Source organism: Malus sylvestris, chromosome 16 (assembly GCF_916048215.2).
Source record: "Malus sylvestris chromosome 16, drMalSylv7.2, whole genome shotgun sequence".
NCBI classification, from domain to species: Eukaryota; Viridiplantae; Streptophyta; class Magnoliopsida; order Rosales; family Rosaceae; genus Malus; species Malus sylvestris.
In genome coordinates, this window is record NC_062275.1 from 14,725,313 (window position 1) to 14,855,113 (window position 129,801).

The 129,801-nt window shown below is 39.1% G+C and overlaps 14 protein-coding genes, 3 long non-coding RNA genes and 1 pseudogene across 22 annotated transcripts in view; 7 read left to right on the top strand and 11 right to left on the bottom strand.

The window, feature by feature from the left end:
* LOC126606999 (uncharacterized) overlaps nucleotides 1-1,796 on the top strand; it is a 6,230-nt gene extending 4,434 nt beyond the window's left edge. Inside the window, exons 11-15 of the mRNA XM_050274413.1 lie at nucleotides 1-30; nucleotides 136-215; nucleotides 431-475; nucleotides 755-925; nucleotides 1,021-1,796. The exon at nucleotides 1-30 is cut by the window's left edge and continues 25 nt beyond it. Of these exons, the coding sequence (XP_050130370.1) occupies nucleotides 1-30; nucleotides 136-215; nucleotides 431-475; nucleotides 755-925; nucleotides 1,021-1,530 (836 nt within the window). The 3' untranslated portion in view covers nucleotides 1,531-1,796. The remainder of the gene's footprint in view (nucleotides 31-135; nucleotides 216-430; nucleotides 476-754; nucleotides 926-1,020) is intronic.
* A 178-nt stretch (nucleotides 1,797-1,974) lies between these two features.
* On the bottom strand, nucleotides 1,975-5,208 carry LOC126606997 (uncharacterized). The gene is made up of 2 exons (XM_050274411.1): nucleotides 2,780-5,208; nucleotides 1,975-2,582 (listed from the first exon to the last, which is right to left on the bottom strand). Exons 1-2 carry the CDS (start codon nucleotides 4,874-4,876, stop codon nucleotides 2,142-2,144), a joined length of 2,538 nt encoding a protein of 845 aa, XP_050130368.1. The 5' UTR covers nucleotides 4,877-5,208; the 3' UTR covers nucleotides 1,975-2,141.
* Nucleotides 5,209-8,466: 3,258 nt separating this feature from the next.
* LOC126606373 (guanylate kinase 2, chloroplastic/mitochondrial-like) lies at nucleotides 8,467-9,718 on the bottom strand. Its single transcript, XM_050273747.1, has one exon. The coding sequence runs from the start codon at nucleotides 9,643-9,645 to the stop codon at nucleotides 8,764-8,766; it is 882 nt and encodes a 293-aa protein (XP_050129704.1). The 5' UTR covers nucleotides 9,646-9,718; the 3' UTR covers nucleotides 8,467-8,763.
* Nucleotides 9,719-13,709: 3,991 nt separating this feature from the next.
* On the top strand, nucleotides 13,710-17,833 carry LOC126607017 (BTB/POZ and MATH domain-containing protein 2-like). Its single transcript, XM_050274431.1, has 4 exons — nucleotides 13,710-14,520; nucleotides 15,201-15,549; nucleotides 16,452-16,731; nucleotides 17,477-17,833. Exons 1-4 carry the CDS (start codon nucleotides 14,099-14,101, stop codon nucleotides 17,656-17,658), a joined length of 1,233 nt encoding a protein of 410 aa, XP_050130388.1. The 5' UTR covers nucleotides 13,710-14,098; the 3' UTR covers nucleotides 17,659-17,833.
* Nucleotides 17,834-27,063: 9,230 nt separating this feature from the next.
* LOC126607018 (mitogen-activated protein kinase 16-like) lies at nucleotides 27,064-32,572 on the bottom strand. Its single transcript, XM_050274432.1, has 10 exons — nucleotides 31,860-32,572; nucleotides 30,613-31,021; nucleotides 30,348-30,475; nucleotides 30,170-30,229; nucleotides 29,702-29,851; nucleotides 29,425-29,580; nucleotides 29,133-29,344; nucleotides 28,322-28,423; nucleotides 28,003-28,163; nucleotides 27,064-27,794 (listed from the first exon to the last, which is right to left on the bottom strand). Exons 1-10 carry the CDS (start codon nucleotides 31,881-31,883, stop codon nucleotides 27,502-27,504), a joined length of 1,695 nt encoding a protein of 564 aa, XP_050130389.1. The 5' UTR covers nucleotides 31,884-32,572; the 3' UTR covers nucleotides 27,064-27,501.
* Nucleotides 32,573-41,181: 8,609 nt separating this feature from the next.
* On the bottom strand, nucleotides 41,182-44,160 carry LOC126609393 (endo-1,3;1,4-beta-D-glucanase-like). The gene is made up of 7 exons (XM_050277328.1): nucleotides 43,859-44,160; nucleotides 43,267-43,288; nucleotides 42,690-42,810; nucleotides 42,279-42,369; nucleotides 42,026-42,115; nucleotides 41,689-41,789; nucleotides 41,182-41,609 (listed from the first exon to the last, which is right to left on the bottom strand). Exons 1-7 carry the CDS (start codon nucleotides 44,004-44,006, stop codon nucleotides 41,469-41,471), a joined length of 714 nt encoding a protein of 237 aa, XP_050133285.1. The 5' UTR covers nucleotides 44,007-44,160; the 3' UTR covers nucleotides 41,182-41,468.
* A 1,605-nt stretch (nucleotides 44,161-45,765) lies between these two features.
* On the bottom strand, nucleotides 45,766-48,193 carry LOC126606837 (endo-1,3;1,4-beta-D-glucanase-like). Its single transcript, XM_050274228.1, has 7 exons — nucleotides 47,912-48,193; nucleotides 47,787-47,808; nucleotides 47,419-47,545; nucleotides 47,027-47,117; nucleotides 46,768-46,857; nucleotides 46,558-46,658; nucleotides 45,766-46,144 (listed from the first exon to the last, which is right to left on the bottom strand). Exons 1-7 carry the CDS (start codon nucleotides 48,057-48,059, stop codon nucleotides 46,004-46,006), a joined length of 720 nt encoding a protein of 239 aa, XP_050130185.1. The 5' UTR covers nucleotides 48,060-48,193; the 3' UTR covers nucleotides 45,766-46,003.
* LOC126606839 (uncharacterized) lies at nucleotides 46,161-71,624 on the top strand. The gene is made up of 3 exons (XR_007617388.1): nucleotides 46,161-46,235; nucleotides 58,442-58,495; nucleotides 71,518-71,624. It is a non-coding gene; the product is annotated as an uncharacterized LOC126606839 (long non-coding RNA).
* On the bottom strand, nucleotides 57,849-60,815 carry LOC126606835 (endo-1,3;1,4-beta-D-glucanase-like). Of its 2 annotated transcripts, XM_050274226.1 has the most exons (7): nucleotides 60,561-60,808; nucleotides 60,240-60,261; nucleotides 59,695-59,821; nucleotides 59,283-59,373; nucleotides 58,974-59,063; nucleotides 58,771-58,871; nucleotides 57,849-58,353 (listed from the first exon to the last, which is right to left on the bottom strand). In XM_050274226.1, exons 1-7 carry the CDS (start codon nucleotides 60,706-60,708, stop codon nucleotides 58,213-58,215), a joined length of 720 nt encoding a protein of 239 aa, XP_050130183.1. In that variant the 5' UTR covers nucleotides 60,709-60,808; the 3' UTR covers nucleotides 57,849-58,212. The 2 variants fall into 2 exon arrangements, with proteins under 2 accessions (XP_050130183.1, XP_050130182.1); XM_050274225.1 differs by having other exon boundaries at nucleotides 58,771-59,063; nucleotides 60,561-60,815.
* Nucleotides 60,400-65,643, top strand: LOC126606838 (uncharacterized). Its single transcript, XR_007617387.1, has 2 exons — nucleotides 60,400-60,535; nucleotides 65,471-65,643. It is a non-coding gene; the product is annotated as an uncharacterized LOC126606838 (long non-coding RNA).
* Nucleotides 62,924-65,643, bottom strand: LOC126606834 (endo-1,3;1,4-beta-D-glucanase-like). Of its 2 annotated transcripts, XM_050274223.1 has the most exons (7): nucleotides 65,496-65,643; nucleotides 65,176-65,197; nucleotides 64,632-64,758; nucleotides 64,216-64,306; nucleotides 63,906-63,995; nucleotides 63,703-63,803; nucleotides 62,924-63,285 (listed from the first exon to the last, which is right to left on the bottom strand). In XM_050274223.1, exons 1-7 carry the CDS (start codon nucleotides 65,641-65,643, stop codon nucleotides 63,145-63,147), a joined length of 720 nt encoding a protein of 239 aa, XP_050130180.1. In that variant the 3' UTR covers nucleotides 62,924-63,144. The 2 variants fall into 2 exon arrangements, with proteins under 2 accessions (XP_050130180.1, XP_050130179.1); XM_050274222.1 differs by having other exon boundaries at nucleotides 63,703-63,995.
* LOC126606836 (endo-1,3;1,4-beta-D-glucanase-like) lies at nucleotides 70,935-73,922 on the bottom strand. Its single transcript, XM_050274227.1, has 7 exons — nucleotides 73,699-73,922; nucleotides 73,371-73,392; nucleotides 72,684-72,810; nucleotides 72,267-72,357; nucleotides 71,987-72,076; nucleotides 71,785-71,885; nucleotides 70,935-71,355 (listed from the first exon to the last, which is right to left on the bottom strand). Exons 1-7 carry the CDS (start codon nucleotides 73,844-73,846, stop codon nucleotides 71,197-71,199), a joined length of 738 nt encoding a protein of 245 aa, XP_050130184.1. The 5' UTR covers nucleotides 73,847-73,922; the 3' UTR covers nucleotides 70,935-71,196.
* Nucleotides 73,923-74,105: 183 nt separating this feature from the next.
* Nucleotides 74,106-78,856, top strand: LOC126606832 (ribonucleoside-diphosphate reductase small chain A-like). Of its 3 annotated transcripts, XM_050274220.1 has the most exons (10): nucleotides 74,113-74,441; nucleotides 75,870-76,030; nucleotides 76,202-76,250; nucleotides 76,357-76,483; nucleotides 77,169-77,234; nucleotides 77,371-77,487; nucleotides 77,716-77,878; nucleotides 78,017-78,087; nucleotides 78,191-78,312; nucleotides 78,400-78,856. In XM_050274220.1, the coding sequence occupies exons 1-9, from the start codon at nucleotides 74,279-74,281 to the stop codon at nucleotides 78,303-78,305; spliced, it is 1,032 nt and encodes a 343-aa protein (XP_050130177.1). In that variant the 5' UTR covers nucleotides 74,113-74,278; the 3' UTR covers nucleotides 78,306-78,312; nucleotides 78,400-78,856. The 3 variants fall into 3 exon arrangements, with proteins under 3 accessions (XP_050130178.1, XP_050130177.1, XP_050130176.1); XM_050274219.1 differs by having other exon boundaries at nucleotides 74,114-74,441; nucleotides 78,191-78,856; XM_050274221.1 differs by lacking the exon at nucleotides 77,169-77,234 and having other exon boundaries at nucleotides 74,106-74,441; nucleotides 78,191-78,856.
* A 5,471-nt stretch (nucleotides 78,857-84,327) lies between these two features.
* LOC126609023 (mediator of RNA polymerase II transcription subunit 33A-like) lies at nucleotides 84,328-92,636 on the top strand. 2 transcript variants are annotated; one of them, XM_050277042.1, is made up of 12 exons: nucleotides 84,328-84,814; nucleotides 85,938-86,048; nucleotides 86,146-86,493; nucleotides 86,823-87,139; nucleotides 87,247-87,338; nucleotides 87,982-88,279; nucleotides 88,623-88,833; nucleotides 89,437-89,551; nucleotides 89,710-89,871; nucleotides 90,130-90,790; nucleotides 90,946-91,152; nucleotides 91,296-92,636. In XM_050277042.1, exons 1-12 carry the CDS (start codon nucleotides 84,540-84,542, stop codon nucleotides 92,411-92,413), a joined length of 3,915 nt encoding a protein of 1,304 aa, XP_050132999.1. In that variant the 5' UTR covers nucleotides 84,328-84,539; the 3' UTR covers nucleotides 92,414-92,636. The 2 variants fall into 2 exon arrangements, with proteins under 2 accessions (XP_050132999.1, XP_050132998.1); XM_050277041.1 differs by having other exon boundaries at nucleotides 84,330-84,814; nucleotides 87,982-88,342.
* A 1,111-nt stretch (nucleotides 92,637-93,747) lies between these two features.
* On the bottom strand, nucleotides 93,748-101,087 carry LOC126607844 (pentatricopeptide repeat-containing protein At5g19020, mitochondrial-like; annotated as a pseudogene).
* An 86-nt stretch (nucleotides 101,088-101,173) lies between these two features.
* On the bottom strand, nucleotides 101,174-104,382 carry LOC126607843 (uncharacterized protein At5g19025-like). The gene is made up of 2 exons (XM_050275554.1): nucleotides 103,531-104,382; nucleotides 101,174-101,492 (listed from the first exon to the last, which is right to left on the bottom strand). Exons 1-2 carry the CDS (start codon nucleotides 104,196-104,198, stop codon nucleotides 101,450-101,452), a joined length of 711 nt encoding a protein of 236 aa, XP_050131511.1. The 5' UTR covers nucleotides 104,199-104,382; the 3' UTR covers nucleotides 101,174-101,449.
* Nucleotides 104,383-105,711: 1,329 nt separating this feature from the next.
* Nucleotides 105,712-108,884, bottom strand: LOC126607842 (uncharacterized). Its single transcript, XM_050275553.1, has 6 exons — nucleotides 108,570-108,884; nucleotides 107,748-107,984; nucleotides 106,974-107,085; nucleotides 106,719-106,893; nucleotides 106,352-106,589; nucleotides 105,712-106,192 (listed from the first exon to the last, which is right to left on the bottom strand). Exons 1-6 carry the CDS (start codon nucleotides 108,742-108,744, stop codon nucleotides 105,900-105,902), a joined length of 1,230 nt encoding a protein of 409 aa, XP_050131510.1. The 5' UTR covers nucleotides 108,745-108,884; the 3' UTR covers nucleotides 105,712-105,899.
* A 13,133-nt stretch (nucleotides 108,885-122,017) lies between these two features.
* Nucleotides 122,018-122,954, top strand: LOC126606579 (uncharacterized). Its single transcript, XR_007617244.1, has 2 exons — nucleotides 122,018-122,221; nucleotides 122,440-122,954. It is a non-coding gene; the product is annotated as an uncharacterized LOC126606579 (long non-coding RNA).
* The last annotated feature ends 6,847 nt before the right edge of the window (nucleotides 122,955-129,801 follow it).

Below are 129,801 nucleotides of genomic sequence, written 5' to 3' on the forward strand. Positions count from 1 at the left end.
CTGATTATGATCATGGACGTTCAACTGCTTCTGCAGGTGATTAAAGTGCATTATTGTCTCTTTAACATCGCAAGTGCACAGGCTCCTTATTTGGCGACCTCTTTCTTACTCACTGTCCTGTTGATTACTTCTTACCTGCAGAAGCAGCACCGAGCAGCGGCCAACAGGATGCCATTAGACAACTCCGGTCAAGAAGACCCATGAGTCGGATGGATGTTAGTAATTAGTTCCTTCTTATTTTTCTTGCACAAATAAAAAACTGCTGCATTAAATTTTTTTTTTTTTAAAGAGAGCAGATATTTGCAACTGTTAGAGAGGGGGGAAGGGCAGAATTTTTTTATTTTTTTGTGAATGATGGTTTAGTGTTCTGCAGGTGTATTAACTATATTTTTTTCTTTCTCTTTTGTTATCTTCTATCATTTTTCCTCAGGTTCCTTCTGGTATTTCATCTACTGATGCTCAATCTGAATCCAAGGTATTTTGCCTTTTCTCTTCTTAAACTGCTTCCAAAATCCCAAATTTTCTTCCCCGTAATTAACATTACGCACTAACATGACATATGCCTGATCACACAAAGGAAAAAAAAAACCTATGTGCCACTTTAGCTGATACTTGTGACAGATTGGTACATGATGTGGCTCAGAAATTTTATGGTGCATTGGTGCCTGAGTAGTTCAAAGGCATCTTGTCTGGTTTTATCTGTTAACTAGAAACGTAACAGAGTTAAACGTCTTGACTATCCATGGTGGTGCAGGATGGAAAAAGCGATAATGGCCCATCATCTTCTGATATGATTAGCTTTGAATTTGCAAATGGCAGTCCTTGTGGGCCCCATGTTCCGACCACGATGGATGATGATCAGTATGTAGAATACCAGCTTGATGACCTGGCAGGTTTTCCAAGTGATGTTGATGAGGAAGAACGGGTGAGTCATATAATTGACCTAGATGTGGTCTGGATACAGGACATTTTTTGAATGACTGATGAATCAATTAACGTTTAACTCGTCCAAATTACCAGATGTTCATGGAAGCAGTGATTTTGTCTCTAAAAGATTTAGAAATGAGAGGCCCTCAGGCAGAAGAGCAACCACCAGGAGATACCCCGGATTCCTTAAAGTCGTCACAAAAAGATGACCAGCGGGATGATGCATCTCCTGCAGAGAAGCGAGAGCTGTTGGAGACAGAATCTACTTCCACTTCAGTTGGGCACCTTGGATCCTTGAAAACAGAATCTACTTCCACTTCAGTAAGTAAATCCCACAACTCGAGACCTGAAGATCAGTCTCGTACAAGAGTTCCATCCACAGAACCTGCGTTACAAACGCCTCTATCCATAATGGAGAATGGGAGCGCCGGGCCATCTAGCCAAAGCGATACATCAGAAAGCATCCAAAGCACTTCAGATGGTGACTTATCAGCCAAGACGACAGCCACTGTAACGGTGGTAAAAAACCCTGCAAGCAATGTCATGGATGGTTTGATACGTCGATGGGATTTTAACTTCTTTAGAAACAACCACAGCCGATAGATGACTCTTTTCCTTCCTTTATTTTTTTCGTTTCCTCCGTAGACAATATGATTGTATTTGTTTGTAACTAAAGTGTCAGGGTTCATGATTTGTAAAATGCTCATCTGGAAAAGCTAAAAACCAAACCGAAAAAAAGAAGGAAAAGAGTAGAAAGATTGCTGTGTAAAATTGTATTGATTTTTAGTTGTAACATAAAAAAAAATGGTTTCTTCTGGTTCCAGTTTCTTATTCAGTGTCCACAACACATATGAATATATTGTTTTGTTGTTCTTGGTGTTCTGATATGGGAAATTATTTTTCAATATATGTGCCATGTATAATTTTAAACGAGTGATAGCTGGGGAGGCGGAAGCGGAATCAGAATCGAACTCGAGACCTTGGGTGCAAGGTTGAATGTTCTTAATTAAGCGATAATCTCGTGACAGAAGGCAACAACTTCCTCAATTAAGTAGACATTTGAATGTTGATAGTATAATATAATCAAATCTACAGATTACAGTACAAAAGGCTTTATCCAAAAAATAAAAGAATTTAATTATGTGTTAAGCGAAGTGATTAACTTAAAGATTATTGGATTCCCACATATGTAATGAATTTGATTTAGTACTGCATTACGCTGCATCAGTTGACCCTTCAGCTAGCAACTCCAATGCAGTCTCTACCAATGAATGGACCGTCGTGCTATGCCGGCTCATTCCTACGGTACCAGAGAAAGTGCTGAAGCTTTCGAGCTCTGCAGTTGTGTCCAGCACAAAATCCAGCTCCTTTTCCATCTCCAAAGTCCTGAAAATGTGAACATTTTCCGGTTTGTCTCTCATCATCCAGATTGCCAGTTCTATGGCAAACCTCCTTATTCTTGGAACTTTGATTGGTGGATGCCTGTACTTCTTCAGGATCTGAACTAGTTCATTAGCCACTTCTGCCTCAGTAATTTCGGCTTTCTTAAACATGAGGCTTGATTCTTCGGGAGACAAGAATGCTAGAACCGGCGCAGCTAGTCCTACCATTACTTCCTGCAGTTTGTGTTCTTCTGAAGTAATTGCTCGAAGCACCTGCAATCCAAGCCAAATGCATAAGAAATGAGTTTTTAGTGCAGACCTGTTGTCACAGTCTGACATGTTATATTGTCAGATTGTCGATTTGGCAATCTAATATATCAGATTGTTCGACAAGAAAACATTACTCGTACGTAACATTTGTTAGTACAGAATAAAATTACAGGTAGGTAATGTGCCAAGGAAGAACTTACTGTAGGTGCTGCATTTGTAATCCCCTTTAGCTGGTGGAAACAGTTCAAGCCATTGTAGGTGCACAAATTCCTCAGAATCCTAGCAGCATGCACGCTAACCGGTCGAACCTCTAGAGCTTCAACGAGGCTTTCAAGCACCCCCAATTTTAATATCCGCTGACAGTTATTCTTGCTCTCCAAAACCAGCATAGCCAGTGCTTCTCCGGCTTTGATCCTCACTTCTTTATCATTCTTCAGCATTCCCTTGTTGAAGAAAATTTTGAATAACTCCTTAAGAACTCCACCTGTTCCCCCTACTCTCTCGGTTGCCTCCTCTTCCAGCGCCAAACTTGTTAAGATTTCAATTCCCAATTGTTGCAGCATTGGCTGTTTCTCTCCATATCTCAGAATTTCTCTGATATTGCTGATAGTGAAAACTATCTCCGAAAGATTTCTCCTCAGATTCTTTCCTGTGTTGCCGGTCGTGTTTGCAAGCCTCTTCACCAACTGGAGGGATCGTTTCAGCGTCAGTATCTGATCGTTTGGCATAACAGTCACTTCTTTTAGGATCCTCTCGTCGGCATGTGTAAAATCTATGATCTTTGGCAGGAGGCCTCTCGTGTTCCCAATCTTCCCACAGTTGTCGTGGACACGGGCAAGTTTCTTCAGAATAAGCAATCCCAAATGATTGAATGTCAAGAATCCGTAGTTTGCGTGGTCAGAAATGATCCTCTTCTCACTGATCTCATCAGCTGCACCACTTGAGTTCCTGCATGTTTGGAGCAGAGATGAGATTGATTCCATTGCGCCAGGAACTCCAGCTACTCGAATGGAGTTCTGCTTTTTGCCAGCCAGTTTCGACAAAATCTCTGCTGCTGACCGTCTGATTTCCTCCTCCTCTTGATCTGTCCAATTCAGTATCTCAACCAATCGTTCAATCACTGCAATATTAATACCAATCTTCTGCAATGTATCATCTGAATACCGCCGGTTCATTGAAAACTGTCGAAGAATTTTTGCTCCAATGAGCTGTTCGTCGGTGGAATTCGAGCCCAATAAGTCCATTCCAAAAGTAACCATATCCATCTGCAGTCCATCAAAAATGCTTCCATTCACACACCTTGAATACGCGTCATAAAAAAATCTCCTAATCGTGACCAACCCCGAAGGCCCCAAATCACACTCTTTGTTCACCTCCTCCAACAATTTACAACAGCTTATCATAAACTCACTGTAAGCTTTCTCCATGAGAAACAACAGAGCTTCTGCCAATGCTAACGAATAAAAAATACTCAGAGCAAAGTGCCTGTTGCTCTTGTTAGTGCTCCCCTTTTCAACCTCTCCATAGTTGTGGTTCACGAGCTTCACGAGCGAAAGAGCCACACATGATGAGGCGGACAGGAGCTGGAGCCAGTAGAGCAGCTTACTTATATGCCTCGCGCGAAAAATCCATTGTGCGCAAGGCAGGAGAGGGACTTCCGAGCTTGTCCAAGTCCGGTCTATCTTCCCCTGAAGATCAGAGTTCCGCGAAAACGCCAAATTGTCATTAGTCCTCGCAATGTCTCTGCTGTGTTGGCTTTGTTTCCTGACAGCAAGGTTCTGCACAGGCCTGAAAACTGCTCTAATGGTGTGGATCACGGAGCTTGAGCTGATCTGCAGTGCGCGAAAGCTGTTGATTCCAGTCTCGGTTATGGACCATGTGGCCTGGTGCTGCCACTCAAGCTCGTGGCTCCTGCTGAAGATTCGTGTCCCTTCTATCAGCAAAATGATTGTGATGAACCAGAAGTCGGTCTGGTCTAATTCAATGGCGAAACCGCCTAGCAGAACCACCGTTGCCCAGATGAACCCGAGGGTTCCTAGGCCGGTTGCTACCTTTTCGAGCACTGCTAGGCGGAGCGCAAAAAGGGTCAGTTTTTTCTCTGGTGCTGGAACTGGTTGTGCAGTTGGAGAAGAAACGGAGGCTGCTGCGCTGCTGTCTCTCTTCTCAATGCTGCTCTGAGGCTCGAACATTGTGCTGAACGTGGCGCTGCTTGTTTCGTTGAGGCGTCGGTGAAGAAGCTCGTCAATTTGCAAATGAATGCTTCCTTCATCTTCTCCTGAGTTATTGCGCTCAGCCATGTTGCTCCTTCTCTCTCTAACTCTCTTTGTTATTTTATAAGTAAATAGAGGATTAGGCGATATTAGCTCCTCAGTATTAGTTTGAAGGCCGCAAAAACACCCGCAACCTTCAAATCCGAAGCTACTCTCTCTATCTGTGTGTTGATTTTCGGTCGAATGTGATTGTGTTGCAGAAAAGGATGAGGGGTTGGGTTTATAAATAAGGAGGGAGGAAGAGGAGCTTGGGGAGCACGTTTAATCTGTGGAAATGGACAGGAAAGAGTGAACGTCATATTTTGCTTTTGTATTTTCCCTCCTCGTTTTCCTCCTAAGTTTGTTATGTTTTGTTTGGAGAATCAATTTTTGCTCTTCTTCCGGCGTAGCTAAATTTGTTAGAGTAATATCTTTCTCCTATTGTATTTAAGTTTGAATCTCGTAAGTTAGATAATGACTTTCTATGTTATGAAGATACTATTACTCTTGCCTCTCGTACCAATTATTTAATTATGCGTGTAAGTTTTGTACATATGACATTATATAATCTGCTATCATAATTTAGATTAATCAGAATAAGTGTCGTTTTTATATAATTTAGAAAACCAATAAGAGAGAAAGGGTGGTGGCTGCTCAAGAAATTGCTTGGTGTTTTTCTATCAACTTACCACCTTTACCATGTATCGTTGCTTCGAGACATTGCCTTCTACTTCTTTTTTTCTTTTTAAAAACATTATGTCCCAAAAAAGTCACTTATTTGATTGCAAATTACAGTTTGTTGTATATATAAAAATAATTTATTAAACACAAAAAAAAGTTTTATGCGTGTCAAACTACTGTAATTGGTCTATATAATGAAGAAGGAGCCAAATATTTTTCTTTTGGTTCGACCATTCTTAAACATATTGACATAGAATCATGCTTCGTTGCTGAAAGAAGAGCAACAAGTGCTGCTGAAACCCAATCACAAACGAACAAGTGTCCTATTATAGTTTCTAATTTCAATTATTCAGACACGTGTCCATTTGTGATTGACTTTACAAGAGCACTTGCTGCTATTCTTTTAGCAACGAAGCATGGTTAATTGACATATGTCTTTTAATTATATACAAGTAGCTTTTAATCAATAATCTTCTCCTAGTCTTGCTCTTATTGGATAAACGTTCCAATGAAATGCTAAATCATGCCAACTAAGCATCTGCAGATAGTTAGGATACGAGGACATAATTAATGTTATCAAACTAACCACTTGTTCAACGCTAATTAAGATTTGATGAACCAAAATTTGAATCCTAATTAAATAATTTAAAACTCCATCTAATCATATACATGCATAAGCCAGCATCACTGTTCGTCTAAGATAAAAAAGATTGTGGATTATTAAAAGTAAAATAAAATCGTTTAATATGTAGGATCCGATTGGCAAATCAGTTGGTTGTGGCTTGCAGAAAAGGGTTACGAGTTCATTTGTGTTAAGTTAAAGGCTCAGATGGGCCCCACTGCCTGCTCTCCTCCAGCCCCTACAATCCCCTTGAGTTTGAGTGCACGGATCCCATCTCTGTCAAAGAGTATTTTCGGCTGCAACTTAAAAGGCAGGGGCTTTTAGTTTCCATTTATTTGGAATACCGCTACGTGATTTTATTAATCTACTAAATCATGTTAATTGTGTTTGTTTTTTATTAATAAACCTTAAAATATGATATAGTATCAGTGTTGTCCTCTCATATTATATACATGTAAAATGATACACTACGTGATAAGTGTGATTAGTGTTCACATTTCTCGAACTTTGAAGTGTTTTATATAAAACTTACTGGTTGACTTTTTTATTTTATTTTTTTTATTTTTTTATCTACATCAGAACATTCTTGTTTCTGCTTGGTCCTTAAACAATGTAAACCTGCAATCAATCCTGCAAGCCTGAAACAATTTAGCACATTTAATAGAAAATAACTCATAGCAGAGAGAAGGAAAAAAAGAATGTTGTATGATCAATGAGAAAACAAAATACCGAGAAGAGCTTACCTGCAACTGGGACGCCACTTTAGTTGTAATCCAAACCAATCAAGTATTTAATTGTTTCGGGATACCGTCACAGTTGCATCTAAGTTTTAGGTAATCTTTCCGTAATAGTGGAATGACTATTGGAAGCAACATTTAAGAATTGGGTATTGAATGAGTCTGCTGTTTTGGGTAGATTTCAAGTTTAAAGTGCTGGGCGTTGAATGAGTCCCTGTGGATTAGGTGTGTTCAAATGTTGGTGGTAGTAGGTTTAGGAGGGCAGATGCTTGAGTAAGATAATTTGGCTGTGCTAGGGAAGAAGACATACTTTAGACAACTTGATCAAATTCTGCTACCTAATTTGGCTGTGCTAGGGAGCTAGGTCATGACCAATCTTCCCGAGGGGCTGCATCGAAAGTTCGAAACTATCAACCAAATCAACTCAACACATAAAATTGAATCTTCAATTCAGAATGAGATACATTTGTCGTTAGAGACGAAAATTTCATCACCATTCAAAGTTCTTGTAGTGCAAGTACCGAATACACCTAGATAGTCATAGACGAAAAGTTCTTATGGTGTTCCACGAAATCTCTAGAACATGGGAACTTTCAGAAAACTCAAACAAGAGGCCGGCTACAAAAGCAACTAGATTACCATTTCCATGTCTTTCCACTGTTATCATCTAGAATAGTAGTACCAGTCGCTAACATACCTAAAAATCAGAGAGCAGCATATACCTTTTAATGTACCAACTGATATGACAACGTTCTCAGGCCTTTTCACAACAAGCAGAATGCAGCAAAAACAAGCAGTACTAGGCACTTCAGGTCCCTCTCTTAGCCAAATTCCAGCTAAAAGTAGAAAAAACTTAATTGTACCTGGAAGCTTGTTAAGCTACAGGATGGCTAGAGGAAGTCAATGTTAGCAAACGTCAGCGCTTAATCAATAAAATTTAAGACAAACAAAGAGATGACAACGGGGTAGGGTTGAATTATGAACTTAACCACTTTAACGTCATCATGAAACATAGCCGTCTATATATTGCAAAACACAAAATTGACAAACAAAACCAGATAAACTCTTTGAACCAGTTGGGCAAAACATGGGGAAGAGGCAGGTTGAGCACACATGGTTTGACCTTTTGACGGCCATAAATGATATCTGATAGCAAGGAGATCGAAACCAGATTTCACTCTAAACATGCCAAGCTAATATAGGTTGATTTCTCCAATTCACCTGTTTAAATGTCCGGCTAATATACAAAACCAGGACTTCTGTAAACGTTGGCTAACAGACGAGTCAGTTGTTACAAATGTATCTTAAACCAGCAAAGCCAGTGTGAAGTGAAGCATTTTGGTTCAGTATGGAGCACATTAGTTATCAAAGAGTTGTATAGCAAGAAAAAGAATGTCACTTCTTAATGCTTATCTCGTAACGAACTCATTTTACTAAAAGTTCGTGCCATAAACATCTTCAACGAACCTGAATATTTCGTTCTTTCATTACTTAGTGCATCAAGTCCGACCATATCTAACATTGTACGATTAAGGATCACTTGCGCGGATGCATGCTTAATAAAGAGAACTTCAATAAAGATAATAGCTTGGTTCCGATTTCTTGAACAAATTGTTTTAATATATCGCATTTAAAAGACACGATGACTGCAAAAAATGATGTAACACAATGTGATTCTGTGAACTGCAACTACTTAAAGCAGTCGATTTTCCTAAGTTCTAAACTTCACATTCCAATTGTCACAAACTAAACAACTTCCTACAAAACCATTAGAACTCGGATCATTGCGTGCATTCTTCCACACGCGAAACTAATCCATTCAAATTGAACAATTTAAAACTAAAATTAAACTTGAAAAACACAAATTGGACCCGCTACCACATTTACCTCCACAGCTATATCACAGACCTCTTCTGCTGCACCTTAGCTTTCTCCGCGTCGATAATGGACTCCACCAACTTAACCGCATTGTCCAACCTCCCCTCCGCATTCACCACAACATAATCGAAATTCTTAACATGCTTCACCTCCTCCCTAGCCATGGCAACCCTCACAAGAAGCGACTCCCTTGTCTCGGTTTTTCGATCAATCAGCCTCTCCACAAGCTTGGCCTCACTCTCTGCCATCAAAAATATGAAAACGGCCGAATTCCCAAGAATCTTCCTCAGTGTCTGAGCACCCTGGATGTCGACCCTCAAAACGATGTCGTACCCTTTCCCCAATTCCTCCCTAATCTGCTGTTTGGGGATCCCCTTGTAGTCCCCGTACACCAACGCGTACTCCAGAAGTTCGTTCCTTTCCACCATTGTCAAAAACTCCTCTTTGCTCACAAAGTAGTAATCTTTGCCGTGAACTTCGCCGGGCCGCGTTGGGCGGGTCGTCGCCGTCACCACGAAATGCAAGTTCTCGTTGGAATCCTTGAGCTTTTTTATGACGGCGTCCTTCCCGACGCCGCTGGGGCCGCTGATGACGATGATTAGGGGGCTGGGGCTGGGCCAGAGCGGCTCGGAGCTGAATGCCGAGCCCAGAGAGGCCTCCAGAGCGCGGACGAGCTCGGAGCGGTCGGCTTTTTCGATGTGGGGAATGGGAACCGAATCGGGTCGGCGGGCGTCGCCCATATGGGAGGATAAGGATCGGGTGTTGGGGGGAAGTGAGGGGCTGGGTTTCGGGTAGGGCCGGAGGAGGGAGTTGGGGGTTTGGAGGATTTTGGGGCGGAGGTGGAGGAGGGGAGGAGGGGAGGAGCGAGAGAGAGAGGTGGCGAGGAATCTGCGAAACATTGAGGGAGAGAAGAAGGTGGGAGTGCACTTTATGGGGTTGGGGAAGCAGAACTTGGAATCGAAGCTCAGTGGCTCTGTGGTAATTTTAATTTTCTCTAAAAGGAGGCCAAAATGGAATTTTATCCTATCTTCTTTACATTCCATTCGATTCACTCCTCTTACATTTTCTATTTTATTTTAATATTTCTATATATAAAAAAATTAATATAAGATGTTGACGTGAGTTAACCGTAACCATTCAAATAGAAGAGAAGGAGAGAGGAAAAAGAGAAGAGAAAATTCTACTCTATGTTTGAAACTCGGTCCTCGGGCGTGGGATAAATGCTTAATACCACTAAAACTAAACATTTCATTATTCGTTTTACCTAGTTGTGAAAAGATTCTTACAACCAACAAGTGATTGATTGAGGGCTTAAACGTGTCTTCGTGTACATACAGTACGACCAATCTATTGTTAACAGAAATAAAGAGTTGCAGACAGAGCATGTATTGAAGAAGAAGAGAGAAAAGGCAATAAGTGAGAGAAAGTAATGGATTACATTGATACTCAATTGATCTTTACAATTATGAGAATACAATTTATATAGCCATCATGACTAGCTTGCAGCCTAAGCTATTTAACTAACTAATTTGATAACAACCTAACTAACTATTGCTGAGCTGGAATGATATATTCAACATCCCCCCTCAATCTCAACTGGGATTTCCAGTTTGAGATTGTATGAGTGCTTGAGAAATGCAGAACAATGAAATCCTTCTTGTTGATGTACTCGTAGCCCTGCTCCCATCATCAATGAATCCTCTGTTCTTGATGATTACAGGTGTCTTCATCAACTCGACTAGAGTTTTATCCCTGCTTTCAACCACAGCAGCAAGATTCTGCAGCAATTCATCTCGAGTCTGGTCTCGAGCCATCTCAACTGATGCAGCCACCCTAAAACTTCCTCATGATTCTTGACTGTTCAGTGGTGTGTTATCCACAAAATTATCATCCTGAAGTTTGACAGTCAATATTCCCAACAACCCTTCAATCTTGACACTAGTCGCTACACAAACTAATCACTACACACATTGAATCTTTGCAAGAACCCTTCAAACACTTTCTGGCTATCGGCCTTGAAAAAGTAAGTATACGGCTATCGGCCTTGATACTTACAAGATACACAAAAAAATCTTCACTGAGAGATGCACTCCGGCAATCAGCCTTAATGGAGTTGTACACAATAACAACAAACAAGACTTTTCAAGAACGTTACTCCGGCTATCGGCCTTTAAGGAGTAACACACAATATCTGAGATAGAACTTTTCACTCCGGCTATCGGCCTTGTGGAGGAAACACATTACATTCAGCACACTCTTGGCAATCGGCCTTTTTCGAGTGCACAAATCTCAAACAAGCAAGAACTACTATCAATTCAATCACACTTTGGCATCGGCCTTTAACAAGTGGATATCACAAACAACTTCACAATTCTATCAATTTATCAATAACGGCTTCGGCCTTGTATTAATCATATACACATGAAACTGACATTTACACAAACACATAGAGTGCAAGAACTTCAACCATACACAGAAAACACCATGAAACTTGAACCAGAGAACCCAGATAGCATTGTAAAATTTTGACTCCAGAGAACATCTCGCAAGAAATACCTGACTGAAGAAATTACCAAAGATCGTCCATTTGAACTCCCTGCAATATCGTCACGCAACACCCAGAAACGAAAGCACCAAGAACCATCAGCGAAAGATCTCGCCAATAACCACCAAAGAAAAAATCGTCCCTTCGAATCGTCCAAACCTTCTGTGGCAATTGGCCTTTAACAAGAATGATACAGCATAAAAGACTTCAAGATTCAACATTCCGGCAATTGGCTGACACAATGCATCAAACACTTGGAGTGTACTGAGTTGATTTCTCCAGAAACACCCATGAACTCGAACAGAAAACTTCAACCAAAGTAGCAAATCTTCATCCAAAGACAACCCACCAAACAGCTGAAGTGCACAGATCTTTTCCCTGTTGAAATACCCAGATTCGAGCACCAAGAACAGCAAATCGTCCCACACAAACAGAGCAACGTTGCAGAAAACCCAAACTATAAAGAACACCTCCGACGACACAATGTTGCAGCGGAAAAACGAGAGATCACCAAGGAAAGACCTCCGGCGATGATACCATGTTAACAGAAATAAAGAGTTGCAGACAGAGCATGTATTGAAGAAGAAGAGAGATAAGGGAATAAGAGAGAGAGAAAGTAATGGATTACATTGATACTCAATTGATCTTTACAACTATGAGAATACAATTTATATAGCCATCATGACTAGCTTGCAGCCTAAGCTATTTAACTAACTAATTTGATAACAACCTAACTAACTATTGCTGAGCTGGAATGATATATTCAACATCTATAAATTTGAAATGTAAAATTCCATTGGAAATGTTCTAAAATCCCAATGAAGGTATGGGCAGATAGCTGGTTTCGATTCGCATGACCACAATAAAAACAATAATCCTAACCAATTCAGGTCGTAGCATTTAATGCACGAAGGATAGTATTTTCCAAGTTTTGGCTATTGTTTGCAGAGTGTAAATAGTACTTGATTTTTGAAAAAGCTGTGATTAGCATTGTTAGTGAGCAATGCAAAACAACGTAATTGTTAGGGCCTGGATTTCGACATTGTCGAGGGTGAAAGACATAACTGAGTAGGTTCAACTTTTGAATGTTGCGGACTACCATAAAGAAGTCTTCTAGAGGCATCAGACAACCTTAAAGACGACTGCCTTTTAGTATATGTTGTGTTGGTGTTGTTGAGACGAAGACAGAAGGACCCCAAAACCAACCATTGCTTGAAAGCGTTCAGTCGGAAGAGCTACCAATTAATGCCGGTGATGCGAAAGTAGTGCAAGGGTTGTCCTAGACGCAGACTGGCCTATCAATTAGATATATAGCATGAAACAACAACCCTAGCTAATTGCCCTCCGGGGAAAGAACAATTCCAAATTCATTCTTCCTTCAAAATTAAAAAAATATTTCCATATGAGAAAATGAGTGTCGAATGTTGTTTGGTATTCAAGTAGTACTTCACGTGTCATAAAAGAAGTAGGGGGATTCATAAAAATATAACATTTTCTCCACTTGTATTATGAAATGTGGAATACCGCTTGAATACCTAGGACTTAGAAAAATGTGATGCTAGAAAGGCTATCTACTTGAATCATATTTTATAGACCAGATTATGTGGCAGTTGATTGTTGGGTTCTTTTGATTAAATCACTATAGAAATGAGGGTGATGCTAAAGAGATTATCTACTTGAAGTCTTGGACCATATTTTGTAGACCACATGAAGTGGCAGTTGATGCTTGACTTCACTGTTATTTCATTAAAGAAGGAATCCAACTATGAACCGCCACATCAAGTGGTATAAAAACATGGTCTCTCTTAAAGGTGGGCATACGGGTCTTGAAACTCGTGGATTCGAAGCGTATTATTCGACCTGATATAAAATCATCTTGTTCTTACTATTAATTTTCAAAACCGTACGAGCTGGACTTGGTTTGTGTAAAACCAGTCCATATTTCTTATGTGCAAGCAAATTTGGTCCAATCTGTTTAAAGATTGTCTTAGAACTTTGTCATTTTATTAGTAGTTCGGGATGAAGCCCATGATCGATAATTCCATATATATCAAAGTAAAACAACGATCAAACTTCTTTCTTCAGAACATTTGTTGCTATTGACTTTATAGATGTAATTATTTCCCAACCAAAAATTATTGTTTTATTATACAACATATTATTGAAAACATATATGTTCGATCCATAAGAACTTGGTCGTATCAAACGGATTCAAATGAGTTGATTCTACTAATAAAAAAAACATAAACCTAAATTGATTCAGGCTCGTTTGAAAAAGAAATTCAAATCCAAATCCATCAAAAATAAATCCGACCCGATCCGTGTCAACCAATCCTCTCTCTCGTATTTTTACTTAAAAAAAATCTCCTCCGAAATACAAAATATTCCACATTTAATTACTTAATCAATGTGTGATGTATGTTTTTTGGCAGGCGTCGTCCTGTTTCATATAAACTCCCACCTCATTTCAACCATATAAAAACTTTTACCCCACAATATCAGAATCAAACATTAATCTCACCACCATCCACCGCCAATCCACCACGAATCCACATCACCACCACCGCCATCACCGCCGCCCACCAATTCAGTTCTCTCCCTCCAACCCTTCAAATTCTCTGGACCACCAAATTCAACCCCAAAACCCCCCAATTCCCCCAATTTAACACCCCAATCCTCGATCAAAACCCTAATTCTAAATCCAATCCAACGGGCCAATTCAATCCAACCCTCTTCACAATTCCCACCCCGAGAAGCCCCAGAACATCAAAATCGGTCCTTTCCGCGCCACCAGCCAGTAATTGTTAATGGACAGAATCAGGGTCCCAAATGAAGCATTAAAGCCCAGCTCATCCCCGCCGTCGCTGGCTCCGCCGGTCACGTGCTCGACGTCGTGCACGGAGACCGTAAATGGGTGCCACGAGTTTAAGATCAGTGGGTACTCGCTCGCCAAGGGCATGGGAATCGGCAAATACGTCGCCTCCGATTCGTTTGTGGTCGGTGGTTATACATGGGCTATATATTTCTACCCGGATGGCAAGAGCGTCGAGGACAATGCTGGTTACGTGTCGGTGTTCATAGCTCTGGCGAGCGAGGGCACCGATGTCAGGGCTCTGTTCGAATTGACGCTTTTGGATCAGAGCGAGAGGCAACGGCACAAGGTGCATAGCCATTTTCTGAGGATGCTCGATGGCGGTCCTTATACGCTTAAATACCGGGGAAGCATGTGGTATGCATTCTGAAATTACTGTTTTGATGTATAATTTTGTATAAGTTGTATGTGTATATGTGTGTATTGGATTCTGATTGGATATTGTGTGTATAAAAAGTGCGAAACTTTTCGTTGAATTGGTTTAGCTTATGATGATAGGGTGTGTCTTTGATATGAAATGTTGTTGGTTTGAAGTTTAATCATTTTAGTTCGACTTTGACCACAAACTTAAAGCTCCTTGAATGCAATTCGGATATAAAATACCGTGTGTGTGAAATGTTTAAATGTAAGATAGTGCTATTCACACACCCATTTTTACCTCCGACTCACCCTTATTAATTTTGGCCATTGATATTCTTCAATTTATTGGATCCCAGGGGTATGTGAGAAGTAAAAATGGGTGTGTGGATAGCACTACTCTAAATGTAATGAAAGTAAAATAAAAAAAATAGTATTATCCTCTATTATATTGTCTATAACCATGCCTGACAACTGGATAACTCCTTAATGTTTTGGCAAAGCTGCCATCAGCGTTGTTAGTGAGCGTTGAAAAACAACGTAATTGTTTTGGCCTGGATTTCCGCAAATAAATAAGCTGTTCTTTGCCTTGTCATTACAATATATACAACATAAATCGTTGCCTGTACTGTTTTGGGTGAAAAACATAACTGAGTAGGTTCAACTTTTGGATGTTGCAGGGGTTATAAACGCTTTTACAAAAGAAGTCTTTTAGAGGCATCAGACTACCTTAAAGATGACTGTCTTATAATAAAATGTCGTGTTGGTGTTGTTAAGACGAATACAGAAGGACCTAAAACGTACAATATAGCAGAACCACCTTCCAATATCGGCCAACATTTTGGTAAGCTTTTAGAAAGTGGGAAGTTGACTGATGTAAGTTTCAAAGTTGACGAAGAAGTATTTGCTGCCCACAAAGTGGTGCTCGCAGCACGCTCGCGTGTGTTCAAGGCACAACTTTTTGGTCCATTAAAAGATAAGAACACTGATTCCATAATAGTTGAAGACATTGAAGCTCCCGTATTTAAGGTTCTCTCTCTCTCTCTCTCTATATGGGTTTGTCTGTGTGTGTGTCTGTGTGTCAGCCCATGCCCCTGCGTGTTTTGTTCCCCCAGAAAGAAGCATTAAGAGGTGTAAACTGTAAACATCAAGGGGGTGTGTAATATGCACTGATTTTTGTTTTTGACGCATATGGCTGGGAAATTATTTCAAAATTTAGCAGAAGTTTGATTTTCCTGAATGAAGTGTTCATGTTTTGGTATGAAGTAGGACATTTCTATAGGAAGCACGAATTTGGAGATCATACACATGAATTTTTCTGTCTTCATCACCAATTTCGTAGAGCTGCTCATGCTATTTTTTTTTTACGATTTTACTTTATTGTTTATATATGGATTGGTGAGTAGGCTTAGGGCTAAATACTCTCTCTTCTTCATGTTCAAATGACAATCATAAATCATATAAATCAGGAACTTTAGAGTGCAGACTTCAATATGTTCAGGAGAATTAGGCCCCGTTTTGGCTGATTATATGGTACCTATATTACAGCTTTTCTTTTGGACTATAAATGTAAGTTTTTATTTGCTGAAGGATAAATAATTCATAGTAATGCAACCTTCAAGTGTGTATCTGATTTTGGCTAGTGGCAGCCAGGTGTTTTGTTTTTGCATTATTGCATTATTCAACTATGAAATGCATGTTTTAAATTATTCAAATATTTAATGGAAACGTATTTACCAAATATTTCTTTGTGTTGCTTCTGACTTTGTTCTTTTACTGCATATTTAGCATTAGCATTGACAATGCCCTGTTCCCTCTTCAATACATCTTTTATTCCCAGAAAACGGTTGCTAACAGTTTGATTGATTTCTGTTATTCAAGTAAAGGGGAACATATGAGCTTGATTGATTTCTTGTTTTGGATGTCTGCAGGCATTACTCCACTTCATCTACTGGGATTCTCTACCAGACATGCAAGAGCTTGTTGGGCCGCTAAATTCAAATTGGGTGTCTACATTGATGGCCCAACATCTGCTGGCAGCGGCTGATCGCTATGCCCTTGAGAGGCTCAAACTGTTGTGTGAGGCTAAACTTTGCGAAAATGTTGCCATAAATAATGTTGCAACAACGTTAGCCTTGGCAGAGCAACACCAATGTGAACAACTTAGAGCTGTATGCCTCAAATTTATTGCTGTGCCTGAAAATTTAAGAGGTATACTTTTTTTTTTTTTATAACCGATATGTTCTTACTGTGTTAATATTTCTAGAGCTATTTTTAAAAATAGAAAAATCGTCCATTGTTGGTCTCCCACTGTTCCTCGGTTCTTCAATATCTTTTTCTTCTGTTCAAATATGAACGATGTGGAGATGAGATCAGAAAAGATTCAAATCTGGTGGGAGTGGGGAAGTTTTGGCTTGCAGTGCTTTTCTTCGAGGGTTGAGGGGTGTAATCTGTTTTTATGAACTTCTTTCCTGTTCTATCTCCTTTTATGAGGGGTGTAATCTGGTTTTGATGAACTTCTTTCTGTTCTATTTCCTTTTTTATCTATAAAAAAGCTTGTCTTTGTAATTTAAAAAATATTTAATTCTTTTGTGGGCCATTGAATAACACTCGAGCAAACCCGGTTCTTGAGTAGCTTTTCAATAAACAAACCTAAAGCTACCGTTCTTTCATTTTAAATGTAGAATCAGTTATTGGTGTTCAATGAGTCGCTTTAAAAGACTCGTGGTTGTGGAGGGGACTTCCATTTTGGTGTTTGGGTTTGGTTTGGAATTAAAGAGGATTCACTTGTTGGTTGGAAAATGAGAACTTGTCGTTCATATGTATTTCTTTTCATTTACTCTTTAATTAATTCATGGTAGCAAATATTTCCAGAGGTTTAATGCGGATTGAATGTATGTGTTGCTGTCCGTTGAATAACTTTATATTGACAAGAAAGCTGGTAAATTGTTTTCAGCTGTGATTGAAACTGATGGATTCAAGTACTTGAGGGAAAGCTGCCCTTCTGTCATCACTGAGCTACTGCGTTACGTTGCAAGCATTGGTGAGCATTCTTTTGTTACTTCTGGGTACGGGAAAGGGAACTTATCAGACGGTACTGATGGGAACGGAAGGCGGGTTAAGGCAAGGTTGTATTGATTTGGAAAATAAGCCATTAGAATAATAAAACAAAAACGAGAGAGTTTGGTTCATTTGTTTTTTCTTTTTCTTGTTTGATTGTAATATCTCGTGTTGCCAAGGATTTGTTTGCGATGTAGTTTGTAAACATCTGTTGATGGCTGGCTATAATGTGTGTGCATTTTATCGTGGTCCAGATTGGAGTTGTCGTTTTTATAGATTAAACTGAGGGACCAACTTTGATACTACATATTTGACATGTTGATTCTATTGTGTGAGGAGGATTCATCGCTTAGAGATTAGAAAATGGAGGTCAATATTATGTTTTGCCAGAGGAGATCAAAGTTGAAGAAATAATTGATTTATGGCTCGTTCGGTGCCTATAGATTAGAATAGGGAGTAAATTGTATCAATGGTCTTTTAACTAAGAATCCTTTCTCATTGGCTTTTTAACTCATCAAAACATGCAGCTATGGTCATTTTTGTCAACTCTTTTAGAACTTCTGTTAAAATAAGTCATGTGTCATTGACGCGAGGCTAAATCAAAGGGCAACAACAACAACAACAAAGCCTTTTCCCACTAAGTGGGGTCGGCTATATGAATCCTAGAACGCCATTGCGCTCGGTTTTGTGTCATGTCCTCCGTTAGATCCAAGTACTCTAAGTCTTTTCTTAGAGTCTCTTCCAAAGTTTTCCTAGGTCTTCCTCTACCCCTTCGGCCCTGAACCTCTGTCCCGTAGTCACATCTTCGAACCGGAGCGTCATTCGGCCTTCTTTGCACATGTCCAAATCACCGGAGCCGATTTTCTCTCATCTTTCCTACAATTTCGGCTACTCCTACTTTACCTCGGATATCCTCATTCCCAATCTTATCCTTTCTCGTGTGCCCACACATCCCACGAAGCATCCTCATCTCCGCTACACCCATTTTGTGTACGTGTTGATGCTTCACCGCCCAACATTCTGTGCCATACAACATCGCTGGCCTTATTGCCGTCCTATAAAATTTTCCCTTGAGCTTCAGTGGCCTACGACGGTCACACAACACGCCGGATGCATTCTAACACTTCATCCATCCAGCTCGTATTCTATGGTTGAGATCTCCATCTAATTCTCCGTTCTCTTGCAAGATAGATCCTAGGTAGCGAAAACGGTCGCTTTTTGTGATCTTCGCTAGATTGCTCCGGTCATTAGTGTGGATAAGTATATAAATGGATAGAGATAGGAAAGCAAACACAAGATGTACGTGGTTCACCCATATTGGCTACGTCCACGGAATAGAAGAGTTCTCATTAATTGTGAAGGGTTTACACAAGTACATAGGTTCAAGCTCTCCTTTAGTGAGTACAAGTGAATGATTTAGTACAAATGACATTAAGAAATATTGTGGGAGAATGATCTCGTAATCACGAAACTTCTAAGTATCGGAGTGTGGAGTCGTCTTGACTTGCCTTATCTGTCTCATAGGTAGATGTGGCATCTTCTCTGGAAGTACTCTTCCTCCATCCAGGGGTGGTATCTTTAACTGGTGGAGATGCACAAGGTAATGTATCAATTTCACTTGAAGCTTACTTGTAGTTTCAGGCTTGGTCAAGCGCGATACAAACTATGTAGTAGGAGTCCCCCAAGTCGCCGAGCTAGGGGGTCTGCTGAAAGAGGTGACAGACAAGGTAAGCAATCAGAGCTCCGACTGATTGTTCACCTTCTCCCCATCTTGCAGCAGCATGAAGGATAAAGAGAAGAAAAATGAGAAGAGATGATATGAGATACTTTTGCTTTTGAAGAAGTAACTTTCCACAGGCTTATTCTTGAACTGAGCTGGTGGGTTTTCTGGTTTCCTCCAGAGTATAAGGCCGACTGAAGAATTTGAGGGTCAAAACAAGTCCATCAAATCTAGAGTACGTTCCACCCTGCTGATATGGGATACTTTTGCTTTTGACAGAGTAATGGATGTATCGGCACGTGTGCTGTTACGCTTGTCTCCACATGCTTCCTTGTATCCTTCGCACTTGCCCTATCTGTTCCTCAAGCAGATGCGGAATCTTCCCTGGAAACATAAGATGTTGAAGATGAGTACTCGAGAGCAATGCCAGGTAAGTAATCAGGTAAGGGGTTCCAGGCAGTCAGTTCTTGGCTGGAAGCTTGATTCCAAGTGCTGACTGATTGCTCTCTTTCTCCTTGTCTTGCAGGTAAAAACAAGGCCAAAGGAAAAGACAGGGAAAAAGCATGATATGGGATACTCTTGCTTTTAACCCTGATGATATGAGATATTCTTGCTCTAGTATAGCTTGTTTGCAGAGGTATTATCGGGGGGAAAGAAAGCTGAATATTTCGAAAGGCTTCGTTGGGAGTGCCCTCTCAGATATGATGAAGGGTTGAGCATTTTTGCAGGTCTGCCTGTCCGTTGGGGATGGAGGTTGACATATATAGGAGTCTCCCTAACAAGTAGTAATACTATTCCTTTACCCTGCTTGGTCATAGCACGGTAGTGGGAGCTGTCAGTTTCACATGTTTTAACTCTGTCAGAGCACTTTGAAAAAGTGGTCTGTGGTATCTGGCTCTCGAGATTCGGAGAACGATGCCTCTTCGATTTTTGAGAAAGCAATCATGCTGGGGGTCTGGCTCTCGAGATTCGGAGAGCAGTGTCTCTTCGATTTTTGAGGAAGTAATCATGTTGGGAGTCTGGCTCTCGAGATTCGGAGGGCGGTGCCTCTTCGATTTTGGAGCAAGCAATCTTGTTGGGAGTGTTGTCTCGAATGTGAGTAAAGGTTGGGCATGTTTGCTAGTCTACCTTGCCACGAAGCACAAAGGTTGATACACAGGGACTTTCCAATTATCCAGCAATGGTACTGTTCCTTTACCCTCTCTTCGATTTTGAGAAAGTAGTCATGTTGGGAGTCTGGCTCTCGAGATTCGGAGGACGGTGCCTCTTCGATTTTGGAGCAAGCAATCTTGTTGGGAGTGTTTTCTCGAATGTGAGTAAAGGTTGGGCATGTTTGCTAGTCTACCTTGCCACGAAGCACAGAGGTTGACACACAGGGAGTTTCCAATTATCCAGCAGTGGTACTGTTCCTTTACCCTTGTGGGTAATAATATGGTAGTTAGACCTTCAAAATTTATGTGTCTAAACTTTGTTAGTGTTGTTTCTTTGCTATTCTTTTACCTTTCTTGGTCAGAGCGATGTAGTGGGAGCTGCAAGCTTCACGTGCTCAACTTTGGCAGAGAACTTTGGCAAAGTTATCTGTGGTACCCATGAGCTATTGTTGCGTGTGGGAAGTGGGTGATTGAACAGTAAGATTCATGTGCTTTCTACTTCACCAGAAGTCTTCGACAGAATGCCCATAATTTCTGCAAAGCTGAGTGTGCGTGTGACAGGTGCTGACAAGGCTAGAAAAGTAGGTGCCTCTTCGATTTCTGAGATCGGCCCTCGTGGTCTCTGAGCAGCCCAGCTTTTGAGAAAGCGAGCGCCTCTTCGATTGATTCGAAGAACGATGCCTCATCGATTTTTTGAGAAAGCAGTCACGCTGGGGGTCTGGCTCTCGAAGATTCGGGGAGCAGTGTCTCTTCGATTTTTGAGAAAGTAATCATGTTGGGAGTCTGGCTCTCGAGATTCGGAGGGCGGTGCCTCTTCGATTTTGGAGCAAGCAATCTTGTTGGGAGTGTTTTCTCGAATGTGAGTAAAGGTTGGGCATGTTTGCTAGTCTACCTTGCCACGAAGCACAGAGGTTGACACACAGGGACTTTCCAATTATCCAGCAATGGTACTGTTCCTTTACCCTCTCTTCGATTTTTCAGAAAGTAGTCATGTTGGGAGTCTGGCTCTCGAGATTCGGAGGACGGTGCCTCTTCGATTTTGGAGCAAGCAATCTTATTGGGAGTGTTTTCTCGAATGTGAGTAAAGGTTGGGCATGTTTGCTAGTCTACCTTGCCACGAAGCACAGAGGTTGACACACAGGGACTGTCCAATTATCCAGCAGTGGTACTGTTCCTTTACCCTTGTGGGTAATAATATGGTAGCTAGACCTTCAAAATTTATGGGTCTAAACTTTGTTAGTGCTGTTTCTTTGCTATTCTTTTACCCTTCTTGGTCAGAGCGATGTAGTGGGAGCTGCAAGCTTCACGTGCTCAACTTTGGCAGAGAACTTTGGCAAAGTTTTCTGTGGTACCCATGAGCTATTGTTGCGTGTGGGAAGTGGGTGATTGAACAGTAAGATTCATGTGTTTTCTACTTCCCCAGAAGTCTTCGACAGAATGCCCATAATTTCCGCAAAGCTGAGTATGCGTGTGACAGGTGCTGACAAGACTGGAAAAGTAGGTGCCTCTTCGATTTCTGAGATCGGCCCTCGTGGTCTCTGGGGAGCCCAGCTTTTGAGAAAGCGAGCGCCTCTTCAATTTCTGAGACCAGCCTTCGTGGTCTTTGAGCAGCCCAACTTTTGAGAAAGCAAACGCCTCTTAGATTTCTGAGATCAACCCTCGTGATCTCTAAGCAGCCCAGCTTTTGAGAAAGCAAACGCCTCTTCGATTTCTGAGCAGGCGCCTCTTCGATTTCTGAAGCTCCGTCGAGTGCAGATTTTTATAAGGGCTGGCATTAAGTTCTAAAGCACACTTGAATCTCCACCAGTAGAAGCTTCATTCTTGCACTTCTAAGATCTTGATTTGTCCGACCTCTTCTCTCTTCAACACCTTTGAAAATGTCTGGCCCCTCCGACCGTCGTTTTGACTTGAACCTTGTTGAAGAGGCAGCCCCGCCTTCTCCAGACAACATATGGCGCCCATCCTTCGTCTCCCCTACTGGTCCTCTTACCGTTGGGGATTCCGTGATGAAGAATGATATGACCGCTGCGGTGGTGGCCAGGAACCTTCTCACTCCCAAAGATAACAGACTACTTTCCAAACGGTCTGATGAGTTAGCTGTTAAGGATTCGCTGGCTCTCAGTGTTCAGTGTGCAGGTTCTGTGTCTAATATGGCCCAACGCCTATTTGCTCGAACCCGCCAAGTTGAATCATTGGCGGCTGAAGTGATGAGTCTCAAACAGGAGATTAGAGGGCTCAAGCATGAGAATAAACAGTTGCACCGGCTCGCACATGACTATGCTACAAACATGAAGAGGAAGCTTGACCAGATGAAGGAAACTGATGGTCAGGTTTTACTTGATCATCAGAGATTTGTAGGTTTGTTCCAAAGGCATTTATTGCCTTCGTCTTCTGGGGCTGTACCGCGTAATGAAGCTCCAAATGATCAACCTCTGATGCCTCCTCCTTCTAGGGTTCTGTCCAGTACTGAGGCTCCAAATGATCCCCCTCCGGTGCCTTCTCTTTCTGGGGCTCTACCGACTGCTGAGACTTCTCCTAAGCAACCTTTGTGAAGGCTCCCTCTTGTGTGTTTATTTTGACTCATGTATATGTACATATTTGTAGCTTATCGGGGATATCAATAAATAAGCTTTCCTTCATTTCAACGTATTGTGTTAAATACACCAAAGCCTTCTTCGCTAAGTTCTTTGAATTTTCTTTTGTTGAAGCTTGTATGTTGAAGCTTTCTGAGTGGAGCATGTAGGTTGGGGTAGTGTTCCCTTAATTTTCCGAGTGAGGAAAACTTCTCGGTTGGAGACTTGGAAAATCCAAGTCACTGAGTGGGATCGGCTATATGAATCTTAGAACGCCATTGTGCTCGATCCTGTGTCATGTCCTTCGTTAGATCCAAGTACTCTAAGTCTTTTCTTAGAGTCTCTTCCAAAGTTTTCCTAGGTCTTCCTCTACCCCTTCGGCCCTGAACCTCTGTCCCATCGTCGCATCTTCTAATCGGAGCGTCAGTAGGCCTTCTTTGCACATGTCCAAACCACCGTAACCGATTTTCTCTCATCTTTCCTTCAATTTCGGCTACTCCTACTTTACCCCGGATATCCTCATTCCTAATCTTATCCTTTCTTGTGTGCCCACACATCCAACGAAGCATCCTCATCTCCGCTACACCCATTTTGTGTACGTGTTGATGTTTCACCGCCCAACATTCTGTGCCATACAGCATCGCCGGCCTTATTGCCGTCCTATAAAATTTTCCCTTGAGCTTCAGTGGCATACGGCGGTCACATAACACGCCGGATGCACTCTTCCACTTCATCCATCCAGCTTGTATTCTATGGTTGAGATCTCCATCTAATTCTCCGTTCTTTTGCAAGATAGATCCTAGGTAACGAAAACGGTCGCTCTTTGGTATTTCTTGATCTCCGATCCTCACCCCTAACTCGTTTTGGCCTCCATTTGCACTGAACTTGCACTCCATATATTCTGTCTTTGATCGGCTTAGTCGAAGACCTTTAGATTCCAACACTTCTCTCCAAAGGTTAAGCTTTGCATTTACCCCTTCCTGAGTTTCATCTATCAACACTATATCGTCTGCGAAAAGCATACACCAAGGAATATCATCTTGAATATGTCTTGTTAACTCATCCATTACCAACGCAAAAAGGTAAGGACTTAAGGATGAGCCTTGATGTAATCCTACAGTTATGGGAAAGCTTTCGGTTTGTCCTTCATGAGTTCTTACGGCAGTCTTTGCTCCTTCATACATATCCTTTATAGCTTGGATATATGCTACTCGTACTCCTTTCTTCTCTAAAATCCTCCAAAGAATGTCTCTTGGGACCCTATCATACGCTTTTTCCAAATCTATAAAGACCATGTGTAAATCCTTTTTCCCATCTCTATATCTTTCCATCAATCTTCGTAAGAGATAGATTGCCTCCATGGTTGAGCGCCCTGGCATGAACCCGAATTGGTTGTCCGAAACCCGTGTCTCTTGCCTCAATCTATGCTCAATGACTCTCTCCCAGAGCTTCATTGTATGACTCATTAGCTTAATACCCCTATAGTTCATGCAATTTTGTACGTCGCCCTTATTCTTGTAGATAGGCACCAAAGTGCTCGTTCGCCACTCATTTGGCATCTTCTTCGTTTTCAAAATCCTATTGAAAAGGTCAGTGAGCCATGTTATACCTGTCTCTCCCAAAAGTTTCCACACTTCGATTGGTATATCGTCTGGGCCTATTGCTTTTTTATGCTTCATCTTCTTCAAAGCTACAACCACTTCTTCCTTCCGGATTCGACGATAAAAAGAGTAGTTTCTACACTCTTCTGAGTTACTCAACTCCCCTAAAGAAGCACTCATTTCATGTCCTTCATTGAAAAGATTATGAAAATAACCTCTCCATCTGTCTTTAACCGCGTTCTCTGTAGCAAGAACCTTTCCATCCTCATCCTTGATGCACCTCACTTGGTTTAGGTCCCTTGTCTTCTTTTCCCTTGCTCTAGATAGTTTATAGATATCCAACTCTCCTTCTTTGGTATCTAGTCGTTTATACATATCGTCGTAAGCCGCTAACTTAGCTTCTCTGACAGCTTTCTTCGCCTCTTGCTTCGCTTTTCTATACCTTTCACCATTTTCATCGGTCCTCTCCTTGTATAAGGCTTTACAACATTCCTTCTTAGCCTTCACCTTTGTTTGTACCTCCTCATTCCACCACCAAGATTCCTTTTGGTGTGGGGCAAAGCCCTTGGACTCTCCTAATACCTCTTTTGCTACTTTTCGGATACAACTAGCCATGGAATCCCACATTTGGCTAGCTTCCCCCTCTCTATCCCACACACATTGGGTGATTACCTTCTCTTTGAAAATGACTTGTTTTTCTTCTTTTAGATTCCACCATCTAGTCCTTGGGCACTTCCAAGTCTTGTTCTTTTGTCTTACTCTTTTGATATGTACATCCATCACCAACAAGCGATGTTGATTAGCCACGCTCTCTCCTGGTATAACTTTGCAATCCTTACAAGTTATACGATCCCCTTTCCTCATTAGAAGAAAATCTATTTGTGTTTTTGACGACCCACTCTTGTAGGTGATCACATGTTCTTCTCTCTTCTTAAAGAAGGTGTTGGCTAAGAAGAGATCATATGCCATTGCAAAATCCAAGATAGCTTCCCCATCCTCGTTTCTCTCCCCAAAACCATGGCCACCATGAAAACCTCCATAGTTGCCTGTCTCCCTGCCCACGTGTCCATTTAAATCTCCTCCTATAAATAACTTCTCCGTCTGAGCAATTCCTTGCACCAAGTCTCCAAGATCTTCCCAAAATTTCTCCTTCGAACTCGTATCCAACCCTACTTGAGGTGCGTACGCACTAATCACATTGATAAGTTCTTGTCCTATTACAATCTTGATTGCCATGATTCTATCTCCTACCCTCTTGACATCTACAACATCTTGTACCAAGGTCTTGTCCACGATGATGCCAACACCGTTTCTCGTTCTATTTGTGCCCGAATACCAAAGTTTAAACCCTGAGTTTTCTAGATCCTTTGCCTTACTACCAACCCACTTAGTTTCTTGTAGGCACATAATATTTATCCTTCTCCTCACCATAACTTCCACTACTTCCATAGATTTTCCCGTTAAGGTTCCTATATTCCACGTTCCTAAACGCATTTTGCTCTCTTGAACTCTACCCTTCTGTCCTAGCTTCTTCACCCTCCCCCGTCTAATAGGATCAAAGTACTTCTTTTGTGTGTCCCGGGTAAAGTTGATAGGAGCATATGCTCCCAAACAACTTTGAGTGGAGTCGTTCGAAAAGAAGTTTCTATGGCCCCCTTGCTCATTTAACACTGCATCCGGGTGCCGATGGAGATACAGCGACCCTTGCTCACTTATCACTGTGCTCGGGCCACACAGCGCGGCACTTACGGGTGACGCCCTAGCTTTAGCGTGATTTTGTTCTGGATTCATTTTCATAAGGATTCGACGTGATCATGGAGTGCGAGGCTAAATCAAAGGGCAAATAAGAAAAATTGTATCAATGATCCCTCAACTTTACTTCAACTGAAGAAATGGACCCTTAATTTTAACCCAATTAGAGCAATGGTCTCTCAACTCTAATCTAATTGTAGCAATGATTCTTCTAACATAACTTATTTTGACAAAATTCTAACGAAGTTGACCAAAAGAACCATAACTTCACATTTTGATGAATTGAGGGACCAACGATATTGAATTTTTAGTTGAGAAGCCATTGCTCCAATTTGATTAAAATTGAAGGACCATTACTCTAATTTACTCTTAGAATAGGACTGGAATAAATTTGGGAGGATCGGATGGGATATGTTTTACGAATGAGTAATTATCCAACAATTCAATTATTATCGAGTCTTAGACACCAGATGGGCCCTTAGCATAAACTGAATCAAAATGGACACAATGAAACAGTTCATCGTCGTGAGGATCAGGTTTTTTTAACTTGTATTTATTTATGGTCTTCAACACCTTCACAACGGTTCAACACTGATACCGAAAGGAAAATGATTTTCACACCCATTTTTTTGTGACGGACTTGGGTGCATTGGCGCATGCATGAGAAACTGAAGCACTCAACCCAATTAACAAAGCAAAACACGTTTAAATTTGCCAGTAAAGTAGCACAAAACCAAATCAGTTATCGCCACAGATGTCCAAACATGTTCCAAGGAACGGAGCGTGAGAGAGACCATTATTTCAAGTCGAAAAGAATACAAGGTGAATATACAAACACTGATGTTACGCCATAAAGGATGAAACGAAATATTACCCAAGTTACCAAGCGATGGAACGAACCGGGTACGTCAATGCATCGCTTAGCATTTCTTCCTCCAGTGGAGATTGAAAGGCCTCAATCTTTCTCGCGCAGATGTGGCAATATCCGGAACTGTATTCAAACTACTTAAATCGATGAAGTTTCAATTAGAGATGGATCGATCCCGGTTAGTGTGCGGTGGATAACTGCTCCATCTAACATCTGTTATGGTTAGCGGATTCCACCATATAAACCTGCCATGGAATCAGTACCATTGGCTACCAGATCCACCCTGAGCGGCAGCAACTTTCCTTGGTATGTACTGAGGAGGCTTTGGCTGCAGCCGGTTGGAACCTTCAACGCCTTCACAATCTCCCCTCTCATTTTTACAGGGCATATTTCTTCTAGGATATGAAGCTGCACTTGCAGCAGGATATTGAGTTGGAGCAGCTGGATTCCTCATCACCCTTCGCTGCTCAAGAGCCTCTGCTGCAGCTGCTGCCCCACAATTATTAAAGCGTAATACCGAGCCCACAACTTTCCCAGGCCTTGCAGCTCCTGCATAAAAAAGCAGCATTACAAGTAAAAACGAAAAACCAAAAAACCAAAGTGACAGCAGTTTAAATAGATAAAAATATAACTCAAATTTTAAAACGCAAGAGTAGGAATAGTGGGAACAAGAGAAATATTGCAAGTGCATTTGGAGGGCGAAAAAGCAGACACCCTAACAACAACAATTTGTAATTTATTGTAATCATGTCTGCACCTTGGATGGTATGAGGAACTTGAATTGGGAGCCTTGTCGTAGGGATCCCACTGCTCCTGTCCGTCTGTGGCTTCTCACCTTCTTTGATGCAGCATCTTGAGAGGTCATCTGTGACATCTGTTGAATGCTGTACCGGGTTATCTGAATATGAAACACATGCCCTGCAAGCACAAATTTTAGTCAATACCCAGATTTCGAAATCAGATTAGCACAAATTTCATTCAATCCCCAGATTTCGAATACAGATTGTGAGCAATTAGACAAGAATGCTAATAAAATTTACAGGTGATGCTTAGAAAACAGATGGTACAAGGGATACCTGGGCAGTGATGCATGTGTTCTTTCAGGCGCAACAGCTGTTGTGCCATTTCCGTAGTGCTCCTCAAGATAAGTAAATTGCTTCTTGAAATGGTCAACAGCACTGTGTTGAAAAAGCAAGTAAATTAAAAATTAAGATAAAGCTTTCTCCTTTGAAGAGCAATAAAGCTTGAAAATCAGAGGAAACTTGGTTTGCATGCTCTCCCGGTAGTTTGCGTTGTATTCTCCCACCAAATTTGATATTCAAGGTTTAGTAACCAAATCAAATACTTGATTACATGACATCAACATAAAATCTGTTAATATTGTGTCTATTAACATTATAATGCCATATTTCTTGCTTTTTTCAAGATTGTACGATGTGCATATCTATCTTACTTGTATACTGACTCATGTACCTTACATACATCCTGCTTCCAGAGCAAACTGTGATGGTTCCTGAGACTGACAGTTCACTTCACTACAGTGGGAAACCCATTAACAAAATAGGCTTCAAGTTGCGGATTTTAGCTTACTTTGTTTATACCCTTTAGAAGTGATAACACATACATTACTCTTATGGAAGCCTGGAACAGTGTTTAGATACTTCGCTGGGAAGAGCACTAAGGGTTTTAATTCGAGGTGCTTCAACTTTTCACAACTCAAAGTAATACCCACAATGTTGGCCAGACATTTTATGTTATGAGAAACACAGATGTTAACCAGACGATGAACATATACATAACTACAAATATAAAGATTCTTGTAAGAGAAATGTATGAGTTAGGATGTTTTAAAATAGGTTGCTAATTTAAAATTTCGGATGAGAATACCTTGGATACATGAATCCTGTTGGCTCAGATCCTTCTAAGTACTCCTTCAACATCTTTGGATGGTACTCAAGAGTCTCACGGTAAATGAGCTCTCTTACATCTTCCTTGGTTATCCTTCGCCTCTCAAATTCAAATTCCATCTTGGTAACTGGTTGAGCAGAAGGTTCTCTCTCCACCTTTGCCAAACCCTTAAAATAGGGATCAGCAAGGGCCTAAACGAAGCAGAAGAATATCTCCATTAGCAGGATAATTTACATGGTAAAAAAAATGAAGAATTTGTATGAACATTTACCTCTTCAGCAGTAGGTCTATCCTTTGGTTCAAATGCCAACATTCTTTCTAATAAACGAAGTGCAAGTGGGTCTGCATTAGGGAACTTCTGGGAGAAAGGAATTTGCTTCTTCCTTCGCATACTGCTCAAGTATCTGCGCGCCTTCTCATTGCGTACCTGTTTGATAAAATTTAGAATTGGACTCAGAGAAGAGTAGTTCAGACAATGAAATGTACACACAACAAAATATAGTCAGAATTTGTTAATATTGTAAATAAATATATTACAGTAAACTGACCCTGGCAATTGCATCAGCAGATGGTGTTCCCAATAGATCAGTCATCAGATCCAATTGATGAACAACATTTTTGCCAGGAAATAGAGGCTTCCCAGTTAAGAGCTCTGCGAAAATGCACCCTATGCTCCATATATCTATTGCAGGTGTATACTGAAAATAGAAACAAGAGTATCAATGGACTGAATATCACACCTGGAAAAGAAAGCAGAAAAGTAAAAGAAACAAATTTATCGCAGCGGACTGAGATGGCTATCACTGGGTGACTGCATGACATAACTGGCAATGGTTACTGTTCAATGCTATTACAGGAAGTAGATTTAAGGTAAACAATGGAAGGCCAACCAAATTAAGATTAAAAAGATAGCGAAGGTATGGCTCATTCTAATATTGTTTTGTATTGTATTCTATAAAATTATTAAATATCTGTCAAACAGCACCCAATATAGAAAGGGATAATGATTCTTGCACCTTTGAGAAAAATGATCCACACAATTCAGGGGCCCTGTACCATCTTGTGGCAACATAGTCCTGCATGTATAAGAAATGAAGTTAGAGATGAGACCTGAACAACTTACATTTTCAGAAAACGTGAAAATCTGATACCATGTGGAAATCAAAGCTCACAAGTTATTAAAGAAAGACTTACCGTCCAGAATATAGCTGTAGGAGTATCATTGAAAGCTACTCTTGCAAGACCAAAGTCACAGATCTTGAGTTTGCAGTCAGCATTTGCTAAGATATTTTTGGGTTTTAGATCTCGGTGAAAGACATTTGCTACAAAACCAATATATGAAGAAAATCAGAACCAGTATTGTCATGATCTAATTTGAGTTTGAGGTAAAAAGAATCTGCAGTAATGCAAAATATTGTAAATGTACCGTGAACAAGGTCATTAAAAAGTATAAAATTACCTGTGTGTATGTACTTCATGCCTCGAAGAAGCTGATAAAGAAAGAACTGATAATGTTCTGGTGTCAAATCGTCATTTGCTTTAATAACCTGGTGCAAATCAGATTCCATGAGTTCAAACACAACATAAATGTCCTTGAATTCCCTTCTGGATGGTGGTAACAAGATGTGCTTGATCTCCACAATGTCTGGATGGCGTAGGAGCCTAAGAAGTTTAATCTCGCGAAGAATGCGAGTGGCATCTGATACATGTTCAAAAATATCATTGATTTTCTTTATCGCAACCTTTTCTCCAGTATGTGTATCATATGCAGAGCAAACAACGCCATAGCTTCCTTTACCAATTACTTCCTCTATTTTATACCTACTACCCTCACCATATTCTGTGAAGAAGTCCACATCTGCAGAGGACTGCATGGCCACAAACATACCATTTCATCAACACAATACCATAAGACAAGTCATTATGCAATCAAAATGATTCACAACATTGGGTGGAAACAGTTGGTCACAATACAAGGATGACTAAACGAGACCCAAAAATCAAATCATTCGTATTTTGCAAATTTAAGTCGAAGAATATGAAACAAGTCAATCTCTACCCTTGTTAATCACAGTATGAACATCACCAAATCAGGCTGAACACCCACTAGTTATTTTCTTTAAAATATTTCCCTCTACTTCTTGACTGAAGATTACAAGTACTTATCATGATCAAGTAGGTAAACGGCTAGAAAATGTAAAGAACGATAACATGAGATTTGTAAATGACACTGACTATTCTTTAGTTAAAGAAAACTTAGATTCCTAGTTAAGAATACAAGAAATTTATGTAATGTATTGTATTTCAGCTTGACTAACCTTTACCCCATGAACTAGCCATAAAATGTTTTACGATACAAAACGAAAACTAAGCAATAACAGCTTCATAAGACAAATTATAAGTGGGCATTTTCCCATACAACCAAATGCACAAATGCATATGGCACAGAACTGAAACATGAACAGGAACACTGTACAGTCCATCTATAGGAACACCATGATAATACAGCAGGAAATACTACGCTAAAATCTGCACCAGCAAGAAAGTTTTGACTCCAATTATCATGAAATAGTTAACAAATGCAAGACCAAATCTTCGAATAAAATCAACTAAAACTACTAATATGAACATATGATTGCACACATCGGAAGGACATCAGAAACGTTTTGCATTTTTGCAGGAATACATCAGAGTGATTTAATATACCTTTTTTCTTTGATCCGGCTGCATCTTAACAAAGCATCCAAAGGGTTTCTAAGCAACAATCCAACAGGTGCATCTAACACCTTGAGTTGAAAAAACCCAGACCCGGATCACAAAAAACAGCAAAAAGAAAACCCAAATCCCACTAAAATCAAAATACCCAGATGACCAAATCTCCCAAATATAACCAACTAAAGATCAAAACAAAAATCCCAACACAATACCGATTAAAATCCAATTCGAATTCGGAAGTTGCAAGAACAAAGCAAAGAGCTTTAGTCCAAAATAGGACAGCTGCGGAAGATCTAATTTAGTTGGAAACGAAAATTTTACAGATCACAGAGTTGGAGTGTGACTTGTGCAAAGCAACCCAGCGGAAATAACTAAATTTGGAGGATCTAAAGAAGGCGGTAATCTCTAACGTTTTCTAAGGAAAATATAAAAATAAAGGTGGATGCTTTTGGAGAAGAAAGTAATGGGTTTTAAAAAAGCATGGTAGAAGTGCCTTCGGATTCAACAGAAATTGGGAGTCGAAGAAGTGGCAGATATCTGAAGATTGGGCTGGAGATTTCTGAGTGGAGGTGCTTTTGGATCTCGAAGAGAGAGAGAGAGAATCGCAGAACGGCGTACTCCAAGTCGCAGCTTTTTGGAGCGAAGAGAGAGAGGGACAGAGAAAAACAGAGAAGAACAGTAAAATATTACTAAAATGAGAAAACAGCACATTGTTTAAAGATGGCCATTATTTTGCATTATTTTGCTTTCCTGATAAAATAATAATTTTAGATAGGGATTTGCAAAATAATTATATTTAGGTGAAAAGACCTTTTTGCCATTCAGTTTGGGATTTTATTAATTTTTTGCTTTACTGAGACAAATAGAGCATTTGCCTTCAACTTAAGATGACATTGATCCAAGAATCGTGAATTACTAGCAGATCATCTAAAAGAGGTATGAGAAATGAGAATTGATTGATGGCATGTTTACTTGCTTGGAACGAGGAAATCATGAAATCACACACATTTTTTAATCTTTCGCACACTTTTGTTAATTTTTATTTATTGATATTCTTTAATTAATTCGATTCAACGGTCAAAAATTGAGAAAAATGTGTGAGAGTTAAAAATTGATGTGTGAATAACAACACCTTACGCTAAGTAGGAACCGGAATTAAGTTTTGCCTGTTATTTTGGTAATATAAATTAAGAGGTCATTATTGTACTAATAATAATCCTACATTAATTTGCATACCCCAGGCAGGCGGCCCAGGTGCATGCGTGCATCACATGGGAGCTCCAAAGCATAATCTTTTATAATCATGAATTGGTAGCCATAAAATAAACAAAAGTACTTTATCTTTCAGTTTTGTTTTTCATCATTGGAGAGCCGACAGCCAAGCCATAAATTAATTATTTTTTTATTTTTTATGAGAAAGATAGTAATATATTGAAAACGGTAAAGCGAAACATAAGAAGGAATTGCATTATAACGGATAATGCTAAAGAGATTAAATTTTTGAATTAAAGTTTGTAAACCAATTGATGAAGATGTTGATGATTAGATTATTACTTAAATATCGATTAACGTGTTTACTTTTTATTAATGACACATTATTTGATTTAAAAATTTAGTCTTCCTATACCCATTATCCTACTACAACTCTCAGTCCCGCAATGGGAAAGAAAAGTTTTGCCTAATTACACAAGGAGCATCAAAGAATCTAGAAAGATGAGACAAACATTGCCAAATACCCTATAGGCATGCCTAAAAAAGAGAGGAGATGCCCCTCAAAAGCTATAAAACTGGAGAACATGGTAGTTCGTAGGGGTGGGCACGGTTTGGTTTGGTGCGGTTTTGAGTGAAACCGAAATTGAAACCGAATTGTTTTGCAGTTCGATGCGGTACGGTTTTGAAGCCAAAACCGAAATGAAACCAAACCGTTTGGTTATGTTTGGTGCGGTTTCAAACGGTTTCGGTTTGGTTTTTAAGAAAAAATGTACAATTTGCAATTTAACATATTAATAAGTATTTCCCAATAGCAATAGGAAAAAGACATTTGTTATGTAAACAATTAGCATGTTGCATGTAATTGTGATGTTAAAACATGTTTGTGCAATAAAAGGGTGTCCCTTACAATGTTTATTATAAAACAAGTTAAATAAATTTGAATTCATTAAACGTGAGCGAAACTTTGATATTAGAATATGTAATATCATGCTTCATATGAGTGGACTTCATTAGATCATTGTTCGACTCTTGATAACAAGATCAGTCCACCCTTGTACATATATGTGTGTGTGATGGTATAAAATAACAAAAGTCCTTCAAGTTAATGAACGAAAGAAATTGATGAATGATGATATTCTAGTATGGTTGAGTCCTATACTAAGTGTATGGATTCTAACAAACGACCAATTAAAACATGAAATATAATATGGACATTTAATTAAATGTTTATTAATATTTGCGGTGCGGTTTTCAAAAGCTAAAACCGAAACCAAACCGTTTTCTATGTTGCGGTTTGGTTTCAAAACCGAAACCGTTTCAAAACCGCAATACCAAACCATTCGGTACGGTTTAATTTGGTTCGTGTTTCGGTTTCAGTTTTCAATTCTAAGTGCCCACCCCTAGTAGTTCGTCACGAGAGAAGACCATCACCAAAGAGGAGTCATCGTTGCCCAACTCATAAAGCGCACCCTCGAATTGGCTAAAGTTGGGCTGCTTGATTGGAAGATCGCGAAGACCACTTCTAAGTGATTGAACGAAGCAAACTCATCATCCAACGAATAGCAATAATAATGGGATAAATCTCCAATACCCCCTTCTTTTTTTCTTCAGAAACGAGCGTTTTCATAGTCCAAATGCAACAAACATTATGAACTTAATTACTGACTTTTATTATTATTATTATTATTAAAATATTATTACCACTCTAAATCAGGCTTAGGAAGAGAATTTTGGCTTGCAATGTAGTGAGTTAAAAAGGAATAAAGACTATATAATCCATCACTCGGCAGAGCTAAATTATTGACTTTTAGTGTGCGTCGAGATAAGGTTTGTATGCCTTTATGAGTTTTTCCAACTGCTAAAATGGTGAATTATTATGGCTAAGACATGCTGGTCCCCTTTTAAGAAAAGAAATCACAATAAAAATTAAAACAATCTTGAAAAGAGAAAACGACAACATATTTGACTCTTAACTTCTATACAATAACGTATATTTTAGGCAAAAGTTCTAAATTAGCGGAAAAAAGGAGTTTTTCTACAATACACAAGTGTATGGTATGTAAATTGATGTTTTCTTATTTAAAATGTATTCGAGTTTGAATGGCTGGACTAAAATTGTTAATGTTTAACCATGCAAATCCAATCGTCTAATGCATCAATGTAAATGCATGACAGAATTTTGACACAGAATTGTGACATTACTCTTTCTATTTCTCAAAAATGGACATAAAATAAAAGAAAATCCGACCAAAAACGCAAATGGCAGATTCGTAGTATTGGGAAGAAGAGTAGTCATCATCGTCTAAGAGGGTATGTGGGAAGGCCGAAATTATAAGAGGATAAAATTGTAAATTTGCAATCGAACTGGGAAAGATAATGAATCCACGCGCTTTTCCCATGACGCTGTTCAAACGGGTCCCATCTCCGAGAGGCCGCGTTTTACGTCGTTTGTTAGTTAAGCGTGTCCCCCACGTGCTTCACTGGGGCGTCCTTTTTCTCCTCATCAGGAACACGAAAAGATCATAAACTTCTGAGTCCAACTGTCTATTTTGTGGCTTCACTTCCAGAAGAGATCCTGACCGTACGATTGGCTGACCGCCATAACAATTTTTACGGTCCAGAAGGCCCCTCATCATTTGGATAGACTTTTCATTGTTCCGTACAGAAGGTGGTACATCATATGTTAGTATACAAGTGGTCTTATATAATGACATATGAAGTAGTACCCCATGTTTTGGCACATCGAAAAATTTATCCATCATTTCACGTTTTCATTGCAATTGTGATAAAATACACGTTAGGTCATCTTCAATGGAGAAGGTTAAAGATCTAAAAACGAAAAAATAATCTGATTTATCCGAAAAATCATCTCCAATTAATAGCCAGGCTATAATTTTATAGAGCCTATAAGATCATTATTTGGCTCTTAGCCCCTTTACTGAGCCTAGCTCGTTAGCTATAATAATTTATTCAAAGTCATGACTAGGTTTGAAAATATCCAACTATAGATTAAATAAACTAATAATTTTAAAATCTCTCAACTTTTTAGTGTCATTTCAAATTGGTGTCAACTTTTTTATCATTCAAACAAGTACCTAACCTATTAAAAATGTCTCGTCACATCCGTTAAGCCCTCAGTTAAAATCAATTAAAGGTCATAGAATCATAACCTTCACCAACTAACGGTCATCACCACCCTTATCATGCCATAACCTTCAAACCTAACGCAAAACCACCAACTCCACCCTACAACTCATGCCGCCAACATCAAGAAGAAGGTTATGGAGGTTCCTAAAATGATATGGACTGCTATGATGCGGTCACCACCATCTTCACTGCCCACAAAAAAGAACTTGAAGCTTTACGAGCCAAGTATCGTCATATGACGAAAAAACACATGAGCAAAAACAAGCTGTTTGAAACCCTATATGAATTCTTAACCCTATCATTTGTTAGAAGATTGCCCTCCTTATGTAATTTCAATTTGGTTCCATTTTCGGTTCAATTCAATACCCATTTGACCATTGGATTCCATATTGTATAATCTATGTTTGAAATTTAAATTTTGAGGTAACTAGTATTAATGTGGACCATGATGTACTAAGTTGGTGGGTCATGAATATAATCTATGTTTGAAAATTTTATTGGTCTTAATGGATGTGACATTTTCAATAGGTTTGGTACTTATTTGAAATGTTTAAAAAAGTTGAGATCAATTTGGGATGCCACTGAAAGGTTGGGGGGCTTTAGGTACTTGATCTTAACTTTAAAGTACAAACTTAAAACTAAATATTATTGAGAATGTTATGTTTAGCCTTTTCGGTTGGAGATGATATATGAGTATGACCTCACACTGTTCATCTAAAAATAATTTATTGTATGCCTATAATTCTAAACGGGACTACGTTTAGCCCTTTCAATTAAAGAGGACCTTAATATACTCCCAAAATGACATATATATATATAAAAAAATCTTCTGAAAATGGGAGATAAAATGTTATAGTTCATTTTGTAACACTTAAAATGATGATATCCGTCAAAACTTCTGGACCAATAGCACCAAACTTCCTTTTCTATTTTGATTGGAAGCCATTAAACTTCTTTGAAAATTTTATTTTAATTCGGTTAAACATTTAAAATATCAAATCATTGTTGTGTCACGACTTCTTAACCAATTTCTGTCATACTTTGAGGTGTGGTTTTGATGCTATGTAGTATTTAGTATTGTGGGTATTTTAACTATTAGATATAATTTTCATAATTATTAAATCTTCTATTTTCAATCTCAATTGTTCATTTTTTGTGTCAATAAATAACATTTATATTGAAAAAATGGACCAAAATATCAAAATTTTACCGAAATTCTCAATATTACCTAAAATATCTCCGAAGTTTTGAAGATATTATGGGTAGATATTGCTTCACCATTATCGGTTATCGACAACTCCATTTTAAAGATATATCAAGAGATATTTCGGCAGTCATCTTGCTTCCTTCTAAAAAAGTTTCCCTTCAAGGTTCTACATTTCTTTCTCAAATACATAAATTTCATCAAACTATGCACTTTCTTGATGAGCAATGAAAGCCATGAATGAAGAATGAACAATACATGCACAAGAATGAACAGGTGGTGTAAGTAACTGTTCTCCTAAAAACTACTTAGTTTAAGTGGCACGCAAGCTAAATTACTAATAAGCTAACTACGTCATTCGATTGAATGCAGGGCGTGCCAATTTGTTGGCCAAGCTCGGTCGGGGAGTGAATGAATGTTGATTTGGCGTTGGGTGCGCTAATGGTTTTTGAATCTTGCGATTGCGGCCGAGGAAGGAACACGTCTCAGCTTTCGGGTTCTAGAGCTTGAAGATAAAGCTTCTAGTTCTCAGAAGTTCATGAATTGTCGGCACCGGATTCGGTGAATGTAATTATATTCATGAGAATATAAGCACGCCGAATCAATATCAAACTGTAAAGACACAAGTACTCGAAAGAAATATGTGTCTTGATTGTAAATATGGTTCGGTCGTCTGTGTGCCGCACTCTGACATACACTTATGAGTATCCAATCCTAAAATGTCAAATTCAGCTTTTAGTGTGTCGAATATTAAGCAACTTGGTAACACTTTACTTCGCCGAGAATGCTAATATGATGACCTCTTCCAACAAGGACTCAGGAAATCCTTACTAACCGAGACTTGGATAGATAACCATCGGTCTTGAATTATTTATCCAAACTGGAGATGTTGTCGGTTGCCAACACAGTATTATTTATCCAAACTGAAGATATATTGGCGGAAAAAGGGTAAAATAAAAAGATCTCGAGATGTTTGAGAGGTTTTACGTAGAGTCAGAGTTTGTGCAGGGCATATTGGTGTGTTAATTTGGACAGGCCTTGAATGATGCACTTGAAGGAAATTTTGTGAAAAACATGTTCATTTGAGCAACATCTATATAGCATGCAATTAACAATTAAATGCGGAATCATGCTTGCATGCACTCAAAACAAAACATCACCCATGAAATTCAAAGCCTAGTAGTTAGGTGAACCAAGACTCAACTCAAATCAAAGTGAGTTGAGAAATTTATACCTTTGTAGATTCCTCTTTGCATAAGCAAAGGCTAATCACTCAAGCAGAGGGCCTTCATTCCTTGTTTCTTAGATCCATGGATTTGGATGGAAGAATATGTTTCTCCAAGTTCTCAAAATAGAGAACCTCCAAGTCTCCACAACAAGGTAAGATGTGAAGAAGAGATGAGTGACCTTGGAGAAGAAAGATTACTAGCTAATCCCTCCAAGGGTGGCCGGCCTCTTTAGAGAGAAATGAGAGTTTGTGTTCTCATATTTTCTCCAAAAGAATACCCTAAATGAATTTTGGTTATAAAGTCATATTTATACCTACATTCATTTGAGTGGCAAACTTGTAATTAAGTCCAAAACCCACTCCTTTAACTAAATGGCCGGCCATAGGGTTTCATTGGGCTTTTAAGGCCTTTGTAAATTATTTGTCATTAAGTTGTCATACAACTTAGGTCAATGGGCTTGACATTCGAAGCCCATTGGGCCTTGAGACCCAAAACTAACCCGTGGTCTTTTAACGAACTTTATTCGTTTGATTAATTAACATATTAATTAATCATTGCCATAAATAATTAAACCATTTAATTATTCTTACTCATCTCCATTGTTTCTTCAATCTCTACCTTACACGGTGTACGATCCATTAGGTTCCTTTTAGCGAGGCAGTGGGCGATTAGAACACTTTCAAATCGATTGTGAATTGAAACTTACTTTCAATTCTCCCTTTAGTGATAATACACGTTTAGGGCTTCCACAAACCATGAGTGACACCTAGCAGTATGTCATGGTTACACAAGCTAATCAGAGGAGGTGGAGAACCTATTCAGTTTAGGATTACAATGCAATACGGTCTTTCTCTAATACAATACTATTGACCACATTGTTTGGTTTGATAGTTTAATCATGTCTACTATCCAATGTGATTCATTTACTTATATGATTACCTTGAATGTGATTTGGAATGACTTCCTAAATCTCATTCATACTCTGGCCAGAGATTCTTAATCATATCATAGAGTATTCTCCCTCAAACAGTTTGAAGGTTAGAGATCCTTTGTTGCGCATTCACTCGCCTCCATGGCTAAGTGGCTTAACCCCAACTATGCCGTGGACACCCTCAAATGGAGTGACTTTGACATAATCAAAGATCAATGACTTAACCACAAGACAACTATGATGCCTCAGGTCAAAGGACTACTTTGCATTATCCCAACCATGAGTTCTCATGTGACATGAGTATGAGAACTCCTCGTTGATCGTGTTCAGTGGACTCATTCGTTATTGAGCACCTACATGCTTATCTTGGTGTCAATTACACCAATGACTCGAGACCAGTCACACCAATGACTCGAGACCAGTCACTCTCACTAAGAAAAGACATAGCATGTACTGATCTTAACGGACTGTCAATGCCCAATTGGCAATCCTATGATCAGGAACGTTTAAGATATGTATACGAAAGAGAATGGTCTCATTAATCTAACTTGTTTAAATTACATTCTCCTAATTACATATTCCTTGGACTTATCGTTTAAGCATATAACATTTATATGAGACGGCTTAAAACAATAATATTTGCCCTTGATATTAAACTAGATTAGTTTAACATGTGAAATGTCCGTAAAGTATCATCATATGATTGGTTTTAGGGCACATTTCCAACAGCACTCCCTTCTCTATTTATAGTAGTAATTCCCAAATGCCGAAGTAGAGTTTCACTCGGACTATAATTCCTTGATCAAATCCGAATGGGCTTCAGTCAGTCTTAATTCATGTAGGACTCTAAATCCAACCCTATTATACTTCAGATTCAAATCCTTGATTCTCAGCACCTTTCTTTATTCGAAACATAATTGGCATTCGAGGACTCCCTGTTATATCAGGACTCGGTTGGACCTCCTATCCAAATAAGATTGTTTTTTTATAGGATTCGGCCGAACCCTACTGGGCTAGGCCTTCTCTGGGAATATTTTGAGATGCCCATTATCTTACATACTAAGCCGAGCCCATAATAATCCTCGGCCCAAAACTATCATTTTAGGTCCAAACAGTATCACACTTTGCAGAAGTTTATGTTGTCATCAAATGGAATGATCGAGTTGATCGAACGGTTCTTCTGGAGCTATGTGTTTGTATTCTGACAAATAAGGAGGAGAATCGAAGCCACGTTGAAACTCAGGCTTCAGCAGCACATTTGGCAGTGGATATACAGTAGCTCACGATAGTATTGGATGAATTTCCAATCAGAAGGCACATTGCATATGATCAACCAAAGCAAAACTATCCGTGCGCACCGCAAATAGAATCGAAATAAAATTCCAATCCAATTTAAACCTTGGCGCTTGAAACAGATCAAAACTATGATGTAGAGGATAATGTCTGATTCAAAAGTGATTAGTATAACCTTTTTATTCCAAACATGACAACTAACATGGCAACTCAAAAGTAAGCTAGAAATAGTCTCATCAAGAAGATTACACAAAGGACAATGGGACTTTCCCAAGGCATAAAACGATGAAGTCCACATTTAAAATTTGAACTTTAGGTACCTTAGGTGTTGTTCTTTATTCCAAGCAAGTAACATTACAGATAAATTAAATAGATAAAAAAGCAATTGAGTACAAACGATGATCTACATTAAGAGGAGAGGAGAGTTTGAATACGGGATGTAGCGGGTCAAAGAGGAATGCTTGAGTCACCGGGGCAATCCACCGCTTAATAGATAAAAAAACAACATATAAGAGAATTTAAGGTACTCCAAACTGTCTTCCTAAGTGACAATAAAACACTTCAGCAGTGATATATGGTTCCAGTCACTTGATATGCTCCAAGAACCACCCCAACAAGTCTTGATGAGCCTCCTCAGCTGCCTTGACAGCCGCCTCGTCTTCATCGTTGTACCTCAACGTCCACCCGTGTGCGATCTTCGGGAATATCTTCACATGGCTTTTAATCTGTGATTCCATTACGCAGACAGTCACTTATAAGGAATGTGCATTGATCACAATCAAAATCATTGAAGGACATTCCTACCTCAGGTTTTGCAGTTAAAACCTCTTCAAATTGTTTGACGACTTCAGGTGGAGTCAGCTGATCAATCTCAGCTCCAAGTACAGAAATCGGAACCTTAACCGCTGAAAGTAATACCAGCCGGGAACAGATCAATAATCAACACACAAAACTTTTGTTCTTTCTTGAAAGAATTGTAATACCACATTTTGTTTCTTTTTGCAGCCATGAGCAGATGTGGCGGTCAGGGCTGCGCAGCCATCGCGCAACACAGGTTTGTTATCGTTTTCAAATTTTGCTGGTAGGAATAGAGAGAAGTGGGTGCGGAGAAACATTTTGGCTGTAAATACAGAAATCTTACCCTTGATATCATCCAGAGTGACAAATGAAGGATGACACAGAACCGCGGCTTGGATAAAGTCATGCTTCGCAAGTTCAACGACACCCTTGCCTAAAAACAGCACAAATAATTCAATGTCATATGAAACGACCTATGCCATAACGAACCGAGCAGGAAAATAAGCACCTCCTCCTACGAGACATTGTTAAACTGGAATAGCACTAATAAACCAGGAAATAGATATACATAACGGAGAGCAGGAAAATGAACTCACCGCCCCAACAGAAGCCTACAGCACCAATTGCAGAAACACCTTTGCTTTTTAAAGCTTCAATTACCAGTTTTGCATCTTCGATTGTTTTGTCCTGTAGATACGAAAACAAGAGCTCATAACCTCAGTTTTAGCGGCACTTGTATGCTCGACAATTCCATATCAACTTTTAAAACACCACTATATAAGGTCCTTGTATTTTTTGTCACAATAGTCTCAATAGGTGGAAACATCCTAGAGTTCAAGACCATATGAAGCTCAAAACAACAACAATACTGGGATGCTAAAGCTGAAATGAAAATGTCTCCCAAGTTCTACGTGAAATTCACGAATCACACACAGATACTTGTGAGAGTACTTAAATTACAGATAAACAAAATACTTAGAGATATGCATCAAAACAAAAGAACCAACCGGTGCATGAGCTTTTATCCAAACCGGTATAGAGGCAAGGTCCCCATTAAAAGGGTCTCGATTGAAGAAGTCTGGGAGCACAACAATGAACCCAGCAGCTGCAATTTTGTCTGCAAGCATCCTTTACAAGAGACCGGTGGCATTAGTTAAAGGGCATAGGGCACTTTACAATCTTGCAAACTTAATAGTGATTCAGGAAAATATCACAACTGTTTCTTCAAACAAAAAAATTCTGATGTTGGAAACTAGAAGGACCAACTATCCATTGTTATTGTAAAGAGTTGACACACAAAATACAGGTGTGGAACTTTTAAGCGTAACGAGAGGGCATTAGAGAAAAGTGTGAAGTTCGACAGGTATATGGTAAACAACCTGATTCTGAACTATTCTTCAAAACTAGTGATTCTCTTTACATAGACCTATCATAACCATTTTTTCCTCAAGGATTGTACTTCTGAGTAAATAATTTCAGAAAGTTCACCAAGTCATCAAATTTAATCAGAAAATGTGATTTAAAATCCAAGAAAAGCGATCGATTTCTGAGAACTCATCTATCAAATGTGGGAATCGGTCATACCTAGCCTTTGGAGCTTCATATCCTGCATGGCAAAAACATGTAACATTAACAAGTGGTTTGGTGATAGAACATCACAGAAAGAAACTATACAGTAGAGAGAGAGACAGATGGTTTGAATGATCAAAAATCAATTACGCTATTCAAATTCCCAATTGGAAGCAAACGGGAAAAGAAAGAACAACAATCATGCAAAAACAGAAGAAAGAAAAAACAGAAAATGGGGAACAAGTAAATGGTTGCTCAGTTAATCAAACATATGCACAGCACCCACAAAGCCAAAAGGAAAAGGAAGATGTCAGAACTGATTGCTTCATCAATTAATCAAACATATGCAACAGTGTCAAAGATTTCAGAAATACAGGCCGGCTTTCCACTACAAGACCTCGATATAAGTTATAATTTGTCAATTTTCCGATATGGAGATTCTTGCACCCATAAATTTACACAAGCTAAAAACCAGTACCCATTAAGCTAAAAACACACACAGACCACTCAAACCCACAAACCCAAATCACAAACTGAACAAAAAATGCAAGCTTTTGAAACAAGCAAAAAAAGAAAAGAAAGACTTTTGGAGTGGTGGGTAAAGTACCAAAAGCGTCATGGACGAGAAGAACGGCAAGCTTAGAGTCAGGGGAGCCAGTGACATAGGAATCGAAACCGCCGAGCTTTTCGACGTGGCCGGAGCCGCTGGACGGGTTCAGGGCTGGTGGGTTTGAGCAGCACTCAGAGCTTGCCATGATTTCTTTCTTCTTTTTTTCCTCTGTATTCACAAACACAAACACTCTTTGTCAGTGTCTGATTGAGCTAGAACAGCAGAGGCTATATTTATAAAGGGGAAATCATTCTCCGGCCAATGCAAAATATGGAAGTTTGCAAATGGTCAACAAATATATCAGAATTTGATATTTTGGTGGCAAATTGAAAAGTCAATGCTTTGAGATATGAGCTTGGTCGTTGTTTGCTGAATTATTTACTTTTGAAATGACGGGATGAATGACGTAGGCCTAATGCGAAAAGTTTGAGGAGAAATAGTATTAGCCGCAGTCCAATATTCTAATACTCTGGCACTCCAAACCAAACCAGTACACCACGTTGGTCATTTGTAAAAGTGAAAGTATGTTATGGTTCAAAACTTCAAAGTAAATTACAGTTGTGCGTGTTGATTAGTTACATACACTCCCCAACTATTCGGAAAAGACTGTATTGTGCATATCGATTAGTTACTCACACCATACAACTATCCAAAAATGACTGTATTAGAGAGAGAAAACCGCTTGATGTGTAGTTCCGTTCAATTTAGAATACAAAAGATTTTATTTTTTATTTTTTATGATGCACTAATCAACTTGATCAAACATATTAGCATGATTTATACCACTCACCAAATGGCAACCTAAAAGCACCACATTGTTGTCAAACCTCTACTCTTCCAAGCAACAAATTTTACATACAAATATTGGTACCATAAAAGTGCAGGCATTCTTCTGATTCATAGTAAATAGAATGTAGTTGATATGATAAGGTTCAAATTAATCTCGTCCTTCAGTGACGATAAAACGCTTCACAGTGATGACGATACCATTCACTTAACATGGTTTTAGAACCACTCCAACAAGTCTTGATTAGCCTCCTCGGCAACCTTACAATCTGCTTCATCATCACGTCTTACCTCCGGTTCCACTTCCGGGAAAATCTTCACAAGGCTTTTAATCTGTGATTCCATAAAACCAACAGTCGTTCCAAATGCATAACGCGAAACATTGAAGAAACATAGCGGCATTAAGAAGGTAGAATATCTAAGCATGTCTATGGCACCTGAAGAATAATTTGTGTGCAATGCAGAAAGGCACTGACTCCAATGATGTGTGCTGGAAGCGTGTTCGAGCTTTGAGACAACAACTTGCTGCTGTTGGTGAAACAATTTCCGATCAAGACACGGTCATCGTCATTAATTTTAAAAGGGTTGGCTATTGAATATAACTTCTTCCAATCTTACATTCGTGCAAGACCAATTTGTATCGCTCTTATTGAGGTGAAAGATTTATTACTTGAAGAAGAAATTGATCCTGACACTGCTTCTATGTTCACTGCTATGATGACTCAGAAATCTGCTTGTCCAAATGTTAAGGATAATACTTCTGGTTCACAACTTTCTGGTTTCTCGCACGGTTGTGGTCATTTGAATCGGAATTGGGGTTCAAACTGGAATGTGAACGTGGACGTGGTCATTTGAATCGTGGATGAGGATGGAAGGGGAAACGACGAAGAATGCAGGAAACCAAAACTAGGAAAGAACAACCAAATTTGAGCTCTCTTCCGTGCACATTTCTTCCAGTTCCACCAACATTCGTTTACCTCTGCTCATCCCTCTTTTCTCCTTTGTATTTCCCCTCGTTCCTAACAAAAAAGTGAAAACTACAACGAAAACCAAAATGGTTATCAAGTATCGGAAACAAAATTATGAGGTTTATAAAACTCTCATTAACCCATAGGGCATCTCCAACTAGTACTTTATTTATATGACACCAAAATGGTGTTGTGAGTTCTTCCGGGTTACACGGAGGAGGCAGGTCGAAGACCGGCAGTTCAAACTACGAAAGTTTTGCAAACAAATACTAGTACATAAAACTCCGGAGGCATTGTTTAATAAAACTCCAGAGGAATTGTTTTACCACTGGCTACCAATAGAAAGCAGCTGATAAGACAAGGAAAACCGCTACAGTGATGATGCCAGTCACTTGACATGGTTCAAGAACCACTCCAACAAGTCTTGATGAGCCTCCTCGGCAGCTTTACAAGCTGCTTTGTCTTCAACATTGTACCTCACCGTCCACCCATGTGCCACTTTCGGGAATATCTTAACGTGGCTCTTAACCTGTGATTCCACAAAACCAACAATCGTTTCAACAAACTTCAAAAGTTAAGTGCTACAAGCTACCGCAGTGGTGAACCCTAATGTGAAGGGGGTGTTTCTGCTGTTGTCCTATCATTTCTTCAAAAAGAACAAAAATAAAATGTTTTGGAAGTTCATACAAAATGGTGTATGACCCTGATTGGAAACTAAATTAGAAGCTAAGCGTAGCATATAAGCTCTCTGGCACCCTTCCCTTACAAGTCGTTTTTGTAAGGGCAGGTTACCTATAACTGTAAGTCATGCACAATTATATTTCACAATATGATAGACAAAGTTCGCCAGGCATCTCAAGTTGAGGAATGTCCGTGATAAGAATAAACAAACTAACAAAGGCACAAAGTATTGAAGGCTGTTCAGATGAACGATATTCCTACCTCAGGTTTTGCAGTTAAAACCTCTTCAAACTGCTTCACGACTTCAGGCGGACACATCTGATCAATCTCAGCTCCAAGTATAGAAATAGGAACCTTAACCTCTGAAAGTAATAACAGGAATAGATCATGAAGTGAGTGTGCGAGTAATTTTTTGTGCCAATAATGGTGTCTTAAAGAGATATTTCCTGAATATTAATACCGATATCTTACCCTTGAAATCATCCACTGTGACTACTGCAGGATGACAGAGAACAGCAGCTTGAATTAACGGGAGCTTTGCAAGTTCAACCACAACCTTGGCTGAAAACAGCGCAAATAGTTCAATGTCGACCAAACAAGAGTGATAAGTAAAACATCGCCTAACATTATCCAAATGTCTAAATGAGAAACTTTTTTGTTGCTCTATTTCAGTGCAACAAAAATGAAACAGAGCAACAAAGATGTTAACGAGAAAGGAAAGTGAATTCACCTCCCCAACAGAAGCCTGCAGCACCGATTGCAGAAGCACCTTTACTTTTTAAAGCTTCAAGAACTGGCTTTGCAGCCTCAAATCCCTTGTCCTATCAATCCCAAAACAAGATTCAGAAGCTAACAATACTTGAACATATCGAAATTGCAGAAAAATTTTGATAGCACCCCAATGCCAGGGACTCGTAATTTAACCATTGTCACAAAAGGTGGAATCAGCCTAGTAGTGAACAACCGTAAAAGTTTTAACACAACAACAGTCATGGGACTGCCCAGCTGAACCCACTCACATAAGCATCTAAAATTGCATAGTGAGAGTTGTAAAAGTACTTCGATCGTTAAAGAAACAAAACAGATATGCATAAAAGTAGACATAATAGCAAAAGAGCCAACCGGATGATGATCAATTTTCCAAACATCAAATGGTCTATTGGCATCGTCAGGTGCATAAGGGTCTTTGTCAAAGAAGTCGGGGACCACAACGAAGAACCCAGCAGCTGCTACTTTGTCAGCAAGCTTCCTTCACAATGGAAGGCAGGTGGCATTAGTTAAAGGGTACACGATATTATGGAAACAACGACCTATACAGTGATATTCAACACTGTTGTTCTGTGATGAAAATATCTGATATCGGTAACTGTAACTGGCAAGTGAAGTTTTATCCTTATAAAGATTATAGAGACAAACTAAATTGCTCATCCAATTCAGCAAGTGTAACTGATGAGCCCGAGTCAATATCCGAAAGCGAAAAGTCATCATACCTCAATTTTGGAGCTTCAAATCCTGAATGACAAAGCAAACATTCAACATGACAAAGCAGTAATACAAAACACACACTTTCTTCACAGAATTGAACATCACATAAGCTACAATATCAAGACGTTACCATGAATGTCAGAGACGAGGAGAACGGCAAGGTTGGAGTGAGGCGAGCCAGTGACATAGGAGTCGAGACCGCCGAGGTTTTCGACATGGCCGGTGCCGCTGGAGGGGTTCAGGGTCGGAGGGTTTGAGCAGCACTGAGAGCTTGCCATGATCTCTGAATTCACACTCTTTGTTGGTGTTTGATTGAGCTACTACTAATACACTAGTAGTACGGTACTACCCCATAATATTAATATGTCAACCACTTTTTAGGGTTGAATTTATGATTTGTTTTGAAACGACGGGATGAATGCGTAAGCCTGATGCGAAAATCAAAGACTCCAAGACTGGTACTCCAAACCCAGCAAGTGAAAGTACGTTATGTGAGTTGAGCGAACAGTCAACTGACTTGTAGTGTGCAACTGTGCATGTCCATCAGATAGTCATATCTAATAATTGTTCAGATAACTGTATTGGAGGAGATGGTCTTTATAATATTCACAAAATTATCGATATTTTTGTTGAAATATGTAAAAAATCAAATATCGATATGGAAAGAGATGAAATGCAAACTTTACTTTGTATTGACGAGATATACAAAAATCAATAAAAATTGACGATATTTACCAATTTATTACAAAAGTTTTGTTGAAACCCATTGCAGATTTTGAACTTTTACAAAAAAAAATTGAGAATTTTTTATCTAATTTCGACTAACTTTGAATGAATTGATATACGCCCCCGTTGCAACTTTCTATAATTTATGTCGAAGACAACTAATATTTCTATAATTTGCATATCGACATTTCCACCTACATCGGTATTCTAAATACTGATTGGAGAAAAACGCTTAATGTGTGGTTCTGTTCAGATGATTGGATTTGAATAACCAAAAAAGTTTTTTTTTTGGTAATACCATCCACACACTCATTTTCACTTCTTACAAGACTCCTCTTAATTTTTGGTCATTAGATCGAATAAATTGAAGAAGATCAATGACAAAAACTTAACAATAATGTGTGAAAAGTAAAAAAAAAAAAGTGTGAATAACACTCTTTTTCTTTTATGATGCACCACTCAAATTCATCAAACTTATTAGCATGAATTATACCACTCACCAAATGCCAAACCTAAAAGCACCCACTTTTCCAAGCAACAAATTTTACATACAAATAATGGTACCATAAAATAGTAGACATTATTCTTATTCATAGTAAGAGCACTTCCACCCCTAAAAAGCCTCCTGAGCAATAGTGGACATTATTCTTATTAATCCCCCAATTGAACCTGTTCAAATACATCTCCATCCTAAATTGAATAGCCAAGAAATTTGTATTAAAATATTATTAATATTTTTTGATAAATAATAAAAAAATCATTTATTTTAATTTCAGATAGGATTTTAACCAAACTCGTCACTCCATGTGTTTTTATCCGAAAGTACAATTTTTATAGATAGATTTTCGAATAGATTTTTAACCAATTTCGTAGTGCCAAGTGTCATGATTTTGTAAGAATTTTGTGAATAAATTTCCATTAAGATTTTTAACCAATCACATTGTGTCACTTGTCACTATCCGTTTAGAATCTTTGAAAATAGATTTCAATAAAAATTTTAATCAATCATGGCGTGCCACGTGGCAAGCAATGAGATTGTTTGATCTCGACGAGGGTGAAAATGCGTTGTTTGAAATAGAAGAGAAAGAGGATGAAGAACGTAGAAGTGAGAGAGCCTCACATTCCCGTCGTGTCATGCAAGTTGTGGGTGAGATCCCCAAACCCAGGCGTTCCGCAAACCTCAATAGAAAGACGGAACATCGAGGTAAGGACCTTTTAAACAATTATTTTATCCTAAACAATGCATACCCTAATGCGTATTTTAGACGTCGTTTTAGAATGCAATGAAGTTTGTTAACAAAATCATGATTGCTGTTTGCAGCCATGATCTATATTTTGTGTAAAAGAAGAATGCTTTTCATGTTATGAGCCTCATTCCTGGGCAAAAAATTACTATTGCAAAAGAAGGATTTTTATTTTTTTTATTTTATATTTTTATGTATTATTTTAATAATTTTTTATTAACTTAATTAATTTGGACCGTTGGATTATAAAAAAAATTAAAATCCAACAGGTCATACTTTGACACATGGCCAATGGTAACATTTCTGATTTTTTTTTTCATATTTTTTGTTTTTCGTTTTTTTAAGCCAGAAAACCTAGACCGTTGATTGGAAATCAAACGGTCTAGATTGTGCCATGTCATCTAGCTGTTGGGGTTAGATTTCAATTTTTTTTACCATTGAAAATCCAACAACCTAGAAAAATAGCTATTGGAAATCCAATGGCCTAGCATGTGCCAAGTCACCCTTTATCCGAACTCATTAATGCGCTTGTACGCGAGTCTCATGCATTGTAGTGGTGTCGGAGACGCGCGCCAACTCGTGGGTGTTTTCTACGCGCCTGGTGCAAATTTTTTTTTTCTAACATGGTTGACATCAGCCTTATGTCAAATGGCCTAGGAGATGGGCTTGTTGATTTCTGCCTAGGTGAACAATTAGGCTCCCTTGGAGCTTAGTGGATTACAAAGGGCTGGAGGAGCTTTGGGGGTGGGGAGTGGATTTTATCCACTATCTCCTAGGGAATTTTATAGGGTTGGAAGTGCTCTAAATAGAATACAATTGATACGATAAGGTTTAAATTATTTTCTTCTTTCCTTGACAATAAGATGCTTCATAATGATGACGATACCATTCACTTGACATCGTTCAAGAACCGTTCTAACAAATCTTACCTCGTGGCCCACCGACTCCACCCGTGTTCCACTTTCGGGAAAATCTCCACACGTCTTTTAATCTATGATTCCTTATAACCAATAGTCATATTCTAATGGCTTTTTAGCCAAAATGGTCTATGAGATTTACATAACTCCTTATTTTGGTCTATGAGATTTGAAATCAATAGAAGTGGTTCCTGAGTTTGTCTACCATCAATCATTTTGGTCATTCCTTGAAAAAAATTCATTACATAAGGATAAAATGACAAAAATACCTGTAATTTTTGTTAAATGATTTTGGTCCATTGTTTATTAAATTAAGGATATTTTTGTCATTTGGTCCTTATTTAACATAATTTTTCAAGAAATAATCAAAATGATTGATGGTGGACAAACTTATGGACCATTTCTATTGATTTTAAATCTCAGAGACTAAAATAAGGAGTTATGTAAATCTCAAGGACCATTTTGGCTAAAAAGCCATTAGAATATGACTATTGGTTATAAGGAATCGCAGATTAAAAGACGTGTGGAGAATTTCCCGAAAGTGGAACATGGGTTGAGTCGGTGGGCCACGAGGTAAGATTTGTTAGAATGGTTCTTAAATGATGTCAAGTGAATGGTTGATGCAAGAGGATCAAAGCTCAAGTATCCAAGTGGAAAATCATCCTCTAACAAAATCACATCAACAACTTGGGCCAGAACTAAGAACATACTTTGGAAGAAAGAGGCAATTTCTATAAAAGGACAGTGAAGAGATTAAAGAAATGACACTTAACCCAACATACAAAATGACTTCTAAAATCTCTGCAATGTACTTTTCACATATTCCTTTTGTGGTTCAAACATTCCCTTGTATTTACAGCTCTGCTACTTCTTTGTTGTATCGATATCCTGTATTAAATTTTACTTCTCAAAACGCTCCATGTACTCGGCAGAACTTATCCGAATAGGTTGAAACTTTGCCTAATCGCTTGTATTTATCATTTACTTTCAAGTTATTACTTTTCATTCAATTTATTGTCATTTTGGCTAACACTTTACGAGAATTTACAAGCTCTTTACTTTCAACTTTTTACTTATCTTTGCTTCACTTTGCTTTATCTCCTTAATCTTTCACAAAGATTGCAAACTGGCTTGGATCGTTTCTGATTAGTTTGCGGTCATTGTTTTGGCATTCAACAAAAGAAAAATATAAAGTCCTTGTCTTCAAGGCATGGAAAAGAACCTAATATGAATTTAACCCCTCCATTAAACAATCTTTTCTAAGAGGCTCAGTTTACTTGCGGATCAACAAATGACCTATAAACATCTAAACTAATTAAACAACCTGTTGGACTTGACTAGTAATGGCACGCTTGACAATAACTAACTTTGCAAGAAAACCTAAGAGCCTATTCAAGGTTTTGTCAAGACACCTTCAATTAACTCAGTGTTTACCACCCGCGGGAAGAGTGTGGGGATCTTGCACCCCAACAAGAGTGTTTCCATGAAGGATATTTCCTATCCAACAGGGTCTTCTCCGGATCCTTTTGGTGAGGATCTGTGAATTGTGTCTGTTCATCGTATATCGTGCAGTCAGTTTTTGTTAAGTACTGTTTATGTTTATGTTTATTTTTAAATAAAAAGATTTAAAATGATTTTTGACCGCACTATATACAATGAATGGACACAATTTACGGATTCTCGGGATCCTCACAAAGAGGATCCGACAAGGATCCAGACTTATTTCCTACCTCATATTTTGCAGTTAAAGCGTCCTCAAATTGTTGTACAACTTCAGGTGGGGACATATTTGTTAGCATGCATCAATTTATTGAAAACCAAGTGACAGCTCAACAAGTTAATTAGTGTAAACATGAGTAGTTAGGTGATTACCGATAATAGTGATTAGTAATTTGTGTATATAAATAAATATGTTTTCCAGTTTTAAATTTTCAAACTCCACTCTTTACCGCACACATTTCTTGCGGTTCCACCACCATTCGTTTACAGTTGCTCATCCCTATTTTCTCTTTTGTATTTCCCCTCTGTTCCAAACCAAAATGTGAAAACTATTATCATGTATGGGAAACAAAATTATCAAGTTTATAAAACTCTCTTTTTTGGTGGGGGGCACACCCATAGGGCATCTGCAACTAGTACTATACTTACATGACGCCCAAATGGTGTTGGGGGTTCCTACGGGTTACATGGAGGAGACTGGTCGAGAACCTTCAGTTCAAACTATTGCGTGAGTCAATCTATAGGAAAAGGGAATGTAAATATTAGAGTCATTTTTTTAGGAAGGTAATATTAGTGTCCTTTATTGTTTCCTTATGTAATAAGGATTGTATGTACTTATATTCAACATTATGGAATACATGGAAATTAAGCCGTAAAATTCTATTTGGCATCGAAAACTTGATGCCGTAACCTTAACCGGAAAACAATTTATGTACCGTGCCGCTACTACAAGGGTTGTGCTTGTTGCCTTGTCGTGGGTCTTGTGTCCCTGCCATGTTTCTTTTTTTTGCTATTCGCAGGAAATTGTTGTGTTGTTGTGTGTGTCGTGAATCAAGATGGCTAGTGTCGTAGAAAACTTACGGTTGAAGTTGGAGGGGGTCTACGTACAATCACCGACAATTCAGTTGTGAACCCTGTTGTGATACATATTGATGCTTCAAACGTACCGAATACCGTAAAACTCAATGGATCAAATTACCCTCTTTGGTCCAAAATATTAGAGATGCATATCATTGGGCGTGGTTAGAAAGGGTTTGTGATAGGGAATATTAAGGAGCCTAAGCAAGAAAGTGTTGAGTATGAAGCTTGGGAAATTGGGAATGCAATTGTGAAATGGTGGTTGATTAATTCCATGGATCCTACCATTATGAGTTTTTTCATCCATCTTCGTACTGCTAAAGAAGTGTGGGAAGAAGTTGCTTGGACATATTATGATGGTTCTGATATCTCTCAAATTTATGAGTTGAAGGTAAAATCATTTCGACTCTATCAGGAAGGGAGTTCTATTGGTGTGTACTATGCTGATCTCAAGGTAGTATGGCAAGAACTGGATCAAAGAAGACCGATTAAGATGGAGTGTGCTCTTGATTTGAAGGCGATCTAGGGGAGATCCAATTGGACCGAGTGTATGCCTTCTTGGCGGGACTTGATGATGTATTTGATAAGGTACGTAGTGATATTTTGAGAACTCAACCCCTACCATCTGTCGATGAGGTGTTTTCTGTGATTAGGTGTGAAGCCCAACATCATGCTACCATGATGGGAGGAAGTGGTGTCGACAGCGACAGTAGCCATGGTGCCTCGGCCATTCCCTGCTGGCCGGCCATATACATCACCTTTTTCGACAACTTCTCGTCCTTTAACTCGAGAAAATAAAGATGATTTAAAATGTACTTTTTGCGGTCAAACCCGTCATACTGAGGATAACTGTTTTAAAAAACATGGAGTCCCTGAGTGGTTTTTGGAACTGAAGAAAAAGTTACATGCCAAGGAGCGTGCTGCTAATGGAACAAGTGGAAGCCATGCATCTGTTGCCATTGCCGGACCTAGTGTTAAGGAAGCCGTGCCTACCCATGGAGATCTGAGTCAACGTTTGTTGACTAGGACCACTCCTAGTGAATCACCGTCCAATGCAGGTAGTATGAGGCGTGTTTTCTTAGCATCTGACATGGAACATCATACAGGTTGGATTCTAGACTCTGGTGCAACAGACCATATGACCTTTGACAAAACTTTGTTTACTTGTATGACAATGACTCCTCGGAAGTGTGTAGCAACGGAGAACGACACCACTGCACCGGTTATGGGGGCCAACATTGTGGACCTCACACCGGTCTTCTCCCTTCATCACTGCTTGCTTGTTCCATCGTTATCTCATAATTTGTTATCTATTCCTCAAGTTACTGAGCAATTAGATTATGTTGTACTTATGTATCCACTTATTTATTTACTTCACGATATTCAGACCAAGGAGATCATTGGGCGTGTCACTAAGAAAGAGGGGTTGTATTATGTGGATGACATTATTCCTAGCAGAGCTAATGCAGTTCAAGCATCCCATACCAATAATTTACAAGAATTTTGGTTATTGTATCGTTTGTTAGGACATACTTCGTTTGGTTATTTAAGGCGTATATTGCCTAGTTTATTTCATGAAATAAAATAATCAGATTTACATTGTGAAGTATGTATTCTTGCAAAGAGTCATCGTGCTTTGTTTTCTCCTAGTATGAATAAAAGATTTTTTTTCCATTTGATCTTGTGCACTCTAATGTTTGGGGTCCCTCCCTTGTTACTACGCTTTCTGGTTTTAAATGGTTTGTTACCTTTGTTGATGATTGCACCTGTATGACTTGGATATATGTGATGAAGAATAAAAGTGATGTTAGTATGTTGTTCCGGTTTTTCTCTCATATGGTTACAACACAATATTCCTCTGTTATTAAAGATCTCTGCTCTGATAATGGAGGTGACTATATAGGTGTCGAGTTATCTGGCTTTCTTCAGGATCAAGGAATTCTTCATGAAACTACTTGTCTACATACTCCGCACCAAAATGGGTTTGCTGCGAGAAAGAATCGTCATATTTTGGAAACTGCTAGTACCTTCCTTATTGGTGCATCCGTCCCTAAATGTTTTTGGCATGAAGCCGTTACTTATGCCGTGTATGTGATTAACTGTATACCATCTCGGGTTGTGGACTTCCATACACCTCTCTAAGTCTTGACTGAACATGTTCCCATAGTATCTACCAATACCTTAACTCCTCGTGTGTTTAGATGTGTTGCATATGTTCATATCCACAAGATTCATCGTAGCAAATTGGATCCGTGTGCCCTTTGATGTGTATTTGTTGGGTTTGCCTCTCAACAAAAAGTGTACTAGTGTTATCATCTTGAAACTCGCCATATGTGTGTGGCCATGGATGTTACTTTTTCTGAATCTGAGCACTTTTATTCTTCTACCCCGTCATCTTCAAATCACCATGGGGAGAACACTAGTGGTGATCAGAATGATCTTGGATGGTTAGAGATACCATAAATTATGATATGTAGTTCAGGGGGAGCATGTGTTGACGATAATGAAAATAAAGGGAATCGACAAGAAGCTGTCAAGATAATGAACCAGCCACTTCAGCCGCTGTCTGCCAAGGCAGGTGCAGCACTTCAGTGAGAGTTTGCCAAGACAGGTACAGAAGATCAGCGAAAGTCTGTCGAGACAGGTACAACAGATTGGTAAAGTCCTGCCGATCTAAGTCCAACCGCCTAGCAACTAGTTGCTGCCGAACTAAGTGCAGTAGGGGAAATAGTGTTATCTGCCGAACCTCCATTACCCTCTCTCTCTAGCTCATTGCTCAATGTGTTTTCTTTGAATATCCTTAAGGTAAGTACAACGGATGATCATGTAACTAATCCAAATAATATTGTAAGTACATATAAGTTGCCGCTAAGGTAAAATCGTGGTGTTCCGCATGATAGGTTTTTTCTCGAAGGAAAAGTGAAGTATCCAGTAGCAAATTATGTGTCATGCAAGAACCTTGCACTGGAACGTCAAGCATGGGTGAATAATGTGGAAGCAGTTCAAGTACCAACCCGAGTTAAGAAGGCATTGAAGGATCCGAAATGGGCTGCTGCAATGGATAAAGAAATGATGGCACTACATGAGAATGATACATGGGAAGTAATGGAACTACCGAATGGGAAAAGGCCGGTCGGATGTAGATGGGTTCTTACAATTAAATACAAGGCCAACATATCAATAGACAGGTATAAACCAAGGTTAGTGGCAAAAGGTTATACTCAAACGTATGGTGTTGATTACCAGGAAACATTTTCTTCAATAGCAAAGATGAATACAATACGAGTTCTTATTTCACTAGCTGCAAATTTGAATTGGCAACTGAAACAATTTGATGTTAAAAATACTTTTCTTCATGGGCATTTGGAAGAAGAAGTGTATATGGATTTTCCTCCGGGTATAATGCTGAAGGGAAAACCAGAGTATGTAGGTTGCAAAAGTCGCTTTATGGACTTAAGCAATCACCTCATGCATGGTTTGGTAGATTTACTCAAGTTATCAGAATGAATGGATATTATCAGAGTCACTCCAACCATACGTTGTTTGTAAAACGGAGAAGCGGTAAAGTGACAGCCTTAATTATTTATGTGGATGACATGATAAAAACAAGTGATAATTCGAAAGAGATGATGAAGCTGGAAGCAAGTCTTGTCGCCGAGTTCGAGATGAAGAATTTGGGAGACAAAATATTTTCTTGGAGTAGAAGTGGCTAGTTCATCTTGAGGTATTTTCTTGTCTCAACGTAAATATGTTATGGATTTATTAAAGAAGACAGGCATGCTGAGATGTAAACCGGTGGACACTCCTATTGTAGAGAAGCATTATTTAGGGATTTATCTAGATCAAGTACCGGTAGCCAAAGGCAGATATCAGAGACTGGTAGGGAGACTAATTTATTTGTCCCACACTCGTCCGGATATTACTTATGCAGTAAGTGTGGTGAGTCAATTTATGCACTCGTCGAGTGTGGAGCATATGGCGGCAGTTATGAGGATTCTTGCGTATTTAAATTCTGCTCCTGGAAAGGGAATTTTGTATAAGCCTCATGGACACATGAGGATTGAGGGATTTACTGATGTTGATTGGGTAGGTGATGTGACTGATAGGTGTTCTACGTCTGGATATTTTACATTCGTTGGAGGAAATTTGGTTACTTGGCAGAGCAAGAAATAGAGGGTGGTGTCTCGATCTTCTGCCGAGGCCGAATACAGGGGCATGGCACATGGTGTGTGCGAGATTCTTTGGCTACAGAAGTTACTTTGGAGTCTCGGATTTAAACAAGAAGAGGCAATGAAATTGTATTGTGACAAGTTGACAAGAGAGATAGCACAGAATCCAGTACAACATGATATTACTAAGTATGTTGAGGTTGATTGACATTTCATTAAAGAAAAGCTTGAGAAGAAGACTGTTTCAATATTGTTTGTGAACTCTGAAGAACAACTTGCAGATGTTCTTACTCATGCCGTGTGTAGTAGAGCTTTTGATGACTCACCTATCAAGTTGGGCATATGTGATATCTATGCACCAACTTGAGGGGGAGTATTGCGTGAGTGAATGTATAGGAAAAAGGAATGTAAATATTGTGTAAATATTAGTCATGTTTTAGGAAGGTAATATTAGTGTCCTTTATTGTTTCCTTATGTAATAAGAATTGTATGTACTTGTATTCAGAATTATGGAATACATGAAAATTAAGCTGTAAAATTCTATTACAAAACTTGACAAACAAATAACAACAACAACAACAAAGCCTTTTTCCACTAAGTGGGGTCGGCTATATGAATCCTAGAACGCCATTGCGCTCGGTTTTGTATCATGTCCTCCGTTAGATCTAAGTACTCCAAAAGCAATATTTATCCATTACAAACAAATACGAACATAAAACTCCAGAGGCATTATTTATCCATTACTAATAGATGGCAGCTGATAAGGAAAACCACTTCAACAAATCTTGATGAGGCCACTCACTTGACATGGTTCAAGAACCACTTCAACAAATCTTGATGAGCCTCCTCGGCAGATTTACAAGCTGCTTCGTCTTTAACACTGTACCTCACCGTCCACCCATGTGACACTTTCGGGAATATTTTCACATGGCTCTTAACCTGTGATTCCACAAAACCAACAATCGTTTCAACAAATTTCAAAAGTTTACCACTACAAGCTACCATAGTGGTGAATCCTAACGTGAAGGAGGGTGTTTTTCGTGTTGTCCTATCATTTCTTCAAAAAGAAGAATATGAAAATGTTTTCAAAGTTTGTACAAAACGGTATATGACCCTGATTGGAAATTAAAATAGAATATCTTAACGTAGCATATAAGCTCACTGGCCCCCTTCCCTTACAAGTCGTTTTTGTAAGGGCAAGTTACCTATAACTATAAGCCATGCATAATTATATTTCATAATATGATAGAAAAAGTTCACCATGCATCCCAAGTTGAGGAATGTCCTTGATTAGAATAAACAAACTAACAAAGCCACAAAAGTATTGAAGACAGTTCGGATGAAGGAGATTCCTACCTCAGGTTTTGCAGTTAAAACCTCTTCAAACTGTTTCACGACTTCAGGCGGAGACATCCGATCAATCTCAGCTCCAAGTATAGAAATAGGAACCTTAACCTCTGAAAGTAAGTCCAGGAATAGGTCATAAAGTGAGTGTGAGACTAATTTTTTGTTCCAATAATGGTGTATATATTTCCTGAATATTAGTACAGGTATCTTACCCTTGATATCATCCACAGTGACTAATGACGGATGACACAGAACAGCAGCTTGAATTGAAGCGTGCTTTGAAAGTTCAACCACAACCTTGGCTGAAAACAGTGCAAATAGTTCAATGTCAACCGAAACAATATTCTCCAATTGGTTGAACTACTGAAACAAGAGTGATAAGTAAAACATTGCCTAAACATTATCCAAATGTCTAAACGAGAAACGTTTTTGTTACACTAAAAAAGCAACAAATTAAATTTATATAAGGACAAATGAAATAGAGCAACTAAGATGTTAACGAGAAATGAACGTGAACTCACCTCCCCAACAGAAGCCTGCAGCACCGATTGCAGAAACACCTTTACTTTTTAAAGCTTCAAGAACTGGCTTTGCATCCTCAAATCCCTTGTCCTATCAATCCCAAAACAAGATTCAGAAGCTAACAATACTTGAACATACATATCCAAATTGCAGAAAAACTTCTATAACACCCCAATGCCAGGGACTCGTAATTTAACCATTGTCACAAAATGTGGAATCAGCCTAGTAGTGAACAACCACAAAAAGTTTTAACATAACAACTGCGACTCCCAAGCTGAACCCACACACATAAGCATATAAAATATTTTTAAAAACTCAAGAATTGCATAGGGAGACTTGTAAAAGAACTTTGATCGTTAAAGAAACAAAACAGATATGCATAAAAGTAGACACAATAACAAAAGAACCAACCGGTCCATGATCTTTTATCCAAACAGAAATAGGTCTGTTGGCATCTTCAGGTGCATAAGGGTCTTTGTTAAGGAAGTCAGGAACCACAACGAAGAACCCAGCAGCTGCAACTTTGTCAGCAAGCTTCCTTCACAATGGAAGGCAGGTGGCATTAGTTAAAGGGTATAGGATAATATGGAAACACCGAACAACATGAAAATATCTGAAGTCGGTAACTGGCACATGAAATTTTATCCTTCTGTAAATTATAGAGTGAACAATCTAAAAATACAGGTATAGATCTTCAAACCATCATGAAAGGTTATTGTAAAAGTCAGGGGATCCGACAATTGTTATACGATATCTGATACTCATAGACAATCCGAAACTATTGGTTGCAACTATCTTTCAAAAATAAGTCAGATATAGATATAGAATCATAGATTACAGACCTACTGTAACTTTTTCTTTTTTTTTTCTTCCTTAACGATTGAATTATTTCAAGTAAACTGTTCATCAAATTTAAGCAGCAAGTGTAAATATCCGAAAGCGAAAAGTCATCATACCTCAAGTTTGGAGCTTCAAATCCTGAATGACAAAGAAAACATTCAACATTACAAAGCAGTTATACAAAACACACACTTTCATCACAGATTTGAACAACACATAAGCTAGATTATCAAGACTTTATCAGAATTGGAGGGAAAAAAATCCAAAAATTCAAAGGGGAAGGGAAAATGTCATAAATTTAGGAAACCCATCAACAAACATAGCCTAAAAATCAATACCCATTAAACCAAAAACCCATATAAAAATAGACAACAAGGAAACAAACCCATGTCGTAGAATGAAGAAAGGAGAGGTTTTTTAAGTGGTGGGAAAGTTACCATAAACGTCAGAGATGAGAAGAACAGCAAGGTTGGAATCAGGGGAGCCAGTGACATAGGAGTCGAGACCGCCGAGGCTTTCGACATGGCCGGTGCCGCTGGAGGGGTTCAGGGTCGGAGGGTTTGAGCAGCACTCAGAGCTTGCCATTATTTCTTTCCTTTTCTCTCCCTGAATTCACACTCTTTGTCGGTGTTTGATTGAGCTAGGGATTTGGATCCTCTCCTGAGCTAATGGAGAGGATCCTCCTGACCAAATGTTGTGGATCGTTGAATTTTTATCCAACGGCTATAAACAGATGGGTCCTTTTAAAGTTATAATAATTATAACAGTTGGATGAAAATTCAACGGCCCATAACACTTGGTCAGGAGGATCCTCTCTATTAGCTCAGGAGAGGATCCAAATCCCCGCACAGCGGAGACTATATTTAAATATAATTATTATTAAGTATTACAGTACTACCACGCCGTCCATGATGCTTACATTTAGGGATATGATATCCACACATTTCTTTTTACTTCTCCCACACTTTTTTAGTTTTTGACCGTCGGATCGGATGAATCGAAGAAAATCAACGAACAGAAATTAACAAGGGGTGTGTGAGAAGTAAAAATGGATGTGTGAATAGCACACCCCTTCATTTATAATTTGATATTAACCGTTTATTTGTTTTTTTTGGCTGAACTTTCAACTTGTTTTAAAAAATTACCAATTAAATAAAAAGAAAATATCACCCGTCCATCCTCATCTCCCATTTGGATTCATCATGGGTGAATAACGTGGAAGCAGTTCAAGTACCAACCCGAGTTAATGAGGCATTGAAGGATCCGAAATGGGCTACTGAAATGGATGAAGAAATGATGGCACTACATAAGAATGATACATGGGAAGTAATGGAACTACCAAAGGGGAAAGGGCCGGTCGGATGTAGATGGGTCTTTACAATTAAATACAAGGCCGACAGATCAATAGACAAGTATAAAGCAAGGTTAGTGGCAAAAGGTTATACTCAAACGTACAATGTTGATTACCAAGAAACCTTTTCTTCAGTAGCAAAGATGAATACAATACGGGGTTCCTATTTCACTAGCTGCAAATTTGAATTGGTCACTGAAACAATTTGATGTTAAAAAGAAGTGTTTATGGATTTTCCTCTGAGTATAATGCTGAAGGGAAAACCGAAGTATGTAGGTTGCAAAAGTCTCTTTCTGGACTTAAGCAATCACCTCGTGCATGGTTTGGTAGATTTACTCAAGTTATGAGAAGGAAGGGATATTATCATAGTCACTCTGACCATACATTGTTTGTAAAATGGAGAAGCGGTAATGTGACAACCTTAATTATTTATGTGGATGACATGATAATAACAGGTGATGATTTGGAAGAGATGATGAAGCTGGAAGCAAGTCTTGCCGCCGAGTTCGAGATGAAGAATTTGGGAGACAAAATATTTTCTTGGAGTAGAAGTGGCTAGTTCATCTTGAGGTATTTTCTTGTCTCAACGTAAATATGTTATGGATTTATTAAAAGAGACAGACATGCTGGGATGTAAACCGGTGGACACTCCTATTGTAGAGAAGCATTATTTAGGGATTTATCTAGATCAAGAATCGGTTGACAAAGGCAGATATCAGAGACTGGTAGGGAGAGTAATTTATTTGTCCCACACTCGTTTGGATATTGCCTATGCAGTAAGTGTGGTGAGTCAATTTATGCACTCGCCGAGTGTGGAGCATATGGCGACAATTATGAGGATTCTAGCGTATTTAAAGTCTGCTCCTGGAAAGGGAATCCTGTATAAGCCTCATGGACACGTGAGGATTGAGGGATTAACTAATGCTAATTGGGCATGTGATGTGATTGATAGGCGTTCTACGTCTGGATATTTTACATTCGTTGGAGAAAATTTGGTTACTTGGCAGAGCAAGAAACAGAGGGTGGTGTCTCAATCTTCTGCTGAGGCGGAATACAGGAGCATGGTGCATGGTGTGTGCAAGATTCTTTGGCTACGGAAGTTGATTTGAAGTCTCGGATTTAAACAAGAAGAGGCAATGAAATTGTATTGTGACAAGTCGGCAAGAGAGATAGCAGAGAATCCAGTACAACATGATACAACTAAGTATGTTGAGGTTGATCGACATTTCATTAAAGAAAAGCTTGAGAAGAAGATTGTTTCAATACCATTTGTGAAATCGGAAGAACAACTTTCAGATGTTCTTACTCATGCCGTGTGTAGTAGAGCTTTTGATGACTCACCTATCAAGTTGGGCATGTGTGATATCTATGCACCAACTTGAGGAGGAGTATTGCATGAGTCACTGTATAGGAAAAGAGAATGTAAATATTGTGTAAATATTAGTCATGTTTTAGGAAGGTAATATTAATGTCCTTTATTGTTTCCTTATGTAATAAGGATTGTATGTACTTATATTCAAAATTATGGAATACATGAAAATTAAGCTGGAAAATTCTATTACAAAACTTTAAACAAATACGAACATAAAACTCCAGAGGCATTATTTATCCATTACTAATAGATAGCAGCTGATAAGGAAAACCACTTCAACAAATCTTGATGAGGCCACTCACTTGACATGGTTCAAGAACCACTTCAACAAATCTTGATGAGCCTCCTCGGCAGACTTACAAGCTGCTTCGTCTTCAACACTGTACCTCACCGTCCACCCATGTGACACTTTCGGGAATATTTTCACATGGCTCTTAACCTGTGATTCCACAAAACCAACAATCGTTTCAACAAATTTCAAAAGTTTACCACTACAAGCTACCACAGTGGTGAATCCTAATGTGAAGGGGGGTGTTTTTGGTGTTGTCCTATCATTTCTTCAAAAAGAACAAAATGAAAATGTTTTCAAAGTTCGTACAAAACGGTATATGACCCTGATTGGAAATTAAAATATAATATCTTAACGTAGCATATAAGCTCACTGGCCCCCTTCCCTTACAAGTCATATTTGTAAGGGCAAGTTACCTATAACTATAAGCCATGCATAATTATATTTCATAATATGATAGAAAAAGTTCGCCATGCATCCCAAGTTGAGGAATGTCCATGATTAGAATAAACAAACTAACAAAGCCACAAAAGTATTGAAGACTATTCGGATGAAGGAGATTCCTACCTCAGGTTTTGCAGTTAAAACCTCTTCAAACTGTTTCACGACTTCAGGCGGAGACATCTGATCAATCTCAGCTCCAAGTACAGAAATAGGAACCTTAACCTCTGAAAGTAAGTCCAGGAATAGATCATAAAGTGAGTGTGAGACTAATTTTTTGTTCCAATAATGGATTAGATATTTCCTGAATATTACTACAGGTATCTTACCCTTGATATCATCCACAGTGACTAATGATGGATGACACAGAACAGCAGCTTGAATTAAAGCGTGCTTTGAAAGTTCAACCACAACCTTGGCTGAAAACAGCGCAAATAGTTCAATGTCAGCTGAAACAATATTTTCCATATTGGTTGAACTACTGAAACAAGAGTGATAAGTAAAACATTGCCTAAACATTATCCAAATGTCTAAACGAGAAACATTTTTGTTACACTCAAAAAGCAACAAATTAAATATATACAAGGAAAAATGAAATAGAGCAACTAAGATGTTAACAAGAAATGAACGTGAACTCACCTCCCCAACAGAAGCCTGCAGCACCGATTGCAGAAACACCTTTACTTTTTAAAGCTTCAAGAACTGGCTTTGCATCCTCAAATCCCTTGTCCTATCAATCCCAAAACAAGATTCAGAAGCTAACAATACTTGGAACATATCCAAATTGCAGAAAAACTTTTATAACACCCCAATGCCAGGGACTCGTAATTTAACCATTGTCACAAAAGGTGGAATCAGCCTAGTAGTGAACAACCATAAAAAGTTTTAACATAACAACAGTCTTCATGCACTCCCAAGCTGAACCCACACACATAAGCATATAAAATATTTTTAAAAACTCAAGAATTGCATAGGGAGACTTGTAAAAGCACTTTGATCGTTAAAGAAACAAAACAGATATGCATAAAAGTAGACACAATAACAAAAGAACCAACCGGTCCATGATCTTTTATCCAAACAGAAATAGGTCTGTTGGCATCTTCAGGTGCATAAGGGTCTTTGTTAAGGAAGTCGGGAACCACAACGAAGAACCCAGCAGCTGCAACTTTGTCAGCAAGCTTCCTTCACAATGGAAGGCAAGTGGCATTAGTTAAAGGGTACAGGATATTATGGAAACACCGAACAACATGAAAATATCTGAAGTCGGTAACTGGCACGTGAAATTTTATCCTTCTGTAAATTATAGAGTGAACAATCTAAAAATACAGGTATAGATCTTCAAACCATCATGAAAGGTTATTGTAAAAGTCAGGGGATCCGACAATTGTTATACGATATCTGATACTCATAGACAATCGGAAACTATTGGTTGCAACTATCTTTCAAAAATAAGTCAGATATAGATATAGAATCATAGATTACAGACCTACTGTAATTTTTTTTTTTTTTTCTTTCCTTAACGATTGAATTATTTCAATTAAACTGCTCATCAAATTTAAGCAGCAAGTGTAAATATCCGAAAGCGAAAAGTCATCACACCTCAAGTTTGGAGCTTCAAATCCTGAATGACAAAGCAAACATTCAACATTACGAAGCAGTTATACAAAACAGACACTTTCATCAAAAAATTGAACAACACATAAGCTAGATTATCAAGACTTTATCAGAATTGGAGGGAAAAAATCCAAAAATTCAAAGGGGAAGGGAAAATGTCATAAATTTAGGAAACCCATCAACAAACATAGCCTAAAAATCAACACCCATTAAACCAAAAACCCATATAAAAATGGACAACAAGGAAACAAACCCATGTCGTAGAATGAAGAAAGGAGAGGTTTTTTAAGTGGTGGAAAAGTTACCGTAAATGTCAGAGATGAGAAGAACAGCAAGGTTGGAATCAGGGGAGCCAGTGACATAGGAGTCGAGACCGCCGAGGCTTTCGACATGGCCGGTGCCGCTGGAGGGGTTCAGGGTCGGAGGGTTTGAGCAGCACTCAGAGCTTGCCATGATTTCTTTCCTTTTCTCTGCCTGAATTCACACTCTTTGTTGGTGTTCGATTGAGCTAGCACAGCGGAGACTATATTTAAATATAAAAATTATCAAGTATTACAGTACTACCACGTCGGCCATGATGCTTTCATTTATAATTTGATATTAACCGTTTATTTGTTTTTTTTTTTTTGCTGAACTTTCAACTTGTTTTAAAAAATTACCAGTTAAATAAAAAGAAAATATCACCCGTCATCCTCATCTCCCATTTGTATTCCACCAAACAGTTAAATTTCGTGAATATTTTTGCAAAAAAAAAAAAAATTAATTCTTTATCATTTTGATTGGAGGATCATTTTCGACTTAATTCATTAAGTTCGGGATCTGAGCCGTTCAAATTTGATCTAACGATTACAGTTATTATAACTTTTAAAGATCACCTTATTTGTAGCCGTTTAATCAAATTTCAACAGTCAAAATCACAAACTTAATGAATTAGGTGAAAAGGAATCCGGATAATCCCTTTCCGTTTTGATTGATTCTCATTGAATTTCAAGTGACATGGGAGACTTCTTTTATATTTTGTTTTTTATTGAATTCTTTACTTTTTCAATGACGGGATGAATGACGTAAGCCTAATGCGAAAAGTCTGAGGAGAATTGCTAAGAGCTAGAGTCCAGGACTACAAGACTTCAAGAACGTGTTTACGTGTTCGATATCAGAATCAAAGGTCAGTGTGATTCTGATTACGGGTTATTTTTGTATTTACAAAAATTTGGATGAATCAAAATGGGTGGGGCCCACTTGAAATATAGGAATTGAATTCTTGATTTTGATGGAATTGAACTCCTGAGTAGGATGTGTCATTTGAATTCCGTCTAATTCCTAAAAACTCCATCTAATTCCTAAAAACTCCAAATCTGCCACTCAAATCAACAAGCCCAGACCTCTCTGCTTGCCTCCCATTCACCTCCCCGTGCCCCAGTGAACCAATCTCAAGAATCCTAGAGCGTCTTCAGATATCGTAGTGAGCTGGTTGTTCTTTGGTTGTGGCATCGTGGTCGTGTGGGGATGGAGGTGCAACGAGCGAGAGAGATCAATGGATGCGCATGAAATGATGATGAAGGATCCACAAAAAATAAAATGGAGGAGAGGGAGGGAGAGAATGGTGGCAAGGGTTAGCAGGGCGACCGTCCAAGGCCTAAAAAACTCGAGGGGCACCAAAAATTGATAGAGTAGTATATTCATATATATTTCCATAAGCATATAAATTTTGAAACCTTGGTTAAATCAATAAGAACTTTAGGCAGGAGTGGTGGTGTTTCGCTGCCAACTTAACAAGACGATGTTGTGTTCGAAACCCGATATGTTCATTTTTTTTTCCAATTTTTTACGATATTCTGTTTGGGATCAAATCAAGGCACCTCATGCTTTTCCTTTCATGCCTTTCCCCTCACCATTTAACATCGGGATGTAATTTGCACAACAAACTAAACATTTAACTTAATGCTAAGAACTCATTAAAATACAAATAATTAATAAAACAATACATTAGAAATATGGTGCCCAACACCTATTAATGTTCTTCCTCAACCCTTTTGTCGTTTCTTTTAACTTCCCTGGGAAGCGGCCATAAGCCATGCCTCTCAATTTCTCTTATTTTATTTATGAAGAAATATAATTCTTGAAAAAATAATTTTACAGTAACAATCACATATGGTTGTAGGTCGGAGAAAATTGCAAAGGCATAGGGAGGAAGAGGTAGAATTGAAGGATTTTGATGACAAATTTACCTAGCTAACGAATTTCAGAAAAAATTATGAAAAAAATGTCATTAGTTCTACAAGATTTAGGGGTTAAAAGTGTGAACGATGAGAGGTTCTTGTCGAGAGGCATAGTTGTTGCGACCCGTGGAGGAAGTGAAAGAGATAAAAGTGAAGGAGATAAAAGTTAAAGTTCGAGGAAGAACAAAGATAAGTGGTGGGACTCAGAATTCTAATTATCTTTAATTCTCTCATGCATTGCTTATACATTTCAATTAAAAACTCAAAAATATGATATATATTTTTAGTCACATATTGACAAAGTAAGTAAATAAGAAAAAACACCTCACAATTTTATATAAAAGCACTTCAAAATTTCGAGGGGAAACATCTACTTGTAAGCCGGGGTTTTTTTGGTTCCCTTCTCTCAAACCAAATGTTGTGTCATCAATAGAAATAAGCACGTTAATCAACCCTTAAATAATAATCCAATTATCAACTTCCATGTTATTTAGTTTACCATATTTTGTCTACAAATTTAGTCTTCTTAACATTACCCTTTCCAAATTATTAAATTTGGTGTGCTTTTTCTATGTGTTATTTTATCGAAATCTTACCTGTAAAAACAAATCATTTTTATTATATATGGAGTTAGGACATATTTTTTTATGTCGTCCTGGGCCTCAAAAATCTCAGGACCGGCTCTGAATGGTGGAGGTAGTGACTGTTGAGGACTGACAAAGGATACTGGGGAGAAGAGAAAAGACGTGAAAAATTAGGTTTCAAAAGGCAGAAAACTTGGGAAGTTATGGGGTTGGTATAAAAAATTGGGAGTTTTAACGAAACACTCCCGATACTATTTACTTTTAATGAAAAACCACATTTTTACCTTTTTCTGGTACTATTCACTACACTTTTATTTGTCATTTTTCATTAAAACTAAAAAAAATTGGATTTTTAGTGAGTTTTTCTTTAAAAAATTGGGTTTGAAAAGGTGTTGACCCTAAAAACTACTAAGCCTACGTGGCGCGCAGGCCGAGTAATTTATAAGCTAACTACGTCATTCGGTTGAATGCGGGGCATGCCAACTCGTCGGCCGAGCTTGGCCGAGGAGTAAAATTTATCGATGTTGCGTTGGGTGCGCAGCTGACTTCTGCGTCTTGCGATTGCGACCGAGAAAGGAATACGTCTCGGCCTCTTGGGTTCTCGAACCTGAAGACAAGGCTACTATTCTTACGAAGTTCACAAATCGTCGTCGTTGGATTCGGTCACAGTGATGGTATTCCTCAGAGTAAACTCACGTCGAATCGACACCAAAGTGTAAGGGCACAAATACTCAAAGCAGATATAAGTCTTAATAGTGAACGTGGTTCGGCCGTCTGAATGCCGAACTCCAAATCCCACTTGAGAGTATCCAATCATAAAATAACTCGGCGTGCAATGCGCCGAGCTCAGTAAGTTTTAACACCTCACTTCTCCGAGAAGGCTAATGAGATGACCTCGATCAATAAGGATTCGGAAATCCTTCTCGACCGAGACTTGGATAGGTAACCAACCACCTTCGCCGCAGTGCTGTTGATGCCAACGGAAGATGCTGCGAGATCGACTAATTCTACGGCGACAGAGCTATCTATGCCGACTGAAGATATCACCGGTTGCTTTCACAGTGCTGTTGATGCCAACGGAAGATGTGTCAGCGAAAAGAGAAAATAAAAATCTCAAAGTTGTTGAGAGAGTTTGCGTAGGGTAGTTGTGTGTTGAATTGGATGGGCTTTCAATGGTGTTCGCAACCTTGTATTTATAGACGCAGATGTGTGGTGCGCTTCACACTAGTGTAGGATTTGATTTCAATTCACACTTATCAGCCAGAGTCCCAGTCAAACACTTCTCAAGGTAAGCTGCAACCTATCTTCTAGATGTCATCATTATCTCCTTATTTTATGCAAATAATTAACATGCATAATGGCCTCCACAGCTCTGGAACCAAAGCATGCTGATAATTAACATGCAAGCCTAGCCATTCACTTCCACAAGACTCGGTAAAAAACCCGCCAAAATCCAAGGATACATGCCATTTGGTGGTCATTTGCTTTCCATGCGGAGACCATCAAAATAAACCTTTTTTCATGCCATCTTTATCCATCCAAACCATTTCCAACTTTTGCACTGCATTTAATGAAATTATCACATGCATGCATAAAAAATCATGGCTGGTAGTTTTGCATTATCTGCAAAACCACCCTGATCCCATCACATCACTTTACTTTGATTATTCCACACGTCTACACACATCCCAACTTAATTTGAACTGTACCACTTGCTTAGAGATATAATTCGCATCTGTCAAGATAATTAAAAGATAATTATTATGATAAAAACCATAATATTATCTTTTAACAACAGCAAAACTATCTTCACTTTTCCATCCAACGGTTGAGAGCTATGCTCACTCAACGGCCTTGATTGCACAGGCCGATGGTGTAAATTCAAATTCAGAAGTGAATTGGTAAACAACTTATATGAAACCAACACCATTCCTATTCCATTTCGTGATAATTTAGTAAACACCTTTTATAGGAATCTGAGTCTAATTCCTCCCCAATCCAATTCTGCATCAATATTCCTTATCAATTCAATTTCTCCCATTTTGATTACGGATTAGTAAATGAGCCACAAGAGTATGGCTCCAAACCAAACCCAGTACACCAAGTTGGTCATTTGTGAAAGTGAAAGGGTCTGTTATGGTTGGAAGTAAATTGCAGAATATGAGTGATCAGTTGATGTATTGTGCATGCCGATGAGTTGCATATCGCAACTATCCATTAAAAGATCGTATTAGAGAAAACCGCTTAATGTATGGTTCTGTTCGATTTAGAATATAATTATTATTTTTATGATGCACTAATCAACTTCATCAAACTCATTAGCATGAATTATACCACTCGCCAAATACCAAACCTTAAAGCACCACATTGTTCTGAAACCTCTACTCTTCCAAGCAACAAATTTTATATACAAATATTGGTACCATAAAAAGTGCAGGCATTATTCTAATTCATAGTAAATAGAACTCTGTTGATACGATAATGTTTAAATAAGTCTTGTCTTTTAGAAACAATAGTGCTTTACAGTGATGACAATACCAGTCACTTGACATGGTTCAGGAGCCACTCTAGCAAGTCTTGATGAGCATCTTCGGGAGCTTTACAAGCCGCTTCGTCTTCAACGTCTTACCTCGTGTTCCACTTTCGGGAAATTCTTCACATGCCTTTTAATCTGCGATTCCATAAAACCCACGGCCATTCCAAATATATAACGCAAAACATTGAAGAAAGAAGGTAGAATATGTAAGCATATATTGATGATTGAATTATTATTTAAGTGTTGATACACGTGCTTATTTCTTATTAGTGACACATGATTTAGTTTGTAAATTTAGTCTACCTAGCATTATTCTGTAAACATTCTTTTGCCTTTGCCCATCCCTCTTTTTTCCTTTGTAATTCCCATCTGTTCCTAACCAAAGTGTGAAAACTGGTTATCATGTGCCGGAAACAAAATCATTAAGTTTATAAAACTCCCTTTTTTGGTGGGGGGCACAACCCATTGGGCATCTTGAACTAGTACTATACTTACATGACACCCAAATGGTGTTGGGGGTTCTTCCGGGTTACACGGAGGAGGCCGGTCGAGGACCGTCAGTTCAATCAAACTACAAAACTTTACAAACATACACTAGTTCATAAAGCTCCAGAGGCATTATTTAACCACTACCAATAGAAAGCAGCTGATAGGATAAGGAAATCCACTACAGTGATGATGTCACTCCCTTGACATGGTTCAAGAGCCACTCCAACAAGTCTTGATGAGCCTCCTCGGCAGATTTACAAGCTGCTTCGTCTTCAACATTGTACCTCACCGTCCACCCGTGTGACACTTTGGGGAATATCTTCACATGGCTCTTAACCTGTGATTCCACAAAACCAACAATCGTTTCAACAAATTTCAAAAGTTTGCCACTACAAGCCACCACAGTGGTGAACCCTAATGTGAAGGGGGGGGGGGGGGTGTGTTCCTCGTGTTGTCCTATCATTTCTTCACAGAGAACAAAATTAAAATGTTTTTGAAGTTCATACAAAACAGTGTACGACCATCATTGGAAATTAAATAGAATGTCTTGGCATAACATATAAGCTCTCTGGCACCCTTCCCTTACAAAGTTACAAGTCATTTTTGGAAGGGCAAGTTACCTTTAACTACAAGCCATGCACAATTATATTTCATTATATGATACACAAAGCAGGCATCTCAAGTTGAGGAATGTCCGTGACTAGAATAAACAAACTAACAAAAGCACAAGTACTGAAGACTGTTCGGATGAAAGATATATTCCTACCTCAGATTTTGCAGTTAAAACCTCTTCAAACTGTTTCACAACTTCAGGTGGAGATATCCGATCAAACTCAGCTCCAAGTATAGAAATAGGAACCTTAACCTCTGAAAGTAGTTCCAGGAATAGACGAGTGTGAGACTAACTTTTTGTTCCAATAATGGTGTCCAAGTAGATATTTCCTGAATAATTAATACAGATATCTTACCCTTTATATCATCCACAGTGACAAATGTAGGATGACACAGAACAGCAGCTTGAATTAAAGCGCGCTTTGCAAGTTCAACCACAACCTTGGCTGAAATCAGCGCAAATAGTTCAATGTTGACCGAAACAATATTTTCCATATTAGTTGAACTATCCAAACGAGAAACATTTTTGTTACACTGAAAAAGCAACAAATAACCCACAAAGTAAATGGATTATGGAGATAAGGAAAAATAAAAAAGAGCAACCAAGATGTTAACAGGAAAGGAAAATGAACTCACCTCCCCAACAGAAGCCTGCAGCACCGATTGAAGAAACGCCTTTTCTTTTTAAAGCTTCAAGAACTAGCTTTGCATCCTCAAATCCCTTGTCCTATCAATCCAAAAACCAGATTTAGAAGCTAACGATACTTGAACATACCCAAATTGCGGAGAAACTTTTATAACACCCCAATGCTAGGGACTCGTAACTTAACCATTGTCACAAAAGGTGGAATCAGCCTAGTAGTGAACAACCATAAAAAGTTTTGACATAAATAAAAATAATCATGGGATTGCCAAGCTGAACCCGCACACATAAGCATCTAAAATATTTTAGTAAACTCAAGAATTGCATAGGGAGACTTGTAAAAGTACTTCGATCATCAAAGAAACAAAACAGATATGCATAAAAGTAGACACAATAACAAAAGAACCAACCGGTCTATGATCTTTTATCCAAACAGGAAGAGGTCTATTGGCATCTTCAGGTGCATAAGGATCTTTGTTAAAGAAGTCGGGAACCACAACGAAGAATCCAGCAGCTGCTACTTTATCAGCAAGCTTCCTTCAAAATGGAAGGCAGGTGGCATTAGTTAAAGGGTATACGATATTGTGGAAACACGGAAACTACAAAGTGATTCCACAGTTTTCTTCGATGAAAATAGCTGATGTCGGTAACCGGCACGCGAAATTTTATCGTTCTGTACATTACAGAGTGAACAACCTAAAAATACAGTTATAGATCTTCAAATCATCATAAAAGGTCATTGCATAGGCAGGGGATCGGACAATATCTGATACTGATATACAATCCGAAACTATTGGTTGTAACTATCTTTCAAAATTAAGTTAGATATAGATATAGAATCATAGATTATAGACCTATAGTAACTTTTTTTTTTTTTCTTCCTTAACGATTGTATTATTTCAAGTAATTACTCATCAAATTTAACCAGCAAGTGTCACTGATGTCCCCGAGTCAATATCCGAAAGCGAAAAGGGACAGCATAAAACGTTCGGGTGCAAGAAAAAGCGATTCGCAGAATTCATCTAGCACATTATCCACTGCAAATAAAATTAGCAGTCGAAAAACCAATAAAGAGACTAGTCAACTTGTCATCATACCTCAAGTTTGGAGCTTCAAATCCTGCATGACAAAGCAAACATTCAACATTACAAAGCAGTTATACAAAACACAAACTTTCATCACAGAAATGAACATCACATAACCTAGATTATCAAGACTTTATCAGAAATGGAGGAAAAAAAAATCCAAAAATCCAAAAATCCAAATAGAAATGGAAAATATCATAAATTTAGGAAACCCATCAACAAACACAGCCTAAAAATGAATACCCATCAAACCAAAAACCATAAAAATAACGCAATAAGGAAAGAAACCCATGTCGTTGAACGAAGAAAGGAGAGGCTTTTGAAGTGGTGGGGAAGTTACCAAAAACGTCAGAGACGAGGAGAAGGGCAAGTTTGGAGTGAGGGGAGCCAGTGACATAGGAGTCGAGACCGCCGAGGTTTTCGACATGGCCGGTGCCGCTGGAGGGGTTCAGGGTCGGAGGGTTTGAGCAGCACTCGGAGCTTGACATTCTTTCTTCTCCTGTGTAGCAAAATAACGTAAAAAACCGGACAATCAGAGAAGCAGTTCCAAACTTCCAAACCCGCCAAAATTGGGTTTGTGTTTTTTCTTTTACAGAGCCCAGTTCTCACAAGGCAAAAAGCGAGTGGCCCAACCCGCCAAAAATATAACCGTCCTCACTACGTCGCCGTTTTCACAGAAATTCCGTGCCACTGCCATCCGCAATTGGAATCCCAAACATCAACCACCATGCACGAAAACAAACAAAAAGAAATATAATTTAATAAAATAAAATAAAAATAAAAATCTATCTGCGACCGGCCTTGTCTGATACGCTATCCCATCAAAATTCAACATCGTCAGTGATTTTTTCTAGCGTCGAGGTTTTTGTAGGCTTTCTCCTTAACCCCCACAGAACACAACATCTGAAAACTGCAAAAACATGGGTTCTTTGGAAAATGGGAGACAGAGAGCAAGTGGAGAAGGAGCAGAGCAGGAGGAGGAGCCGATATTAATGGAGCAGACGCAGAGGTTCTGCATGTTTCCTGTTCGTTACAAGCAAGTCTGGGAGATGTACAAGAAGGCCGTGGCCAGTTTCTGGACTGGTAAGTGGTAACTTCTTCGTTTTTACCTCTTTAAAGTTTAATCCTTTTTGAAAACCAGAGCAAATATTCTAAGTATTTTTTGTGAATTTTGGTGTTTTCTTGCGTATCTGTGTGTTTTCTGAAGTGAGTTTCTGTTAATTTTTCAAAATTCAGTTTTTGGACTGGTAACTTGTTCATATGTCTCTCTTTTAATCTTCTTTGTAAGAGACAACAAAGGTTCCCATATTTTCTTTTGAATTTTGGTTTTTTCTTGCTTTTCTGTATGCGTTTTGAAGTGGGTATTTCTTTATTTTCTTCAAGTTCATTACTTTTTGTTTTTGTATCTGTGCAATGTAAGTGTTTTCCCTTTGTCTTTGTTGGAATTTAAAAGAAATATGAGGTGGGGTTTTTTAATTCTTTTATTTTGGTTCCAAAATTCAGTTGTGTAATTACTTGGAAGATATTGTTACTGTTGGTTCATGAAAGTAGTATCTTCTTTTCCTTAAATGGATCCGCAAGAATATTAGTTAAAAAATTGTAGTCATGGCGTCTGCTTTGTCTCTCTGAAGGGGAACAAATTTGGGATTTTCTTGTGCTTTGGGAAATAAATTAATTATCTTTATTCTCTCTCTTAAGTTTATTGTGCTTTGGGAGCAGCCTCTCCATAAATGGGGGTAAGACTAGCCGACATTCACCTCTCCCAGACCCTGCGTAAAGCGGGGCCTTGTGCACTGGGTACGACTTGTTTTTGAATTGTTACATGAAGAAGCAATTATCAAACTGTATGAAAATCCAACAAAATCGGAACATGTTCGAACGGAAACCCTTTGGGGGCTGCGTATTTCAACTGCAATATGATGTATGAAGGCATATTGATATGTCAAATACAGTATAAGTGGGTAGCATTGCCTCTGATTTACTTGGTTTGCTTTTGTGGTAAATAGCACTAGCATATAGTGTCTTACTCTGGAGATTTCTGAGTCTACAATCTCGAGCATATAAGTTCTTCACCTTCTACCGGACAGCTCTAGTCTTTGGCGGGTGTAGAATGTGGGCATAAGGCATTTATTTCAGCAACTTGATTCCTTATGTTTAATAAGAACCTTGTTCTAACCTTCAACGCATGGCATGGAAACTGTGTTTGTATTTATCCACAACAATGTAGTTTTTTAACAACAACCTGCCTTGCACAATTAGTCTGATATATATCTAGCTCAGACTTGCAAGCTAAGCTTTTACAACAATTACCACCACAACTAATCTTTCTAATCTATTGACAAGTGTCAAACATTTAACAAGGGTCCCTTGAGCTAGTAGAATTATACTCGTACGCACTAATTTGTTTAACCTTTTCTGGTATCCTATCAATGTTATGCTGTTGAGTAGATGTTCCATTATTTTTATTTTTTTGCCATGGTATGTTCTAATGACATGTTAATTGGCTTACAGCTGAGGAGGTTGATCTCTCCCATGATATACAGCAGTGGGACGCTTTGTCCGACTCTGAAAGACACTTTGTAAGCCATGTCCTTGCGTTTTTTGCCACATCTGATGGGATTGTTTTGGAGAATTTGGCTGCAAGATTTCTAACCGATGTTCAGATTCCAGAGGTGATTTCTTTTCTCTGGTCTGTTCTTTAGATAAGATGCGAAGAGTGTTTGAAGTTCCCAAGACCTAAGTTTCAACTATTTATCTCCTTAGTTTCACCCCTAAGATTCAGATATTTAATTTTGTTTTCTCCTGGTTGACTTACTAACATCAAGGTTTCTCATTCTTCACAGGCTCGGGCATTCTATGGATTTCAACTTGCAATGGAGAATATCCATTCGGGTAGAGCTTAAAACATAGTTTCTCTGGTTTCCTTAGTTGTAATGTATATGGCCACCTGTCTAAGGAATTTTCTCCTTGTTCCTTTTTAAATACTGTCTACCATCAGAGATGTACAGCTTGCTTTTGGAGACATACATCAAGGATTCTACGGAGAAGCATAGATTGTTCAATGCAATTGAAAGCATTCCTTGTGTGTCTAAGAAGGCTAAGTGGGCTTTGGATTGGATACACAGGTACTTGTGCTTTCCTATGAGTGAATATAATATCGCTAATAAGGGAGATAGTACTTTTTGACAATTTTGTATGGTTGGACGTGTTTGTGAATGATATATGCGATCATGAGCAGTAGTATATGAGCATTAATTTGTACAACTCAGGTACTTGAATTTTTAATATAGAAGTCCTCTAGTCCTTTCAAAGATTAAATGTTTAGATTTTGTTTGAGAAGAGAACAGATTGTTTAGATGTGTAGGAGGGCCATTTATGTCAAACCTCGGTATTGGACATCAGCAGTAATATTGAACTTCCTTCCGTGTGAAATTATACGTAATGACTGTCAGTTCAACCTTCAAGTGTGTATGGTATTGGAAAGGGGAGTGGGTTTTTAACAGTCACTTGGTCTTTCCAAAGAGGAGGTTTATACGCATAGGGAAAACGGGAGTGGCTCTTTAACCATGTATTATTCAATTTCTAACAAAACAAAGAGCTCCTTCGGTAGTCTATGCTGTATCATATGTTGATATCACAAGATTCAAACTTAGTACCATCTGCTTCACTCTGCAAATTTAGAAGGCGCCTTTCTATACCCTGTCTGCTTGTTATCATCAAGCTTCATGTGTAGCTTGTACATAATCTTTGTTTGATTAGAAGCATGGCAGATGCTCCATAAACCAATTTCTTATTCTGCATGATGTGCAGTTCCAATTCATTTGCGGAGAGACTTGTTGCTTTTGCGTGTGTTGAAGGAATCTTTTTCTCCGGAAGGTAGTTTGGGCTTGCATTATATATGCTTGAGTTTATATGTTGAATTGATACTTTTCGTTATGACGCTTGTATGATCTTTTCTTTTGTTTTCATCACCCTTTTCTCTCTTGTTTTTTACTTTATCGTTCATTCTCAGCTTCTGTGCCATATTCTGGCTTAAAAAGAGGGGACTAATGCCCGGGTTGACATTCTCAAACGAGCTTATATCTAGAGATGAGGGTCTTCACTGTGATTTTGCTTGCCTTTTGTACAGGTAATATCTATTTTCTTTCTGGTTCCCAAAATTGAGCTTCCTGTGTTGCTAGGCACAAGATAATAGTTATACGGTGTTGTTTTCACCTTCTTAGAACTCAGTGGTTTATTACTTTTAGTCCTCACAGAATCCGGGAATTGGAGAAACTTGGGTAAAAAAGAGAGATTTAAAATTCTTTTCCATTTCTCGATATGCAAATGACGGAAACTATATTTGTTTTGTTATTAGTTTGTTGCAGAAGCAACTAAATTGGGAAAAAGTTCACGGAATTATAAATGAAGCTGTCGAGATTGAGACTGAATTTGTTTGTGAGGCCCTCCCATGCGCATTGATTGGCATGAACTCCGATCTTATGAGCCAGTACATAAAATATGTTGCTGATCGACTCTTGGTAAGTATCTCTCTGATGATTTCTTCCTCGTTTTTCATTTCTTTAATTCCTAGATGATAAGGGAGTTGCGTTTAACTTGTATAACTATTCTCCACTTTAGTATCAATATTCATATGGTAGAATGTTTCTCCTTTCCAGGTTGCGTTAGGTTGTCAGAGGAAGTACAATGTCAAAAATCCTTTTGACTGGATGGAGTTTATTTCTTTGCAGTGAGTATTTCTGAGAATGTGGTTTTGCTTTGCCTGCTTTTAGTCTATTCTTGGAACTGGTTGACTGATAAATGATCTTGATCTCGTTTGCTTGATTCTGCAGAGGAAAGACGAACTTTTTCGAGAGAAGGGTCGGTGACTATCAAAAAGCATCTGTTATGTCAGGCCTCCAAGATGGTGGCAAAAATTTCATCTTCAAGTTGGACGCCGACTTCTAGTTCACCAAATTTGTTGCAACCTGCAACTTCTACCAGCATTGTACTGACTCTATCTGAAACTAACTAAAATTTTGTTACTATTCTTTGTGGTAGCAATTTGTATATTGTATTTCGAGGGAAGAGTCCTCTCCTGAGCTCAGGATGGGGATCCTCCTGACCAGCTCATCTGGGCCGTTCAAATTTAATCCAGCGGTTGCAATTATTATAACTTTTAGAGGGCCCCCTGTTTGGAGCCGTTGGATTAAATTTGAATGGCCCAGATGAGCTGGTCAAGAGGATCTCCATCCTGAGCTCAGTAGAGGATCCTCTTCCGTATTTTGAGGTAGTCATAGTCACCAACACTTGATAGTATGTATTGACGAGTAGTGCTATCGTCAATCAATCGCCCTCGCAAGCTTAGTTAATTTCTTATAATAGATGTTTGTGGGTTTCACAGTGGACTCATATACATCAACGACCAGAAACCCGACCTTGTGATAGTATTTTTCATATATTCATTCTGTTAACTTAGGTGGCTGTCATTATCAATAAAGAATTTTTTTTTTCTATAATTTAATTTTTATTATTTATCATAATTTGGAATGTGCATAATATCATCATTGTGTTTGAAAAATGGTACATGCTTCAGCTGCTTTTCATCAGTGCTTCTGATGATTAGCCTTCTGACTATGGCATGGGTGCACCGTTTTCCCAATTTTGCTTGAATCATACATGTACTTTTTTATCTCTGCATACACCAACATTTTTTCCAATTTGGTCTAAGATTTTGCTCGGTATAGCGTCATACGCGCATGTGAGTGACTTTCAACTATTGATAATCTGTTGTCTTTTAAGGTTTATGATATTTACAATTTATGGCCCGTTAATTTAAAGCAAGCGATTAGCTAATATCCAAAAGCATATTTCTTCATTAGGGGTTTTCCTTAACCAACTCCAATGGGGAGTTGTCAATTGCTAAAATTTGGCACACAAAAAACAAATTCTTGATGGATAAATTGTTTTTCTTCTCCAACCCTTTAGTGTTGAATTTAGCAACTTAGCTATGTTAAATGTGAACAAGTGTTTTAGCATTGTTTTATTTTTTGTTAAACTTTTTTTCAAATTCTTTTTCTTTAGGTTATCTTTATTTAAATTTACGAAAATATAAGTTCCTAAAACAATCCAAATTTCCGACAAAGTTTGACGGACTTATGAGCTAAATACTTTTAATTATTATTTTAGCCCCTTGACATAAATTTGGACCGTTTGATCATATTCATCACTATTAAATTTGATCACATTTGATATTATCCGTTAGATATTTCTAAGAGAATTATGACAAAAATAAAAATGAGAACTGATGTTGGGACTGTTGTGATTAAAATTATTATTTAGGAATGTGGTTGTGTAAACATAAAGTAAAATCCCAATAGAAGATCAAATCCTCATATGCTTCACAAGAAAACCCATCAAAACTAGTATAAATGGTACAAATCCTCACTCACGATGGGATAACCCAACGAAGTGAATATAACATTTTGGATAAAAAAAAAAAAAAACAAAGAGCCATTGGCTCTCCTTTTTACGTAGAATTATCTCTCCTCTTATTCTAATCTCCTTCTTCCCTTCTCTCACACTTTTCTTTTCGTCTTACTGTCTCTATGAAAAATTAATATAAGATTTTAACGTAACTAAATATTAACCGTTCAAGTATGAGAGAAGAAAAAAGAAAAAAAATTAGAAGAAAAGAGAATTGTCATCCTATCGCGTCAATTCTAGGCGTCTCTGTCAATTGGTTTTTTGGCAGCAAAGGGGTTGGGTTGGACAAGTACTTTGTTGCTAAATCCAAAATTTGGGACTTGGCATCTCCCATTTGGAGATGGTGTAAGGATGTTGATATTTTGGAAACATGCTAATTTCATCTTATTGCTATTATGTGCAAGCTCGTTCATCACCAGTGTTCGTCACTGCTTTTTCATGGTGAAGGAGGATCAGGCACATCATCATCTACCAACCAACAAAGCTAATAATGCTCCCAATTTGTCCTTTTGGACCCATCTCCATGTCACAACTTGCACTTGATGGAGAATAACTTACCTTGTTTCACTTGTTACGTGATGCATGAAAAATAAAGATATATTATTTACTTGAGAACTGGTTTTTTGGCTATCCATGAGAGTGTATATATCAAATTTTTATCTCTTTTATTTCTCACATCACGCGATACTTTTTCAATTCACATATCACGTGACCAAAACAAGTCTGACAAACATATTGAGACAAAAATATATATTATCGGTTGTATGCTTGAAGGTTTTGTATTTTAATTCACATATCACATCATTCATATAACAACTCTCATAAAACTAAGGCTTTGTATTTTAATTCTACATCTCCCAAATTGTATCAATCGAGTTTAGAGCTGCCCTAGCGACTCAACCTTCCCAATATCTCTCTCGTGGCACAAGAGATGTGTCAAAGCTTTTATTGGACAAGTGCTTTACTTCTTGACGACGTAACACATTAATTAGTTACAGGGAGAATTTCTCGAACGAGCATACTGTCTTTATTCTCTGAGTTTGGCGTGTGCTTGAGGTGACCACAAGCACCAAGATTAGGTACCAAAACTCCACCACCTTTTCCTCCCTTTCTTATTATTTTAGTATTATCCAAATTTCCTGGTAATTATTACTATTAGGTGCCCCATCAATTTTGAGAGAAGGTGTTGCTTTTCTCAATTTTAAATTTGCATCTCAATAGTTTAATTTGATTTATGTTTTGCTTGCCTTGGCCGCCTTGATTTTTGGTGGCAAGCAACCATCTTTTGAGCACAACTGGATCGTTTCGTATGGTCTATTAAAAAGATGACAACAATGCTTACTAATTAAAGTTAATTAAGACATAAGAATCAGTTTCATGTGAGTTTATCTATATATAAAAATAATAACATCTTATGCATTAATTTTTCGATACTAATCTCTTGAATTTTATAGTTTTAAAGTAAGTGTGGTCACCTATCATCGGTCTTAATTCAACGGTAAAAGAGGACAAACGTTTGTTGTTTTATTTTTTTACCCATATTGTTGGATTAAAATCAAACAGTAAGTTATTACAATTTCTTTAAACGGTAAAGTTTAGGAGAACGAGATTAATTGGTTCTTCAATCCCTTGCAAATTACATCATCTTCCATATAAAACGTGGGTTTGTTAACCAGATCCTCTCCCACTCTACTAACTTCAAATCATATCATAACAACTTTGAACTTGATGTGGTTTCTTAGAGATGACTGGACTAATTCACCTAACTCACTTTCTTCTATGTCATGTCTAATCTATCCCAATGTTTTACAATTAATTGGCTCACAAACTCCGAAAATGAGTTTAAAACCTTTTTAGTGTGACAAATACCAACAAATTGATAGGAAAATATCATGTTTTGTCCTGTACTATTATCTTAAAACCAGTCCCTAATAAGCTTATGTGTGCGTTATAAATTTCTTTCGATTCCCACGAGTAACTTTCCTACCTACAAATTGATAGGAAAAATGTTGTTTTCCACGACAAGTTTTGGGAACGTCATATCACAACATCGTCATATCACAGTGTCTATTATCGTAAACCAAATCACAACATCGTTATCACTAAAATCAAATACAAGTATATTTCTTAATGTATAATATGTCACATCCTGGCCCGGGAGTCACATCCCGCCCTGGACCTCTACCACACCCTGGGCTTGACTCCGCCGTAGCACGATATCGCCCTCACGGTTTTGTTTCTAAGAACTCACACGAGAACTTCCCAATGGGTCATCTATCCTGGGATTGCTCTCGCACGAACTCGCTTAACTTCGGAGTTTCGATGAAACTCGAAGCCAGTGAGCTCCCAAAAGGCCTCATGCTAGGTAGAGATGAGAATATACATATAAGGCTTACATGATCCACTCCCATGGGCGATGTGTGATGTTACATAATAACTAAGCTATCATTCAACCTTTGATCTCTCATTCATTATGTGAATTCTTCATGGTATTCATAATTGAAAAAGCTCTTTTAGCTAGAGCAGTTACAACTAGTAAAATAAATGTAAATGTCACAAACAAGTACACCGAGAATTATTGTCTATAAAGGTCATTTATAAATTCAAAGAGAAGAAAAATATGAAGTTGTTGAGGTTATGTGGAACCAATGATCTCATGCTGCCTCCGCTACTTACATGCTTCCTACAATGTTTTGTTAATTTGTTTCTCATTAGTGATTACACCATGTTTTCCACAACATAATCCAATCTCTCTCATGAAGAATTATTATAATTAGGATTGGTAAGGGAGGTTGAACCACATTTGTTGAGACTTTTCAAGATTAATGCCCTAAACATAGTAGTTAATATATAAGATGCCCAAATGAAGGCATGCACTAATACTATTGCTTACCTACCAAGACATGCATAGTGTATATTATATAATATCCACACACAACATGGTATAGGATTGTAACTTGTGAGAACATACCAAAAGTTCTTCCCAAAATGGTCCTCAATTGAAGAAGTGGGGGAAAAGGAGGACCACCTTTCCCATACCTAAAGCATAAGTCCTAACATGCCAATTTCATTGTGCTGCATTTTTTCTCACCACCTTAAAATTGTCATAATACTCACTACCTTATTTATCATTGTTGATTGAATTTAAATTTTGAGATTTTTATCTATCTACTGTACAAATCTCAAAATCTAAATGCATTTAATAGTAATAAAAATAATAATGAGCATCACCGTCACTTAACAATGGTGAGCAAAAATATTTTCATTATCTTGTTACTGTTTTGCTTGGACGTGGACCCACGCTACTCTCTCAACTCTTAAGTGGACTTATTCACCACCTACCACCATCCACTATGGTTTTTCAATTATTATATTTCTAGGACTGAAAAATAATGTAGAAATTAAGAAAAGAAATTATTGGGAAAATGATTTGAAGATCATCATCTGCTGGTGGCAAAGCCAATGGACCCTATGGATCGGTTATCATTTGTGGGCCAGGGTTGGCCTCAAACATGAGGAAGGTCAGCATTAGATTACATCTTTACCCTTCATTACTTCCAACTTAAAAGTTGAGCTGTTCTGGTTCTTGTATGGAGTTGGATGCAATAGCTTGTGCCTAAGACATTGGTGGGGACATGATTTTGGTTATAACATTTGTAAGTACATGATAATATTAAAGAGAATGACTACATATAAATCCTCTTCGAATCTCATACTATGAAGTTTACAGATCTAACAATTCGGACTATATTTCACTATTTTTATTCGTTTCATTCCATTAGCTCATCTCACATATAATCTCTCTTCAACGCCTATATATCTCTCTTTCTTAAACGGTCTAGATTGCTAAACCTATGAGCTCTAAAGTGTGAGATTCGGAAAGAATCTCAATCCGTTTGCACATGACCACCGTTTAGAGTTTAGACCAACGCTCAGTCTTATACATTGGTCATATATTGAATGATTGTGTTGATGTATAGGGTTACACTTGTATACACATTTGTGACTTGGCATACAAGAAATATATGTGAGGTTTTACAATAAACCTAAGCCTACTAGCCCAGTGTGACGGGACGGATTCTCCTATTCGAATACCAAACGACACAAATTTGCTTCATCTTTATCGAAAGGATTAATAGATAGATACAAACGTGAGCACAAAAAGGCTACAACAATTAATAGAGATGTTTAGGAGAATCTGATTAGAGTAATGAAACCACAATTCGTTTGTCCCCACATGCCATGTATAGGAAAGATTATGTGAGCAAATCGGAAAGAGTTATGTTAGGTAGATCAGGTTTTTAAATTAAATTTGTGTACTATATGATGTGTTATAGAGTGGTACGAGAGAGGATGTGATCATTACATGAGATAGTGGTGAGTCTCAAAAAAAGAAATTACGTGTTATAAGACATGTGGTCCGATTGTCGTACCTAAAACTTTCTCCATGTATAGGCAGAAGACATTACCAAGATCCCAATACTGCTCCTCACAGAGTTTTAACTTTACCGTTTCTTTAAACACCAATTTATACCCAAAGCATAAGATAAAACCATGATACTATTCTCGCCCATGCTTTCTCACTCATCAGAGTCACCACTCTGCTACTTTTGATCTGCTCTGCTCTCTCCCTCCCTCTCTCTCTCTCTCTCTCTACACTCACCATTCCACTCCGAATTCCAAATTCCAGAACCATAATCAAAATCTCTTTCGTAAATGGAGGTCTCCTTACAAGGCAACCTCTGGGACAGTGTGGTGGAACTGACCAAAGGGGCACAGCAAAAGGGCAGTGATCCTCTGCTCTGGGTCATGCAGTTGTCCTCCAACTTGAACTCCATGGGAGTTTCTCTGCCCTCAGTGGAGCTCGCCAATGTGTTGGTCTCTCACATTTGCTGGGAAAACAACGTGCCCATCACTTGGAAGTTTCTGGAGAAGGCTCTGATGCTGAAGATTGTGCCCCCCATGCTTGTTCTTGCCCTGCTTTCACAAAAGTTTGTGCTTTCTCTCTCAAATTTGCTGTTTGAAGATTTTTGGTTTTTCTGGGTGGGTTCGGATTAATGGAAATTACCTTTTGATAAACGATGAAGATAATCTACACTAAATTCGTCTTTAACTGCGAAGAAGGGAACTCAAACTTTGGAGCACTCTAGCCAACTTGGCTAAGTCGAGCTCTGCGGTTTTTGGGATTTTAAATGAGGTTCTTTTGAGACATTTTTTAGTTGGGATCAGTTAAAGGGTGTGAATTTGTTTAAAGGTTTCATCTTTTCTTCCACACACACGGACAGAGTGCCCCCCACCCCCGGGGCCGCTGCGGAATGTTTGATTCATTGCTTTTTGTGTTTCAATGGGTTTTCTGCGTTTAATGATTTGTTCTATGTTGCTGTTTGCTGTTTGTTTGGTTGCTTAGAAAATGAAGGGAGGGAAAGTAATACCAGAATCTTAAATATGTTGGTGATGGCGCGTTGCTTAGGACAAGTGGAGGATATGTTGGCTGAATTGTAGCAAATACTTGTGTGTTCAGTTGACTAGGAGCAGAAATTAATGTGTTCTACAAATACTCTTTTCTATTTTGCTTTTGAGTTTTTAAATTCAAGACTCTTCTCACCTTTTCCCCACATTTTCAAATTGTGGAATGGTCTCACATGTTTCCCCTTGTACTTGATTTTTTTCTCTCATAAATGCAATTCGATTCTTCTCTAATTTCCATCTCGGTTTTCCCTGTTTGTATTGCGATTAGACGTGTGGATGTGAACATCCTAATTTAATTTTCATTTGCTTGTGAACTCTACTGAATTCATGGATCGCAATGTGCTACATTGATGAGTGAGTGTGGCGTTGTTTATTATGTCTTTGCAAAGTTTTATTTTGAAGTATCAGATGGCATGCAGATTACTGATCTTAGGCTACATTGCTTGCCACTGATTTTCGGGTTTTGTTTGTGGTACTAGGTTTGGATAGATGGGTTCTGTTTGTTTCTCCAGATCTAGTTATGTTCACTTTTTCTTAACTTGCCTTCGTATGGTTTCACTTGTGAGCAACTGGTTGCTCCCTTGCATGATAGGAAAGTGGAAACTCTCATAATGGTCTTACTGTTGTCTACCATTCTTTCTGCAGGGTCATTCCAAGTCGACGTTCCCAGCCAGTGGCATATAGACTTTACATGGAACTTCTTAAGAGACACATTTTTACCCTTAAATCTCAGATAAACGGGCCAAATTATCAAATGTAAGTTTTCTCTAGTACAGAATCATTATTTGCTTACATTGTACTGACAATGGTGCTTACATTGTATCTGGAATTTGTACCTATATTCTTTGGACAGAATCATGAAATCGATAGAATCTATTCTTCATCTTTCCTGGAATTTTGGTTTGCAAGCAAGTGACCCAGGGATTCTTGTGGTTGAGTTTTTATTTTCAATCGTATGGCAATTGCTTGATGCATCATTAGATGATGAAGGATTGCTGAACTGTACCCTCGAAAAGAAGTCCAAATGGGCAATTGAACCTCATGAAATGGAGATAGATTGTCATGGAAGTTATTATGAGAAGAGGAGCGAATACAATGAGATATTGCAGGAAACAAATACAGTCATGGCCATTGAGATAATTGGGAAATTTCTTCAAAATAATTTAACTTCAAGAATTCTTGACTTGGCTCGCCGAAACTTGTAAGTCCTTGTTCCCTTTAGCAATTGCTTCTATACTTCGTCCTAGTTCCCTTAAATTTATACGACTTTAATATTTGGTTTTCTCAAGCAGTGGATGGCCTTAGTACTCAACTTATATGCATACGGAATTTTTTGAATGTGCTTTCAACAGATTTCCTTCTACTTACATTGGAACTTCGTTGTATGCATTGTGTTTTTTCATTTCGTTTGCCAGCAAGTCCGAATATTAAAGACTAACTTTTCCTTTCGCCAGTACCTTGATCAGTTTCCTTTTTGATCTTGCCCTTGACTGCAAGATTTTTCTTAACATGCCATCCCACTTTTTTCAGGCCTGTACATTGGACAAGTTTTATTCAACGATTACAGATTCTTGGATCAAACTCATTAGCATTAAGAAATTCGAAAACTCTTACTGCAGAGGCTCTTATAAACTTGACTTCAGATAGTCGCATGGTCTTGCCTCGAGACTGTAAAACAACTTCTTTGCTAAAGTATCATGCAGTGATGGTTTCTAGATCTCTGACTTCTACTGGTTTGTGTCACGGGGCTAGTCGTTCTGCTCTGTGGCTTCCTCTTGATCTTTTATTAGAAGATGCCATGGATGGATATCAAGTTGACGCAACAAGTGCTGTTGAAGTAATTACCGGTAAACACAAATTTTATCCCTTGTGCTTAAAGTAGTATTTTTAAATTACGATTTGTTCTTATGAAACCAGTTCTGTGAGAATGAAAAAGCAATGTTTCGTTTTGTAGGTTTGATTAAAACCCTTCGAGCAATAAATGGCACAAGCTGGCATGATACCTTTTTAGGCCTTTGGATAGCAGCTCTTCGTCTTGTACAGAGGGTTCGTTTCTGTTTTGAATAACTTTAAAATTTCTCCTCTTCTGTCTGAACGGTTAGCATATTTCCTGAACAAAAATCTTAATACTCCCCATAAACTTTCTACTAGCTATATGTCATAGAAGTTTAACACAATCAGACCCATATGTTGCAGAAGTTTAAGCAACTTGATTTTGGGTACTTCCGTCAACTTTGATTGCTGACTTGCAAAATTTCTTACAAAGTTCTAGAACTTTATGAGTTAGACATTAATGGCGGTTGAAAAATTTGTTGTATTTTATCACTGGTCCCAAAAGCTTAGGATGTTTACTCTCTTAAGATGTGAGTCACAACTATTTTATATTCCAGCACTTCTCTCACGTGCGGGTCTCATTTCATCGTCGGAAAGTCCAAACTATGAAATTCAACATAAATTGGGAGGTTCCAGTTGTAGGGATTTTAACACAGAACCTTCTGCAGCTCTGCTATGACACCATTGATGAATAAGTTGGTTTACCATTTCTCTAAAAAAATATTAAGCTGTTACTGTTAGAATTTACTCTATCTACGTTCTAAGAATTAGCACCAGATTTACTCAATTTTTTAAAAATTATATTAGCTATGGCTTCTTGTTTATAGTTTTTTTTTTTTATATTTATTCCCTGTAGGAAAGGTATCCCATAGAGGGTCCTGTGCCTCGCCTAGACACTCGCTTATGCATGCTATTGAGTATCACAACACTTGTGGTTGCTGATCTGATTGAGGAGGAGGAAATTACACCAACCAACAAAAATGAATGTGGCTCAATCAATGGCTGGAAAGAAAAAGAGGTTCCAAGACAGCGCCGCAATGATTTAGTCTCCAGCCTACAGACACTGGGTGATTATCAGGGTTTGCTGACTCCACCGCAGTGTGTTGTTTCCGCTGCCAATCAGGCTGCTGCAAAAGCAATGCTGTTCCTTTCAGGTGTCACTGTTGGGAGTGCTTACTTTGACTGCGTCAGTATGAAAAACATGCCTATCAACTTCTGTGAGTAATATCAACATGAAAATACTTTGTGAGTATCAAAATGAAAGGCTGTTTGGAGCATGGCGACATGGTTCACTAAAATATTTCTTATCATTTTTTGAATGTCTACTGCTCTGCATAAAAACTCTTAGAACTGTGTTGCACGTTGTTGTCCATGGTTGTTGCGGTCTTGTATTCTTTTTCTTTTTGAGTTTTTCATTTCTGTCTTATTTTATTTTCCGATGTTGTTCCTGTTTCTATGTTTTAGTTACTAATCTTAGGTTTTTGTATTTGTTTACAGCTGGAAACATGCGTCATTTGATAGTTGAGTCCTGTATTGCTAGAAATCTACTGGACACTTCCGCATATTCCTGGCCAGGTTATATTAACGGATGCATCAACCAGTTACCTCATGGCATGCCAACGCAAGGGCCTGATTGGTCGTCATATATGTTGGGGGCTACGCTTACTCCAGCAATGGCTAATGCTTTGGTTTCCAGTCCTGCTTCAAGGTATACTAGCTTTAACGTTTTAAATGTTACATTTAGTAATTCATGTTGTAATTAAGTGGTTAGGACTTCATTTCCACAATTTTTCATCGTTATACGCCAATGAGTAATTCCTTACAAGGATTAGTTCCTTGCTGCCTTTCTGGGGCTTGAAACCGCTGTTGGCAGTTTTTTTTCTCTCTCTGGTTAAATTGATTCGTTAAATTGGATTGCCACTTTCTGAAGGCGCATCAATAGATGATTTCTAAGTTATCGGTTTTTCAGTTCACTCTTAACTGCACTAACTAGGATGGAGGTTTTAAACGGGTTTGCATTTGGTTCACAGGAGTTTAAGAATCTAATAATCTGACTGATGTCGTACATGGATACCTTTGGCCACTGGCGTTATGATTCCTATGCCTAAGTAGCGGGATAGTGTGCAAACTATTAAAAGGGGAACTCTGTATAGATAGATGACCTTTAGATTACCATTTTAAACTTCTTTGACTATGGCCTGGTCTTCAGTTACTCCCTTTTCTTTCCTAAAGCCAGGTATATCAGATGCTCTTTTTTGTAAATTTACCCAAAGGTAAAGCTACTGAATTAAGCTCATGGATTTGATGGAAGCTTAGCAGAACTCGAGAAAGTATTTGAGGTTGCAGTCAATGGATCCAATGCTGAGAAGATTTCTGCTGCTACCGTTTTGTGCGGCGCCTCATTAATTAGAGGATGGAATATACAGGTGAAGAAACAATATTGTTATGCTTGATATATATTTAGAATCCTTTGCCCACAATGCAGTAGCTTTTCTGCAGTTGCGTGTTTGAATACTAAGAGTTCTTGCCATTTCCTACGAATCACTCAACTTTCTAATTAACTTATGGTTTGCATGTAATGCAGGAACATACTGCTCATTTTATCATTAGATTACTGTCCCCTCCGGTTCCTGCTAATTATTCTGGGGATGACAGCCATTTAATAGGTTATGCACCGATGCTGAATGTCCTCATTGTTGGAATAGGATCTGTTGACTGCGTTCAGATTTTCTCTTTACATGGCTTGGTATGTATAGTATATGTTTTACTTAACCAAAGGTCCAAACGTGACAGATACAGAATAATCTTGTTAGGGTTTGTCACATCCTAGATTCAGTGATTGAGCACACCCTTTACTTATGGCTAATTATTTTCCAACATTGACTGTTATCAAATTATCTACCTCAATAGTCAGTTTGGCATTTGAATTTGATGTGCCGTGTTTGTGTTAGTTACGAGACCCTCACATCGGCTATAAACTAACATCATCTAATTTTCTTACCAGGTTCCACAACTTGCATGTTCATTGATGCCGATTTGTGAGGTGTTCGGTTCATGTGTTCCCAATGTCTCCTGGACTCTAACAACAGGAGAAGAAATCTCTGCTCATGCTGTGTTTTCGAATGCATTTACTCTCCTTTTGAAGCTGTGGAGGTTTAATCATCCTCCTCTTGAGCATGGGGTGGGAGATGTACCCACAGTTGCTTCCCGACTTACACCTGAGTACCTCCTGTCAGTGAGAAATTCTTACCTAGTATCTTCTGGGAGTGCTCACCAGGATCGAAATAAGAGGAGACTCTCTGCTGTTGCAAGTTCTTCATCTCCAGAACCCGTATTTGTGGACTCATTTCCAAAATTAAAAGTTTGGTATCGGCAGCATCAAGCATGTATAGCCTCAACCCTCTCTGGTCTTGTTCATGGAACACCCGTTCATCAGATTGTTGATGGGCTTCTTAACATGATGTTCACAAAGATTAATCGAGGAAGCCAGTCTTTAACTTCTGTCAATTCTCCAAGTAGTAGTTCTTCGGGACCTGGAAATGAAGACAGCTCTCTAAGACCTAAATTGCCAGCCTGGGATATCCTGGAAGCTGTTCCCTTTGTGGTTGATGCTGCTCTAACAGCCTGTGCTCATGGAAAACTTTCTCCTCGTGAGCTGGCTACAGGTTAGCCTTGTTTTCTCATCTCATTTTCTGTACATACACCGATACTTGGGAAAATATATGAAAAAGTTTTTAAATTGACTTTTCTTAAAACTAATCGCGAAAGTTTAGCTATGGAACTCAATTTTAAAATGACTGAAGAGTTTTCGCTATTTCAGGGCTTAAGGATTTGGTAGATTTTCTTCCGGCATCTTTGGCGACCATTGTGAGCTACTTTTCTGCTGAAGTAACTCGGGGGATCTGGAAACTAGTTTTTATGAATGGAACAGATTGGCCCAGTCCGGCTGTGAATCTATCTTATGTTGAGGAACAGATCAAAAAAATTCTAGCTGCTACCGGTGTTCATGTCCCTAGCCTTGCTGCAGGTTTTCTCCTCTTACGAACTTATAACGAGATGAGCTATTACATTGTTTTGGGAGTGATTTCATTTTCCATTTTCCCCATACTGTGGAGCTAGTTTTGTAATGTCGTCACCTCTAGTATTTTGACTGAGACTTAACTATTGCAGGTGGAAGCTCTCCAGCTACACTTCCACTGCCCCTAGCTGCCTTCGTGAGTCTTACTATTACTTACAAGATTGACCGAGCATCAGAACGCTTCCTCAGTTTGGCTGGCCCCACCTTGGAGTGCCTTGCAGCTGGTTGCCCCTGGCCTTGTATGCCAATTGTCGCATCGCTTTGGACTCAAAAGGCCAAGCGATGGAGCGACTTCCTTGTTTTTTCTGCCTCTCGGACTGTTTTCCTCCAGAACAGGGATTCAATGGTCCAGCTTCTTAAAAGCTGCTTTACTGCCACACTTGGCCTGAATGCCACTCCTATCTCAAGCAATGGTGGTGTTGGAGCCCTTCTTGGCCATGGATTTGGATCCCATTTCTGTGGTGTGATTTCCCCCGTTGCACCAGGGATCCTTTACCTACGCGTTTACAGATCGATTACAGATATTGTCTTCATGACAGAAGAGATTGTTACTATCTTGATGCATTCTGTACGAGAGATAGCATGCCGTGTTCTTCCTAAAGAGAGATTGGAGAAGTTGAAGACGAGAGGAAACGCAATGAGATATGAACAGGTTTCACTTGATGCAGCAATGTCTCGGGTGAAACTAGCAGCTTCACTCGGGGCATCTTTAGTATGGTTGACAGGAGGCTTGTGTCTGGTTCAGTCATTGATCACAGAAACCTTGCCTTCTTGGTTTATATCTATGCATGGCTCCGAGCAGGAACAAGGGTCAGAAGGAATTGTTGCAATGCTTGGCGGCTATGCACTTGCATACTTTGCAGTGCTTGGTGGAGCCTTTGCGTGGGGCGTTGACTCGTCATCATCAGCATCAAAACGACGTCCCAAAGTCCTACGTATCCACATGGAGTTTCTTGCAAGTGCACTTGATGGGAAGATATCGCTTGGTTGTGATTCAGCAACATGGCGGGCCTATGTCTCGGGGTTTGTAACGCTGATGGTGAGTTGCACGCCTAATTGGGTGCTCGAGGTGGATGTAGACGTGTTGAGGAGACTGAGTAACGGTCTGAGGCAGTGGGGTGAGGAAGAGCTTGCTCTGGCGTTGCTGGGGATCGGAGGCGTCGGTACAATGGGAGCGGCCGCTGAGCTCATAGTCGAAAATGAGATGTAGACTCCATTTCCTCAGCACAGCTTTAAGGTTTTAGGAGGTCGGATGTACATGTTAAAAATGGTTTTAGATTAGATTTATCCCCGGAAACATTTGCAGCATTTCGTAGCATTTTGAATCAAATAGTCAATCGGATCTGATCACTCTATGTAGGACCTAACTGTATTGGAGAGTTTGTAGCATATTTGTTCGTTTTGTGTGTCTAAATAGAGTTACTCTTTCTGTCTTTTTTTCTTTTTTTTCTTTTTTTGTTTTACAATATATACATCAAATTCTTTTGCAATAAGCTCTAAACACTTGACCCTCTAAACCCAATATGAGTTGTATAATCCGGATAAGGAACACACGTTTATTGAGTATCGACAATGTGTTGACAATATTTCAACTTTTAATTAACAAAATGTACCGACATGTTAGGATCAGCATAACATTTTAGTTAACCCTAGAGACAAGAAAAATGAATCAGTTTAATTGAATTTAAGGATCTGTACAAAATTGTTCTAAATTCTCAATTTTTTTTTCCTCAACAAGATTGAATACAAATTCCAAGTGGCAATCTTACAGCCAGTTTGACAGATCGTATCGCTTCAGTTGTTTCACGATCAAAAAAGCACACATGCACATCATGCACTGTCACAGAAGGAGAAGCAAAAACCAAGAGACATTCCTTCAACGTTATTCTGATTCTGCAACATCCGAAATCTCTCTCTCCCTCTCCCTCTCCCTCTCTCTCTCTCTCTCTCTCACCGGAAACAGCCCGAAACACTGGCCATTGTGATCGAGAAATGGCGGAGCCCAAACAGAGCAGCCTCTGGGACGCTGTGATAATGCAGACCAAGGAAGCTCAAGAAAATGGTAGTGATCCTCTTCTCTGGTCGATGGAAGTCTCATCGAATTTGAGCTCTGCCGGGGTGTCCCTGCTATCTATGGAGCTCGCCGGCGTGTTGGTATCGCATATTTGTTGGGAGAACAATGTGCCGATTATGCGGAAGTTTCTTGAGAAGGCCTTGGTTTTGAACATGGTGCCCTCCATATTGTTCTGGCTTTGCTTTCTTCCAGGTCTGTTTTGATTAAAGATCGAATGGTCAATATAACAAAACATACTGACATGATATTCGCACATTATCAACAATGTCGATGCAAATCCATCCTTCAACAATTTACGTCGTGCACAGAAAATTCTCGTAAGGTATTAGACTTAACAGTTGTTTTTGTTGGATGAAAACTGTTCATATGTTGCATTTTTATGTAACAAATAAAATTCATGTTGCACCCTCTAGATGATATCATTGTAGTAGATGTCAACTTAATAAAGAACAAACGTTCAGCACAGAGAATTCTTGTAAGATAAATAAACTTCATAGTTGCTTTTCTTTTCTCTGCATAGGGTTATTCCGAATCGACTTGTCCAGCCAATAGCTTATAGGCTTTACATGGAGCTCCTCATGAGACATGCCTTTTCACTGAAATCTTAAGCGGCCTAATCATCAACAGTAAGTTTCTAGTTTCTTCACTTGTATTGATACAGTACGAAAAAATTACCCTTTACATTGTCTTATATAAGAAAGCCGGCTTGGGCTCAACTGGGAGTGATTCTGGAACTGACAAAAGCACCTCTCATAAGTAATTCTAGCCTTCCCAGAATCACTTCTGAACCGGCACTTGGTGTATAATATGAATGTTTTTATGGAATTTTGTTGTACCCTATTATTTTTGCTTGCAATGTATTAACTTATCTTCCTCATTCAGGGTTATGAAATCAATAGATACGATTCTTAATTTGTCCCAGATATTTGGGTTGCAAACAAGTGAAGCTGGGACTACTGTGGTTGCGTTCATCTTCTCAACCGTGTGGCAGTTGCTTTATTCATCGTTAGACGATGAGGGGTTACTGGAACTTATTCCGGAAAAGAAGTCCATATGGCCAACTAAACCCCAAGACACGGACATAGATGGTCTCGAAAATCATCATGAGGAGAGGAATGAACAATACGAGAGACTGCAGAGTTGGAACACTGTGATGGTCATTGCGTTAATCGCGCAATTTCTGCAAAATGTATTGACTGCAGAGCGGAACACTGTGATGGCCACTTCCCTGCATCTGCGTATAAATTGGATAGGAGAACTCTAACTGGCCCATGAGATGGTTGCAACCTTGTCAAACTCTCTGCAGCCATTTCTCCTCTTTCCAGATTCCCAGGCAGCGTGCCCCATATGACTACATTAGCCTTCATGGGCATGCTCCTTATCATTTTCTCAGCATCTTCTACTCGACCAGCTCTTCCAAGGAGATCCACCATACAACCATAATGCTTGATATTTGGTTCTACATTGTAAACATTCTTCATGCTCTTAAAGTACCTCTCCCCCGCCTCCACGAAGCCAGCGTGGCAACATGCACTTAGGACTCCGATGAATGTGATTGAATTGAGTTTGTGTTTGGGCCCAAATTTTCGGCCCGTGTAATCAAGGCCGTTGAGTAAGCATAGTTCTCAACCGTCGGATGGAAAAGGAAAGATATTTTTTGTTAAAGGATAATATTATGGTTTTTATCATAATTATATTTTAATACGAATTATATGCATCTTCTTAAACCAGATAAATAGGGTTCAAATTATATGTCAACAGAGAGACAGCAGGAACAATCCGATTTAATTTGAATTTGTTAACAATGTACCGTGTGGGTTAGAACAACTCGGCTATATATATATATGATTATATACATATATATATATATATATATATATATATATATATATATATATTTTGATTGATGGCTGCCGTAACATGCATGTGGCAAGAAAAAGAGGCCTAGCCTAGCTAGGCTTCTAATTTGATGGAAGGTTAGGTTGTCAGGATGACAGCAAGGTGATATTTTTACGTGAAGAGCCGTGTAGAACCATCCCAAAAGATTCAGTGTTTGGATAGAGATAAGTCAAAGTTGGATAAAGCGGGATTGGCATGCAGAAGTCCCTATTTTTCAGATTCACATGTGGTCATGATTTTATTTCTCAGGATATTCCGTCACAAAGACTTTGGATGCGATTGAGATGTTTATCATCCAACCGCGACAAGCAGATGTTCTGCTACTATAAATACAAGACATTCAGCAACAGAGAAAAAGCCCCACAAAATCAATACAAAATTGCCCTGCGCAAACTCTCACAACTTGAGATCTTTTTCTTTTCCTTTTTCGCTGACACATCTTCCGTTGGCATCAACAGCACTGTGGAAGCACCCGGTGGTATCTTAAGTCGGCATAGATAGCTCTGTCACCGTAGAGTCGGTCGGTCTCGCAGTATCTTCCGTTGGCATCAACAGCACTGCGGCGAGAACGGTCGGTTACCTATCCAAGTCTCGGTCGAGGAGGGTTTTCGAATCCTTGTTGGTCGAGGTCATCTCATTAGCCTTCTCGGCGAGGTGAGGTGTCACATTTATTACATTCGGCACATTGCAAGCCGAATTCGGTTCGTGAACTTTGTAAGAAATAGCAGCCTTGTCTTCAGGCTCGAGAACCCAAGAGGCCGAGACGTGTTCCTTTCTCGGCCACAATCGCAAGATGCAGAAGTCAGTAGCGCGACTCGACACAGCATTATCAAATTTACTCCTCGGGCGAGCCTCGGCCGACGAGTTGGCACGCCCCGCAATCACCGAAGGACGTAGTTAGCTTATTAATTATTCGGCCTGCGCGCCACGTAGGCTTTGTAGTTTCTAGGGTCAACATTTTGGCACGCCCAGTGGGACCCAGTGCTATACTACGAAGTTCATATGATATATCAAGATTCCAATCTGGCTCAACATAGCCGATTGTACGAGCTCCTGGAGGAATTGAAAAAACATAATGAGGAATGTAAAAAATCTTTGGAAGCAGAAAAAGTTCTTCGTGGCCATAGAGAGATGCAAAAGTCATTCGCTTGCATGTTGAAAATAAAAGCTCCTGTTATCCTACAAGGGCAATGGGTAAATGAAGACAGGGCTCGATTTAATGTCTGGCTAGATGAAGAAAATTTTCCTTACGTTTCCGACTACAGATCAATTCCATTTGAAAAATGGTTAGGCCCAAAGGCCGGGGGGCAATTTTTCGCTTCGGCCGTAATCAGGCATCGGTCTAAGAAAATTGTTAATTTGGCCGAAGAACAAAAGCCACCTATTTTTTCGGTCGAGACCGAAAGTGTGGTAGGCCTAGAAGAAAAAATTCAAGTTCTTGAGCTAGATACAAAAATTGACTTGGAAAATGATTCGTCAGAGGAATGCTCCAATGACGAACGAGGCCAAGATATTGGCCTAGCCCAAGAAACTACGCCAATTGATATGATTATTGGCAATAAAGCCGATATGGAGAAATCCTGTTTGGCTAAGTTGTTTGAATTAAAAGCCAAAATTATGCCTGGGGGGCATAATAATTGTTCAATACATTCGGCGGTCGATAAAAAATATTTTTCCAAGTTAAATATATTTGGAGATCATTTTTTATTCGGCTTAATGCAAAATTTGAGTGGCTGTGTTGATATACAAAGATCTCGTTTTGGAATAAAGCATCGTTGGCCTCCTCCTGATTATGGTTCGGCCACTTTTCTTTTCGTTTGCTAAAAATATATATATAATAAATTATTTTCTTAACCATTCGGCCCCTTGACCGATACTTAAGAAAATAAGGGGGCAACAAGTGATGTGCTTGGCAAAATTTTGGTCGAGCTCGGCAAACAAGCCGACTTGAGAAAAGTTGTTTTCGCTACTAAATTTTGGTCGAGCTCGGTAAACAAGCCGACCTGAGAAAAGTTGTTTTCGCTGCTATCGATAGTGCCATTCCTATGGTCACAATGTGGGAACAATTTCCAAAAACATTTAATCAGGAATATGCTAGGGTCAAAGTTTGGCCGAATAAATCATGGTTGCTGGTTTGAGGTTTAATACATACATACATATATATACATATTTATATATATGTATATATATATATATCTATATATATATAGTCATGATTGCTGATAGTGGGTTTGATATGTATATATGTAGGCAGGCCGAGCTGCCAAGAAAGACTTTTCTCGACCTCGGCCAAATTTATCCTCGACCCCAATCCCAATTATTCTCGACCCTGGTTCATGACTGTTTATTACTTATCTTCGGCCACGAGTTGTTCTTTGGTCGAAAGGAGCCGTGAGTGAACAGCAGCATGGGATGACGGTTAAAAGTACTTCTGATTAGGCTGGAGATATTTAATTTCCTTAATCATTCGGCTTACGAGCCGAAGCTCAAGGAAACTGGGGGGCAATGTTTGGGCCCAAATTTACACCATCGGCCCGTGTAATCAAGGCCGTTGAGTAAGCATAGTTCTCAACCGTCGGATGGAAAAGGAAAGATATTTTTTGTTAAAGGATAATATTATGGTTTTTATCATAATTATCTTTTAATACGAATTATATGCATCTTCTTAAACCAGATAAATAGGGTTCAAATTATATGTCAACAGAGAGACAGCAGGAACAATCCGATTTAATTTGAATTTGTTAACAATGTACCGTGTGGGTTAGAACAACTCGGCTATATATATATATGATTATATACATATATATATATATATATATATATATATATATATATATTTTTTTTTTTTTGATTGATGGCTGCCGTAACATGCATGTGGCAAGAAAAAGAGGCCTAGCCTAGCTAGGCTTCTAATTTGATGGAAGGTTAGGTTGTCAGGATGACAGCAAGGTGATATTTTTACGTGAAGAGCCGTGTAGAACCATCCCAAAAGATTCAGTGTTTGGATAGAGATAAGTCAAAGTTGGATAAAGCGGGATTGGCATGCAGAAGTCCCTATTTTTCAGATTCACATGTGGTCATGATTTTATTTCTCAGGATATTCCGTCACAAAGACTTTGGGTGCGATTGAGATGTTTATCATCCAACCGCGACAAGCAGATGTTCTGCTACTATAAATACAAGACATTCAGCAACAGAGAAAAAGCCCCACAAAATCAATACAAAATTGCCCTGCGCAAACTCTCACAACTTGAGATCTTTTTCTTTTCCTTTTTCGCTGACACATCTTCCGTTGGCATCAACAGCACTGTGGAAGCACCCGGTGGTATCTTAAGTCGGCATAGATAGCTCTGTCACCGTAGAGTCGGTCGGTCTCGCAGTATCTTCCGTTGGCATCAACAGCACTGCGGCGAGAACGGTCGGTTACCTATCCAAGTCTCGGTCGAGGAGGGTTTTCGAATCCTTGTTGGTCGAGGTCATCTCATTAGCCTTCTCGGCGAGGTGAGGTGTCACATTTATTACATTCGGCACATTGCAAGCCGAATTCGGTTCGTGAACTTTGTAAGAAATAGCAGCCTTGTCTTCAGGCTCGAGAACCCAAGAGGCCGAGACGTGTTCCTTTCTCGGCCACAATCGCAAGACGCAGAAGTCAGTAGCGCGACTCGACACAGCATTATCAAATTTACTCCTCGGGCGAGCCTCGGCCGACGAGTTGGCACGCCCCGCAATCACCGAAGGACGTAGTTAGCTTATTAATTACTCGGCCTGCGCGCCACGTAGGCTTTGTAGTTTCTAGGGTCAACAGTTTGATATTACGCTTTTGTAAGTCTGAAAATATTTCAAGAGATAACTTTGCATGTCCGTACATGGCCGACCCACATATGATGGCATTCCATGGTGAGACTGTAGAGGTTTTATCTCGGATTTGAAACAACACCTGTAAGGCAGTATTGATACATCCACATTTGGCATACATATCAATGAGTGCTGCACTTAGATTGTCATTGAGAGGAATGGAGTTTTCAACTATATATTTGTGTGCCCATCTTGCCTCTTTCAATGTGCCTAATGTAGCAATGCCAGATAACACACTCACCATTGTAATTTCATTCGGTCGGATCCCACTAGCTACCATTCTTTGAAGGAGTTCTAGAGCTAATTCAGGTTGATCACTCTGGTGCATAACCAGAAATCATGGAACTCCATGAAAAAACATCTTTTTCAGGCATCTCATTAAACAATGCAATTGCCTGGTTGATCCTTCCATTTCTTATGTATCCGGCAATAAGGGCATTCCAAGATGCAACATGCTGCTTGATGCCCTTTTGAAACTGACGACGTGCAGGGCTCATGTTGCCACAGCCTGCATAAAAGTTGGTGATTGTTGCCTGTATAAAGTCATAGCAGTCAAAACCTTCCTATACAATTGTCCCATGAAGTTGCTGACCTTCATGTACTGCCTTAGACCGGCCACAAGCCGAAATCAAATCTACAAGCATAACATCATTCGCCCCTAACCCATTACACAGCATTGCCCGATACATCATCAAGGCTTCACTCAACCACTCTACTTGCACATACCCATCAATCATTGTACCCCATGAAGCCACATCCTTTACATGAATCTTGTCAAACAATCCACGAAACTATATTCTTTTCAGGCATCTCATTAAACAAATTTCTCGCATCACATAAACTTGAACAACCCCAATACATGTGCAACAAATTAGTAGAGACAAGAACAAACCCCTCAAGCTGCAACTTAATCACCAAAGCGTGAAGCATTCGACAATTCCAAACACCGCCCAAATGTGAGTAAGTTGAGATAACAGTCGCCACTGTCACCTCATTTGGGATCACACCCGCGGACCTCATATCCCTGAAAACCTCAACGGCTTCGGTCCAACGCTCATACTGGGCAAGACCCATTATCATAGTAGTGTACGAGACACAACCCTTTTTCGGCATTTTCTCAAACACCTGGCGTGCACTCTCCAAACGACTCGATTTGACATACCCAGCAACCATAATATTGTAAGACACCGGAGTCTAACTTACAGAAAGAATCGAACAGCAACTCGGCATCGGCAATGAAGCCGCATTTGGCATGCGTATTAATCAAGCTGTTCCTGATGAAATTGTTGGAGTCGAGCCCGGCTTTGAGAACAAGGGAGTGGATTTGCTGGCCTTGGAAGGAGGCCGCGAGGGAAGAGCGAGACTTTAAGGCCGAAACCAAGGCGAGCTCGTAGTCGGTTTGGGTGGGGTTCATTCTGCCGGTGAAGAAGGAACGGAGATTGTCCTCTGGATTTTGGGTGGTGGCGGCAGTGGAGAGCCATTTGAGACCTGAAATGCGAAGGTCTGGAAGTCCAGGGAACGATTTGGGTCTCAGAGATACGAGCATCCGACGAGAGCATGAGACGCTTTTGTAAGGGAAGTGAATTCAAGTAGAGAACTTGACAAGGTGAAAGTAAAACCAATCGAAAAGGAAGTAATTTTAGACCCAAGCCAACTTTAAATAGTTCGCCCAATAAAGCGGGAAGTCATAATAATTTGTTATTAAACTCCGAACAACTAGTATCATTCAGTACTACGATCTGATGGTACCTCTTTACTTGAAAGTGAGAGGTCTAAGTTTGAATCTTGTGGATGACGAATTCAATACCAAATTAGGTTACCTATTATGTGGCTTAGCCGAACTCTCACTCCTCTTAATGTAAAAATATCAATGTACTAAAAAAAATATAAAATAAAAAACTCATCGGACAAACTAGTATCATGACCTAGCCCAATCACTCCTCCCTTAGAATAGAATGACATTGTACCAATAAATAACACCACGTGGTTGTGTTGCGGTCCATTGGAGAATTCATCAATTTTGAGAACAAAGACCTTCATCCATCCGACTCATCAATTCCCCCGTTTGGCAGAGGTACATGGCTTTACCTCATCTCGGTTCTAAAAGGGAATTGATGGGGTATAGAAGTTCAAAACCATTAGTTAGGCAAACAAAATATCCAATTGACATTTGATATATTTATTCTCATTCAATTTGTTATGCCCTTCCACATACGAGAGACAATCGCTCGAGAAGATGCTCGTCTACAGACTCTACACAAAGGTTGTTTCAAACATATAAATGTGCTGCCACCGGAGTATATGATTAATGAAAAAGAATTGTTTTGATTGAGAGTGAAGTGAAGAATAACGTCTATAATAACAGGTAAATGATCGAACATGTAATGGAAACTCCGGCGGCGAAAGCATCCTTAACAATCAGCGATGATCTCTTCCATTAAGAGCCATACTGGCCAGAGCCCTGCAAGACCAAAGAGACTAGATAAGTATAAAACTTGCACGGTTACAATTCTCAGTAATTGCTCAATACCACTTTCAGGGTTTGACAGAGTTGTACAATCGTTATGACACAAAACTTGCCAGCCTACAAAGCAATAAGTTCACCTACAAAGAACATAATAGTGCACCCAACAAAGTATATTTGAAACCTACTGAGGGCATTGTCTTCTAACAAGGTAAGACAAGCTGCAAATAACTAAAGCCAAATCAAGATACAAATTATCTTTTCAATTCTATTTATAAGAAACACGTCCCATAGGTAAAACCAAATCAGCAGAGTCGTACGTAACTGCCAGATCTATCGGTACCAGAAATGCAGCCCAAAAGGGGATGCTGTTAAACTGGACCAACACTGAATGAGGACAAAGTGAACCGTAACTGCTTACAGGTCTTCCTAAACTATATTGTTGCTTTCTCTGTATTGCCCGGACAACCACTCCTGCTCTCATGTGCATTGTAGGTACGGTGCTAAATAAAGAGCCAAACTAGTCTCTCCCGCAAACAGAAAATATATTGATGAATGCCTCTTATGAGGGGTCACCTTCTGGAACAATACTAATGGCTGGTCACATAGATCTAGAACCTAAAATGACTGGGTATATGCCCCAACATATCATCATATCATCCTATCAGTTTATGTTGAGGACTCAAGTTTGTGCATATACTTATTTTGTGGAGAAAATTCATATCAAATCAAGATTTATTCCACATTGTCAACCATGGTGCTGAAGCTAACACTTTTCAGTAACCATTCTCAGTTACTCGGGAAATGATCATTCATGGCCTACACCCCAAATTATACCGTAGCTTTCATCCGTTTAGCACTTCAGAATATACTCACTGCTACCATTACATTGATGTTCATCCTGCCTTTTTTCATATTCTGATTAAAAGCTTTCCACATATATCCTATAGTAATCTATCATGTATACCACTGAGGTTGATGTCTGGGTTATGGACCTTAAAGACCCAAACAAATTCTATCCCTAATACTTCTGGAGTAGAGGTGTAAAATGGGGCCGTCATTAAAATCCGCCCATCTGTGCTTCCTTTGGTACTTGGGGCAACTTAATCGTGCCATGCTCATGCATCATATTAGTGTGGTGCCTAATCCTGCCATATCTTTCTACACTTCTTCAGGGCCTCATTTTTACAGTTATTTTCGTTAAAGTTATTTTCAGTTCTTTACTTCTTTAGGGCATTATCATGCCTTTTTGAAACAGGCCATGTCCATACCATACTTGAACTAACCTAGCTTGCTTATCTCTATTGGGAGTACTCTCCTATTGACTAACAAATGTACATGCCATTTACACAGATCAATCTGAACTCAATCATAATTCTATTGGTGCACTACCTAAGATGTTTGTCCAACCGAAAACATATATACAGTATTTACCATTAAACTCCAGATTACTCAGGCTCCACTGAACAAACAAAACATTATTCTAGCCTACAATGTTCAAAAATGCCGGATGAAATACGGCACAGCCACCTAACGGATCTAGCCAGGGATACAAAGTGAAAAGACATATTAGGTACACATAATTTTTTAGGTGGGGCAAAATACGAAAGGTCAAACCAAAAGGGTCTCATTTCCCCAAAACCACTGGTGCCTACCTTCTACAATATCGGCTTGATGCCATCACCTATGCTTCTACTCTTCTACATGGATCATCTGATTGCTTGAAGAGTGTATATAAGAGATATCGATCTTGGTCAAACCTAAGTCTAACGGAAGTTCATATGATCTAAGCTTTACCTCTTCAGCCTCAAGGAAATCAGTAAACCTTCCAGTACCCATCAAAGATTACTTGCAAATTTCTGTAAATTTAATCAGCCCCTTTGAAGTCCAATTGTTCAATTCATAGCATCCAATAAGTTCCACACAAAATTGTAACTTACCCAGATCAATACAAACAACATTTACTCAATCCAATTAATTTCCATCTACTCAAATAATCAAGAAAATGCAGGCAAGAAAAGAGAAAGACACTCACTTTTTATGCCGGCGTCCTCTCTTGGGACCCCAGCCTTTGAGCTTGGCCACCGGGCATCCGCATGGCGCCCGAAACAGCAGCACGGCACGGCCATTCGTCGGCGCCATCCGCCTCAGCTCAGTCCTGAGGCACTCGTAATCAGGATTACCCTCGCTGCCGCCCTTCCACGGCAGCCTATCGATATCTTTAGACCCGGACTTGACACACTCCTCCGATTGCAATTGCAAATCGAATTCCATGGCCTTCTTCAAGCCCTTACATCCGGGCCTATCGCACTTCCTGGATCGAATGCCGCAGCAGAACTCGACTACGAACAGCGTGGCGGCGAAGAAGGCGACGAAGCCGACGACGTAGGGGACGGGAATGTGATGGAGGTGGATGGGGAGGGTGGAGTGAGAGAGGAGGAGCGAGAGGGAGTTGAAGATGTAGGAAAAGTAAGAGGTGATGAGGAAGGTCCCGGAGAAGAGGACGAGGATGAGGATGAGGAGGTCGAGGGTGGCCGACGGCGAGTGCTTGCAGAGGAGGGTGCAATTAGGGTTTGAGTTAGGGTTAGGGTTTGAGGATTTGGGTTTGGGGGTTGGATAGGAGGAGGAGGATGACGTGGCAGCGGCATAGAAGGAGGAGGAGGGCATGATGGTGGTGGTGGTGGCGAGTAGCAAATGGCGCATGTTAGAAAAACACGGAGGACGGGGGTTTCTGTAATTTTCAAATTTATTAATTTTTCAAAAATAATATTTAATATTTATTTATATTTTTGGGTACGTAGAGGTAGAGGTTTCGTCCTTCCAGGAAAACGATGGGGGACAGGGGAGAAGAAGGCTTGCCGGTGAAGGAGAGCGCTCTCCGCTCACGCGCCTTCTGGAGCGAGTATGGCGTGGACCTTGCAAGCCTTGTTACGTCAACTATGTGAAGTTGTGAACCAATCCGGGGTAATTAGTTGAAAATATTGTTTAAATCAAGAGTTTATGCTTTAGTTGCTTACCTAATTAAAACGAGACAAGCCATGAATCATAGAAATACGACAACTTAAAAATAGGTCAAGTAAGGCAACGTAATCAAATCAACTAGTCTCCGTAGTCAATTTATTTTTCAATTTTTAGATATTTAATGTAGAATTCAGAGAAAAATAATTTACGTATATTACGTAATAAATACTCGATAATAAAATGATTCCTTGTAAGAAACAATACTCAATTTAATTACTGATTTTCATATGTTGTAATAAAGCAAACCTTTATGCTATTTTTGGTTAATTCCTATTCTCCATTTGTTACTTTTCAATACTACAACCAAACCAAATTCAAGTGAAAACCAAATTTGGTGATTCCAGCTGGGCAAGGCCGACGATTGGATACGCGCCGACGATTGGGTGCCGACGACGCTATAATCGGTCCGTAGAAGGGATGCTTGTCTTGCGCTCGCTTGTAGAAATCTGTCTGCTCTGTTACTCCTGAAGCGTCAGGCCTGCCCTCGCCGTTTCTTCACGTGATTAGGCTGCAAGATGGAGCCCTTGTGATCCAGTAAAACAACAGCAGCAGCAGTTGGTGCTTCCTCGGCTGCGTCGGCGCCCCCTCCCCGCAATCTTCTTCCCAGTCGCAATCTCCTTCTCCATATGGATCATATCTAAATAATCAAAGTTCTTTTCTTTTTCACTTGATTGTCAACACATAACTCAACATAAGGTAATAATTTTGAATTAGATTAGTTTACTTAAATAATTTCGTTCTCAACATTGGATAAAATAAATATATAAATATAAAATTAACAATTAAATAAATTAAAGTGAACCGTTGGATATTCAATATCCATTTGAATTGTGGCCGTCGGATCAAAAAAGAAGCTGTTGGGCTTGTGTCACAGGGTGACAAAAGGTCGACAGCCCCATGTGGGTGGGCCAGCGATGCTTAGGCGGGTCAACGCGTGCGGGGCATGTGCTCGTCTGGGCTTGGCGAGTTCAGTTCACTTCTCTTGTTACATTCTCACACGTAGGCTCAACCGTTAATTTGGACCTAAATTTTGGCCGGAATTTGACTGTTTTTTTGTTTAGTTCTAACACTTAACCCCATTTTAGCACAAATGTTAGAATGATGTTGGGGGGATGGAAAACTTACTCCAAAGGTTAGAGTTTGTGTAAACAAATTTAAAATTTATTGCAATTTTTGTTCCATATGTGCAAAAACATGTTAAATCCTGAAATTTATATCACATATCGATGGAAATTGTGCTGAGCTCAAGTTTATTACAGACTCCCAACCATGACTATTTCTAAAAGATTATTAGATAATTACATGACTAAACTTATACTCCACAGATAACCAAGAAAAATATTGACAGTTCTTGGAACCTCAGAAACAAAGTGAAGGAGGTAGCTAGAACTCGCGATCAGGGAAAAGTAAAGGAGCGAGGAGGGACCAAACGTATAGTGCAGCAGTAACCCATTCTGTGCAGATTCGGACCCAAACCGATGTCCAGCCAACGTCAATGAGATCTGAGCTCTCTGATGAGTCGGTCCAACCCGAAAGCAGCATGGCTGAATACATGCTAGCCAAGGCAAATATCAGATGGAAAAACGTATAGGAATAACTGACGGGTTTTGCTTCTTTGTCCTCCTTCTCTTTCCCTTCTTCCAACTTTTTGCCGTCAAGAAGAGGTGTCTTTTCAGCTGCACCAGTGCCACAACATTCAACAAGTTTGGAAGAACTTAAATACGCTATGAACAAGAAGCACGAGAGTAGCCTTCATGAATTGCAACATTCAACAAGTTTGGAAGAAGTTATTACTTTTGGCTGAACATAAAGGATTACAAAAAGCGATTGAGTACCTCCCCTGGGTGAAGTTGGTGGTGATAAAAAAGTTGTTGATGATCCAGCACGAAGGGCAGAATACAAAACTGAAAGAACAGTCGTCGCCATCCCAAGAAGAAGGGTACTCACAGAGACTGCTTTGGAATGGTGAAGACCATTGCAAGCATAGTCACGAGGTTCACTGGAAAGAGCCGTGAAGCACACATAAGCACTATAAACAGATATAACTGAAGCAGGGAGGAGGCTACCATTCACCTGTTTGAGATTTCCAGGCAAAATCATCATGTAGGTTAGTTTTCAATATAAAGCCTGACACTCTCTAGCACAGACCTACTAAGTCCCAAAGTACATACAAACGAATGAAGTTTACACTTTTATCCTTACCTTCGGGTGTAAAGCAATAACTGCAAATCCAAATGCGAGAATCATTGTCATGACAATAAAGAAGATATTAAGGCCACAGTCTTCGCCGGAGGGGTTGAACCAAATGAACAGAACGCCCGAGAGCGCAAATGCTGCAAGGTAGCATACAATTGATACAACAAGCAAAGCAATATACCTGAAACATACACATTCACTGAGTGAGAACTGAAATTCAACCAGTGAAGGTGAAATTTATCTATTTGTACTTAAACTAACCATTTTTGCTCATCTTTCTCCACCCATGCATCATTCCACGAGTGAGTAAAGTCTAATAAGATAATCACTTGAACCAGTAAAAATAAGCCTGCCCCAAATTTTGATAAGAAACCTGCAAACCCAGCATATAACTAAGTGGGAACTAGAGCAGGGTAACCAGAAAAAAATTGAAATTACAAAAAGAAAATACAAAGAAATCTGATTTTAATCGTTTCACAGAAAAAGAAGAGAGCTACAAATAATAGTTGATCAGGTTGCTTTAGAAATATCATTAAAATCGATTTTAAAACCCCCATCCCTACACTTATCGTTTCACTAAATCACAAAGACAAAGACAACACAAACAAAATTGTTAGAAAAACATAAGGCACTACGTTGTTTGACTCGACTTCTTTACATGGATAATTCATCTTCTCCCTCATGTCTCACAGTTCTACAACTGCAGGATGGGCCCATGACCACTTTGGTCCCCTAGTGGCTCCGCCCTACCATCATGCACACCAAATTTATAAAAACATAATGGAAAATTTGTAAAAGGAAAAGTGCATAATTTCATTTTTATAGTGTCAATAACAACATGGGAAAAACAAAGCATTAGTCTCTGAACTAAAAACTCATGAGTATCAAGTAAAGCAGAGAAATGGCCACAGATTCATGACTGACCCCACAAACAAACTACGTCAGGCTGAAAACATTCTCTGTTGCACAAGGTTAAAGAACTGAAAGCAGAAAATACTAATAGCCCAAACTGAAATATATCGAGAAAAAACTAACCATAGATTGTAATGACAATGTCTGGCATGAAAAACATGAGAAGGACAAGCAAAAGCCAGATCACCATCTTGGCAATCCATCCACCATGATGCCAGGAATCTCGTCTGTCATTTTGATCTTTAACTCCAATCATTATAAGCGCAAATGCTGTGAAAAACAAGAAATTCCCCATGCTCACACGAAGAACCGCTTGTGTTTGATACCACACCTTGGTGTGTGTCTCAGAAGAGCTTATCCCTATAAAGACCAAACCCAAAAAGGATATCAAAAATCAAATCCACAACAGTCGCAACTCGCAAACAACATTTTGAGAAGTGAAACAAGCATCCCACATAATCTCGGTTATACACTCACTGGCATTTCCAATATTAAACTCCTAATTTGAAATCCTTTAAATTCTTGATTGAAGACTATCCGAAAACAAATTAGGCTGAATTCCAATATAGCATTTCCAGCCTTGCATGCTCGTGATAGAGCTGTTAAAAATGCAATCACGCTGCTGAATTTCGAATTCTTAATTTAAATCAACGAATAACATCAAGAAAATTAGACGATTCAGATATTTGGTATTCCATTCATCATCTTTAGAAGGTGATTAACCACATGTCTTTACATGTGGGGCAATCAACTGCAAAATCCAAAAACTTGACAGTAGCTACAATATGCATCACATGATAATAAAAAACAAAACAAACCCAGTTCATTATTTCAGAGATGAATTCAATTCTGTCACTAAAACTGTAAAATCTGACGATTCCTCACGTACCCAAAAAGAATCAGCTCCAAAAACGAAAGGGGTTGTTGGAAAAACGAAAAACTCACATGGGATTTTCTTCAAGAGAGGAGCTGCAACTTCTCTGAGAATCCAAGAAACTATGAGGGAGAGCCCGAAGAGACCGCAGTAAGCAAGCCTGGCGGACCTGTTGGAAATCCCAGAGGCGACGGAGCCGCAGAGGCCGCAGGTGGAAGCGGTGCAGCAGGACAAGCACCACGACATCTGTCTGTACCGGCGTTGTTGAGAATTCTGGGCAACTGGCAATCACAGGGAAGGAAGGAAGTAAGGTTTGAAGTGTTGGTGTGGGAGGGAGTGACTGGTAGCTGAGAGCTCTCCTGTGTTTTCTGGAACAGGTATGTTTTCTACTTTGTTGAATTTGAATCGCGTATTTTACGTACGTAGTTTGAAACGTGAATTTGCATGATTGAGATGGAATTTACCATTTACCATTTACCAAGGTGGAAGAATGGCAAATTTGGTGGACAAGCCTGATTCTTCTTTTGTTAGCCCAAACTTGGTTTGGTCCAGGCCCAAGAACTTACTATACCACATCGGATTGGTCTGACAAGAAAGGAAGGTGATTTTACTTGTCGGACACTATGTTTAGCTCCCCACACATTTTTATTTTATTTTATTGTGTCGTATAAATAAAACTTAACCTATAAGATTAAACTGAGGTATTTGAAAAGCTAATTAATATGGTGTTATCGTTATCGTTTTCTAAAGAAAAACTCCTCTCCAAATAGCCCTCCTTTGCGAGAGCCGATGCTACTCTTTAAGGTTTTCTTTTCGACATTGAATCATTAGCTATGAAAATTGGACATGCAAAATTTGAGTTCGTTCCGTGGGGTGGTAATCTTGATGCCCACACGATCGCCTTGTTTATCGCCTTGCATGGTGGTGCATAATAAGAACCTTGTTCTACCTTCAACGCATGACACATAAACTTTGATGTATTATTACTCAACAATATACATTTCTTATCATATCCTGCCTTGCATATTTAGTCTGCTATATATATATATCTCTTTTCCAGACTTGCAGGCTAAGTTTCTACAATTACAATCATCCCAACTAACCCACCCAACTACTGACAAGTGTCAAACATCTAATAAGGGTACCTTGAACTAACAGAATATACACATATCACTTAATTTGGATAACCCTTCTTAGTATCCTATCATTACCCCGCCCATAGAAACATACCTTGTCCTCAAGGTTGAAAACTAGGAAATCGTTGTCTAAAAGCATCAAATTCTTCCCAAGTTGCATCTTCCTTAGAATGTTTTTTCCAATGAACAAGGACTTTAGGAATCTGAAAGTTGGCCTTGGTGACCACCCGCTGCTAAAGGATGGCTAATGGAGTTTCTTGTAACAGACCTTCATCAATGACATCAAGAAGAATAGTAGTAGGAGTCACACCCACACCCAATTGCTTCTTCAAACAGAACATATGAAAAACATGATGTAATTTCGAGTGAACAGGAAGTTTGAGTTTGTAAGCGACTGCCCCAACCTTTTCCAACACCGCAAATGGTCCATAAAACTTGGGTTGTAACTTGTGAAATGGATGACAAGCCAAGGACTGATACTGGTAAGGAATAAGTCGGAGGTAAACCATATCACCCATTTCAAAAGTACGTTCAATACGATGTTTATCCGCCTGATGCTTCATCCGCACCTGAGCTGCTTCCAAATTCGTCTTAAGTTGAGATAGAATCTGTGATCGAGTTTGCAAACACCTATCAACCATATCCAGTTTGGTGGTGCCTGATTTATACGTCTGAACCGCTGTAAGACGTTGGCCATATACAATTTCATATGGAGTAAGCTTGGAAGATGAATGATATGAGGTATTGTAACTCCATTTAGCCCATGATAACCATTGGAGCCACTTCCTTGGTTGAAGGCTGCAAAAACAACGCAGATATGTTTTTAGACAACGGTTGACGACCTCGGTTTGACCATCGGTTTGGGGATGATACCCTGAGCTGAGACATAGTTTAGATCCCTGTAAAGCGAAGAATTCCTTCCAAAAAGTGCTAAGAAACACGGGGTCTCGAACACTAACAATTGTTGCAGGCATACCATGTAGCTTGAACACATGATCAACAAAAATCTGAGCAACTGAATGGGTTGTGTAGGGATGAGAAATCGCCACAAAATGTGCATATTTAGAGAACCGATCCACCACTACAAAAATAATAGTCTTCCTTTTGCAAGGCCGCAACCCCATAATAAAATCTATGGAGACGTATGTCCACACAGTTTGAGGGATTGGCAGGGGATTCAATAGGCCAGGGGAAGCTAAGGTTTCATATTTATTTTGTTGACACACCTGACATTCAGCAACCATTCGTCTAATATCCGTCTTCATGCCATGCCAATAAAAAGAGCGTGAAATCCTCTTGTAAGTTTTAAGAAACCCGGCGTGTCTTGCCATCAAGGTACTGTGATGCTCCTGAAATATCTTATCCCTCCAACTAGTCGTCGGACTTAACACAATTTTGCCCTTATGTTTAAGAAAACCATTATCATAATGGTAGGAAGAGGACAATGTATCAGCAGCACTAGTCGAAACAGAAGACTCTTTGAGTTTCGAAATAATCCAAGGCTCTTGTTCCAAGTGTCGGCGCAAGTCGTCTAACCAACCCATGTAAGGATAGGAAATAGCACAGAACTGAGCCTCCGAATGCAGTCGAGACAATGCATCAGCAGCTTGATTTTTAGTGCCTTGTTTGTACTGGATTTCGTAATCGAATCCCAAGAGTTTAGAAATCCATTTTTGCTGGAATGGAGTATGAGCTCTATTTTGCAAAAAAAATTTCAGGCTATGATGGTTCGTTCGTATAACAAAGTGGTTGCCTTGAAGATAAGTTTGCCATTTCTTAATAGCATGAATGATTGCAAGCATTTCTCGTTCATACGCTGACATAGCTTGAGATCGAGGTCCAAGAGCTTTACTTGTAAAAGCTATAGGTCTGCCCCTTGTTGTAGAACAACCCCAATGCCCGTGTTAGATGCATCAGTCTCAATAACAAATGGCTTCGAAAAATTTAGGAGAGCGAGAACGGTTGGAGACAACATCGCTTCTTTAAGCTGATTGAAAGCAGTCGTAGCCTTTGAATTCCAATGGAAGGCATCCTTCTTTGTTAAGGAAGTTAGTGGTCCACAAATTCTTCCATACCCTTGTATAAACTTGCAGTAATACCCGGTAAGACCTAAAAATCCTCGTAAGGCTTTGACTGATCCAAGTAAGGGCCACTCTTGAATGACACGAAGTTTTGAAGGATCCGCTGCAACTCCATTTCGAGAGACCACATGACCTAAATACTTAATTTGTGATTTACCAAAATTTCATTTTGATTTCTTCACAAACAATTGATGCTACTACAACACTTGAAAAACTGTACTGAGATGTCGCAGGTGATCCTCCCAAGTAGAAATGTAAACTAAGATATCATTAAAAAATACCAGAACAAAGTGACGCAAAAAAGGTCAAAATAGTTCATTCATTAAGCTCTGAAAGGTTGCTGGAGCGTTTGTGAGTCCAGACGGCATCACCAAGAACTCATAATGCCCATTATGAGTGCGGAAGGCTGTTTTCTCAATATCGGCAGGGTGCACTCAAATCTGATGATAACCGGCCCGTAAATCCAATTTGGAAAATAACTGAGCACCCTATAGTTCATCCAGCAATTCATCAATTAATGGGATGGGATATTTATCCTCGATAGTCAACAAATTCAAGGCTCGGTAGTCCATACACATCCTCCAACTGTCATCTTTCTTCCAAACCAACAAAATAGGGGAAGAGAAATGACTATTACTGGCTCGGATAAAACCAGAATCTAATAGCTCCGTAACACATTTCTCAATCTCAGACTTCTGCATAGGATTGTACTGATAAGGCCTTGCACTAGGTGGTTTACTTTCTTCCAACAATGGAATCTTATGGTCGTGAGACCGTGATGAAGGCAAAGTGGTAGGTGACTGGAATATTACTTTAAACTGAGACAATAATCCATCCAATTCAGCTTGTTGACTACGATATAAATCTTCTTTGATAGCCACAACATCCTTCGGAGCAATAAGAAACAAAACCACTCCAAAAGAACCTTGAGTCAGCAGCCTTTGTATGTGACAAGCTATCACTGACCTCGGTGCAGGGGCCGGAGAACTACATAAGCAATAAAGTCGTTGGCCTAAGGTGAATTCCATCTTTAATTTCTCGAAATCCCAGAGAATGGGTCCTAAAGTTCTCAGCCATTGAGCGCCCAAGACAACATCACAACCTCCCAACCTCCGAACTGCAAAACATACAAATCCGAGATGTATTCATAGTCTTGGATAGTAATTTTGACCTGAGAACAGCACCCCATACTGGTAATTGTACCACAATTGGCAATCATCACATCAAACTTCTGAAGTGGGTCAATTCACTAGCCCATCTTCTTGGCAAAAGCAGAGTTAATGAAATTTTAAGAACTTCCTGAGTAAAAAAGAATCACTGCATGACAATGTTTAATAGACCCTAGAACCTTCATAGTTTGAATATTATCAGGAGCAGATACACCATACACAACACAAGTAGTAATATGAGCATTCGATAATTCCTCACTCTCATCTAGCACAGGATCAACATCAAGAACCTCTTCAGATCTATCAGACAAATCAAGTAGTAAAAGTTGAGAACTTTGGCAAACATGCCCTTTGAACCATTTGACAGGACAATAATCACAAAGACCCTTCCTCCTGTGTTCTCTAATTTCCTCAAATGTCATCTTTTTAACATTGCTCTGCTTAGGGGTGGGTTCGGTTTAAATCGGTTCGGTTTTTTGCCAAAACCGAAACCAAACCGAAATTTTGATTCGGTTCGGTTCGGTTCAATTTTTTTCGATTTTTTTCGGTTCTATTTTTTCCGGTTCGGTTTTGGTTTTTTGTTTTTATTTTTTTTCAAAAAATGAAAAACATTGAAATTTTAAATTTTAACATATCCAACACAACCATAACATAAACATTCTAACTAGAATCAAAGACAATGAAAATAAACATTTAAAGTTGAACTAAAATCATCAATCAAGTCTTCCAAAGTTCAAACTAACAACCTCACAACACAAAAATCACACAAAAATCGTACAAATGACTTAGAAAAGTTAAATTGTATGATGTTGTTCAAAGATCAAGGTTGTTTGCTTGTAACTGCATGTTGACAACTTGATTAGTAAAGGTAATGCGTGGGTGGATTTATTTAGTGTGTGTTGGATTCTTTTCCATCACAAATTACCCAAGTAATCTGCCCGAAATACATGTTTATGGATTATGTTACATGTTATATGAGAGTAGATTTGGAAAAGAAAGCTGGGGCATAAGTAGACAGTGCTATGGAGATGGATGTAGGTATTTCGGGAAGAGGTTTGGTTCTGGAACCTTATATGGGGGAGAAATAATAGGTTAGGGTTTAGAGTTTTTATAGGCCCTTTTTTAATATTTTGAGCTTAAAGTTTGGCAACACATTGGGTTTAGCACATTTTAATTTAATTAATTTGGTTTGGTTCGGTTTCTAGATCACTAAAACCGAACCGAACCAAAAGAATTTGGTTCGGTTCGGTTTTTTCAATTCTGTTCGATTTTTTTGTTCGGTTCGGTTTTTTCGGTTTCGGTTTGGTTTGGTTTTCGATTTTTTTCGGTTTTCGGTTTTTTGAACTCACCCCTAGCTCTGCTTAGGAAGATGAATAGAAGAAGTGGAAGTACCTAAATCCTGAGAAGTTGGTGTAGTCTTATTGCCAAACGAATTATGCCAAGAAAAATTTTGGGCTTTTGAGAATGGCTGAATCTTAGAATCCGCAAGCTTGGCATCGATCTGTAATGCTAGTGCCTGAGCCTCATAAACATCCACTGGCCGCAGAAGCTTTACATCGTGACTGAGCTCCAGTTTCAACCCCCCGATGAAACAACTTTTAAGCATTGCTGGAGCAATCTCATGGGTTCTATTGGCCAAACGCCTGAACTCTGTGATATAATCCCTCACCAATCCAGTTTGCTTCAATTGAACCAATGCTTCTGAGAAATCCTCAAACTCCAAAGGGCCAAACTATCGACAGAAAATTTTAACAAAATCAAGCCAGTGGGAAAAATTCTTGAGACAATTCCGCCACTGAAACCATTGAAGGGCTTCACGATCAAGATGGAAGGATGCCAATTGAACCTTGCAATCGTCGGCCATCAATAAATAGTAAAAAAAATGCTCCGCTTTGTACACCCAAGCTAAAGGATCGTCCCCATCAACAAATCTTGGAAAATCAAGCTTGATTGGCGGTTGGCGAAACTGAAATGGAGAATCTTGATGGCGGAATCAAGTGTCTTGACGCTGAAATTGAAGATTGGGATCAAGATTCTGATTGCTGAAAGTTTTGTCAGAATAAATGGGATTACCCCCTAATTACGACTGACCCCCACACCCGCGACCCCGTTCTTCCATGGTTGCAGAACGAGATTGATCAACGAAAGACGGGTATCCATTATCATTATGAATTTGGACATCTGGGCTGCAAGGTTCTGGACTAATTTTTCAATTCTGGAATTCGAAGCTTCAAGGGCAGTGACGCGAGCATCCATCTTTATAGCACGAGTGGTTGCTCTTGGCATACACAAGGGAAACATGGGATCGTATAATTAGCTGATACCAATAATAAGAACCTTGTTCTACCTTCAATGCATGGCACATAAACTCTGATGTATTATTACTCAACAATATACTTTTCTTATCATATCCTGCCTTGCATATTTAGTCTGTAATATATATCTCTTTTCCAGACTTGCAGGCTAAGTTTCTACAATTACAATCATCCCAACTAACCCACCCAACTACTGACAAGTGTCAAACATCTAATAAGGGTACCTTGAACTAATAGAATATACACATATCACTTAATTTGGATAACCCTCCTTAGTATCCTATCAGTGCATTCCTTTGGGACGAGGTTGGCTTGAAATTTCTGTTTAATAATCTTGCAGAAGATGTAAACATTGCAATTAGATTATAATAAAGGCTATCTTTCGACAAAAGAAATTTTATCACAAATGGTCATTGAGATTGACCAAACTTATCATTTTGGTCCCTCGCTTTCAAAATCAATCAATGTCATCTTTGACATTCACTACCGCACATCAATTTGGTCCTTCCATTTAGATTCCGTCAATTATTCTGTTAGTTTGTATGTGGGACTCACAAATCTAATAAAATTGTGACACATGGATTACACAAAAGAAGGGTTTTTATCGCAAATGGTTCCTGACATTAATCAAACTCCTCATTTTGGTCCCTAAGATTCAAAAATTGATGAATTTGGTCCCTGACTTTCACTACCACACATCACTTGAGTCATTCCGTCAATATTTTTTGTTAGTGTGTTGATGTGGCCCCACTAATCTAATCACATGGCACCAAGTGGATTAACTAGAAGAAACTATTTTTTTTAGAGTGAACCAACTAACGAGTATTCCGCATTGGCATTTCTCTTGCATCCCATAATCCCAATTGGAAAAAAAAAATTCAATCTAAATTCGATAAAATCGAATCCAAATTCAATTCAAATTTGATAAGATTATAACCAACTAGAGAGAATGAGGAGTGAGTTCATGGAGGCCAAGTGCTTTAGTGGTATCATGGTGCCTTATGATGATATCTTTTTTCACTTTTTTTAGTTTTAGTTTTTTAATTTCTTATTTTACTTTTAGTTTTAAATCTAAAAAAAAAAAATTCTTATAGTTAATCCATATGGCGCCATATGATTGTATTAGTGGGACCATATCAGCACACTAACAAAAAATATTAATGAAATTTAAATGGAATGACTAAATTGAAGTGTGGTAGTGAAAGTCAGGGACCAAATTTATTGATTTTTGAAACTTAGGGACCAAAATGAGGATTTTGATTAATGTCAGGAACCATTTGCGATTATGCAAAAATGGTCAAAAATGTGTTGAACTGATTCTACAAAAATAGTCGAAGACAAGTTGAACTGGTTGATTCTACAAAATTGGAAAAGACGGGTTGAACTGATTATGCAAAAATGGTTGAGGATGGGTTGAATTGATTTTGCAAAAATGGTCGAAGACGGATAAACTAATTATGTAAGAATGATCGAAGACAAATTGAATTGATTCTACAAAAATTATCGAGAACGGGTTGAATTGATTCTGCAAAAATGGTCGATGATGGGTTGAACTGATTCTGCAAAAATAGTCGAGGACGGGTTAGATTGGTTCTGCAAAAATGGTTGAAGACGAGTTGAACTGATTTCACATAAATGGTCGATGATGGATTGAACGAATTCTAGTAATAAAGGATATAAACTGATTCTGCATAAATAGTTGAAAATAAGCTTATGGCACATATTAATTTTGTTGGATTTGTAAGGGCTGGATTCTCTTAGCAGCCCTAAAGCATAGGGGTATAGCTAGCATTTTAAAACAGTGTTTTCATGCTTTTAGGCTGGGCTTTAGTTGTTTTTATATTTTTGTCTCTCATTGACATGTTTAAAAAAACTCCGCCGTGTAAGTTTATCTTACATTGTCGGTCCCAAGCCCGGATAAAGGAGGAGGGGGAGGGCGTCAGGTAGTCGACAGCCGGCACTCCATGATCACGTCGAATCCTTATGAAAATGAATCCAGAACGAAATCGCGCTAAAGCTAGGGCGTCACCCGTAAGTGGCGCGCTGTGTGGCCCGAGCACAGTGATAAGTGAGCAAGGGTCGCTGTATCTCCATTGGCACCCGGATGCAGTGTTAAATGAGCAAGGGGGCTATAGAAACTTCTTTTCGAACGACTCCACTCAAAGTTGTTTGGGAGCATATGCTCCTATCAACTTTACACGGGACACACAAAAGAAGTACTTTGATCCTATTAGACGGGGAAGGGTGAAGAAGCTAGGACAAAAGGGTAGAGTTCAAGAGAGCAAAATGTGTTTAGGAACGTGGAATATAGGAAACTTGACGGGAAAATCTATGGAAGTAGTAGAAGTTATGGTGAGGAGAAGGATAAATATTATGTGCCTACAAGAAACTAAGTGGGTTGGTCGTAAGGCAAAGGATCTAGAAAACTCAGGGTTTAAACTATGGTATTCGGGCACAAATAGAACGAGAAACGGTGTTGGCATCATCGTGGACAAGACCTTGACACAAGATGTTGTAGATGTCAAGAGGGTAGGAGATAGAATCATGGCAATCAAGATTGTAATAGGACAAGAACTTATCAATGTGATTAGTGCGTACGCACCTCAAGTAGGGTTGGATACGAGTTCGAAGGAGAAATTTTAGGAAGACCTTGGAGACTTGGTGCAAGGAATTGCTCAGACGGAGAAGTTATTTATAGGAGGAGATTTAAATGGACACGTGGGCAGGGAGACAGGCAACTATGGAGGTTTTCATGGTGGCCATGGTTTTGGGGAGAGAAACGAGGATGGGGAAGCTATCTTGGATTTTGCAATGGCATATGATCTCTTCTTAGCCAACACCTTCTTTAAGAAGAGAGAAGAACATGTGATCACCTACAAGAGTGGGTCGTAAAAAACACAAATAGATTTTCTTCTAATGAGGAAAGGGGATCGTATAACTTGTAAGGATTGCAAAGTTATACCAGGAGAGAGCGTGGCTAATCAACATCGCTTGTTGGTGATGGATGTACATATCAAAAGAGTGAGAAAAAAGAACAAGACTTGGAAGTGCCCAAGGACTAGATGGTGGAATCTAAAAGAAGAAAAACAAGCCATTTTCAAAGAGAAAGTAATCACCCAGTGTGTGTGGGATAGAGAGGGGGAAGCTAACCAAATGTGGGATTCCATGGCTAGTTGTATCCGAAAAGTAGCAAAAGAGGTATTAGGAGAGTCCAAGGGCTTTGCCCCACACCAAAAGGAATTTTGGTGGTGGAATGAGGAGGTACAAACAAAGGTGAAGGCTAAGAAGGAATGTTGTAAAGCCTTATACAAGGATATGACCGATGAAAATGGTGAAAGGTATAGAAAAGCGAAGCAAGAGGCGAAGAAAGCTGTGAGAGAAGCTAAGTTAGCGGCTTATGACGATATGTATAAGCGACTAGATACCAAAGAAGGAGAGTTGGATATCTATAAACTAGCTAGAGAAAGGGAAAAGAAGACAAGGGACCTAAACCAAGTGAGGTGCATCAAGGATGAGGATGGAAAGGTTCTTGCTACAGAGAACGCGGTTAAAGACAGATGGAAAGGTTGTTTTCATAATCTTTTCAATGAAGGACATGAAAGGAGTGCTTCTTTAGGGGAGTTGAGTAACTCAGATGAGTGTAGAAACTACTCTTTTTATCGTAGAATCCGGAAGGAAGAAGTGGTTGTAGCTTTGAAGAAGATGAAGCATAGAAAAGCAGTAGGCCCAGACGATATACCAATCGAAGTGTGGAAAGTTTTGGGAGAGACAGGTATAACATGGCTCACTGACCTTTTCAATAGGATTTTGAAAACGAAGAAGATGCCAAATGAGTGGCGAATGAGCACTTTGGTGCCTATCTACAAGAATAAGGGCGATGTACAAAATTGCATGAACTATAGGGGTATTAAGCTAATGAGTCATACAATGAAGCTTTGGGAGAGAGTCATTGAGCATAGATTGAGGCAAGAGACACGGGTTTCGGACAACCAATTCGGGTTCATGCCAGGGCGCTCAACCATGGAGGCAATCTATCTCTTACGAAGATTGATGGAAAGATATAGAGATGGGAAAAAGGATTTACACATGGTCTTTATAGATTTGGAAAAAGCGTATGATAGGGTCCCAAGAGACATTCTTTGGAGGATTTTAGAGAAGAAATGAGTACGAGTAGCATATATCCAAGCTATACAGGATATGTATGAAGGAGCAAAGACTGTCGTAAGAACTCATGAAGGACAAACCGAAAGCTTTCCCATAACTGTAGGATTACATCAAGGTTCATCCTTAAGTCCTTACCTTTTTGCGTTGGTAATGGATGAGTTAACAGGACATATTCAAGATGATATTCCTTGGTGTATGCTTTTCGCAGACGATATAGTGTTGATAGATGAAACTCAGGAAGGGGTAAATGCAAAGCTTAACCTTTGGAGAGAAGTGTTGGAATCTAAAGGTCTTCGCCTAAGCCGATCAAAGACAGAATATATGGAGTGCAAGTTCAGTGCAAATGGAGGCCAAAACGAGTTAGGGGTGAGGATCGGAGATCAAGAAATACCAAAGAGCGACCGTTTTCGTTACCTAGGATCTATCTTGCAAAAGAACGGAGAATTAGATGGAGATCTCAACGATAGAATACAAGCTGGATGGATGAAGTGGAAGAGTGCATCCGGCGTGTTGTGTGACCGCCGTATGCCACTGAAGCTCAAGGGAAAATTTTATAGGACGGCAATAAGGCCGGCGATGCTGTATGGCACAAAATGTTGGGCGGTGAAGCATCAACACGTACACAAAATGGGTGTAGCGGAGATGAGGATGCTTCGTTGGATGTGTGGGCACACGAGAAAGGAGAAGATTAGGAATGAGGATATCCGGGGTAAAGTAGGAATAGCCGAAATTGAAGGAAAGATGAGAGAAAATTGGTTACGGTGGTTTGGACATGTGCAAAGAAGGCCTACTGACGCTCCGATTAAAAGATGCGACTATAGGACAGAGGTTTAGGGCCGAAGGGGTAGAGGAAGACCTAGGAAAACTTTGGAAGAGACCCTAAAAAAAGACTTAGAGTACTTGGATCTAACGAAGGACATGACACAGGACAGAACACAATGGCGTTCTAAGATTCATATAGCCGATCCCACTCAGTGACTTGGATTTTCCAAGTCTCCAACCGAGAAGTTTTCCTCACTCGGGAAATTAAAGGAACACTACCTCAACCTACATGCTCCACTCACAAAGCTTCAACAAAAAAAATTCAAAGAACTTAGCGAAGAAGGCTTTGGTGTATTTAACACAATACCTTGAAATGAAGGAAAGCTTATTTATTGATATCCCCGATAAGTTACAAATATGTACATATACTTGAGTCAAAATAAACAAACAAGAGGGAGCTTTCACAAAGGTTGCTTATGAGAAGTCTCAGCAGTCGGTAGAGCCCCAGAAAGAGAAGGCACCGGAGGGGGATCATTCGGAGCCTCAGTACTGGACAAAACCCTAGAAGGAGGAGGCATCAGAGGTTGATCATTTGGAGCTTCATTACGCGGTACAGCCCCAGAAGACGAAGGCAATAAATGCCTTTGGAACAAACCCACAAATCTCTGATGATTAAGTAAAACCTGACCATCAGATTCCTTCATCTGGTCAAGCTTCCTCTTCATGTTTGTAGCATAGTCATGTGCGAGTTGGTGCAACTGTTTATTTTCATGCTTGAGCCCTCTAATCTCCTGTTTGAGACTCATCACTTCAGCCGCCAATGATTCAACTTGGCGGGTTCGAGCAAATAGGCGTTGGGCCATATTAGACACAGAACCTGCACACTGAACACTGAGAGCCAAAGAATCCTTAACAGCCAACTCATCAGACCGTTTGGAAAGTAGTCTGTTATCTTTGGGAGTGAGAAGGTTCCTAGCCACTACCGCAGCGATCATATCATTCTTCATCACGGAATCCCCAACGGTAAGAGGACCAGTAGGGGAGACGAAGGATGGGCGCCATATGTTGTCTGGAGAAGGCGGGGCTACCTCTTCAACAAGGTTCAAGTCAAAACGACGGTCGAAGGGGCCAGACATTTTCAAAGGTGTTGAAGAGAGAAGAGGTCGAAGAAATCAAGATCTTAGAAGTGCAAGAATGAAGTTTCTACTGGTGGATATTCAAGTGTGCTTTGGAACTTAATGTCAGCCCCTATAAAAATCAGCACTCGACGAAGCTTCAGAAATCGAAGAGGCGTTTGCTTTCTCAAAAGCTGGGCTGCTCAGAGACCACGAGGGTCGATCTCAGAAATCGAAGAGGCGTTTGCTTTCTCAAAAGCTGGGCTGCTCAAAGACCACGAAGGCCGATCTCAGAAATTGAAGAGGCTTGTTTTCTCAAAAGCTGGGCTGCTAAGAGACCACGAGGGCCGATCTCAGAAATCGAAGAGGCACCTACTTTTCCAGCCTTGTCAGCACCTGTCACACGCACACTCAGCTTTGCGGAAATTATGGGCATTCTGTCGAAGATTTCTGGCGAAGTAGAAAGCACATGAATCGTACTGTTCAATCACCCACTTCCCACACGCAACAGTAACTCATGGGTACCACAGATAACTTTGCCAAAGTTCTCTGACAAAGTTGTGACACGTGAAGCTTGCAGCTCCCGCTACATCGCTCTGACCAAGAAGGGTAAAAAAATTGGAAAGAAACAACACTAACAAAGTTTAGACACATAAATTTTGAAGGTCTAGCTACCATATTATTACCCACAAGGGTAAAGGAACAGTACCACTGCTGGATAATTGGAAAGTCCTGGTGTGTCAACCTCTGTGCTTCGTGGTAAGGTAAACTAGCAAACATGCCCAACCTTTACTCACATTCGAGAAAACACTCCCAACAGGATTGCTTGCTCCAAAATCGAAGAGGCACCGCCCTCCGAATCTAGAGAGCCAGACTCCCAACATGATTACTTTCTCAAAATCGAAGAGAAGGTAAAGGAACAGTACCACTGCTGGATAATTGGAAAGTCCCTGTGTGTCAACCTTTGTGCTTCGTGGCAAGGTAGACTAGCAAACATGCCCAACCTTTATTCACATTCGAGAAAACACTCCCAATAAGATTGCTTGCTCCAAAATCGAAGAGGCACCGCCCTCCGAATCTCGAGAGCCAGACTCCCAACATGATTACTTTCTCAAAAATCGAAGAAAGGGTAAAGGAACAGTACCACTGCTGAATAATTGGAAAGTCCCTGTGTGTCAACCTCTGTGCTTCGTGGCAAGGTAGACTAGCAAACATGCCCAACCTTTACTCACATTCGAGAAAACACCCCCAACAAGATTGCTTGCTCCAAAATCGAAGAGGCACCGTCCTCCGAATCTCAAGAGCCAGACTCCCAACATGATTACTTTCTCAAAAATCGAAGAGACACCGCTCTCCGAATCTCGAGAGCCAGACCCCCAGCAGGATTGCTTTCTCAAAAATCGAAGAGGCATCGTTCTCCGAATCTCGAGAGCCAGATCCCCGACATGATTGCTTGTTCGAAAACCGAAGAGGCACCACTTTCCCAACTTCAAGAGCTGGATCTCCTTGGATAAAGCTTGTCTGTAATCTTCACACGCAACATCAGCTTTCCAGATACCACAGTCCACTTTTTCAAAGTGCTCTGACAGAGTTAAAACATGTGAAGCTGGCAGCTCCCACTACCGTGCTATGACCAAGCAGGGTAAAGGAATAGCATTATTACTTGATGTTAGGGAGACTCCTATATATGTCGACCTCCATCCCTAACGGACAGGCAGACCTGCAAAAATGCTCAACCCTTTCTCTTATCTGAGAGGGCACTCCCAACGAAGCCTTTCGAAATATTCAGCTTTCTTTCCCCCCGATAATACCTTTGTAAACAAGCTATACTAGAGCAAGAATATCTCATATCATCAGGGTTAAAAGCAAGAGTATCCCATATCATGCTTTTTCCCTGTCTTTTCCTTTGGCCTTGTTCTTACCTGTAAGACAAGGAGAAAGAGAGCAATCAGTCAGCACTTGGAATCAAGCTTCCAGCCAGGAACTGACTGCCTGAAACCCCTTACCTGATTACTTACCTGGCATTGCTCTCGAGTACTCATCTTCAACATCTTATGCTTCCAGGGAAGATACCGCATCTGCCTGAGGAACAGATAGGGCAAGTGAGAAGGATACAAGGAAGCATGTGGAGACAAGCGTAACAGCACACGTGCCGATACATCCACTACTCTGTCAAAAGCAAAAGTATCCCATATCAGCAGGGTCGAACGTACTCTAGATTTGATGGACTTGTTTTGACCCTCAAATTCTTCAGTCGGCCTTATACTCTGGAGGAAACCAGAAAACCCTCCAGCCTGGTTCAAGAATAAGCCTGTGGAAAGTTACTTTTTCAAAAGCAAAAGTATCCCATATCATCTCTTCTCATTTTTCTTCTCTTTATCCTTCATGCTGCCTGTAAGATAGGGAGAATGTGAACAATCAGCCGGAGCTCTGATTGCTTACCTTGTCTATCACCTCTTTCAGCAGATCCCCTAGCCCGGCGACTTGGGGGACTCCTACTACATGGTTTGTATCACGCTTGACCAAGCCTGAAACTACAAGTAAGCTTCAAGTGAAATTGATACATTACCTTGTGCATCTCCACCAGTTACAGATACCACCCCTGGATGGAGGAAGAGTACTTCCAGAGAAGATGCCACATCTACCTATGAGACAGATAAGGCAAGTCAAGACGATACCACACTCCGGTACTTAGAAGTTTCGTGGTTACGAGATCATTCTCCCACAATATTTCCTAATGTCATTTGTACTAAATCATTCACTTGTACTCACTAAAGGAGAGCTTGAACCTATGTACTTGTGTAAACCCTTCACATTAATGAGAACTCCTCTATTCCGTGGACGTAGCCAATCTGGGTGAACCACGTACATCTTGTGTTTGCTTTCCTATCTCTATCCATTTATATACTTATCCACACTAATGACCGGAGCAATCTAGCGAAGATCACAAAAAGTGACCGTTTTCACTACCTAGGATCTATCTTGCAAGAGAACGGAGAATTAGATGGAGATCTCAACCATAGAATACAAGCTGGATGGATGAAGTGTAAGAGTGCATCCGGCGTGTTGTGTGACCGTCGTAGGCCACTGAAGCTCAAGGGAAAATTTTATAGGACGGCAATAAGGCCAGCGATGTTGTATGGCACAGAATGTTGGGCGGTGAAGCATCAACACGTACACAAAATGGGTGTAGCGGAGATGAGGATGCTTCGTGGGATGTATGGGCACACGATAAAGGATAAGATTGGGAATGAGGATATCTGAGGTAAAGTAGGAGTAGCCAAAATTGAAGGAAATATGAGAGAAAATCGGTTCCGGTGGTTTGGACATGTGCAAAGAAGGCCTACTGACGCTCCGGTTTGAAAATGTGACTACGGGACAGAGGTTCAGGGCCAAAGGGGTAGAGGAAGACTTAGGAAAACTTTGGAAGAGACCCTAAGAAAAGACTTGAGTACTTGGATCTAACGGAGGACATGACACAAAACCTAGCGCAATGACGTTCTAGGATTCATATAGCCGACCCCACTTAGTGGGAAAAGGCTTTGTTGTTGTTGTTGATTGACATGTTTAAAAACTAGTGGATTTCCTTGAAATATAGTGAAAGTTTTTGTCTCTATATATAAAGATCCCTTGATATTACTCATTTGTGCTATAACATGCATATTTATTTATTTACACTATTTTATTAGACTCTGATGTATTAAATTAATAATATTATTTTTATCATATAAATTTATCACAATTTTATATCACATGATGTGACAGGTGAGGTGGACAACCAAGTCAATTAAAAAGAATTTTGTGGCAGTTGAGGTGGATAATCACATAAATAAAATTTGACGTAGATAATCACATAAAAAAAATCTCATTTTTTTATTAATAAAAAGCTTAAGAAATAATTCAAACCCTAAATTTTAGGTGTCTTTAGTTTATCTGCCTCCCTCACCTCTTTCTATCGTCAACTTGCTTCTCAAGATCGGTTTTGTTTTTTCTCCCAAATGTCGTCGATCTACATGTCCATAGAATTATATCTTCTAACTCATGATTAATTTGTTCAGGTTATACCATTCGTCGATGTTGATGAATTATCCACATCCTTTGTTGATAACTAATTGGGTTATAACTTGAAAAAATTGACAATCTGATGGGAAGCGCTCATTAGCAGCGATTAATCAATGCGATGCTTGACAGTTAGAGAACTTCTAACCGTATAATCTCTGAAATAGTCACCATCAGTTCATTCACTGGAGAAGGATGGGTTAGAGCTTCGATAGTCAGGAGGTTGAAGAAGCGATGTGAATGTGGACAGAGGAGAGGGAGGAGGAGGCTACAGGGAGAGAGGTATGAAAATGTACAAAACTAGGGTTTGAAATTTGAGATTTTGATGTGATTATCCACCTTATTTTTCTCAATATTTTTTATAATTGATATGGCTTACACACCTCAATTGCCACAGAAGATGTATAAAAGTGTGGTATATTTAGATAGCAAGAATAGCATTACTCATATTAAATATGACGTAACATGTGAATTTATGGCACCTCATGTTGATATGTCTATCACACAAAAAAAATTTCTCTTCCTTTTCCACCCTTCTTCTGTGTTACTTGGAGTCTCACATGGCCGATCATTGGTTGGCCAGTCTCTTCCCTCGTCAGTTTATATTAGATAGATGATATATATGATTGTTGATTGAGATGGTACACTCGACCCTATACCCCGACTCCATACAAAAACATTAATCTTATAAAAGGAGTCGTCACTTAGTACTATGGTCTAGTGGTATTCTTTTTCACTTGTAAGTGAGAAAAAAAAAATTATAAAAGGAATCTATAGTTTTGCCAAGGAGAGGATACATTTTTGTATGGCTCAGTCTCGATTCTTTTTATGCCTTAAAGATATAAAACTTTATAATTTATTTGGTGAATGCCAAATACAACAAGTGAGATAATCTTTAGTGAATGACTCAACTAAAACCTAGAAGCCTAAGTGTAAAAACTAATCTTAATCTAAATGATTTAAGTTGCAGTAAAATCAAAGAGGCCGGAATCACTTGACTTTACCTCGGACTAGAATAGCAACTTGATTATGAAAAAGCACTTCAATTGGGATTTACAAGGTCTTAAACTAACATTTTCGCAACCCAAATGCTCCGAGGTTTGAATTCGAAAATGGATTGCCGTACCTAGGTCCGATTTGAAGAAAGTTAGGGTTTCATTATAAAATTAATTGGCAATATAAGGAGTGGTCTAACTATACTTATAAGCACATACAAGGAAGGTCCCTTCTCCCATCAATGTCTAGATCCCCTCACTAATAGGGTTTATATCTCTAGGTATGTCTACTTTGATAAATCATTTGTTTTATATCATAAAACCAATTGACAATATGAGAAGGAGCCCAACTACTTATATGTTATAAGCACATTTGTGGTCCCTTATTCCATTAATGTGGGACTGCATTCTCAGCACGTCCCCCTTACATGTGACGAATTTTCAAGCCTAGTATATGGACAACACAAATGGGGGTGATGTGGAGTGCATGGGGTTGTGGGGCGTCACATGTGAGACAACCTGCTCTAATACCATAAAGAAAGTTGGAGGTTCTAGCATAAACCAATTGGCACTATGAGGAGGAGGTTGCCCAACTACTTATAAGCACATGAGAAGGTTCATTTTCCTATCAATGTGAGATTTAATATTGTCAACACAATTCTCATTCAGGCTCAAGCAACGAGGACAGGCGAATACATGAGCTTAGAAGCAAAGGATGAACAACACTTCATTAGAGCAACAAGCCCTTTGTCATGTTATGAGATTAACCATGTTACAGTCACTCGTATGATTACACAACCGATTAATCTTATGGTTTACTGTTAAACAGACACGCTCACCATATCAGTTTATGATGTGAAACCGTTGATGGTTGCCATTTGCCAAAAGAGAAGCTACTGGCTACCTATGCTCCACGACATCTCTCAACTGTGATTAAAGAGTCACCCAAATATGAGCTAAACCCTACCAGCTGTAGGTTGTCACATCTTTTGGTAGATGAATCTTTTTCTCTTTGACAGTCCAACGATGCAGCTATTTGCTCGTTATGTCTGTTGAAAGCGAATGTTGTGATTGTGGTGTCTCAGTTAGTCACAGTCTCAACTCAAAAGATCAACCCACTTCCCTTTAACTTCACTTCCTAAACATCCCAACAAATTAATGCAACAAAAGAAAGCACTCCCCACCAACTTGGAATTTTCCAATCTTTCTAATTATCTCCTAACTAAAGTAGTTCAGTGACATTTTGATGGTGTCCCCAAGTTACTAACACACACCTGCCTCATCTCTAGGTATGTACGACTCTCATTGAGATATTGTTCATAGGGCCAATCTGATTTGGATCTATATCAGCTGGATAATAGTAGATCATTTTCCCAGAGGTCCACATGGATTTAAGTATAATAAAAAATCTTATCGCTTGATGCTTTCTACTTATAAGATAAGGTTTGAGAACATTTCAATTGCTAATCGTATACATGGCAATGAGACATGATTAGACGCGTGAAGTGGGAAATGTGACTGTGATGTTCTTGGGGGACTTGGCAATGAGAACACAATGTCACAGTATCTTTGGAGGGAAGGAGTTATCTACACTATGAAATGTTATCGTTGAAATCAATAATACAATTATTGTGTATTATAACTTTTCTCATAAGACATTATATTATTGGTTTGAGACACTACAATGGTGTTTCTCCATTTGGAGAAGCCAACTTGGTCAACTGGAGTCACCAAAATTTCAAAAATTTCATTATTTAAAAAAAGTTTTCAGTCGTCGTATGATATTATTAATTAATAAAAGTGTTATAATATGAGTTATACCATCAAAGTTGATATTTTCATAAGAGTGGGATAACAAACGTTCACACCAAAAACTTTCTAAAGCAAAATCATAACACATATGGGGCACCTAACTGCAACAGGAATCTCAAATGTTCTACTTATTAGAACTAGTTTGAAGCTAGTTTATAAGGAGTGGATGTTAAAATATTCCAAGACAAGTGCTTGAGATCTTAAGCCACTAAATTAGGGTTTAGAATTTAAGGAAGAGTCATAATTTGTTCGTGAAAGTAGCAAAGCTATAGATATATTGGTCATGGGAAGCATGGGGCAGGAGACTTGTCAAGTGGAAAAGAATGGTGAGGGAACAAAAAGGGAAGCTCTATATTACTAGGGTTTGCATTAATTTCTATGCTTCTTGGTTGGCACAAGCACGCTTGATCGTTCGGGCCATGCATTGCATGCAGTCCCATAATATGTATGCGTAAAATTAGTACGTCGTATATCTCGTTAGGTGTTGATATGTGAGGAAGCATGTATATTAGATTGTGAGAAATTCTCAAGTGTAATCAGAGAGATGTATTCCACTATTCTTGTATCTCTTATCACGTGACATGATCATTCAATGAGAGCATAGAAAATGAAAATCAGGGATATGTCTCCGGTTGCATGGTGAATTTGTTAATTAAGAAGAGGTTCTACTGTATCATTGACGCACTCTATTAATGTTTTCTCCTAGCTAAGAGTGAGATATGTCTATAGTGATCAGCTTAATTTATCGAGAATAATATTTTTGTGTAAGTGCAAATTTTAAGTTGTAAATATTGTTTTGAGTATGTTTTTTTTTGTGTTTCCTATAATATAGCACAAGATGGGAACATGATCTAACAAGGTGGATTTTGTGGTGTTGATCAGCAACTATATAAAATTACAAAGTACGAGAAATCCAAGCGTCAAGTATTTATATATGTACCTAATCAAGCATGCAGTCTTATATATTCTTTATATATATATATATATATATATACATGTATAAATCTTGTACAGATCTTGTAAATAAGTTTAAGGAATCCATCCAGAAGCCCCCTGAAATTCTGGAAGAGAAATAGTTTAATTTGTTAAGCCATCTATATCCTTAACATACAGAGATAATATAAATATATAAATATATAGACACACACATATATAGTATAGTTAGTTCATTCAGTGGACAAATTACAGCCTATAATAATGGCGGACAGAGGTGGTCTTGAGATTGGGATGAAAAACTCCAATCCTTGTCAAAGCTTATCAGGTGATTGAACAGGGAGACAAAGCTCATGTGTCTGCTTTGTCATCTTTGTTCTCAATGGGAGCCCCACTCCTTGTAAACCCATTTACGGCCGACACTTGTCACCCTACCATATACTGCCTCATCAGATCCTTCCTATGTGCCTCTCTATAAGGCAAAGCTATAGCTAGCTCAAGTTCTTCCATGACCAATATTGCAACCTTGAAATTTTTCATACCAACGTACAAGTATTTCTCTCATCAGATCCTTCCTATGTGCCTCTCTATAAGGCAAAGCTATAGCTAGCTCAAGTTCTTCCATGACCAATATTGCAACCTTGAAATTTTTCATACCAACGTACAAGTATCTCTCTCTCTCTCTCTCTGTGCCTAAAATAGTCTCAACAGTTGCCGTCTAACATGAAGGGAGAGTTGTCCTCCGTTCGAACGCCCAAGCTC

Excerpts from the sequence above, each read along its gene's own strand:
- LOC126609023 (XM_050277041.1), top strand. The coding sequence starts at position 84,540 with ATGGAGGTCTCCTTACAAGGCAACCTCTGGGACAGTGTGGTGGAACTG. Across the intron at positions 87,339-87,981 it reads CTCTTCGTCTTGTACAGAGG|GAAAGGTATCCCATAGAGGG; the intron begins GTTCGTTTCTGT and ends TATTCCCTGTAG. Across the intron at positions 89,552-89,709 it reads TTAGAGGATGGAATATACAG|GAACATACTGCTCATTTTAT; the intron begins GTGAAGAAACAA and ends CATGTAATGCAG.
- LOC126606373 (XM_050273747.1), bottom strand. The coding sequence starts at position 9,645 with ATGTTTCGCAGATTCCTCGCCACCTCTCTCTCTCGCTCCTCCCCTCCT.
- LOC126606832 (XM_050274220.1), top strand. The coding sequence starts at position 74,279 with ATGGGTTCTTTGGAAAATGGGAGACAGAGAGCAAGTGGAGAAGGAGCA. Across the intron at positions 76,031-76,201 it reads CCGATGTTCAGATTCCAGAG|GCTCGGGCATTCTATGGATT; the intron begins GTGATTTCTTTT and ends CATTCTTCACAG. Across the intron at positions 77,488-77,715 it reads TTTGCTTGCCTTTTGTACAG|TTTGTTGCAGAAGCAACTAA; the intron begins GTAATATCTATT and ends TTTTGTTATTAG.
- LOC126607018 (XM_050274432.1), bottom strand. The coding sequence starts at position 31,883 with ATGCAGCCGGATCAAAGAAAAAAG. Across the intron at positions 30,230-30,347 it reads CTACAGCTATATTCTGGACG|GACTATGTTGCCACAAGATG; the intron begins GTAAGTCTTTCT and ends TTATACATGCAG. Across the intron at positions 28,164-28,321 it reads ACACATGCATCACTGCCCAG|GGCATGTGTTTCATATTCAG; the intron begins GTATCCCTTGTA and ends TTGTGCTTGCAG.
- LOC126606837 (XM_050274228.1), bottom strand. The coding sequence starts at position 48,059 with ATGGCAAGCTCTCAGTGCTGCTCAAACCCTCCGACCCTGAACCCCTCC. Across the intron at positions 46,858-47,026 it reads TGCAGGCTTCTGTTGGGGAG|CCAAGGTTGTGGTTGAACTT; the intron begins GTGAATTCACTT and ends CGCTGTTTTCAG. Across the intron at positions 46,659-46,767 it reads CACAGTGGATGATTTCAAGG|AGGTTAAGGTTCCTATTTCT; the intron begins GTAAGATATCGG and ends TATTACTTTCAG.
- LOC126609393 (XM_050277328.1), bottom strand. The coding sequence starts at position 44,006 with ATGGCAAGCTCTGAGTGCTGCTCAAACCCACCAGCCCTGAACCCGTCC. Across the intron at positions 41,790-42,025 it reads CACTCTGGATGATATCAAGG|CGGTTAAGGTTCCGATTTCT; the intron begins GTAAGATTTCTG and ends TATTACTTTCAG. Across the intron at positions 41,610-41,688 it reads TTTTAACTGCAAAACCTGAG|ATTAAAAGCCATGTGAAGAT; the intron begins GTAGGAATGTCC and ends ATGGAATCACAG.
- LOC126606834 (XM_050274222.1), bottom strand. The coding sequence starts at position 65,643 with ATGGCAAGCTCTGAGTGCTGCTCAAACCCTCCGACCCTGAACCCCTCC. Across the intron at positions 65,198-65,495 it reads TCTCATCTCTGACATTTACG|GATTTGAAGCTCCAAACTTG; the intron begins GTAACTTTTCCA and ends TTTGTCATTCAG. Across the intron at positions 63,286-63,702 it reads TTTTAACTGCAAAACCTGAG|GTTAAGAGCCATGTGAAAAT; the intron begins GTAGGAATCTCC and ends GTGGAATCACAG.
- LOC126607017 (XM_050274431.1), top strand. The coding sequence starts at position 14,099 with ATGGACAGAATCAGGGTCCCAAATGAAGCATTAAAGCCCAGCTCATCC. Across the intron at positions 14,521-15,200 it reads AAATACCGGGGAAGCATGTG|GGGTTATAAACGCTTTTACA; the intron begins GTATGCATTCTG and ends TGGATGTTGCAG. Across the intron at positions 16,732-17,476 it reads TGTGCCTGAAAATTTAAGAG|CTGTGATTGAAACTGATGGA; the intron begins GTATACTTTTTT and ends AATTGTTTTCAG.
- LOC126606836 (XM_050274227.1), bottom strand. The coding sequence starts at position 73,846 with ATGTCAAGCTCCGAGTGCTGCTCAAACCCTCCGACCCTGAACCCCTCC. Across the intron at positions 72,811-73,370 it reads TTTGAAGCTCCAAACTTGAG|GAAGCTTGCTGATAAAGTAG; the intron begins GTATGATGACAA and ends TCCATTTTGAAG. Across the intron at positions 71,356-71,784 it reads TTTTAACTGCAAAATCTGAG|GTTAAGAGCCATGTGAAGAT; the intron begins GTAGGAATATAT and ends GTGGAATCACAG.
- LOC126606997 (XM_050274411.1), bottom strand. The coding sequence starts at position 4,876 with ATGGCTGAGCGCAATAACTCAGGAGAAGATGAAGGAAGCATTCATTTG. Across the intron at positions 2,583-2,779 it reads TTACAAATGCAGCACCTACA|GTGCTTCGAGCAATTACTTC; the intron begins GTAAGTTCTTCC and ends CTTGGATTGCAG.
- LOC126607843 (XM_050275554.1), bottom strand. The coding sequence starts at position 104,198 with ATGCGCCATTTGCTACTCGCCACCACCACCACCATCATGCCCTCCTCC. Across the intron at positions 101,493-103,530 it reads AGAGGACGCCGGCATAAAAA|GGCTCTGGCCAGTATGGCTC; the intron begins GTGAGTGTCTTT and ends TTGGTCTTGCAG.
- LOC126607842 (XM_050275553.1), bottom strand. The coding sequence starts at position 108,744 with ATGTCGTGGTGCTTGTCCTGCTGCACCGCTTCCACCTGCGGCCTCTGC. Across the intron at positions 107,086-107,747 it reads CATTGTCATTACAATCTATG|GTTTCTTATCAAAATTTGGG; the intron begins GTTAGTTTTTTC and ends CTGGGTTTGCAG. Across the intron at positions 106,894-106,973 it reads GAGAAAGATGAGCAAAAATG|GTATATTGCTTTGCTTGTTG; the intron begins GTTAGTTTAAGT and ends TGTATGTTTCAG.
- LOC126606835 (XM_050274225.1), bottom strand. The coding sequence starts at position 60,708 with ATGGCAAGCTCTGAGTGCTGCTCAAACCCTCCGACCCTGAACCCCTCC. Across the intron at positions 59,064-59,282 it reads TGCAGGCTTCTGTTGGGGAG|CCAAGGTTGTGGTTGAACTT; the intron begins GTGAGTTCACGT and ends CACTGTTTTCAG. Across the intron at positions 58,354-58,770 it reads TTTTAACTGCAAAACCTGAG|GTTAAGAGCCATGTGAAAAT; the intron begins GTAGGAATCTCC and ends GTGGAATCACAG.